Source organism: Clarias gariepinus, chromosome 4, assembly GCF_024256425.1.
Source record: "Clarias gariepinus isolate MV-2021 ecotype Netherlands chromosome 4, CGAR_prim_01v2, whole genome shotgun sequence".
Lineage (NCBI taxonomy): Eukaryota > Metazoa > Chordata > Actinopteri > Siluriformes > Clariidae > Clarias > Clarias gariepinus.
In genome coordinates, this window is record NC_071103.1 from 17,199,426 (window position 1) to 17,339,154 (window position 139,729).

The following is a 139,729-nucleotide window of genomic DNA, read 5'->3' on the forward strand; positions in this document are numbered from 1 at the left end:
AATTCATGAGATTTACAGGACTGTCCACCTCCTCAATGGTTTATTCTCCTCACCTTTTGCTTACATAGTACCGGTAAAACTTTAGAACTACTTTCACCCCTGTTAATTACACCAGCTGTCATTTGCCAGCTCCACCAGTAGCAGTTACTTAATCCTGCCAGTCGTGGAAAGATGTGTTAGCAAAGCAAAATGACTGGTTAAATAAACAAATCATAATCTGTTTTTGTGTGTGTGTGTGTGTGTGTAACTGTTGTATGAAAGCAATATCAGAATCAAGGTCGTGCTGTTGTGCTTGACATCAGCATGGCTGTGATGCCTTCAGTACTCTGCCTGCACACTCGCAATTACGACTGCATCACGGCAGTGCTGATATTCATCACAACAGCACTCTCTTTTGATATTGCTTAACTAGTGCATTTCCTTCATTTATTTAAAGACAATAATCTATTGAGGACGGCACGGTGGTGTAGTGGTTAGCACTGTCGCCTTGCACCTCCAAGGACCGGGTTCATTTCCTGGCCAAGCTCGATTCCCGTCTCTGTGTGCATGGAGTTTACAGGTTCTCCCCGTGCTTGGTGGATTTCCTCTGGATACTCCGGTTTCCTTCCACAGTCCAAAGATGTGTAGGTTAGGTTAATTGCTGTTCTCAAATTGCCCATAGTGTGTGGGTGTGTGTATGTCTGTGTGTCCTGCGATGGATTGGCATCCTGTCCTGGTACATTCAAGTCTCCTGGCCCCCTGCGACCCTGCGTACAGGATTAAGCGGTAATGACAATGACTGAGTGAATTATCTATTGAAGTAATGATATGCTAGTTCACTGAGTAGTGTTGCTTGCACAGGCCTGATCTGCATCTGGAAGAAACCTTCCTGCGTTCTTATTATACATAAATGTTCGCAACACTTGAACAAGCTTAAGCTGTTTTGGTGTCAAGTACTTTGTTTTAAGTATAAAAGGAGAAGATGAAAAGACATCAGTGTAGGTGAATACACCAAGCTGTTGAAAATATGAGCTTGAGATTGTGGTTGATTTTAACATTATTGTTACACATAAAATATAACAAATATGCCACTGGCACAGAGATACCAGAGATTTTTTCCCCCATTCTGAACAGTAATTCTGGCATTTGATCTGATTTTGTACATTGCACTTCTAATTAATATTTTCTTGAATTTTAAGGTAAATTTCATTTAGGTAGTGGTTTCCTATTATTTCAAATCTATACTAGATGACAAGGAGTGCTGAATCTCTTTCTTACAGATGCATTATTTTTTAACGCCTGATGCCAACACTGAAAAAGCAACACAAACTCAGTATTAGTGGTCAAGTATTGAAACACAATGGACCATCAAAAGTGTTGATATTGTGTTTTAATATAAATTTAAATATATATCGATTAATTTTAGTAATTGTAATTTAGTCACAGAATGTGATTTAATTGGTCATTTAGGAGAAATTTGTCTTGGTTGTTGCTGACAGAGGAAAAGCTCTAAGTTTTAATAAAAACCTATAGTTAAATGGCCTTATTTAATAAATTGTATATATTTGTAGATTACATTCTTTACTTGTATAATGTATCATTGTGAGTATTGTTTAATTGGACATAATATCCGTATTTAATGTAAAGTAATACTCCATACTTAGTTCCAAACAAATCAAGGTTACAATATGGACCTGTACAATTATTAAATCGCTAAAGACTGCAATTTATTGGGTGTAATATACACATAGTTGGGAATGTATGTAGACTTTGCCAATAATTTAAGTATTTGTTTATTTTTAAATAATTTAGAGTTCATAAATAAACATTGGCAAACAACGTGTCAAAATCATAACATTGATTTTTTTGACCAAATTGTTCCAACCTAATGGAAGCACCAGTTTAGTTAATGTGTTCAAATTTCTAAGTTGTGTTACTGTATAAACAGTACTGTTTCATAGATTTCCAAGCTTTGTGCAACTGCAGTCTGTGGGCCTCTTTCATTTCCACTCTTCACTACCAGTGACGCCCTAATTGCAAACCTTGGACACCGGATTTTTCATGTTCGCTAGCAGCTGAAAAGAAAACAGGATTTTACTATGTTAAAAAGATAAGAAATGTCTCATTCACTGCTCCACTTTGGAGCCGGCAGGTTCCATCCTCCTGTCCCCCTGCCTGGACTATTCACACAGACACAATAGAGCTAACAGTTTGTGTGAGTAGGCGTGTGTGAACTGTCAGATGTATGTGCAGTAGAGCGGTGAGCAAAGCATTTATGTATGTGTGTGTAAGTGAGCTGTAAGCAGTATTTAAGGTGGGTGTAAACTTCAATCAGGACCAGATTAAGTCCATGTGATCATCTCCATGTGAAACCAGTAAGGCTTTCTATGACTAATAGGATAAAGCTGGGCTGCCTGGCTGACTATGAGCAGTTCACAGCAGGTAGTTCAGCACTACTGCTGCCCCCACAGTTTAACCATGGAGAACCAATAGACCGCCCCATCACACAGCAAGCTGAACTCGCAACAGCCTGCCTACATCACAACAAGAAGACTGTATTCTTGACTGTTTTATAATAAAACTGTTGTATATATTTTCTATTATTTATTTTAATTCCTTTGTCATAGTTATGTGTTTTATATTTTAAATTGTCTGAAGTACAGTAATTACATTTAACATTTATCATCATATTCACTAGATAGTCAAATTAAAATTTTATTTGCCACATACAGTACACAGGCATACACAGTACGATATGCAGTGAAATGCTTATATGACTTTTCGTGACCTTAAAATCTAAATTATCAATCAAAATAGAAATAAATTAGTGAATGGAATAAAGAATAAAGAATAAAAACCTTTTTTTTGCAATATAGAAAAAAATGCAAAGAAAAAGAACAAAATATAAAAATAAAAAAAACTCAGCTGTACAAAATATACATAATACTGGCTGTACAAATATGCAAAATATGGAAAATGTGAAAAAGTGTGTAACATGAAATGGATATAAGTGTCCAGAAAGTATGCAAAATTAAATAAAGTATAAATGTCTAGAAATGTACAAATGTATAATGTCCATAAATGGACTATAATGTCGGGTGTGAGAAATGTCCATAAAGTGCAACATAAACTGTTTTTAGTCCTGTGGTGTTTTGGTTGAGAGACCTTATCACCTGCTGGAAGAAGCTCCTCCTCAGTCTCTCTGTGTTGGCCTTCAGGGAGCGGAATCGCTTTCCAGTGAGAACAGTCCATTGTTGGAGTGGCTGAGGTCCTTCACGATTTTCCTAGTCTTGGTCCAGCACCGCTTGCTGCAGATTGAGTGCAGGTCAGGGAGCTCGGTGCGGATGGTGCGCTCAGCAGATCGCACCACCCTCTGTAGAGCTTGTCTCCCCTGCATGGTGCTGTTTCCGAACCAGGTCGTGATGTTTCTCGTCAGGATGCTCTCTTAGGTGCAGGAGTAAAAGTTCCTAAGCACCCTGGAGGGCAGTCTGAAGTCTCTTAAGTGTCTAAGGTGGTAGAGACGCTGCCGGGCCTTTTTCACCATGTGACAGGACCATGATAGGTCCTGTGTGATGTAAACGCGGAGTTATCTGAAGCTGTCCACTCTCCCACTGGGCTCTGGTTGATGATGGGGGTCTGGTAGTTCCTCTCCTGCTTTGTACTAAAGTCCACTATTAACTTCTTTGTCTTGCTGACATTTAGAAGGAGATAATTCCTCTGGCACCAGTTTTCCGGATTTCCAATCTTTTTTAGGTAGGACGTCTCGTCGTTGTCAAAGATCAGGCCCACCACGACGGTGTCGTCAGCAAACTTGATGACAGCGGTGGAGTTGGTGGTGGCCCTGCAGTCGTAAGTGTACAATGAGTGTACAAACCCATCCTTACTGCCTGTGGTCTGTCAGTTAGGAAATTGGAGACCCACTGAAACAGAGAGCGGAATAGTGATAGTGGAGTAGATGACAAAGAGCATTTGAACATAATTCCCCCTTCTAGTGTCCAAGTGAGTAAGTTGTGTGTGGAGGAGATGTAAGATGGCATCCTTTGTAGAGCGGTAGTCATCTGGAATGGTTTTTTATTCACAGGTGTGCCTTGGCAAGAGTTGACTTTTTAATGTACTTCAGACAATCAACTGTCTTGTGAAGAGTAGCCTTATTAGTGCTACTACAACCACTGTACTATACAGCAGTGATGAAAATGGCTCTTAAGAGGACAGCCCAGAAAGGTAAGACCAAGAGCTTTATAAGTTTATTAGAATGACCAGCCTCGGAAACCACCAATTTATACTACCTCAGATTAGAGCCCACATAAATGCTTCTTTGAGTTCAAGAAAAAGTTCTCAAATTTGAACTCATCAGACCAAAGGACATTTTTCCACATCAATTTGTCAACAAGCTTTCATATTCCTTCATTAAAAATATTTTTGTTCCAATACTGAACCGTGCGATTGAGGATTCTATACTCTGCCCTTTACTCTCAGCCTCATAGTGATGAATCCATGTCTTGTTACCATTAATGATACACTTTAAGAAACTTTCACCTTCCCTAGAGTATTGGTCCACATTTTGTTTGCAGATATACACAAACTTTCTCCACACTGCACACAAAGTCTTGTATAATTGTACGCTGCTCTCCTTTTTTTTGTAAATCATAAGTGTTCAGCAGCCTTGAACTAAAAATGGTGATAAGACAGTGTGGCCTAAAGATGTTTTAATATAACTGGAGTAAATCAAATCAGTGATTCTTTTATTTGTTTTTAAATGTTGGTTTTCCATCTTTCACTAGAATGTTAAAAGTTGGACTGTGTGAAGACGGATGGATAAAAAATTTCGTCTGTCTTCATTTCAGACTATGGAGCAACAAAATGTGATGATTTTAAAAGGGGGTGATTCTCTTCACTATAAATACTGTACTGTTCATAAATACTGCGGGTGATGAACCACCTCTCATTTTTCCCTAATAAATTAAATACATTTCCATAGATTAAATAAAAGAAATGGTAACAAATGTTTTATAGTGACTGCAAAGTGCTTAAAGTTACAATTTTCAAATGTATTGTTTATGAAAAAAACCTAACAGCAACCTCATTTCCCCTCTCATCTGTTCCAACCACTCAGTATTCAGCATCACCAGTAGAATAATCACCGGCACGATCATCTGTCATCATCTGCACCTGTTTCTCACTGGTTAATGCCTTGAGTCAATTTTTTTTTCTATGTTTGAATGACCCATAGGTCACCGTGTGGCTAAAACAAAAAAAAAAACATTTCTCTGAAACTGGTCAGGTGCAGGGACTGGACTAAAAATGGGACATGAAAAAAAAAAATTAAGGAAGTCTGAAGAACTTTTCATAAAGACTACATTAAGAAAAAGACAGTGTGGCTCTTTGGAAAGCGAAATATAAAGATTAGGGGGATTCATGTAACATCTACTGTACATGAATGCCAGGGCCCAAGGTTTCTCAACAGAACATTGTGCAGTGCATCACAACGCTTTTGCTGGCTTGCCTTCTTCCCCGGGGAAGTGATATATGCACCTGGACATTCATATCTTGTAAAAGAAAATACTGTATGATCATCAGAGCAGATTTTTTAAATCTGAAGTTCATGTGCCAATTATAAGTGCTTTTGGTGGAGAAGAGGGCTCATCATGAGTCGTCTTAACCAGTCTGTACTACACAGACCAATATTCAAAAAGCCAATACCCATTAAAATACAATCTGTTTGTAGATGACCATATATGAATTTAGAAGCAACAGGTAGCTTTTCAGCAAGGTCTATATTTCTTATAGGGGATGTAAATATTTTACAATCAAGCCAAATTGAAAGTAAAGTATTACTAGATCGTAGTCAGATTTTCTGGCATTTCATAAATGCAACTCTCTCTGACATTGAGCTGATGATTTTACTGTAAACAGTTATCAGCGAACCAAATAAACAACCATGAGTTCACTTACTGCCCATAAAAATACATCATTCTTTTAAGAAATTGTCAAAATTTGTTTGTGTGAGGGTTGTTTATGAGTATCTTAAGAGATGAAGAGATATTCAAACCTGGAAAATTCCTCATATTTATTCATTTTTTCTTTTTTGGAGCTAGTGATTTTAGTCTGTTTACATTAAGATGTTTGGATGGAAATTTTTTACAGACTTTTTGAGTAAATTATGCTGTATTTCCTGAAGCAGCCAGACTCTTTGCGTGTTCCTATAGGCTATAGTGTATATGCTTTAGAATATGGGTTGATGTTGTTCAGACCTAACCCTAATTAGATCTCTTTTGCATGTCTTTCAGGGAGAACCAAAAAGAATACCTAATGAAAAAAAACCCACACTGCCGGCCCCTTGTTTTGCTTTAAGGGCTTTTGTATTGTGTGTGTGTATTGGACACCCAACTGCGTATGTTAATGCTTGTTAATTGGCTTTGCTGTCATGCTGCGCAGCACACAGTGCTCCAGCAACACAGGCTTTGAGGTGGTTTTCTCAGCTTACTCCTCAACCAGGAGAGCCAATTTGGCCTTTTCTAATCCAAGACCATGGTGAGTGTTATTCAGTGCATTATCTTTTTTTTTTTTAGATATTTATTTGGTGAATTAGCCCATCGATTTAAAGTTTATAATTAGTTTTGCAGTAGAGAAAGATGGGCATACTTTTATTTGAAATGTAAAGATTTTAATTTTATTTTCTTTCTGTGCATCCGTTTGTTGATTTTAGGGTATGAAGGAAAATTTAACCTGATCACAGAAAACAGGATGCTGGTTGCCTAACACAGTGCATATGGATCAGGATCTAGGTTAAGTCTTTTTATGCCTCTTCTAATATACTTTTCACTAATAAATACAATGGTCACTATAGGCCTCGATTGACCCAAGCGGGACTACAAAAGTTCCTAGGTGGATAGAGGCTTTCACAATAACCGAGACACAACCAATATACACTATAGGGACAAACGTATTTGGCCTAACCTTTTAATAATTGAATTCAGGTGTTAATCCCCAGCGAAGGACAATCTTAATGCTTTAGCATACCAAGACAAATTGGACAATGTTATGTTCCAACTGTGTGGCACCAGTTTGCAGAAGCCCCTTTACTATTCCAACATGACCGTGTCCCAGTGCACAAAGCACAGACTATAAAGACATGGTGAAAGAACCATCATGTTCTTTCACAGTGAGTTTGGTGTGAAAGAACATGATGACTGGCCCGCACAGAGCCCTAACCTCAACTTCACTGAGCACCTTTGGGATGAACTGGAACAGAGATTGTGAGCCAGGCTTTCTCATCCAGCATCCATACCTGACCTCATAAATGCTCTACAGAATGAATGGGCACGAATTCCCACAGAAACACTCCAAAATCTTGTGGACAGCCTTTCTAGATGAGTGAAAGATGTTAAAGTTGCAAAACTTGGACCAACTACTAGCCTATACCACCCACATTCTTGAGCACATACTTTATTCTCGGTATTTGTGCAGTAACAAGCGGCGGAGCTTCGCTTTTATATGGGGTGCGAGTTGTGAGCCCCGCCCCGTGCACTCTGATTGGTTGTTCCCCGTGGCTCGCGCTCCTCAGCCGCTTTCAGTTTGTCTGGCTCGGACTGAGCAGCGGCAAACAGCGCGTGAGTGCAGTGCGCCTCCATACACAGGTCGCAGCGCTCAGTCTGCACATACACACACACACACACAGACGCGCACGGCTTTGTGCACACCAACAATATATTGTAGACATGTTATGCTGACTTTTCCAGAAGAAGGATACGTTTATTTGTCGTCTTTCTCGTTTTCTTTTTAACAAAGAAACATTTTTAAAACTGAATTTCTGTGGATAAATGAAATATCTGTTTATCCTCTGGAGTGTACAATGATGCCCAGGATGGACCTCTACCAAATCATCACCATGATGGTTGTGTCGCTGCTGCTAGTGCTGGCAACATTACCAGGTAAAATGTATACATCATACTTATTTATATTGCGATGTTTGTTTTGTCTTATTTACCTTAATACATCTTTCTCTTCGCTTATCTTGTACAATATTAAATGCCTTGTCGTTTTTGCAACGTTTACTGGATACAATAAAATCAAAACAAATAGCTCTTGGATACTTTTAATGTTTCTCCTCTTTGATGTTTTTGTTTATGAGTCACGAACTTTATTAATTTATTAAACAGTGATGTAAAGGTTTACACCTGAAGTTCAAGTTCACTATAGTTGTGCAGCCCCAAAAACATGACTGGATCATTATTACTCTCTGTTCCTCAATCATTGTTTTTATCTTAAGCACCTTACTTTTGGTTTCGTATTTCTTTTCCCTTGTAAAGACATTACATTATTATTGTCAAAAATATGAGCTAAAATTATTTTAAAAGATTTTATATACACCTGAAGGATGAATTGACGATACTCTGGGTTGGGCAATATTTATCTTTTGTTTCATTAGGTAAAACAAAATAGATTTAATTTAGATTTAGATAGGTTTAGTATTTTCTGTGGCCTCCTTTTTTGCTTTATGGTGCTGGTATTTATATCATATTTAGGCCTTTATGATATATTATGTAAGCTACAGATATTTTATTGTGTATGTTTGTATATTTTTGTATTTATCATGTTTATAGCCATCCCGCACTGCACTGCATAGGTCTAGTCTTATATTGAGCTTGAGCTTTCTTTGGGCTGCCATATAAACGGACATTAAATCTTATTGAACATTATTAAACACATTACAAGCTGCTGCCAAGAGTCACCAGACTCTGTGAAATCATGATTCAATTTACTCTGAGTCCATGTAAAGCTGTGTTCATTAGATCAGGCTTTAGTAAAGTCAGCGCTCTGAGAGAGGTGATCTGTCATTATAGGTAAAAATACTAACATTTGTATTTAAAGATTCTATTGTATGTTTGTTATTGATGTGACAAATGTGTGTATTAAGTGTATAACTCAGTGGTGTACAGATTATTTGATGTATCCGATGTTAGCTGGTTAATGATAAGGATTAAACATTGCTATATATATATATAGTTTGTAATATTAAATATTCGAATTTTAAACATTTTTATTTCAAAACCCTTTATAATTCGAATCTCGTTAAGGTTCAGTCAGTTTATCTGTAATTATAAAAGTGATTATAAAAGTAGGTACTATTATTAAGTAAGATTGGGTTTAAAAGCCAAATTGTTAGATTTTTTTATTACAATTATTTGATTAATCAGTGTGTTGGGCCCAAAATTTTAGGCGGCACCTAAAACACAAGATGAGAGTTCTTTGTACTTGATAGATAGGTGTTAGGATTGAAGCTAAACTTATTCACAGCACCAGATTTGGGGATTAAAGTAGCAAGTTCATGGGCATCAGTGTGCAGCAGACAGACAGACCTGGGCCAGACAGTGGCACTGACCTTTGGCCCTGACCCCTGGCACACCCCCACACCCCTCATCTTCATAAAACTAAAATACTTAGAAAGGTTCAGGGGAGGGGGGTGGCTGCTCTGATTGAGATCTCATTAAAAGGGGCGGCAATCCCTGCAGCTGCCTGAGACACAAACACACGCGCGCACACACACACACACGCGCACACACACTCACACACATATCTCTATAGAGTCACAACCGAGCTACTTTTAATCCAACAAGGCTCCCCTCTGGTTCAGGGGGTTAATCCAAAAGATCCACACAGCATGCGGCTCAGGCTCAATCCAGCAAGGCACAGGAGGGAGGGAGGCAAAGCATCTATTCTCTCTGCCCTTGTATAGCAGAACTGCTCTTCTGCTATACACTCATGTGCGGGGTCTGTCTTATGTTTACCAATTAGAGACAAAATTAATTCAATGCTGTGGGAAATGTGCTGCTGGGAATATGCATTAGGGTTGATGCACAAATGCTGAGTTCTTTATAACATGCATGGGATAAATCTATGGGGAAAGGGATTATAAAACAAATGAGTGTGACTTGAGCAGATGGTATTAAATATAGAGGATTGCATCAGACTGAATATAGGTTATGTTGCTATATTGCAGTTAATGGAATACGTTTTGTCAGAAAATTATGGCTCAGCAGTTGAACTTTTCCCTGATGAAGAAATTTGTTTTTTTCCAGAAAAAAGCTTGCCAGAAATATTCCCGTTCTGCATGCTTTCATTTGCCGTTACTAAAGGGAGGTTATTTTCAAAAATGTAGTTAAACAATGTAAATGTTACCCTAACTGACTTTTATTTGACTACCACTTTTAAGCACTTACCCCTTTTATGTGAGAAGTGTCTCTTGTGTGTTTCAAGAGCAGCAAACATACAGAGTGAACAAAAATACAAAGATGTCAGTGTGGAATTTACATTTAAATACAATATAATGGGACACATCACCATTAAGCGGTGTTTCTTACAGACTTGCAGAGAATATGTAACTATAAAACTGTAGTTCATATCCTTACTTGATTAAGCATGGCAGAGGAAGTACATAAAACCTGGTGTGTATACTATGTGATTTTATTTATTTTTGTGGTTGACAAGATGAGTGAAAAGGAAATGCAGAGAAACCGAGCTTATAAAACAACAACGTGTCCTTGAAAGGTGATGACGGTGATACGAAGGTCTAAGGAAACATATTCCAGATCAGATGAGGTTGATCCTTTGGTAGGTCAGTGAATTAATATAAGGCTATTGATGAGTTATACTCATACCCTCTAATTGTTTGTTAATTTAATTACTCCACCCATTAAGTCCCAGGGGGTAGTGAGCAGGATGTAAGAACATGCCTCGCAGTTAATTTGACCCAAACCTCAATCGGAAATGTCTTGTGTCTTATACACACCCATTCCCCATTTGGCCTGCACACTTTAATGAGCATCCCTCTTTAAACAATAGGCAAGAGCTGTGCGTTTGTGTGCCTGCACTGGCAGCGAATGGGCACAAAGTCCGCCAGCCAGAGCGAGGAGTTAACTCCCATTAGAGACACAATAGGCCTGCCGCAGGCTCCTTCTCTCCTGCTGCGTTTGGTCTTAGAGCTCCACAGACAGAGTCCCTCTGTCCCGAACTATAGAGATCATGGCACTGTGTTTATACTTTGACCAACTACTGAGGCTATGGAAACACAGAGGCTGTGGAGGCTCTGTTACGTGTGAAAGAGGCAGCAGGGTGTTTTGCTCATTCTATGCAGTGGCCTATAAAACATTTACAACAGGGGCCATAAAAGAAGATTTAAGGATCTAGCACAATATACGGTAATTCAGACTCTTTTAAACCTGTTTAGGTTACATTCGGCCTGCCTTTTGTCCTAAAGTGAAGTTGTCTCATAATACATCAGTGACCTTTTTTAATACATAGCAACTTTTCCCCTTTTACTTTTAAGGATATTCACAGATGTTTAAAGCATAGGCAGTTTTAAGGCTATATTCAGTCTAATAATGTAGACAAAACACTAAATTATCTATGTGCTGCTAAATGTGCAGTTTATTTAGCGGTGCTTATGTGATGCATTTTATCCAAATAATAGCGCTGGGAAAAACTGCTTTATGAATTAAACTGTGACTGAAGGCTGTAAGCAGTGGCTCCCAGAGAAGAACATCTCAATTTAAGAATTTGCGACAGAATTTCATTTGTCTAGGCCTGATGTTACGGACCTTATAAAAGGACACCATCAATAAGGGGATTTAACCATGTTTGTCCTCTCTGTATCACCCAGAACCCCCAAGTCTGTTTGTGGGGGTTTCAGCATGAGGCAGGCCTGCAAAAAAAAAAAACTGTGAAGTTCACGGCCAGCTTTTAGAACAATAAACAAAAGAATAGGGTGCATTCTGGGCTTTAGCTGCCAAACACAAGCTGCTCCCTCTCCCTTGCCCTGCACCCACTCTCTCATGACCTTTAGGGCCTAGGGTCACGGTCTACCCATGGGGGAGGGGTTTGATGGGGTGTGTTGTGTCCAAGTGAATATCCAAAGTCCTCTGTTTATTAATGAGACCCAGATGGGAGGTGAATTTATCCCCAAACTTTCTCTCTCAGTCACACGCAGGGCCAGGAGGTCCCTTAGTGCTTTACGAGTGGATATGGGCTTGCTATTGTGGAAGTGTAGAATGCAGATGGCGCTGTAGGCATAACTAAGTGGCTCCAATGTAACAAAGAAGCCATTGTTACCATCATACTGCTCAACCTCCTGCAAATTGTAATCAGCAAGAGAGTGCAGAAAAAAATAATCTGATCAGATAAATGGATCCAATGTGTCACTTTAGATTCTAGTGGTCAGCCTGTGGAGATATTTTAGTCGATACAAAACCAATAGGAATAAGGTGAATTGTTCTAAGACTTTGAATTAAAACAGTGCTATGGTGACATGTGACCAATTAAAACTCTTATCTCACTTCCATTATGGCTACATCTCACATGTAATAATGCAGCTAAACAGATTTAAAGGCTTATATTAAGAGTTTTAAGTCAAGCAACTTCTGGACAATGTTTTAGTTATACTGTATCTTGCATCTTATGTAGAGTAAATTTTGACTGAGAGTTCTGTGCTCTGTAGTTCACCTGATCTGTGTGCTCTTTAGAGACTGAGAAGGTGATATTTGATAAAGAGAACATGCAGATGGGAAACAAATAGAAGGGAAACTTAGAGCCTCTAGTAGGCTGTGGAGAGCATTATGCTGGTGTGCCGTAGGTCCACTTATGCTCTTAGAGACAAGCAACACATAATCTCCCTGCTCCCCTTCATCCTCTAATGTAACATTTCTTTATTGATGGAAATGTCTTCTGACAGGATCAGTTTTTCATCCATAGGGCGCAAAATGTTACTGAATGATTTGATGTGTATTAAAGTCAATGTAAATCATACTCTTTAACACTCAGGTGTTAGCAAATCTCAACCCAACTGAACACCAGTGTAACAAACGTGTAAGAGAGCACTGGGACTTTCAATAATCCAGTTAGCGTTTTTGAGGTGTTCATGCACATCCAGAAACATGTTTAATATTTGCCATGATTCTTTGAAACTGTTCTGGTGGCTTGTATTGGTTTAAATTTCATAAATTTGTAGACATAATAATGTGTGGACGGGATAATTTGTCAGTTGAATATTTGAATGTGTTGCAGATAAAATTTCACAGTAATGATTTTTTTTGACAAATTTTGACTGACATTTTGTTTCAGATGCTTAAAGTTACACATGGCTGCTTTAAAAAGCTAGCAGGATGAATTACTGACTATATTTGAGGCAGTATCTTTTGGAAAAATGGTATTCGAATGTATGCCAACTTGCACTGAAAATCTTATACTGGATTACTAAGACATTTCATGTTGATTCTGTAAAATGTGTTAATTTGTAGCAGTTTGCAGAATAAAAAGTTAATGTAGTTTAGGTTTACTCTTTGGTAGAAAATCACTGTGTTTGGGGTTGATGGCTGAGCTATACTATATAATAATACCTTAATAACAGCATGGCATGTACCTGGCATGTACCTGATGTACCTCCTGTACTTGTAGACAATGAATAGGCTCCAGAATTTAGAGTTAGTGCCATTGATATGCTTCTGGTGCAAACTTTAGAGCTATAAAAATCCTGCTTGTGAGAACGTACATGAGTGCAAGACGGGACAGAAAGACAGATGAACTTAGCAGCTGGAGGTGAATGATTGAAGAGGGTAATGATGTCCTGAGGAGCCAGAGAATAGTGATAAGTATAGAAAGGGCCAGAAGGCTAGACAGCAGTTCATGATAATGGCTTCATGGGGTCATCATATGTGCTGAAAGGTGACAGACTCTCAATTCCACAATTGGGTACATTCAAGTTCAAGTGCGACTGGAGTGTTTTGTTGTGTATTTTTGGGGACAGCTGGGAGAGGGAGTATTTGGGTGCAGGGTATGTGAAGGGTCGGGGTCTGCATCGGTGAATCACCCAACACAGACATCCCCCCCAAAAAAGAGAGAATGAAGGGATGGGCGTGTTGGCGGCACAGGGACAGAGGCGAAATTTGAGTGATCGGGTGGCATGGGAAAGTCACCCCCAAGTTCAAGTGAAAAGGGGAAAACGTGCTGGGGGCAGGGAGAGAGGGCAGATGGTTCCACAGAGTGTGGCGGGGGACTATGTGATTTGGGGGTGGGGCAAGGGTAATTATAAAGTGGTGGGAGCGAAGATGGAGTACTATCACTGGTCTACCCCAAACCCCAAATCATGTGACCCTGCTGCCTTGTCCCTCCACCCTTATCCCCTCCACTTCTGACATTGCCTTGGCTTTGGGTGCTTGAATGGGTCTGTGGCATTTGGCAGCATTGTGTTGCTGTTTTGGGGAGATGGAGAGGGATGGGGGGTGCTAACAGAGCCATCAATCAGACCAGGGAAAGTCAAGTGCAAGTTCAGCTGAGATGAATAGCCTGGAGCAGCCCCTCTTCAGCCAGCCTACGGCCCCTCCTGCGCTGTTGTCCCCAACTTTCTCATGCAAACACCCGGTAGTGTGTAGAAGGAATGAAGATGTCATTGTGAAATTCCCAGCCTCAGACCAATTCCTCTACCTATTTCCTTCACTCTCGTAGAATAAATCAATCTCTGGCCAAACACTTTCAATCATTTAAGAAGCACTAAATGTGGTTCTCTATGATCTTAGTGACATGAACTGACACAGGATAATGCGTCCTATGCACTAAATATGCAACAATTGTTGATTAAATTGCCTAGGAAATGGTGGTATTACACTTCCAGGGCTTTAATGTTATTACATTACTCCTGATAAAATGGTGTCAGTACTGTGAAGTCAGTGCTGGTGTTAAACCATACTTTCTAATCAATTACTGTAATATGAACCATCGTTCCTCTCTCTGGCCAGCATTCTCAGCCTGACCTTTTCTGGATTTACAGCTACGTAAAGCTGGGACTGAGAGTACAATGGCCTCCGAGAGTCAAGCTTCTGAGACTGTTGTTTTTTTTTTAGGCTAAAATTATAACATGTTTATATTTTATGTGTTCTAGTTACAATACAAAATGAAATTTGTCATTTGTTTAATGATGTTATTTTTGCTTCATCAGCTCATCATCACCTTCATCATCATCTTCATCGCCAATGGCATCATCCTCATCACCATCATCACTATGAAGCAGTCTTTTCCTGCTCCTTGATTTTCATTTAATTATCAAAGCAGGATTTCAGCTACTCTATCACTTTTTTACCATTCGTAAGCACCTGCTGCACTTTTTACATCAACACACTAAAAAAAGTTGTGCTCAATTCCACCTGACTCTTTTACTCTTATTTAATTTCTCTCACAGATTTGGGCAGCACATCTGAGCTAGCCTTCATCAAAGAGCCCCATGACATTATCGCTGTAAGGGACCGCCCCTTGATGCTGAACTGTGAAGTAGAGGGAGAAGGCCCTATTACTATTACCTGGCGGAGAAATGGCGTACCTGTGCAGGTGGGCCCCAGAGTGGCCGTGTTAAGCAATGGCATGCTCCTGATCCGAAACTTCCAGAAACGGCGTGAGAGCAACGAGACAGATGCGGGAGAGTATGACTGTGCTGCACAGAACCGCTATGGCATGCTGATCAGCCGTAAGGCACGAGTCCAGTTTGCATGTGAGCGGCCCTCTATTTATGCAAATCATTTAACATTCATATATTAAATGTTCTGACTGAGTTCTGTTTGCTTAACCTAATTGGTCCTGTTCATCTGTGTTTGTGAAATGGAATGAGATTATGGTCTTCACACTTTCAATGCTGGTAGGATAACTGCACTTTGTCTTTGTAAACACATTAAACCTGCACATTTTAACTCTATTAAAAACACATAGGGATCCCTAAACTCATACTTGCATACACAGTTCTTTCATCCTCATGCCGAGACTTTCACTGGGCCAGGATCAACTAAGAGAATCTCCTACTTTTAAAACTGGCCTCCTTAATTGATCACATGCCCCTCGATGTTGGGGAGGTCACTGAATGTTTAAGACTTTGACCTACTAATCAGAAGGTTGTTCAGAGGAGAGTTCGAATCCTGGACCATAACCCCTCAACATCTCAGCTCTAGACTGACTTAGCTGAAATGCACTTTGGAAAAAGGTGACAACCAAATTAGTAAAAAGTGGGGAGTGCAGGAGGTGGGCCCTTTAACATACTGTGTATTGAATCATTTCCGCTCTGTTTTCATCTCTGCTTCCTGCCAGCTCTTCCTAAGTTTCACACCCACCCAGACTCCATGACAGTGGATGAAGGAGGGGTGGCACGCTTCCACTGCGCCATTAATGGAATCCCCGAGGCTAGCATCATGTGGGAGAGGAACAGAACCACACTCAGCACAGATGATGACAGGTTACAAACCCACACACACTGCATCCACAGTTGGGGCAGTGCTGTCAACATTCTCTGCTTTATTTCTATAGTGTGGATAAATACAGGTATATATATGCTCAGTTAAATTCCTCTCTCTCTCTCTCTCTCTCTCTCTCTCTCTCTCTCTCTGCAGGTATACTCTCCTGCCCAGTGGTATTCTGCAGGTCACCGGCGTGCGTCATGAAGACAGTGGAGTGTATCGCTGCGTAGCCAAAAACATTGCTAACACACGTTATAGTCACGAGGCCCTGCTTACTGTCACTGGTGAGAGCAGCAACAACTCTGGCTTGTCTTATGTCCAACACTTGAAGATCTATTTTTCAGTCTGTTTTTCTGTGTCTCTGCATAGTGGCAGCTCCTCGTACCTATAAGGATCCAGTGATTCTCTCAGGTCCTCAAAATCTCACCATCAACGTCCACCAGACTGCCATCTTAGAGTGCATTGCCACCGGCAACCCCCGACCAATTGTGTCCTGGAGCAGGCTAGGTAAAATTGAAACCTTCTGATACTAATGCTCATAAAATGCTAGAGTTTTACACGCTGCACCGCTATCACAGTATAATGGAGGATATTGTATTTAAAAAAGAGCTTTTATTTGCTCTCTAGCAACATACTGTATGGTGGATACATTATTATAGCATTTTGCTTGACAACAATTTTGACATTTTACTTTGTAGTGTAATGATAACGGTATGTACAGTCATATGTAATTATTTGCATCCTAGGGTAAACTTGTGTTGCTTTTAATTTACACAATTGATCTCTTCTTTATACATGTGTCTCTTGCAGATGGACGTTCTATTGGAGTGGAGGGGATCCAGGTGTTGGGGACGGGTAACCTTATGATCTCTGATGTTACCCTACAGCACTCTGGAGTATATGTGTGCTCAGCCAACAGACCTGGAAGTAGGACGAGACGTACCGCACTGGGCCGACTGGTGGTGCAAGGTAGAACAAAAAAAATCCCATGTACATATCTTATTTTTCTGGCAGTTTTGCTAGTGTACCAAGAAAAATGTTTTCTCACATACCTAAAAGTATTAGGCATTAGGCAAGTGATTTTATTTTTTTTTATCACTGAGTCCTGAGTAAACACATTACACACAACAATCTAATAATATATGAGGGCCGTTCAAGTCAATTTGGGACTTGTGATAAAATTTCTTATGATTGAAGGTGTAAACCCAACCCGCAATAAAACATTTGAATGGTGCAGTAAAGAAGGCTGTATTTCCGTTATTGATGATGGCGGACAAGGTGGCTCGGGTAACATATACTGTCAAGGTACAGAATACACACTTCTAGTCAGAAGTTTGGCCACACCTTCTAATATCATGGTCTTTCCTGATTTTTTTTCTTTTTACATTGTAAAATAATGATGAAGGCATCGAAATTATGGAATAATCTCCTTTGAACAGTTTATATTGATATGTGTCTGGTACTTATACTCTGTAAAGCCTTCATAATGGCTCTAATCTGACGTGCTGTTAATTGGTGATTTCTGAGGTTTGTAACTCTAAATGAACTCTGCAGTAGAGGTTAGTTTTGGTCTCGCCTTCCTGGGAAGGTCTTCATGAGAGCCAGTTACATCATGAAACAGCTTACCTCGGTGTCTTTACATAACAACTGTCTGTTGTTGTTGTGTTACTTAAATAGCTAAAGACATATGTGTAAGTTTTAAAAAAACACTCTAGTATTGTTCTGGAAAAAGAAAATGAATTAGTAGGTGTGTCAAACTTTTGACTGCTACTGTATGCTATTTAAATAGAATATGTCTAAGTTAGGACTGCTGTCCTTGTAACATTTGGCTAATGTCAAATATAAGAAGCAGATCATATGCATCATGCAGCTGCCCTGAAGAGGTCATGTATGAAATTAAATTAGCCAAAACTGGTTGGTTGTATGTGTACAGCCCCAAGGTAAGCCATTCAGCCATATCCTAAATCAGTCTTCACATACACACTCAACCCTACACACTCAAACATACACACACACACACACACACACACACACACACACACACACACACACACACACACACACATATATATATATACACACACACACACACACACACACATATATATATATATATATATATATATATATATATATATATATATATATATATATATACACACACACACACACACACACACACACACACACACATATATATCTATCTATATATATATATATATATATATATATATATATATATATATATATACATACATGTGTGTGTGTGTGTGTGTGTGTATATATACACACACACACACACACACATATATATGCATTTATCAGTGCATATATATATATATATATATATATATATATATATATATATATATATATGCACTGATAAATGAAACTAGGTTTGGCTAGACTAGATTAACCTGCCTCAGGCCTGACTTTGACCTCTAGGCTGAGTTGACACCCTTTTCTTTATACCCCTTGACCCTCTGGATGCACAGACCCCCACACACATATAGATACACATCCAGATCTCATAATAAATGACTGGGACTCCAGCTGGACTCTGATAATGCTATATAAGCCACTCCAGTGTGTATTACCCACCCTGCCTCCCACACTGGGGTAGAAGGGGGTTTACGTTAGTACGTATATATTTCGGTTTGCTCTTAGTACAATGGTTTTTAGTTTTTAGTTTTTAGGTTCTTAGTTTCGGTTTTTCTCTTTAGTACAATGCTGCTTAAACACATACAATAACACATCATCTAGTGCTTTATTGAAATGACCGAGACTTAAGAACTATTTATAAATGTATGTATTTTTTATTTAAAGTGAAAGCTGATGGATAAGTACAGTGGTCAATTTTATACTAAATAGTTCATTGCATTAGGTATGACTGCATGTTTATTCTGTTGACTTTACGATACAGACATGAGGTAAGCCTACCATTAAAGGTGGAATGTCTGTCATTTGTGTCAAAGGTTTTCTACTTCTCCTCATAAGCCAGTCAATCAATCAGCCTTTCCCCCTCACAGCATTCAGCAGTGACTAGATAATGCATTCATTCATTTATTGATTGTGCTGGTAGAGGAACAAAGAAAAGGAAAAACTCCTGACATTCCACCCCTCTGCTTCACCTCCCAGTATTAGTCCTCTTCTTATATTTGCTGCATTCTTGTTTTCATGTTCCAGAACCACTGATTAAAATGTCATGTTTCCCAGCGATGTTAATTCAGCACTGTTTTAACACCTTAGGTTTATCTGACTCTCTTGCATCTGTGACTCAGCATCCAGTTTCAGTATTCATTTATTTTCTACTCTATGCCCTGATGCAGGTGTTTTTATATATATATATATATATATATATATAAAACAGACTATAGACTATAGACTATTCTGTCTGGTGCTTATTCTTACTTATTCTGCTCATCACACCATCTACTTTCAGGCTCCCAGACCAGGTCTCCAGTTTTGCCCCAGGCTCTTGAACTTGAGCAGTTTTTTTTGTGTGTGACTGTCTTTGGTCATGGGAAGCTGTAGTTTGCATATAATTGAAATATGTAAATGAGAATTAGTCATGGGTTGGCCTGTCCTGACCCTGTCTGCCCTCTGTCCTCATGCTAGGCAAGACTGAACAAGTTCAGCATATGTGGCCTGATATGAGACAGACAATTAAAAGCCATCTGCAGACAGACAGGGAACAGAGAGGGAACTTTTAAATTAGTGTTCTACTTTGTTAAGGCAGTAAAATGTAGACAAGTGTTAAGTATCAGTGATGAGATTTATGCTCACTTCAACAGAAAGAAAATGTGTGGAAAGTATTATAAATAGGAATATAAAAGGACTTTACAGAGGGAGAGAATGAGAAAGAGCGGTTGAGGCCGGGTTGATGTTTAAAGACGGTGCAGGGTGAGAAAGACAATAAGAGGGTGAGAATGGAAGAATAGGAGAAGGGAGGGGGGCTAAGGAGGGGGAGCAGGGTAATGTGTCTCAGTGTAGGATCACCTCCCAACTTTGACCCCCTGACCTTATTCCAGGAGGCCTCTAGGAAATGGTGTGTGTTAAGGGTGGGGGTGGGAGGTTGCCTGGGTGTGGTTGTGGTGCATGAGAGGCTGGGGATTGGGGGGACGGTGATGCTTGCAGTCTTCGGGGACCGCGGGCGGCCTATCAGCGACATGCTGCCGACAAATTGATGGAGAGTGACTAGAGAAATGGGAGAGAGAGAATGGAGCGGGTCCATTGTGTTTGCACAACAGCGTATTCCGATGTGGTTCTGTCCACTCAACCATTTCCCATGACCATGGACTTCTTCAGCTGAACTTCTCCTGTACGCCGAGGATCCTCTCAAGTCATCCTTTCTCTTTCAGCACCAAGCTGGAACAAACTACCTCATTCAGCCTGAGAAAGAAGTGTAGTTAGTTCACAATGACGGACAGACTAGTACAGCATCTTAGTGTATGTGATAATGAAGCTTGTGCTTCATTCAGTGCGCCTCTGTTTGCAGAGCATTCAGCTCTTCGGAGTTAATGCTTTCACTCATGCTTGATGGTGAAGAGCTCTTCAAGATGCCAGGCAGGACTGATAGGCTGGATTTATTACAAGAACTCATTCCCCTCCCTCTCCCCGCAATGTACTGCCATTAAAATGAGCTCTAAGCACACACATGAGCACTGGTCTCAGTGTATGCATTACACTTCACTTGAGGTTAGCGTGTAAACATTGTTAAGTGCTCTCTATTCACAGACATAATGAGCTTTGGAGGGGGAGCAAAAAACATTTTACGCACCTTCATTCAGACACATACATGTGCACTTTTTCTACTACATTTATTACGTGTATGTTAATTTATATTATTGTTGATAATAACACTAGTCCTACCTGCCTGTCTGTCATCCTGCATACGAAAAAAGGGAATGTAAATATTTTATTTTAGTTTTAATCTTTTATTACAACTATTGTTAGAGAGATATAGTATCTCTCTACTGTTACACCAAGGTCTCTGAGAATATTCTACTGTATATACTTTTATATATGGCTACAGTTATAATTTAAACTCAAACTATATCAAATAGTTCTGGACCTGAAGGGTCTGACAGTACAGAATCAGAAACACTATGTGTGAATTAATGAATATGAAGTGATTGATGTCTTTTTTTTTTTGTCATTTTCATATCTTCTATCTTAGTCTCAGTCTCAGTCTTAGTTTAATCCTGCTTTATTCCTTCATGTTTTTTTTTTTTTTTTTGCTGGAACATGTTCTGCTTTTTATAGGAAAGATCAAGATCATTCTTGCTGTTTTTAGACAATGTGTATCCTTAGTAATTAAAACCGGTTATGCAGATTTAAAGAAAAAGAATCCCATTTAAGTTGTAATGTCATTTGGGAAAGTTCTATGCCAAATGCAGCATTTATTTTATGTGTTAAGCTGTATTAAGCTGATTGAACTGTTAAAGATACATAGTTAAAGATAAATGTAAACTCTTTCTCTCAGCTCCGCCTGAGTTCCTGCAGTGGCCGCAGTCCGTGTCTAAAGCAGTAGGGGGCAGCGCAGTGTTCACCTGCCAGGCTCAGGGCGTCCCAGAACCTCACCTCATCTGGTTAAAAAATGGCAAGATCCTCACTCCCGGGGACAACGTCAAACTTACCAACAGCAACAGGTATGATGTCCCTCCATTCAGACTTCTATTTTCCTACAGTAATAGCAAAGTTATTACATGCCATGTTATCAAATCACCAAATTCAGTTCACTTTATTTATTTATTTCACAATTTTATTTCCGATGATGTGGATGCTTGTTGCTTTGCAGCACTCTGGCTGTGACCCGGATCACTGCTGAGGATGAAGCCATCTATCAGTGTATAGCAGAGAACAGCGCCGGCACCAACCAGGCCAGTGCACGATTAGCTGTGTCCCTGTCTCCCGAGAATCCACTTCCTGAGGCTCCACAGGATCTGACGGCTACTCCACTCACACACACGTCCCTGCAGCTCAGCTGGAACCAGCCCGAAGTCCATGTGACCGACAACATCATCGGCTACGTGCTGCACATACGCATGCTTGGTGGTGAGCGAGACGGACAGGAGTTTGTGGGTTTACTGTGAGACATGGCTAAATAGCAAAGTAAACTATTGGTGGTGTAAAGATAGTAACAATCATCAGTTACATATCTTTTAAGTGAAGCTGGAATTCTGTGCAGTAAGATCATCTGACCAATAAGATTCTCATCATTTCATTTCCAGAGCCAGACAGTAAAGAGCTTCAGGAGGCTGTGAGCAAGGACACGTTCCAGCATGAGTTTAATAATCTGGAACCAGCAACCACTTATTCCATTTACCTCAAAGCTTACTCTCCTCTGGGGGCCAGCCAGAAGTCCAACACTGTGGTTGCCACAACACTAGGGGGCGGTAAGTCACCACACATCACGCTGATACCACAGAACACTGTCACATAAATATCGATTCTTGGAATTTTGATTAATGTCTATGCTTTTTCTCTCTTTCTCTCTCTTGCTCTTCATGTTTTTTATTGCTATAGTTCCCACCATGCCCAGCTTCTTCACTAAAGTTCTGAACAGCACAACAATGCAAATTTATTGGGAACTGCCCAGCAAACCAGGGAAGCTGGAGGGCTTTAAAGTGTCGCACCGTGTCGTACCTCAGGAGCAGTTTGGTCCAGAGGAGCTCTTCCCCAGCCACATCAACACACACACTATCTCACACCTTGGTTAGCTTTACACATACACACACTTCACACACTTCACACACACACACACACACACACACAGTGAGTGAGTGTTACAATTAGGACATTAGGAGGTCCTAAGAAATTTGACCAGTGCTGAGATGTAACAGAAAACTGTTTAATTACACACATAAATCTTTATTGAAATTTCCCTTCCTAGTGCACAAGTGAATTCTCAGCAGAGAACATTTAGTAGTTCATTTACTCGACCAGTTTTTTTTAATACCCTTCGATTACGGCATTTACAGATAAGTCTGGATTAGCCTTATGGATTATACAGACACATGCAGAACATATTCATGACATGACGTGATGTGATATTTTATATTAATCACTATATTGAATGGAGTGACACAGCTAAAGATCATTATCTGTGTGATTTTACAGAGCCAGGAGCTATGTATGAGATCCAGCTGGTGGCATTTAATGGGAACGGAGACAGCATGTGCAATAAGCGCCTCGTCTCCTTGGCTGAGAGTGGAACAGGGGACAAGAACAGTGCTGGTGAGTGACACTATACACACCTGGCACTCACTAACCAGTTCATTTTAGGCTTTCCTTTCATTTATAGATTTACATAAAGGCTAATGTTTATACATCATATTTGTGTAATTACATGTTATCGGCCGTAGCATCATTTCACCCAGCTCTCTGTAGTGTGCTTTCTCTACCACTAGGTGAGGACAGAAAGTTAAGAAAGGTTATCTGTAGGTGTAGTGCAATTTTACTCTATGTTGAATTCCTATTTATAGTAAGGTTAAAAGCACCTTCAGCTGTTTTATATTAAAAACACTTATACACAGCGCATTAGTAGGGATTTTCATGCCTCATTAGAAGCCCGGTTTATGGCCTGCTGGCCCTCTAGATGTTCTCAGGAGGATCACTTTAAAATATTGCTGACTAAAGCGCATTACAGAGCTTCCGTGTTAAAGGGTTTGTTAGAAGAAGACAGAGCTGTGTACGGGGAGCCATTTCCTATGAGATGTGACTTTAGGAGAGAGCGTTAAATCAAGTTGATTACCACTTTTCTCAAAAAGCAGCTCGGCTGATTGGACCTCTAGACCAGTGACAAGGCTTTACATTTTGTTTAAAATGCCTGATATAGGTTTTTTCCAGCCTGTCCTGGCTATGAAGAAAAAGTGATGATCATAATGTGAAATGTGTGTGTGTGTGTGTGTGTGTAAACAGTAGGGCAAAGCATGTGTAACTGCAGGCAAGATGGAGAGAGCTCTGTAACTGGCATCGTGGTTGGCATCCACATTGGAATGGCCTGCATTATTTTCTGCGTGCTCTTCCTTATGTTCGCATACCGCCGCAGGTGAGCTTTCCACCCCACAAATATTTGCTTTGTCAAAGAGTCATGCAGGTTTGTGTCAGTGAAGCTTTTCCTCTAGTGCTGATCTGTAACCAGCTGTTGTACATTCTGTTGCTCTGTGGTGTAGGCTGGCTGAGTCTGATAGCAGGTTTGCATCAGATTTTGCTAATACTATTTGAAGTATTATATATATATATATATATATATATATATATATATATATTATATATATATATATATTTTTTTATTATTATTTTTTCCCTAAACTATATGGTATATTTGGACCTTATCTTTATTACAAATCTCAGATCAGGACTTTTTCTTTTGAGTTAAATGATTCTTAAGTTAATTATTTTTGCTATAGACTTTAATAACACTTTATTAGATTTGATTTATCAAATTTTTGTTTTTAAATAACAAAACTAATCACGTTCACTTATGGCTTGCTTGCCTGTTTTAGTGTTCTCCTTACACTGATTTTATTCAATGAAAATAAATGGTCCTTATTTATTGAAAAGAAATTGACAGATTCAGTAATCAGAAGCAATACAGATGGACGTCATACCATTTATATGAATAAAGTCAGATGGAAACTGAGTCTGTTGAGTCTGTAAAGATGGAGAATTATCACAGACCATCTTGAATAGACTTCCAATTTTATTAAAATGTACATTTTACTTTTGTGAGATTTTTCTATTCTTATTTTAGTGACATGCAATGTTACATATAATTTCGACACTGCCCCTTTTTTTTATCAAAGTATAAGTATTCTTTTTAACCCTTGACTATATCAACCTTTACTAATACATATGATGTCCATGTTTGTTTGTTTCTGTGTACCAACGAGTAGCTCATTTTGCAGAAAGGGCACGCAGGATGAATGGAGTGTGCCACATAACGGAGCGGGACCACTAGGAGACGAGGTACCTAAAGAGGGAGCGATATGCACCAGTGAGGCTATTGAACTAATGCCACAGGTAAACACAGGCACATAAACACAAACGAATAGCCCATTTACACTACTGCTGTTCACATTGCCTCCAAGTAGCTCATTACTCTAATCATAAGCACTTTTTAAATAGCAGTAGTGCCATTAACCCATGTGTCATTTGCTCTGTGTTCACAGCTTCAGAGCAGCTCTGCAGAGAGGCAGGCTGCAGGGGCACACTGCCAGGTTCTCATTGAGCAGCAACCCAACTGCCAACAAGGCACAAGTACAAGCACAGGCACTGGTGCAGGCTGATAACCCCGTACACACATTTCTTTTTCCTCCCTTACACCTCCCCATCTCCCCAAGTGCAGTACTTGGCCACTCCATGTCACACTATTCACCAAAGCCTTATTCCAGCCCTCCTAAGCAGACAGTAACACACAGACACGAGACTACACATACATTCTGTACACACATAGTCTGGTGTATGACTGTATTAAAGTAACTGTATATTTATATACTGTATAGAAGAGGATATCTATTTAAGCTATATAAATAAGCTAGGTCATATTGCTTTCTGCTCTTAAGTTTGGTCCAACTCCAAGGCCAATTTCCATCAAAATTACATATTAGTAATAGTATAGTTTTAATGTTCGTTTAGTTTTGGTGATTGTAATTATACAGACAAGAAAGGACGGATGCTGATTATGTATAATTTATATATCATTTTTTTACATGGGAATTTCTAAAGTGGAACCAAATTAAGTGTGTTCTACTGCTGCTAAAAGAAAAAACGCCAACTTGAATATTCTGAGGCCTTAGCATGACTGAACAGATGCTGTAGATTCCCATTTTGCATGAACATAGATGTTGTTGTGAGTTAACTTTAGCTGTGAGTGAGAAGCCCCACTGTAGCCTTATTTATGTGTCACCGCGCTAGCCTGCCAGAAGAGTGAAATGGAGTGGCTAACCCTGCACCCCTTCCTCCCCAGCACCAAATTACCTCCAAAGATAGCTACCTCAGCTTGACGAGAATGTCTAAGCTATCAAGGTAAACCATCTGCCTGCATGCTGCTGGTTAAGCATACCTACCTCGACCAAAAGCCCTGTGCACATCAGAGCCCATCTTTTTTTTTTTCTAAGTTATTCAGGCACTAGTGCCAGTGTCCTGTGCCATTCAGACAACAGAGCTGGTACATCGCCTGCCACTGTGTCCTCTGCGTCTTAGACTCCACCACTGCCACACTGAAACCTTTCCACACTGCCGAAGACTTCACTCTGACACCCAAACCCAAGGATGACTCACTTTTTTTGATAGTTGTTAACAGAGATGCTGCTCCTGTGGTGCAAAAAAATGAACTGCTGAGTGCTTGCTAACGATGTATGTGACCTCTACGTAAGTGTTGTGAGACGCTCTGTGGGGAAAAGTCCAGTGCAGAGAAGCACATTCTGCTTTTGAAATACAACATACAGTTTAAAACAAGCCTATAAATAACGCTGGTGGGAAGGAATGGACTTAGAGAGCACTCTTTCATCACCCTGCTGTGGGTGACGGAGGTGTTCTAGCGCTTTCCTATCAGCACCACACATAGGAGGAAAGCGATCAGAGAACCAGTGGTCGTCCTGTGGAGTTCTGCTTATTCTAGTGCTTACTAACCATTTACTGGGTTTCTTTTATGACCTTTAATTTTTTTTTTATAAAAGTTATTTGCTGTCACAATGCTAGGCACAAAGCTAGTTTCTGTCATTTTTCTGATTTTAACTTCTCCAAATAGTCAGTGAAAACCAAGTTGAGTGATATCCAAAGATGCTTGTATTGTAACGGTTTTCATTGCTTTTCAAAAATATTTCTATACGCCTTTTCCTTCAGTGGACATTTTAGATGTCACGCTTGTTCCTGTTTTAAGGGCCGCAATGCTACTAAAAATATTAAAATGTCAGCTTCCCATTAACCAAAGCGATAAAACAACAGAAACAACAGCAACACTCTAAAACCAATTAGAATTCTTTATATTGTAGCTTAAGCCATTCTATGGTTTTCTTTAAGACATGGAATTCAATATAGAACTAGCATATATAACTTAAAAAATAATAACTAGTAAATAATGTGTATATTTTCATAAACGAATGCCTGAAAGTAATAACTGCTTTCCTCTTTTTTACTGATGAGTTGATGTTGCCAAATAACCCATTATGATTTATAGCGAAATGTGACCAAATACCTCAGATGTACTTCCTTTTGTATAAATTCTTTGATTTTCTTTGACTAAGGCACATAACATGTTCAGTGCTTTCTATTCTGATAAACAGTATACGAGTGCTTAATTGCTGACAGTTTACAACCTTGAATGAAGTCGAATTTATTCTAAAACAGAAAACAAGTTGTGTAAAGTAGATTTTAAAGCTGTATTTATTATTAAGACACAGTAAACTAGGTCTAATTACACTGCACAAGGAATAGTACCACTGTTTAAAAGGTTGTGAATGAACTGTCTGGGATTTTACAGTTGAAAGCCCTCTTTAATACACAACAAACTTGTTGCTTGTGAGAGCAACAAGTATGATGCCAAAATATAAAAATGTAAAAAAATAAATAAAAAAAAGAGGAAAAACCCAATGTCCAGGAAAAAATTACATTAAACAAAAAATAAGAATATTTTTTACCTGATCGTTTGGGAATATTTTTATTTTTCAAAAATATTTTTTGTCTTTCCTCTTATTTGCTTCATTCTGTTCTAAAGGGAAAACATTGCCAAAACTGGTTATTGTAATTATTATTATTATTATTATTATTATCAATAATAATAATAGTTATATAATTAGATTTTTTTGTCATATTCAAATTTGAATTTCGTTTATTTTCTTTCTCAGTAGAATGAAAGAAGAATGTTAGAATGCCATGTTGATGGCAAGCAGGGCATGACCATTTTTTCCCCTTTATTCTCTTTTCAGTGTAGTTATTTATGACATTTTCTATATTTTAATAAGCCATATACAAAATTTGTTTAATTTATATTTTACATTTTACCTTATTAATCTATTCCATTAATTGGTTCCGGAATTACAACATGCAGTACCTTAGATTTCCCTTCATTTTGGCCCTTTTAGTGGCATTTGCTGCTACATGTTGCATTACTACGTTATGTTCATGTGCCCTTGCCTGCCCAACATGCGTGTTATTTAGAATAAGTGGTAAAATAAGTAGAGAAGTAGTGAATTCCTGATGCTTGTACCAATGAGAAAGCAATGCTTTAATGTTTGTTTTTTCTGTTTCGTTTATACCATACTCGTGTGATTCAGAACCAAACTTGCCATAGCTTTAAATTGCTGTTCAACTGGTGCAGCTCCGTTCTGTGGAGTCATTTATTCTGAGACACATTGCAGTAATAAAACAGAAGCATTCTGCAAACCTGAGATATTTAGTCTTTCGGCTGCTCCCGTCGAGGGGTCGCCACAGCAGACCATCTCATCCGCAAATAACGTTTTACACCAGATGCGAGAAAACTACCACTGAGTCACCAATGCCCTACTGTAAACCTGACTATATTATTAAATAACACTTAGCATATTAAACCACTTTGTAAACACAGGATGACTCTGATTGCTCAATGTGTCTCAGTTTAAATAAATATGATTTTGTTTCCCTGTTTTGATACGGTTATACTGATGCCTACGTACCAAATAAAAGCCTAATAAGTAGATGTCGGTGTTCCCAGAGTAATTCAATGTGTGCAGCTGTTATATTTAATGTCTGATTCTTATGTTTCTTACTCATGTGTTATGCTCGAGTCTGCCCTGTTTTACTACATAATGAACTGCTGGGTTTAGTTTAATTTCATATATTTTTATTCATCATATAGGCCATTGTCTGAGAAGTTCAGTACATTTGTTAAAAGTCCCTATAGACAAATTATAATCTCTGGTTAACCTTATATTATTAACCCCTATACTATAACACTATTTCTGCACAGCTTTACACAATCAAAAGAACTATTTAAGTTTGTATACTGTAGGTACGAACTAAATGATCAAAAGGGTAGGGACAAGAACTATGAAAGAATGCCAAGAACCATTAAAATTATGCGTATTAACAGGGTTTACACGACAACAATACAAGCTTGCCAATTTAAATGGTGGTGCTGATTAAAAATAAAACAGGTGAAAGTGATCACTGTATATGTGGTAAGATCATGTGACCTGCAGGGGACGATGCACAGTGTAGACCTGCTCCATTTGGCACTATTATGTCATAATGATGTTTGTAGGTTGATAGATTTCTCCTATTTACAAATTCCATATTTACTCACCTCAAAGCGAAATGTTTTTTTGTAATTAAATTTTATTGCCTCTGATCTAGGTATATCAAAGTGATAGATAGCTTTACTGCAGGAGAAGAAAATCAACCATATATCAGGGTTTTTTGGGGGGTTAACATGGAACAACTCTAGATTTCTAGCATCGTTTTTTATTGAAAGTGACCGAAATGTCTTCTTTTGACCATGTTATTAATATACCAAGATTGCAGATTATGGATCATGGCTTAAATAGGGGAAGACATAAGAGATAAGATGGATCTTTATTAATCCCAAAGGAAATTTGAGTTTTGCTCGCAGCAGCATTACACATTAGACAGTAAATCTTAGACATGAATTACAATAATGACGTAAGACAGAAATAAAGACACAAGTACAAAATAGATTTCTCAAACTGTGCAAAAATATACGACACATTTACAAAATATGCAGAATTAATCGTGTGCATAATTGTGAAAGGAAACGATGCTTGTTATGGAAGAGATTTAGTGCAACACACTGTTTATAAAATTGTTAAACAATGTTAAACAATATATATAAATTATATATATAGTACCAGTTTACTGCTCATCAAAGACAAGAAGGCCGGCCTTGCAGGGACTCATTACAGAGCTCACTGGCTGCAGGTGGAAATGACCTCCCATGATTCTCCATAAAGCAGTGGACAAGCAGGTTTTTTTTCCCTTTTTTTTTATTTTTTAGAACACAATAAAATGGTAAAAACAGCCTGATAAATCAGCATGACTCATAGAGGGTGTGGGGACACAATGCAGCAGGGTCTGCAGTCTGCCACAAAAAGTAAACACCCACATTCCACAGACGCATGCCTATCTATTACTGAGTGCTACAAAAATAGAAATACTGCTGCCACAATGAACTGCAGCCAGAAAAAATCGATATGGATTTCCACACAGTGGATATTTCACTTTCTTTATCCAGGATGTCATTGGCTAGCTTACATTCCACATTCCACATGGCCAGATCAATTAGTAGTTGTACTCTTTAGAACAATAATAAGCCACAATTTTGTATAGGCCATGAAGCTGCTGCTGTTCTCTTTTTGAGGGACATAATCCCAATGTGGTGCAAAGAAACATAAGACCAGCACTGTGGGAAATTTACGATATATATATATATATCTTTGCAATATAAAGTACCAGTTAAAAAGATAAAACACCCCATATGAAAAAAAAATATGGCAATATATTGTAAAATATAATGAAATATATTAAATTACACATTTACATATATAGGAAACTAGTGCTTGTGAATATATTTTTAAATATGAATATCTTTTTTTCTGTTAATTATTAGTTAGTATCAGTTAGTGTAGCAACGAGGAATATTAACATTATAAAATATTTTCTATTTACCTTTAGATCAGAAAATTTTATATACTGGACATTTTAAACAGTTTGGACAGTATATACTGTATAGAGAAATATTTTTTTTGCATAAGTGACAAGTTTGGATTTATTTTCTACATTTTAAAAGAATACTGGAGATTTTAAAACTATGAAACTAAATATAGAATTTATAAATTAAGTTAGAACACTAACCACAATAACAGTCGGTTGTTATTTTGAGACACGAAGGTCAGCTGTTCTGGAATAGTAATACTTGCAAGAACAGTATTGTCAAATGCATTTGCAAAAGCACCAGGATGAAACTGGCTCTCATAAAGACCTTTCCAGAAAAGCAAGAGCAAAACTTGCCTCTGCTGTAGAGAAAAAGTTCATTTAACTTTAACAGCCTTAAAACTCACCAATTAACAGCACCTCGGATTAGAGCCGTTATGAAGGCTTTACAGGGCAGAAGTAGCAGATACTGTATGTTTCAATATCAACTGTTTAAATGAGATTATTGCTTATTTTGTATGCCTTTAGGATTTTAGTATAATGTTAGAAATAAATAAAATCAAGAAACACAAAGGAAGTTGAAGGTGTGTCCAAACATTTGACTGGTAGTGCATAATGTGAAATATTTACATCCACTCCATCCTCTTACATTCATGTCTGTGTTCAAAAAAGCAGCACATAAAGGACATTTTCAAAATCAATACTTCTGGATTAAAAGCTCAACTTAAAATTCATTGTGAGTAACACAGACATTTTCCAAGAGTGGTGCAAAATAAATGATTAAATAAAAGGAATCTATTTTTGTGGAACAGTATAGAAATTTCCCAATGCTGTTCTGCAAGAAGACGTCTCAGGGACAATATCATTACAATACTGTACTCAAATTTAAACGCTAGTCCTGCATCAAGCATTTCTGCCAGTACAGATGTTTTAATAATATACAAGTGAAAGTAAAAAAAAACAAAAAAAACAAGCACAAATTTAATTGAATATAAATTTTAAAATGAATTTAATATAAAAACAGAACTAATTTGTAACTATACACACTACCAGTCAAAGTCGGACACTCCTTCTAATTCCATGGTGTTTCTTTTTCCAAATGCAAAGTTATGCAATAATCTCCTTTAAAGCTGATATTTAGATGTTTCTGCTACTTATGCTCATAAAGCCTTCATAACGGCTCTAATCTGAAGTGCTATTAATCTGAGATTTTTGAGGCTGGTAACTCTAATGGATTTTTCCTCTACAGCAAAGGTAAGTTTTGGTCTTGCTTTCCTGGGATGGTCATCATGAGAGCCAGTTTCATCCTGGTGCTTAATGGGTTTTTACAAATGCATTGACAATACAGTTCCAGAACAGCTGACCGTCATGTCTTAAGTTTGTCTAAACAACTGACTGTTGTTGTTATTGTTGTTACTTATTGTAAATACCTACTGTAATTCTCTGTGTGTTATTTCATAGTTTTTAAATGTCCAGTATTGTTCAAGAACGTAGAAAATGTATCACAAAACATTGTTAGAAGGTGTATCCAAACTTCTGACTGGTACTGTATATACAGTTAAAGTTTACATACACTTATGTTGTTAAGTCATTAAAACAGATTTTTTTTTAACCACTGCACAAATTTTATGTTTTAAAAATGAGTTTTTTTTAAGATTTGCTATAGTTTTGGCAAGTCGGTTAGGACATCTACTTTATATATGACACAAGTACCGTAATTTGTCCAACAATTGTTTATGGACAGATTCTCTAACTTGTACTGTAAGTCACTATATTATAGTCGGTCAGCAGTCGGTCACACAGTCAGTTGATTGTGCTATTAAATAGCTTGGAAAATTCCAGAAAATTATGCTTTTTTCAAACATGAAGGTGTGGCTTTTGGGAGGCTAATTTACATCATTTGAGTCGACTTCAGGTGTACCCGTAGATGTGTTTTAATCCACAGGTTCTGCCAACTCAGTACCTCCAGTTTGATATCATTTGATAATCAAAACGGAATCAGCCAAGTCTATTGATGGAATTCCCAAGTCTGGTTTATACTTGGAAACAAATTCCAAATGCCTGAAGGTACCACAATCATCAGTACAAACAATACTACAGTATGCAAGTATAACCACCATGTGACCACACAGCCATTGTACAGCTCAGTAAGGAGAGGTGTATGGTGTACAGTATGTAAACTTCAGCTGTATAAAATGAAGACTCCTTGGCAATAATTCAGCTTGTCATGTTTGGAAAAATAAGGTGTGCATGTATGATGCTTAAAACAACACATACACACACACACATCACAGCATCATGATATGGGCCTTCTCACCTGCAAACAGCATTCAGGACTTACTGTACACATCATTGAAGGAAACATGAATGGAATGTGTCTTTTCTCATCAACTAAGAAAGGTGCACATTTTAGTAACACAAGGACATGCCACCGAAATAACTCAAGAAAACCTTGCATCTACTGTCTTGAATCCTACTGACGTTAATGGAGTATTTTGAAAAGCAGCTTTGCAACTAAGTACAAATTTAGTTGATTCATGGTATCTTTCTTCCCCCTATCAATTACATTTTTTTTTAAACGTGCCTTTATGCAAGCTCATAAATACATGCATGCTTTTTGCTTACTTTTATGACGTGTAAACCTGTGTGTACATACAGGTGATTTACTTTTAAAATCTAGTTATACTAAATTTCACCTTGCTTGTGATTTAGCTGTAGACGAAAGCCCGCAGGACGAGTGCTGTATGCAACCTCAGACATGCCGATCTCCATACAGGAATGTATAAGGACATGTTTCAGGTAAAATCAGATGCCCTTCTTCTTTTTCATCTTCAGCTGAGGAGCTTTCATACAGTCAAAACCTTGACCTTGTGTAATACAGTACATAACAAGAAAACAAATGTGTCGCAATACTATTTCCTTTTTTTTTTTTCTAGTTGAAATGATGAAAAGTTCACTCACTCACTCATCTTCTATACCACTTTATCCTGTATGCAGGGTCACTGGGACCTGGAGCCTATCCAAGGAGACTTAGGGCACGAGGCGGGGTACACCCTGGACAGGGTGCCAATCCATCACAGGGCACACACACACAAACACACACTCACACACTACGGAAATTTAGAAACGCCAATCATCCTAACTTACACATCTTTGGACTGTGAGAGGAAACTGGAGTACCTGGAGGAAACCCACCAAGCACAGGGAGAACTTGCACACAGAGACGGGAATCGAGTCTGGCCGGGAATCAAACCCGGACCCTGTTGGTGGTAAAACGTTATTATATATAAAGTCTGTATTTATTTACTTACAGATTTTTTAATCATTTACCATTGTTTATGTTTGATAGATTTAGGTTGTCCATTATTATTCTAATTGTATACCGTTTTATCATTTAAAATTATTTTTGAACATATTATGTATAATCATTTCCATATCCAGTGTATAAACTCATGGGTGTGCTTTTATCATGCCTTTGGCTCCTATAAGAGCTGCATGTTGGCTGATAGCCTGTGTGTGAATTTGCCTTTCTGATAGGACAGTAGTATAATCAGGATTGATGGTGCAATCTGGAGACATGAGACCTGTGGTGTCCCAGGAGACTGCAGCAAGTCTGAATATCACTGCACACTGTTTCATGCAGTGAGAGCCCTCAGAGTGGTCCAGAGAGGCACATACAGACCAATAGTTCATATTTTATAGCCTTCAAATGTAATAATTTAAAGGGGAAAATGACACTTTGAAATATTAGATATGAATAAAGCATGATTCAGGAGCTCAATTCACACAAACACACTATCCTCTGTATTCTGCACATTTTGATATTACAGACCAGACAGTGAAACCTTCGTGAAGACCTTTAACTCCTTCTTTTCTGGGAATTAAGGTACAGTGGCATAGTGGTTAGCGCTGTGGTCTCACACTTCCAGGGTTTCCTCCCACAGTCCAAAGACAGTGTAATTGACACTTCTAGATTCCCCTTTAATGTGTTGCGCTTGTGAGTGTGCGCTTGTGTGAGCTGCAATGGACTGGATAAGCGAATAAAAAGGATATACAGTGGCGCAAAAAAGTATTTAGTCAGCCAACAATTGTACAAGTTCTCCCACCTAAAAAGATAAGAGAGGCCTGTAATTTTCATCATAGGCATACCTTAAATATGAGAGACAAAATAAGACTTTCAACTCCCTCCAAAGATTTTCAATGGGGTTAAGATCTGGAGACTGGCTAGGCCACTTGAGGACCTTGAAATGCTTCTTATGGAGCCACTCCTTCGTTGTCCAGGCAGTGTGTTTGGGATCATTGTCATGCTGAAAGACCCAGCCATGTTTCATCTTTAATGCCCTTGCTGATGGAAGGAGGTTTTCACTCAAAATCACACGATACTTGGCCTATTCATACTTTCTTTACACGGATTAGTCGTCCTGGTCTCTTTGCAGAAAAACAGCCCCAAAGCATGATGTTTCCACCCCCATGCTTCACAGTAGGTATGGTGTTCTTTGGATGCAACTCGGCATTCTTTCTGCTCCAAACACGAAGTTCTATTTTGGTTTAATTTGACCATATGACATTCTCCCAATCCTCTTCTGGACATTCCAATTGCTCTCTAGCAAACTTCAGACGGACCTGGACATGTACTGGCTTAAGCAGGGGGACACGTCTGGCACTGCAGTATTTGAGTCCCTGGCAGCGCAGTGTGTTACTGATGGTAGCCTTTGTTACTTTGGTCCCAGCTCTCTGCATTCACTCGGCCCACTGTGTGGTTCTGGGATTTTTACCCACAGTTCTTGTGATCTTTTTGACCCCACGGGGTGAGATCTTGCACGGAGCCCCAGATGGAGGGAGATTATCAGTGGTCTTGTATGTCTTCTATTTTCTAATAATTGCTCCCACAGTTGATTTCTTCACACCAATGATTACACCTGATTTCTATACAATATATATGGGCCTCCAAGTGGCGCAGTGGTAAACTGCTCACCCTATCATCCAGAAATCACTGGTTTAGTTTTCGGGTGAGGCTGTAACTTCTCGCAGCCGGAGGTCTAGAGCTCCGCCGTTGCCGGATGAGAAGGATTGGGCTAGCAACCCGTTACGGAAACAGCAAAAGTCCTCTACAATAGAGAACTCTCGTTGCCCTATACACCGACCAGTGCTGGTGGCCTTAAGGATATGTATAGTTGTGGCCAAAAGTTTTAAGAATTACAATAATATTGGAAATTGGAAAAGTTGCTGCTTAAGTTTTTATAATAGCAATTTGCATATACTCCAGAATGTTATGAAGAGTGATCAGATAAATTGCATAGTCCTTCTTTGCCATGCAAATTAACTAAATCCCAAAAAACCTTTCCACTGCATTTCATTGCTGTCATTAAAGGACCTGCTGAGATCATTTTAGTAATCGTCTTGTTAACTCAGGTGAGAATGTTGACGAGCACAAGGCTGAAGATCATTATGTCAGGCTGATTGGGTTAGAATGGCAGACCTGACATGTTAAAAGAAGAGGGGTTTGCTTGAAATCATTGTTCTTCCATCGTTAACCATGGTGACCTGCAAAGAAACGCGTGCAGCCATCATTGCATTGCATAAAAATGGCTTCACAGGCAAGGATATTGTGGCTACTAAGATTGCACCTAACTCAACAATTTATAGGATCATCAAGAACTTCAAGGAAAGAGGTTCAATTCTTCAATTCAGCAAGCGCCAGGATCGTCTCCTAAAGAGGATTCAGCTGCGGGATCGGAGTGCCACCAGTGCAGAGCTTGCTCAGGAATGGCAGCTGGCAAGTGTGAGCGCATCTGCACACACAGTGAGGCGAAGACTTTTGGAAGATGGCCTGGTGTCAAGAAGGGCAGCAAAGAAGCCACTTCTCTCCAAAAAAAACATCAGGGACAGATTGATCTTCTGCAGAAAGTATGGTGAAGGGTCTGCTGAGGACTGGGGCAAAGTCATATTCTCCGATGAAGCCTCTTTCCGATTGTTTAGGGCATCTGGAAAAAAGCCTTGTCCGGAGAAGAAAAGGTGAGCGCTACCATCAGTCCTGTGTCATGCCAACAGTAAAGCATCCTGGGACCATTCATGTGTGGGGTTGCTTTTCATCCAAGGGAGTGGGCTCACTCACAATTTTGCTTAAAAACACAGCCATGAATAAAGAATGGTACCAAAACACCCTCCAACAGAAACTTCTTTCAACAATCCAACAACAGTTTGGTGAAGAACTATGCATTTCCCAGCACGATGGAGCACCGTGTCGTACGGCGAAAGTAATTACTAAGTGGCTCGGGGACCAAAACGTTGAAATTTTGGGTCCATGGCCTGGAAACTCTCCAGATTTTAATCCCATTGAGAACTTGTGGTCAATCCTCAAGAGGCGGGTGGACAAACAAAAACCCTCTAATTATGACAAACTCCAAGAAGTGATTATGAAAAAAAGGGTTGCTATCAGTCAGGATTTGGCCCATATATATAATCATTGTAATTTACATGTAACAAATAATAGATTCTTAACCTGTTAACCTTGAGACTCAGTCAAGGATAATCTCACCTTTCCTTTTTCTCTACTCTTTACTCCTCAAGAATTATTTTCTCAGGAAGGTGGAAGATATATGACATGACACCATCCACATGATCAGATGTCCTTCCTGGATGCAGCAAATGCTGTATGTCAGTAAATTTTGGATGTGGAAGATTGTCAGTGATGAATTTGTTAGGTATTTAGTCTTTTTTTACAGGTATATGGCAAGAGAGAAACCAAGGTGTGATGATGCTGTGATCTTGTGACCCAGTCCAATGACTAGATTAACTGGCAATAATGAATATGTTTAATAACAAGCATTCTGTATATTTAGTATGTTTGTTGCAGCTTTTGGAATTAGAAATATAGCATATTGAGAAATATCTGCTAATGTAGAGTTCTTGGTGTTTTTAGGTTGTTCTGTTATACGTGATCTTCAGAGAGTTAGAGAGATCTGTACAACCAATTATAGTGAGTTAGTTGAGTATTTAAAAAAAACTATAAATTGCAACAGTAAATTAAAACAGTATTTATTACTGCGCCACATGCGATAGTGATACAAAAACATAAACATTACACATGAATATAACACATATTTAAACATATTTCAGACACTCAATAAAATATAGATTTTATGAAAAGATGTTTAAAGTAAATTATTAATACTAATAATTAATATTCATGATTAAGATGCAAGATTAATAAGTAGTTATATGTAGTAATATGTTGTGCTTATATACTGTATGAACCTAGAGTTACTGGACTAAACATTGATGTATGAGCTAGTAACTCAGATAACCGCTGAGTACAATTGTGGTGTGCAGCAAAGCATTTCAGAAGGCACGATATCTCAAATCTTGAGAAAGGCTGCACTTGAGCTGCACTTCTGTCAGCCAACAACAGAAGTTTAAAGTTGGGCACAGGCTTACCAAAACTTGTCAGTTGATGTCTGGAAAAGTGTATTCATGGACCCAGGAGTCCAGGCTGGTGAAGGTACAGTAGCGTAATGGTGTGGGGAATGTTTTCTGGGCATACCAATCAGTTATCATCTGAATGCCACAGTCTATTTGAGTATGTTGCTGACCATGTGTATCCCCTCATGGACTCAATTTACCAACTATTATTAACTACTTCCAGCATAATAATGCACCATGTCACAGAAAAAAAGGCATCTCAAACTGGTTACGTGAACATGATGAGCGTGAAAGGCACGTGAAAAATCTACAGGAATTGGATGATGCAATGCAGAGCCAATGGGGACCATACCTTGTATTAATATGCATGGTTTCCTAATAAACTGCTCTGTGCTATATATATACTAGATACTGAATCGAATAGTTATACACCAAACACAGAAATCCCTTTGAGTTCTTTATTATGCCATAATGAACTACTTTTGTGGTTTACAGACCATAAAACACAATAGTGACATTTTCTAACAAAAAATACATATAAAAAAATCAGCAACATTTGGCATTTGCCATATATACACGTCTTCACTTTCTCAATTAAAAGTACAAAACTGTTACTCATAACACATCGCTGTAGGCATAACTAAGTCCTGTGTGGCCTAGGTATGCTTTAGTGTATCTCTTGTGCACTGGGAATAAAGACACTTGGCGTTTTAGTAACTATATTGTTTTACATGTTATGACATTGTGCTGAATAAAGAAAGGTCAGGAATACAGAAACAGTATGAGGGTCGTTCAAGTCAAACCGGGACCTTCAATTGTGCAAAACACAGTTATTAGAGTAAAACCTACCTTTATTTTCCTAAATAATATTCCCTGCTACACTAATGCACTTATCTCAGCATTTCATGAGTGCTTGGACAACATCATGAGATTGAGATTTTTTTTATAAAATGTCATTTAATAAAAATTAAAAAAATGTTTGCTCCATTCAAATATTTGACTGTGACTAGGAGAATCATCACCGTACTGTGATTGAAGACTTCTGTAAGCGTCAATCAGTCTTATAGCGTCATTCATGAGAAATTTAAAGTCCCGCACTGACTTGAATGCCACTTGTATTCACAGAACCAGCATCTGTGCGCAAGTCACTCTCAGCATTCTCATAGTGACTGTAATGAATTTTTTAAAGAATTAGTGTAAAATTGTCTAAAAGCCAAATATAATTAGTTCCATAAGTTGAGTAAGCTCCTAAAGTAAACCAGTATTCCTATTAGGAAACAAAATTGTAAGCATGGTCACAAAACCGTTATCAGTGTATGTGTGTGAAAGACATTGATAAGAAATTTACAAATTATGACCACGTTGCCTGCTGGAGAACTTTTACAACTGAGACCAAAGTGACCCATAAGCTTAAATTTCCGACATCAGGGGCTGTGAAAAAGCATCTACTCGATATGTTCTTGCTCATCTGCCAGCTTCAAATCAATTAATCAATCAATCAAAAGTAAACCTCCAGACAATGCCAAAAATGGTAAATGAGGGACTTAAAATACCCATTTTAAGCCAATAAAATGTTTAAATAGCCAAAAGACCCAGTGCAGCTCCTTCCAATAGCCTCTGGCTTGCCTAAGAGGGACCTGGAGGAGTGATAAAAAAAAAATCCTTCAGCACATCTCTGCTCAAGTGATTCTACTGAAAAATGCCAAAGACAGATTTTCATTAAAACTTAACGAGCAATAATTTTTAAATAAGTGTAATATGTAAAATTTTAATTAGCTATTTTTTTTTTTTTTTTTACAACAGACAGAGCCATTTGCACACACTGTGGTTTGATCCTCATCTGAGAATCCCAGTTGGTTTAGTTTTGTACGGGAAGTGAATAATTTATGATCTAGAAGCCTTCTATGTTTGGACCTTCTAGCCTCCCAAGGAACCAAACTTAGAAGCATGAGCCTTAGATCATTCACACTCTGGTCCTTATTCATCAGGTTGTGTAGAAACAAGCATGGATTCAAGCGAATGGAATGATATATGAATAAACCTGCATTTGATTCATATAACTGTCTAAATGAGCAGTGATTTTTGAAGCAGCTGTAAGCTAGTAATCTCCTCAGTCTCTTGTACTTTATAAACGTCATACCTGTGATTTCTACACAGGAATCAGAGGCAAATTTAAACTTTCAGTGTACAGCGCACCCTACACACATCGCCTACAATGCACAGCCAGTTTAAGGACTCTGCACACTCTCACTCTTCGTGAGGTACACGCTTGGTGTTGTTATCAAGCCTCTTTATTTATTGATTGTCTCTTTGTTCCTGGTTTTCTCGTCTTGCTCTTGCCTGACCTACTTCATGTTGTTTATTGATTGGGCCTTGACCTTGATCCTGATTCATGTAGCTGTCTTGTTGGTTCTATTTAACAAAGGCCTGAATACTTACACTCGTGCCTGAACCTGACTTACTGCCAAGATGAAATCCATTCTAATTTATGCAGGTGTTACGAAAGCGAGTAAATTGTTCAACAGGCTAAAAATGATTAAGTTTCATGATAAATGGAGAAATAAGAGGAAAAAACATGAGCGCTGATGTCTGGATGAAGACAAAGGCATATTGTTTCTACATACAGTATAAAGGATGGATAGGAACGTTTCTCTAAAGATCATGATTGCATATTTTGTAGAAGAAGGTAACATTTTGGGGTCTCAAGTGTCTAAATCTACGATCAGATACTAGATTATTGGAATAGAATGTTCTTCAGTCTAACCACATACTGTATGTGAGAACCTGGAGAACCAGAGCTTTTTGGCAACAAGCATTAAGGAAGTTTTTAAGGGAATGAAGGAGGGTGTTTTTTACCGAAATTAACATAATCAATACTGTTAATTATGATAAACAATCTGTAATGTGGTGGTGCTTTTTTCCCTCCAAAATCCATGTAAATCTTTTAGGAACATGAGGCATAACTGACTTTGGTTAGTAACAGGAGATTTTTAGAACCTTTTCCCCCTCAAAGGTCATTTGCAAATTCCCAACTATTTGCTAGTTCTTTTCTACCACCACTATAGTTTAACACATGCTTCATCCAAGACTGAAGTATTTCCAAGAGTTATACATTCAAAACATTAAAGGTGACATGCATTAATTGCTTTTCTATTGGCCACACCATCCAGTCATCTTCATCACGCAGCATGGACTTGAAGTGTTGCCATGGCAGCCAGCAGGACCCTGGAGACCTTTCTACAGAGGCAGACACTGTGTGTGTTCTCTGTAGGACCTGTGTGAGTGTGCTGGTAAAATGCATGAAAGAATGTGGGATACTTTCTGCTGATATCTCAATCCTAAATGATACTGATATGCTTTAGAGACTCGCTGATTTTCCTGATTTATTACATACAGGGACATTTGTTGCAAGTGAATGGAATGAATTCCCATCCGTGAAAAAAGGAAAGTCCTTCAGGACTCAAGTCTGTAAATGAATTTAATTAATTTAGATAAGCTATTCAGTTTACTCAGGATTATACAGCTTCCTGGGACATTCTCAAAATTATGAGATATTTTCTGTGTATGTACAGTATTTGTGTGCATGGATATACATTTAAATGCACGTTTTGTATTACAAAAGCAAGTCATGCCATATTATCATTACTGACTCAAGGCACAGGATTTCACCACATTCTTCTCATGTGTAATTCTTTACTGCATCAGTCTAATCTTTAATTCATTTTTTTTCCATCACTTGCTGTCTAATTTTGTGCATTAGTACCTTATATCACAATGCCTATGCAGTAATATATGTTGAAATATAACCATGACAGTTTAGACCAGGTCCATAGTATGTTAAACGCTTGCCTGTATGCCTTCATGCTGGCTAAAACAACATTTAGGAAGATGAAGCAAAAGACTGTAACAGGCACTTCATCATCACAGTACCTTCAATATGGCAAAAGCCTCTCTCTCCCTCTCTGTCCTGAATCTCAAAACGGAAAAAAAAAAAAAAAAAAAAAAATAAGCTGTGCCCTTTTATGATAAAAATGTAACACATGATAAATCACTGGATGATTAACCTGAGCTTCCTGAGACGGATGTTAGGCATGAAATCAGTGCTGATTAAAACCTGGACCTAATAATCTTCATCACGCTATTTTTTTAGTTTATATCAGTCCTCACCGTTTACTATTACTATTATTATTATTATTATTATTAATAATAACTACTAATGTAAATAAAAAAAGGAAAACCCCAGTCCAGATATCACCATGTACTCCTTAAATCTAATCTTTGATTTTGTAATACTGTATCAGGAAACACTATATCTTTCCAGTCTTCATCTCTACTTAATCTATCATAAGTCTACAGACCAATGAGATGAGGGAAAACTGTATGCATACAACTCCTCTTGCTCAGAGTGTTGTTCCGTTGTCTTTAGTGTGGCTAAAGCAGGCAGTGAGCCTCTGTAGAGCAGTGACCAGCACCTATTACAATTACCTGCATTAAAAGTAGCTCTGCTGATTAGCGCTATTGCTAATAAGACAACGATGTATTCAACACATACTGTATCGACTCCTATAAACATCTTTCTCTGTCTCATATACTGTATACACTAATCCACAAGCCAAACATACCAAACTCACAACCCACAAATATCAATGAGCGTACTGTACTTGTTGCTCTCCGAAGACCATGCAGATTATCTATGCACATAAATTTTTTTTAAAATCTCTATTTAATTCTGAGCTAAGCGAGCTTTCAACGTGGCACAATGTGAAATGAGATTCCTTTTCATTTTCAAAATGAGCTAAAGCCTGCAGTCTGCAGAGGCAGAAAGTGGTTCAGCCTTTAAACACACTTTATCCCTGTTAATCAGTCAGTGTGTAGGATTTGCAGGGTTATTAATTTTAATTATGTTTTTATGTAACTATGAAATTATGTTAAGACTTGTTTTTTAAAGAATAGCACAGAGACGCAGATTTGCAGCAGGAAATGTCACTCACTGCTGTTATAAAATGGAAGATATTGCAAAAGCCAGCCGTGCACCTGGCAGCATCACAGAAATCACAGCTCTAATGCTGATGTATCTGCTGCAATGCGTCTGCCATCAGGATTTCTGGTCTGACATTAAACATTTCTGGGCATTTTATTACATCCAATTACATTACATTTCTAAAAAAAAAAAAAAACTGCTTTTTTTGTAATCCACTTCCTTATCTTCTTTAGTGTAGACAGCTTCAGGATAGATCTCTCAGGTATAAATCTGTTTGTTTGTTCTTATTTTAGCCCTCAGCTCCTTTCACACTGGCAGGATCGGATTCCTGCTCTGCGCTGTGAGGCCCCTGTCGGGCAGAGAGACGCTCCAGAGAGCGAGGGGAGTCGCTGGTTGAACGGCATCCCCAGCATCGCGCCAGGTCAGCGCGGAAAGACGGAGTGTACAAGCCGTAGATCACTGGGTCACAGCAGGTGTTCAGGTTACCAAATACAAAGAGCAGGTGGTGGACGTACTCAGGAGTGACCTTCAACATCTCTGGTTGGAACCAGTACCAGATCCCCAACAGGTAGTATGGAGTCCAGCAGATTATGAATGACAGGACGATGATTATTGTCATCTTCAGCGTCTTCATTCTTGCTTTGGGGATCATGTCTGTTCGGCTGCGCCGGAGACACGACTCCCCCGCTGCACAGAGGAAGCAGATCCTGTCAGCTGAAATACTTTATATGGAACCTACTATAGATGCAGAATAACTTAAAATCTGCATTAAATTTTTTTATTATTATAGACGGTAAATCTTCTAGTATTAAGTTACATAATTATGCTCTTTGAGCTGGGAAAATGCACTGCACTACGCAATATTAATGTACCTACCGTACTTTATAATCTTTGATAGACCTCACTACTGTATGTAACATAAACTGCTCCTTTAGTGAGACTTGCCTTTATCTGCATCAGAGGGATTATAATTATTTCTCAAATTATGCAATTTTAAAGTGCCTGAGTATTGTAGCTGTAAACATCCTTTAGGTTTTATTCCATTTAGCATGCATTTGGCTTAACAATGTTTATGTAGAGTAGACTGGTTGGCAGAAAGCTGATAAAACTCAGTGTACTATTAATTTTAAATTAGATGCAAAACAGCAAAAAAGTTGCGCTGAGCTACACAACAACTGCATTCTCTCCTTGAAATATAGTAGCAGCATGCAGAGTTGCCAAAACATCTTTTTTTTTACCTACAAAGAGGTAACTGAACGTGCAGGACGATTAAATAAAAATTAACTGCTGCCATCATTCGAGGGAGCTCATGTTAAACTACATTGGAACCTTGGATTGTGAGTGACGTGGTCTGTGAACGTTTTTGCAAGACGAGTAAACTTTTAAAATCAATTTTACCTTGATAAATGAGCGAGGGCTTGATATATACGAGTAGTCCGCATGCGCTTTGTCACCCGAGCGTCACGTGATCCCAACTGAGCTAATGGTTCTTCTCTCATGCACGCTGCGGCATTGTGGGTAAGTCTCAGGGCGCGTGCGTCACTCGTATAGTCACCATCCATATGCGCATATACTGTTTATTATAACATTGTGACAACGTGTGTGTATGTGCCGCATAAAGCAAAAACAAGTGTCATTAAAGATCCAGTTTATAGAGTCTCAGTCTGTCAGAGAACAGTGATTCTATTAGTGTGTGTGCACACGGGAGTGTCATTGTGTTTGTGCCCGCAAACACGCGCATGTGTGTGTGAAAGTCATCCTACACAGTAGCTCTCTCCCCCTTCCTCTCCTCTCCCGTCTTACTTTAGCTTCACACACAACACATGGGTGCATGTGCTCGCACAAACACACACACACACACACTGAAACGGAAACACTTCTCTGTTGGAAATCTTTTCAAAGGTAAAGTGCAGGTTAATTTGTTTTATTTTTTTACTTTATATTTTGTATTAATTATTTAATATGAATATTTTTGGGCTGTGAAACGAATCATCGAAGTTTCCATTATTTCTTAATGGGAAATTTCATATACAAGCATGTTCCCGGAACAAATAATGCTCGCAATTCAAGATTTAACTACCGGCTTCTACAATTACCTTTGTTTTTGTGTTCCTGTCTGTTGATCTCGAAGAGGATGCGGGTGTAACAGCAGCTCATGACTAGAAGAGGTATAACATAGAGAGTGACAAAGTGGAACATGTTGTAGACTGTCTCCTGCCATCGCTCTGGAAAACTCCCATGTGTTACACATTGAGTGAAATCCACTTTTTCTGCTTTGATAGCTCTGAAGATAAACAACTGAAAAAGAGACAAATGTTTGAGTGAAATTTCTGGGGGGAAAAAAATAATCGATCCATAAACCCAACCTATACAGATGTCATAATAAACACTTCAATTAGTTTCAATTCTATTTGATACGCTCCTTCCTGTTTACATTCATTACTTGCTCCTTCCTAATTCTTTTATCTCTTGCTGCATCACCTGCTGTGTTCACATGCATCCTCCCCCAGCCCTGCTACAGTAGGTGTATATTAAATTAGGAAGAAAAAATCGGATGCGGAAGCGTTCTGCATCATCCCTTGCTGCTGACATGTGTGCATATACAATTTCCTGCAATCCTAGAGCTCCTCTGAAATACATAACCCTGATGTTATACCCTGGCATATTTTAGTCCAGACACAACATATCTTGGCACACACATTCACACACACATACACACACACTGAGACGTTGCATAGAAACCTGTGTTTGACATCATACACATCCCAAGTAACTGTGATCAATCTATTATTGGTTTAGTATTTTAATAGTGTTTATTGCAATTACCTGTACATTTAAAATGTGTAAATTTTACTGCTACCAAAATATGGGATATAGTATTGCAAAAAAAACATAGTAATGCATAAAATGGCAAAGTCAAATGCTCTGGTTTTAGGGGCTATATGGTCTGAAAAACAGTGTAGACTGGATCTCCAAAATCTGAGAATTAGAATCAAAATATTAAATAATTAAAAAAATATTGTGTTAAAGGCCATGTGTACTGTTGTATGCAATATACCACTTTTGTGCCGTCCTGCTCCACTGGTCAACACCATAAGTTCAGTATATTTCAGATCTGTTGGAAACTCTATTTTGGTATATATAATAATAAATATTAATAATAAGATTTTTTTTTGTTTTATAGAATTTGGACGACAGTAAATGTAGCCAGAAACAGATTGTTAAAAAACGTATATGATGCATTCTTTAATACACAGCAGATTGTTGGTGATTTTACTGTATAATGATGTACCCACTGAGAGGTGCTGTTATGGGACAATAAAGCATCACAGCACCTTGTTATTAATATTTTCCTATTACAACATACCGCATGTTTTGGGACAATGCTTGTGACAAATAAACCGGGCAATGTTTGTGCCATGCATCAGTAATAGGCATGCTTTGAACTATCCTCATTACTGCTGCGGTTTTCATCCGGTGACCCTCATGTGACCCTTTAGAGCCAAGTTTTGGGGCAGAACATCGAAAAGCTAAAGCAATCATGATGGTAAAAGCCTTATTCATGTCAACATCAGCTTCATTTTGTACCTGTTATATACAAATTGCACAGACTGCACACAAAAGGATCAGTGTGTGTGTGTGTGTGTGTGTGTGTCTGTTAGTCTGGAAGAAGATCTGTTAAATATGGCATAATACATTCACCAATCAACCTAATGTTGGATTTTAAAATGACCTTTCAGGTGATGGCAGGAGCTTGGCCACCACCAGAGCACATTCTTGCTGTGGAAATATCACCCATAGCAGATTCGAGCTCATTATTCAAGACAGCTTATGTAAAAATTGATGTATGCACTTATGCATGTGGGAGGATGAGCTACTTATTCAAGGCAATAGTTCAGGTCTCTAGCACATGCTGTTATAAAATAAATATGAAAGATTTCAACCGTATACAGTATTTTTTAATCTGGAAAATGACTAATCGTCTGAAGTGTATACAGAAGAAGCAGTAATGTTCACTTAAATAAGAGGACCAGATTATCCAGGATCATTTTTTTTTCACAAAAAAAAAAAAAGTGCTCCACCTCTTCCTTATTATTTCTGATGAATATATACTTTTCTCTCTATTTATTTGCTAAACAGTTTTTCTAGATAGACTGGCAATTGTCTACTCCAATTAAATTTAATTAAACTACTTAATACCCGCAGCATACTGTATTGAATGTCCCCGAGAGCTTAATGGACCATTTGAGCAGGCATTTTCGGTCACAATAGTAGTACTGTTGTGAAAAGAACCACAGAAATAATCTGAACACAGTGGATACTGGTGCATCCATAATGAAAATAGCACAACACAGTTTCCCTTTCTTTTTTTAACATATACACTGTAGGGTGTTGTAGCCCACCTGTGGGGATGCAAGGAGCAAGCTGAGGCTCCATGCCAGCACCAGCATTCTCTTGTTGCGCCGGTGTGCATTAAGGGTGTCGAGAGGGTGCAGGATGGCATGCTGTCGGTCCAGGCTGATCACCACCAGGATGAATGCAGAGGCCTGCATGGCAAACAACTTAAGGAAGCTAAGCAACTTGCAAAGACCATCACCTCCGTGCCACTGTACCGTCACATTCCACACCATGTCCAGTGGCATCACGATAAATGTCATCATCAGATCTGCTACGGCCAGACTCCTAATGAGGGGCCGCAGGTGAGAAGCCAGTCGCCGTCCCCGTCCACGGCACACGCTGATAAGGAGTGCCAGGTTACTGACTGCTGCAAACAGGAAAAGCACCAGTGTGGCGCCAACTCGGAACTGTGCCGCCCGGGTAAATGTGGGAGCCACCCAATCGGCCAGTGGCGGGGAGAGAGAGGAGTTCGAGACATCCTGCAGAGAGGTGTCTAGCTCTAAGGGGGAAAAGAGAGAGTCGTTCCTCGGCATCCAGTTACCCAGAATTCTCAAGCTCTAAACAAAAACAACAAAAAAAAAAAAACAGTACTTTATTACAAGGTTTCTTATTTTAAAAATAAAAGATAACTGGCTTGAACACAGCCAAAGCCGACATCTTAGCAAATTACAACGTGCTATCCATGTAGTCACATTTATGTAGGATTTCCATACAATGTTAATCATTATACAATAAACAAAATTTTTAATAAAAAACTATTTTTAAACATATTTACTCACTTAAAGTTTACAATTTCTTATTTTGTTGACAAATATATTGTATTAACATATAGTCAAGTCCAACATTTGATTGTGCAGAACAATAGAACACGAGATACATAAACGAGAGTTAAAATCTACCTTTATTTCGGTATATACTCCCCTGCCACACTAATGCACTTTCACTGAAATAAAGCATTTCACTTGGATACCATCAAAATAGAAAGTGTTCTCAGTACGCCATAGCCATGGTCAGACTGCGTGCTTCACAAGTGAAACACTGGCCTCCCAGGAACTCCTTTAACAGCCCAAACATGGAAATCATTTGGAGTGAGATCAGGACTGTACAGGGAAGGTGGCATTAATTCCAAGCCCAGTCTTTGTTTTGTACAAGAGGTGAAAGATGTGAGTTAGGTGAAAGTTAGTCTTCTGCAAATGGCAATCGATTTTACGGCTTCATTTAAGAGCGATTTTATTGAAATTCCCATGTAAAAATAAATACTTAACCTCATCTCATGTGTCAATAGAAAAAGAATATGCCAAGCTTAATAAAATAAAATGAAAATAATTTCAATAACCTTCAAATATTAAATTAATTTGACAGTATAAAATATACTTTTGGCTGTGAAAGCTGTACAAAGAAGACTACCTACTGTACTGCATGTCCTCAAAGTTGTCCTTCTATTGTGTGTGCATCACTGGGTTACCACCAAAGCACACCAATAGACCTCCATGACATATAGAGTTTTAAATGCCAGTCAATGACCTTGATGTTTACCACGGTTTTACCTAGTTTACTACTTAGCCAATCCAAGCTAACCTTACCTTCACATCTTTTTTAAGCACTTAAACCACCCTACAAAAATGTGCTGTGATTGTAACTGAAAACAGCATTATTTCTATTCATATTTTATTAAGCTTTGTCAAAAAAAGACACAGACAGCAATTTATTAGATAATATACCCTGCCCAGAAATGGTTTGAGGCCATTTCTTTTTTCTTCCATTGTGGCAGGCCCACTAAGGGGAGGATTAAAAAAAGGGTGTTGAAACAAGCCTCCTCTGGGACTGCTTTCAAAACATGGCAGAATGTATTTACAGCATGTCTAGAGAAACCCACTGTTGGTGTTAGAAAAATATTTGCAGCAGAAAAAGATACCTATTAATCATTACCACAAACCACATTTGCTTTCCTCAAATCAGACTGCTAATGCATTCCTTCATTAAAAAATCTTGTAAAAATCTAAGAACCCAAAGTCTCTCATTGAGCTGCTTTAATATTCCCATTACAAGCAGCACTGGAGAAAGTGCTGACATGGATCACACACGAAGTTGAGGGTAGATGTGACTCACAGCGCTAGAGAAAATGAGGAATGAACAAATCATTTGGCAACAGTATTGCTATTTTTAGATGCACCCCTAGAGGAGAGTATCAGTTGGTTAACTGTATCTTTATGGCTACAATGTGGTGGTCTTATTCAACATCATATATACAGTAGCACCCCATGTGAACGTGAATGTAGTATACTGTACCTTCAAAATGTATGCGTATACTGTATGACTTAACATTGTACTTTTCTTTTGTATTCTTCATACCTTTGCAAACTAAAATGTATCTTCGGAATATGTGTGTGCTGATGGTGTAAAAATGTGAATGTGAATTCATTGTGTTCCTCAAAAGAGCTAAGGCCAGCACTAGCTAAGCTGGAGTTGGACAGTTATAAAGAGTATTGGCTTTGCTGAATTTAGTCTTTAATATTGATATGTATTGATGTATAATGTCTGTTGCAGTGAGTGATCTCTCTCGCTTTCAGTCTAGTTTCTGCATTTACACAAAGTTTGAAAAAAAATAAAATGACTGGGTCAGTGGCCATCAAATCCACAACACTCGGACATGTAGCTAGACATGGTTCTTTTTATAAGATCTTTTTTACTTTATAGGTTTGAGATACAGCAATAGTTATTGAACAGATAATACTGATCCTTTTGGATTTTACTGCAGTCCTAGGTCTCTTAGTATGAGGGTTGTAAATTTCTCATTAATGAAGGCATAAATCCTGATAGACATTTACAGATGACTTCAAGCACAGTACGGTGATGCGACTATTAGCTGCAGTAAAATATTTGAATGGTGTAAATGAATGATGATCCTGGGCTGAGGTGGCTCAAAGCCCACTGCAGTATTTCCTGTTATCATTTAGTGAGTGGATCCGTGAAAACTGATGGATAACTTGTCACCAACTTGCGAAAGAGATGCAACTGTCTGTGGGAACTGTACACACAATCATTTACAGACACCCCTCGCACATTACATAAACTTGGCTGAGAATTATTGCCGTATCCTCCTATACAGTCCTGACCACGCTCCAAGCGATTTCCACATGTTTGGGGTATTAGGAGTTCCTGGAGAGTTTTATGTACATAAAGGAGACAGTCTGATCATGGCTCTGCAGTACTAACAAAACTTTCTGACTTGATGGTAGCATTAGGGTAGCACAGGGTTTTATTAAAATAATAATTTTCATAATTATTTTATTAACACTTTCTTTTTTTTTTGCCATGGGGCTTTAGATTGAAGTCCAGTAAATGTTGCCAATTTAAGGGTGAAAGGTCAGCTCAACTGATGCTTAACCCTTAAAGGTCAGTCAAACTGAATTACAAATTAAAATCTGAACTACATACAATTGAATGGCAGAATGCATGGCATGCACAGTTATGTATTAATTATGTATGATTGTATTTCTGCTAGCAGAAACCTCCACAGTCATCACAGTATAGATGATACAAATATAAACACATTATTATAAAGACTGTAGATTCAGTAGTAGTGCAGTTGTAGATAATGTGAATGTAGTGGAATGCAGCTCGCTGATTGTTAAATGATATTTAGAGTAATTTAATTAAGTTAAATTACCTTAAGCAATAAAAAGGTCAAATTTATTACATATTACTTGAGGGTAATGAAGTTAAGAGCTCATCCGCACAAATGAAGACAATTTAATCAGCTCCTGCAACCCAGTTTCACCTACTTGCAATTATGCAATCTTATGTCAGCTCTTAGATTGTAAGAAACCTCTCTTTAGCAGGCCTGAATAGTGTTTGACGCTTCTGAAAGTATATTGAACTATTTTCAGTGTCATGTGCAATGAACGACCACACTTTCTGTTACTGCCTCGCTTCTACCCTATAGTTTATCCCCACCTGAGGCACGATATCATTCAGGCTCAAGGACTGATAGGCGTGACACAATGACAAAGCCTGTTCTCATCTCCTTTGTGCTCGCCTACTGAAAGTCTGAACCGTCTGCTGCATTTTGGATCACATGCTCAAAGACCAGACTTGAGGGCTGTACAGTTACGAGCAGCGTCTTATCTATAGAGCCTTTACAGTCTGCCTGTTCCTTAACAGTTCAGTTATTTTTATTTAACCTTCATTTTGAAATATGAATGAATCATTTCTCAAGTCAGGATGCTAATCCGATTCATAATGACTAAATACCCACTAAGCTCAGTAAGTCCCCATGGTGACTTTCAGCAATAAGCCGGAGGAATTTAATTCAGTTGCAGCGCAAAGGTCTTTTTTTTTTAGCATGCAGTGGGATTTGAAGAGTGAAAGAACAAAAATGGTTCTGTCATATCAAATGACACGAGACACATAATCTTAATAGAATTACTTATTTCACATGTAACTAAGAAGTCATAATTATTAACACATTTTTCCTAAGTTGTAATAGAATCCAAGTAGACAAAGTTATTCTTACCTCTCTCCTGACCTATGGCAATTTAGATTCTGTCCTATAATTATTGGCACCCTTGACCATGATATATAAAAAGGTTATGGAAATCATATTTGTGGTCAATTATCTCGACATGGAAATATGAAATGAACCTTTAAGTGAAGAAAATTTGTTCTAATAAAATAAACAAATCTATTTAACATGTATTTTTATTTTTGCCCACAGTCATGGGTGGTTATAACAGTAAATAATACATACTGTAAAGGCATTATCTTCTTACATACTGGGTTTGCAGCAAGAAATAGTTTTAAAACACTGACACTGGTCTTACTTGGCTAAAGATGTGTCATGGTTAAAGGCTAACTAATGCGCATGCTCTCAGATTGGCCACATACTGTAAAAATGACCATTTGGGAAACATCTTTAATATTATTACTGAAAGAATCTAAAGATAGCAATGTCCCATGTGTTAAAAATTTTACAAAATATAAATTAAAATACATTACTTTTACATGTGAAAGGTTAATGTTCCTCCAATTGCTTATTTAAGATTCCATTTTAATGTGCACTCTTTGACCGAAGAGCAAATACAATTACTTTCTAACCAGCAGTCATAACATGAGCCATAGCAGAGCCACTGCACCAAATAACTTTTCCCTCCCACCTGCTATTTGAAATTATGTAACATTAAATTCCACCTTCAGTTTAATCTCTTTAATTAGAGCAAGAATGTTTCAGTCGTGGCTCTAAACATAATCTCAACAGGAATGAGCCTTATTTACAGTAAAACCCTCAGCTCACAGTAAGGGCTTGAACTGTCTCACCATCCTTAACTTCGGAGTAAATATGGTTATTGAAAACTGTTGACTGGTGTGGATTATAAAACCTGTGGACTACTGATCTGAGGGTCACAAGTTCAAATCCCAACACTGCCAAGCTGCTGCTGCTGGGCTCTTGAGCGAGGGCCTTAACCCTAAACTGCTCAGGTGTATAAAAAATAGACAAATCTAAGTCAGTCTGGATAGGGGCGTCTGCCAGGTGCCATAAATGTAAAAAGAACAGTATATTAGTGCAAGTGTGTCTAATTACTATTAAACAGGGACATCTGTTTTTGTTTGTTTGTTTTATCCATTAATAATTATTAACATTTATTCTTTCACACTAACTATTGAACAACTACATCTTTTCTAGCAATGTGGGGGAAAATAGCTATGAAAAGTCAGATTGTCGGAATCTAAGAAATCATAATTCTTTTATAAAACTTACAGAAGTTCTTGATAAAATATCCCCTCAATAATCCGACATTGCTTACTATGCATAGTGGAATAATACTGTATATGTACAATTTTAAATTCTGAAAAATGAAAAGATCTTACCTGCCTCATGCAATGTAATGCTCCTGTCCACCTACAGAGAATCGCATCCTCTATAACGCCAAATAAAAACCGGGTTTTCGTTAACAATACACAGTCGAATCCTAGCACTTTTTTCAATGCAAACTTCCATTTCTGATAAGAATCTGTTAAAGACGATGAGCCAGTGCGGTAAGGTGAGATGGCGAGCTGCTGTGACACTGCAGCAGGTAAGTGAGCTCGCGCCGGTATCCGGTAAAAGCAGCGCGCGACGGAGGGAACGCGTCAGCACTCAGCACTCAGCGCGCGCATCACTGCGTCATGACGCAGAACCCGAGCTCCTCAGTGGGACCTGCTAACACACCCCGACCACCTAACAAACCAATCCCTACTGCAGCTCACAGGCTAAACGGAGTTCAGAGCGATTTGTGTGCTATAAACGGAAGACATGACTGAAGATACCTGAATATCTAATAGAGTATTTGATCTCACAGAGCAGGACAAATTTCTCTAGAAGAGTGTTAGCCTGTTTGTACTTTACACTTTGTAGTTGCAGGTTTGAGAAAAAGTCCATGTCCCACAAAAGTGCCTTGGCAAGCTTTAGGTTAGACTGCATTTTAACAAAGTGTATTATTAATATTATTATTATTACTAATTCATATTTTCTCATACATTTCATACTGATTTCCATGATATTCTGTTGATTCTGTAAAGCTGCTTTGCTACATTGACCATTGTTAAAAGCGCTATACTGTACAAATAAAATTGAAGTGAATTATTATTATCATTATTACATACAATATTTTAATTATTGCACCTGTAAATACTTGCACCAAACTTGTTAATTATTGAATTCAGGTGTTTCAATCAGGCCCCTTATCCCCAGTGAAGGACAATTTTAATGCTTCAGCATATCAGGACATCTTGGAGAATGCTATGCTTGCATATTTGTGGCACCAGATAGAGAAATGCTTCTTTTTTATTCCAACATGACTGTCTCCCAGTGCACAAAGCAAGTATTATAAAAACATGGTTTGATGAGTTAGATGTGGAAGAATTTAACTGACCCAGAGACAGCCCTGACCTCAACCCCATCAAGCACCTTTGGAATGAACTGGAACTGAAAGATTGCAATACAGGCCTTCAAGTGCAACATCAGTGTCTGACCTTATAAATACTGTACAGAATGAATGGGCACAAATTCCCACAAAAACGCTCCAAAATCTTCCAAGATGAGTAGAAGCTGCAGCTGCAAAAGGAGGGGGGGGGGTGTAACTCCATATTGAAGTATATTTACTTGTATACAATGTCATTACAGGTTTGGCCAAATATTTATATAGTGTATTGCTTCTCTGAGGAACATTTGGAGTCTCCACGTAGAATACAACAGGCTTTTTGTATCAGAAAGGGTTGGAAGCAGATCCCTTTCGGGAAGATATACCAATCCCACCCTGCAAACCAGGGCACTCAAAGGATCTGCTGTGAATAGCAGGTGCCAGACAAGTGTATTATACCTAGTTCTCTGGTTTCTTTTAAATATAGCAAATATAATATTTGTTAAAATATTCAAAGTGCTAAACAAAATTAAAACCACAGCAATAAATAAATATAGTGCCTTGCATGAGTATTCACCCCATTCCTTTAAATTCTCAATATTTTAAAGTGTTACCTACATGTTGGTGCAGCAGTAGCATTGCTGCCCTGCCATTTTAGGTGCTTGGTTTGATCCAGAAGTCAGGTAACTGTGGATTGTCTATGCATATGCTACTTACATTTGTGTAGGTTTCCTTTAACCTCACACACACGCACGCACGCACACACACACAAACGAAAAAACATGCCAGTGAGTTACATGCAATGGAGTGGTATCCCATTTACTGTATGGTGTAGCCTGCCTAAAAGTTGGCCAACAAAGTCAAGTGACCAAGTAAGGATGATATTAATCAAATAACTGAACAAGATGCCAAGGGTAAATCTGAAGGAGCCGGAAAGATCCCCAGCTCAGATAAGAGAAATCACTCTGTAGCCACTAATACTCCACAAAGCTGAGCTTTATGGATGAGTGATGAGACAAATTAAATCCTATTCTGTGTCAAAAGAAATGGAGATTTAAAACATGGAAAAAAATTCTTTGGTTTGATGAAAGCAATAATAAGTTTTTGGATTTGACACAAAGCCAAAAAAAAAAAAAAACCCTAACACTGCTCCTGACTATGAGGTCACCACCCCTACACTGAAGCATGGTGCTGGTAGCTTTTCTGTTTAACCTCCTTGTTGTTAAAGAATGGTTGGACTTACTAGAGATTGTGAATCCTAAACAATTGCTTTAAACTATTCACACTGATGCAATCATGGTAAAAAAAAATGCACCAGGATCTCAAAGGCATGTTTCCAACATCTTGTGAAATCCACAACATGAAGAACAGAGGCTATTTAATAAAAAAAGGGAGGCCCTTACTAGTATTAGTATAGCATCCTTCTTTATCACACCTACTGTATATTGATAATATTAACAGTAAAATTATCTTCCCAATAGGATCTCTATGTATCTTAGTATTCCATTATACCTTTATATTGTCACAGTCCAACAGCACTGGCACAGAAACTCTCATCAGCAGACTGGAAACAAAAACAATTTTATGCAATATCAATACCAGTCTTGAAGGCAGTACTGTATTCAATAAGTCAGGGGTAGTGTTTCAAATCCTATTTAAGGCTAACTTTTCTTCTGATTTGTGGCAGATAAATAAGGGAGACAATGAATGCAGTGAGAGCAAGACAATCAGCAAATCATTTAAGGTTATCCACATTGCTTAAGGATTAGATTTTCATATGGCATCAGTAGAATTAATCAACATTTATGGGTCCCATGTCCCTTTTTTCCTCCAGGCCACCAAAAAAATAATGCAGAATAAAAAAATTAAATTGAAGCTGTTCTGATCAGATCTTTGGGAGAGGAAAGACAGATGACATGGCTGTGGTCACATGACTGTACAGAATCTTGACTTTAAGTTCCTGTGTATGGACGTGGACTCCTCACTGAGAAGATGTGTTGGCGCTAAGGCATCAGGGCTCTCTTCTAGTGGGGGCAGACTAAAAATGAACAAGTATCATTAGTCAGATTTCTCAATCAACATCTTTTTCAACTGATTTCAATAATAACTGAGCTGGAGTCTCATACCTGGTTATTTCCAGAGGGTTCTGTATGGAAGTTCCACACATGGCCTCATCTGTGGTAAGGTATATATTACTTCACACAGTGTTACCAAGGCAAATATTAGTATTAATATTATTAGTGTTATTTTTTTAATCAGTAACTCTGAATAGGTATTTATGTGTGTATAATTACCTTGCTGTAAGATGAAATGGGAGTCTGTGGGATTCTTATATTCATGACGAGGTTGCTCGTATGTATTATTCAGATTCCTGGCACGGATAAGACATTTTAAAATCAATATTATGCCTTCTTAAATCACACATTATGTAAAAACTATAGTTGGTATTCTATGCAAGAAACATAGAAGGAGACATGGACTGATTAAACTCCATGAAATATTATGCCTGTGTCAGGAAAAACACTGCATGCAGTGTGGCTTTACACCAAAGGGCAACATCTGTCCCAGTGGAAAAACTGCCCCAAAGGGAAATTTCTTTCCTGTCCCCTTTTTTTAAGTTATATTTTCAAATATGTGTCTTAAAACACAGGCTCAGTTCTAACAGATGTAGTGTGTGACAGAAAAAATAATAGCAGCTTTAATTTACGGTCTAAGTAGTGTTCATAGACATACTGGATACAAAAAGTACCCATATGTACATACTGTAAAAGTTCTCTTAAGGAACACATTTTGTTAGCACAAAGTCGACAGCCATTCATATGCTAGTAGCCCTTAGTTACAGGGGAATAATCAGAAATGAATATCGTTTGGAAATTTGTTAATAAAAGCACTATTGCACAAAAAGCTGATTAGAGCACATCATGTCTTATATTCCTTAGTTACTTCGTCCATTTAAAGCATTAATAGTCATGGTGACAGAACTTAAATAGCTGCACTACTGCACATAGTATAAAAAACTGTGCTGAAACCTCCACATCTGGCAAACAAAATAAATTTGTCATATTATTAAAGATACATAAAAAGGATCACTGACTTAAAAAACGATAAATATTGATCATGCTATAAAACATCAATGAGCTGTTTTTTAGTGCAGTTGATGGAAACAAGTCACACCTCGCTAGCCCCTTATTTACTGTACATGTCAGATTCATACAACATCTATAGCCTTATTTAGATCTAAATAAAAATAAATCACTAATATGTTCATGCACATCTGTTTGTTGGTAAGCCAATGAGAGATTCAAGGAAAATGTAATCAGAGTGTGTAAAAGTTTGTGAATGATCTTTTTTGAAATTCTAAAATGAAAAATAAAATAAAATAAAATAAAATAATTCAATTGTTTCATTGAAAGGGATGGTTTTTGAGAAGTTAGAACTGTTGCCTCACACTTCAGTGGTTGGAGGTGGAAATCTTGCTTCCAGTCTGTGTGTGTGTGTGTGTGTGTGTGTGTGTGTGTGTGAGAGTAAGTTTTTATGCTTTGCTCAGTGGGTTTGCTCCAAATACTTTGTTTCTCCACCGACCATAGACATGCAGTATAGGTTGCATGATGCTTCCAATTTTACCGTAATGCATAACTGGGGTTTTGGGTGTGTGCTTGTGCTCCTGTGTGTTTGTTTAGTTTAAAAAAGATGCATCAGTTTAACTCAAGATGCATCTCTTTAATCTGGCATACACTGAATTCATCGCATAACTTCATACTCCAGTACATCTATCCTGAATGGCAACTACACTAATTCTTTTCACGTGTTCTTTATTTTTCTACCCATCCGAGGCATCTGGAGATTGTGCTAGCTTCAGTAGACCAACCCGGCGAGGATGCTGAGGCATCCAGAGAAGGACCAGCTCCAGCTGGATTGGCTTCATGATGGTTTGGAGGTACACATCTTGCTCCTGTGCTCTCAGTGATCCAGACCACATCTGCCCTTTGCATCCCTGTGCTGAACTGGAACTCAATGTTATTTAAATAACTTCTGTTATATTGAACTTTTAGCTGCATAACACACATGATGTTATATAATTTCTATCCGTTATCACCCAAATGAGGATGGGTTCCCTGATTGAGTCTGGTTCCTCTCATGATTTCTTCCTATTGCCATCTCAGGGAGTTATTCCTTGCCACTGTCGCCTTCACCATTGGCTTGCTCATCAGGAACATTTCATTCATCATTCATTCATCTCATTATTATCTAGACACATTTTTTTCACACATACAGGTCCTTCTAAAAAAATTAGCATATTGTGATGAAGTTCATTATTTTCTGTAATGTACTGCTAAACATTAGACTTTCATATATTTTAGATTCATTACACACAACTGAAGTAGTTCAAGCCTTTTTTGTTTTAATATTGATGATTTTGGCATACAGCTTATGAAAACTCAAAATTCCTATCTCAAAAAATTAGCATATTTCATCCGACCAATAAAAGAAAAGTGTTTTTAATGCAAAAAAAAGTAAACCTTCAAATAATTATGTTCAGTTATGCACTCAATACTCGGTCGGGAATCCTTTTGCAGAAATGACTGCTTTAATGCGGCCTGTGGCACTGCTGAGGTGTTATGAAGGGCCAGGATGCTTCGATACCGGCCTTAAGCTCATCCAGAGTGTTGGGTCTTGCGTCTCTCAACTTTCTCTTCACAATTTCCCACAGAATTCCTATGGGGTTCAGGTCAGGAGAGTTGGCAGGCCAATTAAGCACAGTAATACCAGGGTCAGTAAACCATTTACCAGTGGGTTTGGCACTGTGAGCAGGTGTCAGGGTGTGCTGAAAAATGAAATCTTCATCCCCATAAAGCTTTTCAGCAGATGGAAGCATGAAGTGCTCCAAAATCTCCTGATAGCTAGCTGCATTGACCCTGCCCTTGATAAAACACAGTGGACCAACACCAGCAGCTGACATGGCACCCCAGACCATCACTGACTGTGGGTACTGGACACTGGACTTCAGGCATTTTGGCATTTCCCTCTCCCCAGTCTTCCTCCAGACTCTGGCACCTTGATTTCCGAATGACATGCAAAATTTGCTTTCATCCGAAAAAAGTACTTTGGACCACTGAGCAACAGTCCAGTGCTGCTTCTCTGTAGCTCAGGTCAGGCGCTTCTGCCGCTGTTTCTGGTTCAAAAGTGGCTTGACCTGAAAAATGCGGCACCTGTAGCCCATTTCCTGCACACGCCTGTACATGGTGGCTCTGGATGTTTCTACTCCAGACTCAGTCCACTGCTTCCGCAGGTCTCCCAAGGTCTGGAATCGGTCCTTCTCCACAATCTTCCTCAGGGTCCGGTCACCTCTTCTCGTTGTGCAGCGTTTTCTGCCACACTTTTTCCTTCCCACAGACTTTCCACTGAGGTGCCTTGATACAGCACTCTGGGAACAGCCTATTCGTTCAGAAATTTCTTTCTGTGTCTTACCCTCTTGCTTGAGGGTGTCAGTGATGGCCTTCTGGACAGCAGTCAGGTTGGCAGTCTCACCCATGATTGCGGTTTTGAGTAATAAACCAGGCTGGGAGTTTTTAAAAGCCTCAGGAATCTTTTGCAGGTGTTTAGAGTTAATTAGTTGATTCAGATGATTAGGTTAATAGCTCGTTTAGAGAACCTTTTCATGATATGCTAATTTTTTAAGATAGGAATTTTGAGTTTTCATAAGCTGTATGCCAAAATCATCAATATTAAAACAATAAAAGGCTTGAACTACTTCAGTTGTGTGTAATGAATCTAAAATATATGAAAGTCTAATGTTTATCAGTACATTACAGAAAATAATGAACTTTCAATATGCAATATACAATATGCAAATTTTTTGAGAAGGACCTGTACACACTTCCATAAATCTTCTTTTTAAATTTTCTTTTCATTTTTGTGAAGCTGCTTTAAGACAATGACCATTGTTAAAAGCGCTATGTAAATAAAATTTAATTGATCAGCATTAAATCCTGTAATTTCAAAAGATAAATGCACTTTTTTAATACAGATACAACATTATCAGACTGGGTCAAAGCCATAGCAAGCTGTGATTTGTAAACCATAGTGATCTGTAGCAAAAAATCATAAAAGTGGAAATTAGGCATAACTCATTCACAGCTAGTTGCAATTTAAAGCAGCCAAGCCTTAACAGTTTGTGAGAAAACTGAAGATAAGAGTTTAATGTGAATACTTCCTCTAAACTTTTACATTTTATTTAGTCATTTTTACAATTAACCTAAATACCATAAGTTAGCATCTTCATTGTTAGTGTTAGTGAATTGCGCCTGGATTACTAAAATATTAAATGACAGCTCTCTGCTGTCAAAACCATGACACAAGAGCAGACAATCCCAGCAGTCTAGAACATTTTATGCTAGAGCACGTATCTACCTATTGGCTTCTGGTAGGGCGTTGATGTTATCAGGACCCTCAGTTTGTGTTGCTCTTGATGATATCATATCACCATGAGGTTTTCTCTCTCCACATGTTTCTGGGGGTCTCCATTCTGTGAAACAAAACACAGCTTGACATAAAGTCTGTCCTTTTTGTAGTATTCTCTTACTAAAGATTCTTTTCCATACACGTAACACTGTTGTGTTTTTTTGTTTTGTTTTATCGTCACCTAGAACCTGCAGAATCCTTGAATCTGGTTCTACTCGAGAGATCTTGCAATAAAGACATCTACAGCTAAAGCAAGATTTCGCTATCACAACTTACCCTTATCATCCACCCTGTGAGTGTTTAGTGCTTCTTTTCCTCTGTGCACGGCCACCAGTTCCTCAGCGTTCCTCATCTGAGCAATTCTGTATGAAAATAATTACAGGGAACCATGGGGATATGGCAAAATCCTCTTCAGCTCTTTTTTTCCAGAAATCTCTTAACACATTAGAGGAATGAGTATAGCACCATAGGGTTTGGAAATACGATACACATCAGTGCAGCATGGTATTACCGGAGGTGTTGTCTGTGCATGTTTCTCTCCTTGATAGCGTGCCTTGCAGGGGGTGCTCTCTGTGTGGGGAAATGTTGCAAAACAATTAAACGTTGCATGGTAAATTTCTGCTGCATTTAGATTAGCTTGGTATATGAAAGCTAGGTAAACCGGGAGTTTACCTGCTGAACAGCTAGTTTCATCTGTAAAGCCTCACTTAGCTTATTGACAAGGCTTTCCTGCACAGAGCTAGAGACATCCTAAAAAGCAAGACAGTGATGTACAGTACATCAATTAAAATGTATTTATTAAATGATGAAATGACAAACCTATGATCATTTTTCCTTATCCCTGGCGTGATGATTTTTGCGCATTTTGCTTTGTTCTCTCTCATCTCTCAGCTAACTGTGTGTGGTTCTTTACTCTGTAACTGCTTAAGCCAGTAGTTTGTACTGCATCCTTTTTTGAACCGCTGGCATCAAAGGTCTTAGATCACAGCTCTGTGTACTTGAGTTGACTGCTAATTGTCTATCTAGCAGATGTCCATTTTGGCAAATGCGTTACTCAGATGGGAGTACTTGAGCCTAACGAACAGCTTTGCGATCAAATCTTTTACCTTGCACTTGGAGAGCAGTGCTAGAGCCTGCTTATAGTAAAGAATGGCTTTGTCAGGGTCTCTCAGTCTCATTTTAAGTTCTCCCAGACCTTCACATGCTTTCCAATGCCCTGAGGAATCATCTACAGACGGACAGACAGACAAACAGACAGACACGATTAGCACTTAGGCAGTAATTGACAAGCAGTTTGTCACTGAAGCATTACACTTTGTGTGGACACATTCAGGCATCCTGGTGCTTACCACTGTCTTTGAAAGCCTGCTGAGCGTGTAGGTAGCTCTCTCCTGCCTCCTCAAGTTCTCCCAGTTCACTGAGTGCGTAAGCCAGGTTACAAAAACAGCAGCCCTGAGCCCGACGACTGCCTAAGGACCCTACCGCGACAGCAGGAAAAATATAATGAACGAGATAAATAGTGGCGGCTTTGCTGTAACCTTCAGCAGCAACTATGAGTCATCTGACATGACATCATTACTGTGGTCTAATTAACCATTTATTAGACTTATGTAAAACCTAAACTGCAAATTGTTTCATACAGATGTGGATGTTTGCATCCCCTTTGTTTATGTATCATAAAGGAATTGGGCAGGGTAACACAGCAATGGATCTTAAAGCCATATATGCAGGGAGAGGACAGAAAGAGTGAAACACGTAAGGAGAGACAGAAAGATGCTGGTATAAGCGTTTTCCTGGCTGTCCCCTGAGACTGAGACGTGACCCACATTGATATACAATGCTGCTGACCAGCGCACTGCAATTACAGCACAGACACTTGGAAATAATGCAGGCGAAATAAATTACTAGAAGGGTATATGGAAGCTTTTTTTCTCTGTGATTTAATACTAGTATGCAATGAAACATAAACAAATCAGTTGTAACATTAAAAGCACTGACAGATGAAATAAATAACATTTATTATCTCATTACACTGGCACCTGTAATGGGGTTGAGTATAAACAGACAGCAAATAAACAGTCAGTTCTCAATATTGATGGGTTAAGAGCAATAGGCTCACTCATGTGCATAGGAAGCCAAGGCTAGGTCATACTGTATTGTCATATGGTTCTTTTACAGCATGTGAATGGCCAGGTGGGTTTTTGGTGCTTTCCTGGGGAAGAAATGCCACCAGGATGCACTATGGGATAAGAGCAAGCCAGCAGAGGCAGGAGAGATGTTGCTCAGAGAAATGTTCCGCTGAGAAACATTGGATCCTCATGTTCACATGAATGTTACTTTGTCACATAATTTGTCACTAGTTAAACAATGTTGCAGATCAAGTACACACGTTCATAGCAACAATATTGCCTAATGACGGTGCACTCTGTCACACTGCCAAAATTGTCCAGGAATGGTTAATGGATATGACAAAGAGCTCAATGGGTTTACTTGGCCTCCTAATTCCCCAGTTCATAATATGCTAAATGTGTGGGATGTGCTGGAGCAAAAAGTCTGCACCTTTTTGAGGCACCATGTCACAACCTACAAGATTGACATCAACTGCTGCTAAAGCCGTGGTGCCAGATACGACAGCATACCTTTAGAGGTCTGCACTGACAGGTCAGATCTCATTAGTGCTACAAGGGGACGTACACCATAATAGTGTAGTGTAGTTTCAACGCTAATGGCTTTGTGTGCCTTTAATTTTAAGTGTCATTTTAAGCACAGAAAATAAGTAATGACACAACACATTGTGACAAACACAAATGTGAACATGTGCCTTATGGAAATGTGAAATGTCAGCATTCTACTAATTATACATGTAATGCAATTGCACTGTTTGAACACCAGAGGTCCCAATCTGCACATCCCATAGTGCTAAACTATAACAAAACGGGTTGAATCGAATTGTGCATGCAGTATTGTGGATCAAACTAATAGAAGTGCATCATTACAGCCCTACAGGAAATCTTAATCCCCAAAACTGTCTCTAATATAAGAAGTCTTTAATATAACGTTGCTTATGTTTCTCTGGGATCCATGTTAAAACTATGAAAATGTTGAAAATTGTTACATGTAATATTACTATTCGTTTTCTCAGTCACCGTTTCAAAACAAGTAGCTCACTACACATGTTTGCCATTCTTAAAACAGGTTCAGAACTTTGAAATTCCTTAAATTATTCATATTTAGTAACTCAGGGTCAGAGTAACAGGTGATATGAGAGGGAGCAAAATCAGGCAGTCCTGTCACCTCTACACTTAAGCACTTCTCCATAAAAGTGATCATGTTCCAATAAAATACTCCAAAACAGATTCCCCGAATTTGGTCACCTGGCAATGTTTAGACACCAGTCACCCCTTTCTTATCATACGAAAGCTCTTAACCAGGTTAAGGTAAAGGTTGATACATGCTTGCTCTGGGATGCATGAAGCCAGCCACTGCAACTTCTCAATCCACAGCTTATGCTGTATCACAGGGACGTATAACACACTCTGAGCAAAAGGTAATCTGCCTTCTTTTGTACAAAAGTTGTGTAAGGTGATTGACAAGGGCAGCATCAGAACTAGAACTCAATCTCTTAAAAAATGTTTTCAGACGAGCTAAATGGGAGGCCCGGAAGGACATTTAAAAAAAAACACCTTTCCTACCATAGTCCCTACAACATGCTATCAACTGCAGAAATTGCTTCATCTAGTTGGAAATATTTCCAGACAAATTACATTTTCCCTGCTTATATTACTTTCTGACTCTACTCATTTCCACCAACCCCACTAGTAGACAGCTCTGCAAATAGGAGAGTAATGAATGTATCAGTCAACCAGTCTATGCAACATCTGACATATAGCTCTATAAAAAGTCTCATAATCTTTATATATAATGTTGTCTACTTGTTATTTGAACACATTTAAAAATGGCTGCATTATGGTAAAAGAATAAAAGGAAAGAGCAGAATGTTCATTTTAACAAGAAATGGGAGAAATGAAAGAAATTTAAAAGAAAAAATTCAAATCTTTAAAAAATATCAATTCTTTAAAAGAAATTTGTTAGGTAAATAAAAGTGGAGTACTGGACCATAAACATGTTAATGGATTTTTGCAGTCAAATTTTTAAGAAAAATTATCATTACTATAATAAATTTTTTAATGCCATATTGCAATTAAATTTTTATGAGAATTTTCTTATCCATATTATGCATTAATATTCTGCAGATCTGTATACTGCATATATTCTGTATATGTGATCTGCATATATTCTGTGATGAGGAAATGAGCAACTTGGCTTGATGGTTTGCTAACCGTGCAGTGCAGCTGCTTCCCTGTGGTAATCCAGGGCTTTCCGGTACTGTGCCAGGGAGTTGTGGACCGCGCCCAGATTCTGAATGACCACAGCTAGCCGGCGTGGGCTGGAATGGACCAGGGGCAGAGCCAGCTCATAACATTCAGCAGCCTCCGAAAAGAGCTTAAGCTGAGAAAAACTCAACCCCACTGCATTATAGAGCTTCCCTGAAAAAAAAAAAAAAAACATTATCATGGGATAAATATTTCACAAGGGGTAAGGAGTTTCCCTGCTTCTCTGCTCGATGTAGAAAAGGTCACAGTTTAAAATAACACTTGTAACACCAAGATACACTGTTGATGCATACTGTATACTTCACCTTGTGTCTCTGGGTCTGTGATTTTGGCACTCAGCTCCAAACACTCTGTAAGGACACCTATGACATCATCAGATGGGAAGCAGTCACATTTCAACATGTGGTTCCCAGCATCCTTCATAGCCACAGCAGCAGAGGCCAGCTTTCCTGCCACCTTATAGCTTTCTGCTGCACGCAGGTAATTCTCAGCTGCATCAGTCCATTCCTGAAACATAGGACAAGCAATCAAGCTAATTCACTGATAATCCCATTAACTTGACACAATAGTTCATGCATTACTGCCCTGAATCAAAATGTTTCCCAAAAAATATATATTTTTAAAATATTTTTTGCATAACACATAAAAACATAGTTTACATAGCGTTTGTCCTGGAAAGGTTTCATACTCTGTCATTTATTCTCAGGCTCGTAGTGATGAATCCACATCTCATCAGCGATAATAGTTCTCCTTAAGAAATGTTTACCTTCCTAAGAGTTTCGGTCCAAACTTTGTTTGCAGATATCCAAACACTTTTGTTTAGGCTCCCCTGTGAGTTGTTTCAGCACCAGTTACTTGTACACCCTCAGACCACATAAAACGAATCGCTGCACACTGCTCTTCTTTCGTGCAAACAAGAAGTGGAGCACCTATTTTTGCTCAAAATGCAGTTACAAATAAACTGATGTAACACGTTTACAGCTGCACAGCACTGACACCTCCACAGCAACACAGTACCCTTGAACGGAATGCGCTGATAAGACAGTGGGCCGATAGAAGTTTTAATATAACTGGATGGTGGATCATTTTTGACTCACCCTCATATATTGTTAGTCATTCCTGTTAAAGCATGGGCCTCTCCTGTAGAAACATTAGTCATCTCCCACATCTGTACTGTGTGTGTTTTTTGCCTGAGTGCTTTAAATAATGCAATTGCAACAACAAACCTCTCCTTTGCTACTGGCTGTCTGAAATTTCCTTAGGGATCAATATAATATCTATCTATCTATCTATCTATCTATCTATAAATATAAGATGATTAAATGTAATTAAAAACTACCACCCACTTTTAACACTGTACAGTGTCTTCCTTACAGAGACACTGACCTTCCTGCGCAGGTGACACTGGGCCAGTCTGATGCAGGTGTCCCCTTCACTGCTCCCGTCTCCTTGTGAGCGGTAAAGCTGTGCTGCTTGTTGGTAATGTTTGACAGCTTGCACGTGGTCATCCAGTGCCTCATGTGCAGCTGCTATATTAAACTGCAGATCTGCCATCCGCTCACCTCTCTCACTTGGCTCGGCTTGTGATAGAAAATCAAGCCCTTTCTGGGGCTTACCGGCCTCAACATATGCTGCTCCAAGGTTAAAAGCACAAGCCCGCTGTACTTTAGTCTCTTTTAGCTGAGAGGGGAGATACAGATAGATAGGTAGATTATAAACAGATATATTATAAACCATGGTGGTGGAAGTGATATAGGAAATCATGAGTTAGCAGCTACATGTATCCCTCGACACCTTCCTTACGTTCACAGCAGTTTTGAAAGCCTTTTTGAAGTATTCGAGAGCCTTTGAGCTGTCTCGTTGCTGTAGAGCGCTGTAACCACATGCTGTAAGTCTCTCCACCTGGACCGCTGTGTCCTTAACGTCTACACCCTTCCCTTTCCTGCTTGTCTTCTTTTTCTTCTCCTGAGAATCTTGGGGTGGTGAACCATCAGAGGCCATGACAGGAAACAGATTGAGGTTATCTGCTGGTGTCATGCTAAAAGAAGAAGAAAAAGAGAGAAAAAACCCCCAAAGTGGCCGAATGTGTGACTCAGAATTGTTGCTACAAAAGAACGCGCACCCTAGTGCTGTAAGGTTACAATTCTTAAGCCACTAATGATGCTAAGTCACAGATACTGTTGTTGTGAGCAGTTGCGAGGATTCACACTTCACTAATGAATGTTTTATCACCAGTCTAAAGTATCAGCACTGAACCCCATTTCCCAGGCAAACTAATCACTATTGACTATGTTTAACACTGTAGATGCACATGCACTGTATGCAATAAGCTGCATACCCTATAACACTTAACTCTACCTATAACATTAACACATTATACATGTATGGATGGATGGCTAGTTAGCTGGCACACAAGCAAGCTAGCAAGCGTATTACATTACTGTTCAACTTACTCTCTTCGGAAGTGAAGCCATGTTTAATGGAGCACCTAATGCATTCATGTAAAGTAAAGCATCCCCACAGAGATCACAGTCATTTCACGGTTACTACTCAACCTTATTTGACACCTTATTTTACGTACAGCTGTCACTGACCACGTGACCTGGTTGCCATGGTGATACAATCGTTACAACGTTTCAGCAGCGTCTGAAAATCATACAAATAAATACAAAGTGTTAGTTCGATACGGATATACTGTGATATTTGAGTCAAATTTAAAAAAGGAATTAAGGAAAGGTAGAAAGAAAGAAAAAGAACTAACCTGGAAGTGACACTCAAAGACAACAAGGACCAGCAGGCATTGCGCGCGTCAGGATTGCCAATGGGATTGCGGCGGGATATTCAAACTGAAGTGAAAACAGTCCAAGTGTGACTTTCAAACAACAGGCGTGTTAGACCGCGAATCATTAGATTCTCTTTACGATTGGTTTATTCGTTTGGGCGAATTATTGTTGATACAGCCATTTTATTTTTAACAGGATTGAAGCTGTTTTTTTAATCTATATTAATCGGATACGCTTAAACAGCCAGGAGCAGTTATTGTTGTGCGTCGGTAGGAATTTGTAACTAGGACTAGAGCGCTGCAAACTATCAGAAATAATTCAACTTGGTCTTTTAACATCCAACACCAAGACAAAATGGGAGAATCCGGTGGTCAAGTCAGATCCGGGTGTAAGTAAACTTCTATTGCTGTCACAAACAGTAAATTTAAAACAACAAACTTAAGTGATCAGATCAGATCAGCTGATTAAAACCTATACACACCTGATCGCCATTAATAGTTATATTATTATTATATTACTTGTTTTTATAACTTCTTGTAATCCACATTATTTTATCAAGATATTTAGTTTAAGTGCATACTGTTTTTTTTTTTTAAACAACTGTTACAGCATGGTCTACTGAAGCTAACTTGCTGTACTAGTTTAACCACTACTGTACTGGTTAGAAAATGCAGGATCAGCATAAAGTCCTTCTCTGATTATATGCAATCATAGAAAGAAACAAATATAACATGTCACTGTGACATGAAGAATGTGTTAATCTATAGTGTAATTTGCAACCACCCTTATCTTTGTACCTAGCATAGGTTTGGTGTAATATATGATTGAAATCAGGGGAAAGCCTGAAATCGTGCTCAGCCTGAACTCACTCTCTTACTCACTCTTTAGAATCTGGTTCAGATGTATGTTCAGGTTTAAACCTTTCTTTTTGAAACTTCTTCAAAAGATGAACGGTTGACGGCAGAAGAGATGGATGAACAACGCATCCAGAATGTGGCCTACCAGTACCTGTGCCGCTTGGAGGAGGCAAAGAGGCAAGACACCTCCACTGTAATTGCTACCGCTTCCCTTTAAGGGAAAACTCCAACCTTAAGCATTTAAATATGTTTATGCTGAAATAGGTCAGATGTGTTGATGGCATCTGGTCGGTTAGTGGGTGAAATATGTTTGCATTAGGTGCCTGATGCCACACTATTACGTTACTATGACAGTTACAGTTCTACTTCTCGGGTTGTCCTGAGTATTTCAACTGAAAATAATTGTGGGTTTTTTGTTTTTTAGGATAATTGTCCTACCAAGAAACTGGTATTTAAGAGTGGAAACCTCAATCAATGCTAGATCCCTAAAAAAATAACTTATTTTGTCTTACTTGCCATTTCCAGTGACACTGTCCGAACCAAAAAAAAAAAAGTCACACATTCTAAGATTTCATTGAGTCAATTTTAATGACCACAGTGCACAACTAGTTGGCCAATTCATGTGTGAAAATGTTTCCTCATACTTCTAGGACCACTCTTTCACCCCTCGAGTCCTGGAATATTCCTGTGTCATTAGGAAAAAAAAACCTTCACTGATATGATAACTGGGTCTTTCAGTACATTCAGGTCATTAGCGGACTTCACTTTATTTCCACTTAACGTTGCCAAGCCTAGACCTGACCTAGTGAAGAAACCCCAGATCATAACATCGCCTCAGGAGGCTTGCACTGTGGGCACTATGGATGATGGGTTGCTTCATGCACTTCCCTTCCTACTCTGAAATGCCCATTGATTTCTAACCACATTTCGTCCACAAAGTTGATGTTTCAGCACTATCCTACCAGGTAGTGATAATGTGTTGAAGGCTTTTTATCCCATTTCCAGTAATTTCACATCTCTATAGACGTTTTCTTTGCTTGATTCAGCCTAATAGTTCTTCTGAAATGGTGACCTTTTTTTGGCCCAGGCAGTGTAAGAGAAATGCAATATTGAAGTGGTGAAGACAGCGAACATTGGAAATTCCCAGACTGCAGTTCTGTTGTACAACATGGTAGTGTGGTGTTACAGGCTAGTTAGTAAACTACAAGATGACAATCATGAAAGTGTTGCTGGTAATTTTAGCATGCAAGTTGAAGTTTTGGAACATTATCAGCCAGATGTACAATTGTAAAGATTTAGTATGCAAGCCATTGAAGATAAAAAAAAAAAAATAATAAAAAAAATCTTTACGTCTTGCATAGGTTGATTTGAAAACTATCAGAATAACCTTGTTTGGAAGCTTTCATTTTTAAATAGCCTTGTGGAGGTTTTCTAGTCTCTAGTTTCTCGTTTTCTAACTCAGGTGGATGGAGGCATGTCTGAAGGAGGAGCTTCCACCACCGACTGAGTTGGAGGAGGCACTGAGGAATGGAGTTCTGTTAGCTAAGCTTGGCCACTGCTTTGCTCCAAAAATTGTTCCACTGAAAAGGATCTATGACCACAACCAGGAACGTTACAAGGTTCGGCTAGTATGGAATTAAGATTTTTTTTTGTATGCAAAATTGACAATTATTATTTTTGTATAGCCTGACACTGATGAAGCACTAGGCAATGAAAACAGATAATCTCTTTAACCCTCATTGGCCGTTTCCTTAGGTACACCTTGGGTTAGCTCCCTTTTGCCTTTAAAAATGCCTTCATTCTTTATGGCATAGATTCAACAAGGTGCTGGAAACATACATAGAGATTTAAATGTATACTGACATTATTGCATTACACAGTTGCTGTAGATTTGCCATGATATGAATGTCCTGTTCCACCACATCCCAAAGGTGCTCTATTGAACTGAACCTGAGTACAGTGAACTGATGGTGCATAATTCATGTTACTGATTGGTGCATAATTCAGTGTTCATAAAGAGTTGGAGAGCTACAATACTTGAGTACACTGTGGCATTTATACATTGCTCAATTGATATTACGGGGGCCCAAAATGTGCCAAGAAATGATCCTCCACACTATTACACCAGCCTAAATCGTTTTTTCTTCCTGTTTATGCCAAATTTGGCAATTCTCTTATGACCTCTGGCCATCACCAAGGCATTTGTACAGAAAACTGCTATTCATGGATATATTCTCTTTTTTTAGACTATTGTCTGCAATCCATAAAAATAACGCTGCATGAAAATCCCAGTAGATCAGCAGTTTCGGAAATACTCAGACCAGCCCATCTGGCACCAACAACCCCACCACATTCAAAGTCATTTAGATCACATTTCTTCCCTATGCTTTATGCTCGATTTACACTTCAGCAGATCATGTTGACTAAGTCTACATCCCCAAATCCCTTGGGTTAAAGCCATGTAAATGGCTAATTAGATATATGATTGAACAAGTTTACCTAATGAAATGACCAGGGAGTGTATAAGCTGCTCTTACAAGGTACTGTATATGTGCCTAATTAAAATAATATGCATTTAAAAAAATAAATAATAAAAAAAAAAGCAGTGCTGCATCCAGTTATTCACACTACTGTCTTGAACAAGTCTCTAAATGCATATAACCACGAAGTGCTAACGGACACATTGTTGGTGTTTTTTTTTTTTTTTTATAGGCCGTTGGTCTGCAGTTCCGGCACACCGATAACATCAACCATTGGAGGAATTCCCTAGTGGAGATTGGGCTGCCAACGGTAAATTAAACTGATACAGCATTTTCCTCTTTACGCATTCATGTTCTTTTATTTAATAATAATAATGATAATAATATTAATAACCACACACAAACAATTTTATTACATGTGTTTTTTTTTTTTTTTTTTAGATTTTCTACCCAGAGACCACAGACATCTATGATAAAAAGAATATGCCAAGAACTGTCTATTGTATCCATGCTCTCAGGTCCATACTCACTTTTCTAAAAACTGGAAGTTTGAGATATGCTGTGTATTTAGAAAACCATGTTTTTAAAAAGGAGGTTTGTGGTAGAATTCTGCATGTAATATTTCATTAATTTTGGTGTCTTCTATTTTCTTGTAGCCTTTACCTTTTTCGTCAAGGACTCGCTCCTCAAATCCATGACCTGTGTGGCAAAGTCAAGTTCACAGGTAGGAACATACTGAAATTCAGGTTCCTGAATCAGATTACTTTTGGTTGTTTGTTTCCTGGCTAATTATTCTGCACATTAATATACATTTTTCCCTTCTTGTGGTTAGACGAGGAGATCAACAACATGAAGCTGGAACTCGATAAATACGGTATCCAGATGCCTGCTTTCAGCAAGATTGGAGGAATTCTAGCTAATGAGCTGTCAGTGGATGAGGCTGCTGGTAAGAACAATCACGTCTATGTTTAGCAGTAATACAATTAAACAGCCGTGCAGGTATGTGTTTTTAGATAACTCATCCAAAGGAAACTTGATTTTACCTTCTAAGGCCTTCATGAGTCTGTTATTATTATTATTATTATTATTATTACAACATTATAGATCTAAGAACAGCACATTATTTGTAAGACATAATAGTTAATGATAGACTGTTTTATCGAGGTTGAATTAAGCACGTCTGGGACGTAAAAGTCTTTCCCTGTTCACTTGTGCAGTGCACGCAGCAGTGATTGCCATTAACGAGGCGGTGGACCGGGGCTGTGTGGAGGACACGGCACAGTCCCTGCGCAATCCCAACGCCATGCTCACTAACCTGCAGGACCAGCTCATGGCCGTCTACCAGGAGATGCTCCGCCAGGCTCGTGCTCACAAAGCGGCCAAGGCTTCTTCTAAAGTGAGCGAGATGATGTCTTCTGCTTGGTCCTATTATGTAACACCAATATAGTTTTTCTGAAACAGAATGCAAGTAAAATGAACTATTTAATGTTTTTAGACAAATGGCTCAACGGAAAAGGACATTTATGAAGAGTATTTGACGCAAAGTGAGATTCAAGACAACATCACTAAAGTTAATGGTGAGTCAGAGTTTTACAGTAGTACTACGACTATACTGTAAGACTGCTTGATTATACAGTATATCTGTAATATGATCCATTTGTGGTTTGTGTGTGTGTAGTGCGTGCAGCTGTAGAACGTGTGGATGAGGCAATAGACTGTGGCGATGCCCTGGCTCTACTCTCAGCCCTGCAGAACCCGAATCTCAGCCTCAGAGGGTTGCTTAGAGATAATTCTGACTGGTATCTGGAACAGCTCACGTCAGACCGAGAACAGAAAGCCCTGGTGAGAAGTTCCACAAGTCTTGTACAGGCTTGTGTTTAAACTTTTTTTATTTATTATTATTTTTTTTAACATGTATTCAATGCTGTACTTGGACTCACTTCTTATGTCTGATTTCTTCTAGGATTTGGGGTGTGTGGACCCTCTGGAGAGAGATGAGCTGCAGGAAGGTATCAGTGTGGCCAACGAAGAAGCTCAGCACTCACGAACAAGTCAGTTCATACCCAGCTTTATGACTCAAAAATTGAATTAAAGTGATAGTCAAGAAATGACGTGTATATTCGTGTACAGTGCTGCAGGCGATATCCAAAATCAACGAGGCGTTGCGTAGCGGTGAGTCACGTCAGACTGTGCGTGCCCTGATGAACCCTGATGCCCACCTGCCTGATGTCTACCCATTTGCTGCTGAGCTTTACCAGAGAGAACTCTCCTCTCTGCAGAAGCAGTGCCCCCAGGTGTCTAATATAGCCTTTCATTTACCACAGATTACTGATTCATACAGTTCCCCTTGCTCTAGGGTCATTAAAGCCTACTCGGATGTAGTGGTTTGATTTGTATATCACTGTCAAAATTTGTTCTCCCTACAGGAGCATTTTGCATATTAGACACTTCTGTAATCCAGTTCTCTGGCTCCCATAGGTGGGATCATAGCAATAATTAAGTTCTGCCTCAACAAATCTGCAGCTAAAGCCCAAATATCTGCAGTGAATTCATGTGCATAGTCAATCAAAACACAGTGGATTTAAAAAAAAAAAATATATATATATATATATATATATATATTGTAGATACGAAGGTCTACTTTGATTAAGATATGATGTGTGTGTGTGTGTACAGTATTGTAGCTAAAATGAAAACATTTTTACATGCTTTGTTTGTGCATGTGGTCGTGTAGGGTGGCCTGCAGCAGGAGGAGCTGTATGTAGCTGTAGAGATGCTGTCTGCAGTGGCATTGATAAACCAGGCACTGGAGGCTAAAGACATGGGAGCATTCTGCGCCAGGCTGCTCAGTCCTGCTGCTGGCCTCGCAGACATTGATGACAGCTTAATACAAAGGTCTGACATTGCTTTGCAGCACACAGGATCAGCAGTGGTCTTTTTAACTTGCTTAACTTTTCAACATTTTGTTTACATTTTAGGCATTTGACACCAGGGCGACACCACTTCATTGTAATTGTGCAAAGTACGACAACGTTATGAAAAGTACAAAAAGCAAGTTTACCGTTTAGTCTAGCTGTGAAATATATTTTAACATAAGATATTTCAGTTCAGAGGGCACAGGTGGCTCAGTAGTAGGTTTCTCGCCTGCCATGCGAAAGGCCTGGGTTTAACTCCCACCGAGCGCCCAAACCCCAGACACTTACTGTAATACAGTGCCGGTCAAAACCTGAATAAAAAATTATTGATTAGAAGTGTGATATATATAAATTTTATTCTTTTAGAATAGGTTCAGATTTTTAAAAATGAATCTTTAGATCTCTAGATCTTTAGATTTTTTTTCTTTTTATTAAATTATTTACAAATTATTATTGACGTTAAATTGTGTAAAACTGAACAAAGCCCTTAAAATTATGCCACAGCTTTTGCTGAAAATTCAAACCACATCCGTCTTCTTTACCTTTACTGAAAATATTGCTTATTCTTCTCATTCATTTCTATTTATTCATTGTATATTGGTGGTTGGTGTTTTTACACCATCTACCGGACTGAATTTTGGTGCGGAAGGTTGTCAGGGAAAACGGGACACACCAGTTAACCCAGTATTTCCCAGGTCCAGTCCTGGAGGATTGCCTGCTCTGGACATTTTAATAGTATTCTCAAACTAGCACAGATAATTTACCTAAACAGCTAATTAACAGCTTTTCCACCACACCAACACAAGTTGCAGGACATTTCGTTTATTAAATAATTTTAGTTTATTTGAATGATCTAAAATCTGTAAGAAATATAGCTATTCGAATATTAGTGCTACAGAAACAATCGCAGTGTCACAGAGGATTGATTCTATACTGAGTCTCCATATGATTCACGGCTTTAGTGAAAATGCCGTGGTGCCATGTGAAACGTTTTCTGACGCACACATTTATGCATGGCTCTGTAGACATTATATTATGTAAATCTTTGCTTAGGTATTTCGAGGAGCTTTCTGAGCTGAAGTGGAAGGCAGGGAGAGCGCTCCTGACCTGGAATGAGCTACAAAGTGGAGTAAACGGTGTCAACATGGCCGCTCAGGAGGAGCATGACCGTAAGAACATGTTTTTACCTTCCCTAATTTTTCTGCTTTATAGAAGTTTTGGCCTTTTTAATGATCTTAAATCCTTGTGTTTTAACTGCAGAGATCCTGACTATTGGGCTGATCAACCAGGCCCTCAGCCGCAGTGACCCTCAGAAAACTCTAGCCGCGTTGCTGCTGCTCTCTAGTGGCCTTGTGGATGTAGTGCCACAGAACGGCAACCGCTACCATGATGTACTGACTTGTCTCAGGAAGCACAAGGCAGAGGTGCTATACACAGCCATATGGAGAAATGATTGTAGAAACATTGACTGATCTTTAATGTTTCCTTTTCATGTTTCTGTTTGTGTCTGTGCGCATGGTGCAGATGAGTCGGGATCCTGGAGCAGAGCTTTGGTTAGCTGATATTCAGGAGGGAGTGAGCCTGGCTAACCAGGATACTCAGAAAGCTCTGAAGAGTGAGTGTATACAGTATAAACCAACATTGTGATACTTTACATTAAGGAAGTTTTAAACATGCCTAGCAGACCCAGATGAGAACCAGCCCTTGGATCATGCATTTACAGACGTGTTTTCTGGTTTTAGGCGTTATAGTTTAATAGTTGTGTGATTTATGTTGTCAGGATCTTTGGGTCTGGCTGCTGTGAATCAGGCAGTAAAGGAAGGTAAAGCCTCCCAGACACTGCGAGTGATGCGTTTGCCAGAGGTGGCTCTGAGGAGTGTGGTAGCTGAGTGTGCGGCTGCGTACCAGACTGAGCTGTCAGCCCTGCTCCGTGCCAAGCACATGGAGGGTCAGTCATATGATAAACTGGACTGCATTACAACATAAAAAAAACACACACATTGTAACAGATCACATTGTAGAACTTCTCTTATGTCTCTTGCTTTTATCAGGTGATAACAAAAGCCCATGGATAAGGACAAAGACTGTTGATGGCAGCTCTTACTACTTCCACCTGCAAAAGCTGGAGGGTACCTGGGAGAGACCTCATGGCTTTGTCCAGAATAGCATCTTCCTCAGCCATGAGGAAATCCAGGTACTCACTTGTGTTACTATGGGGAACTGTAACCATAAATAACAGACCTCCTCAAAAGTCATTATGCAGTATTCCTATTAATAGTGTCTCTTTATCTTGTTATAGTCCTTCGGGCAGTCATGATTTCTTTGTTGTTTTTGTATAAACATTAATTAAAAACCTTTGAATTTAAATGCATTGGAATATTGATGAGCCTAGTATTGTATATTTCAGATTATATAATGAATATAAGCAGCACTAAGCGATGTGTTTGTGTTTCTTAAACTACATACAGTAAAAAAAAACATGTGGCGTCTTATTTTAATAAGCAAAGAAGGATGCATGATTTTTTTCGCCCCTCCCCAAAACATTTCATTTTTACCCAAACTATATTTATGCCCTAAAGCTACCCAGAATTAATTGTTTATAAGGAGTGTCTTTTAACCTTTCCTCATGTGTGATTAATTTTTTAAGCATCCTTAACAATTGTGCCACATCCCAAATGATGTCTTAGTTGGTATACTGTATATACCTACTGCAAAGGTATAGTGTGTGTGTCATTAATTTTTTAATATTTATGTAGGTGACAAACACCCAAAGAGTTTTAAGAGTGATTTTCTTCTACATCAAGCAACCAGGATATGTAAAATATATTCACATGTTTGGTGACTATAAGCAGAATGTGTGAATTTACAAATGTATTAATATTCAAATAATTTCAATAAGTTAATTTCAATAATAAATTCAAATATTTGGAGTAGAATTCATACAGCAACTTGAATTCTAATAGCTGTTACTTACATTAACCACTCTCTTGTCTTCCCTTGCAGGCAGTGTGCAGCAGTGCAACTATGGCACACAGTCGGGAAGTGCAGTGGAAGGCCAGTGAGCTGTTGGTGGTGCAGCTGCAGGCTCGTGCACGAGGCTTCCTCCTGCGGCAGAAACTTTCTGAGCGACTGCACTTCCTCAACACCCAGCTACCTGCCATTATAACCATTCAGGTAAGGAAACATTAAAGACTACCATCAATAAACTGACTGCCGTGAGGTTATGGGTTCAAGCCCCAGCACCACCAAGTTTTCACTGTTGTGCCCTTGAGCAAGGCCCTTAAATGTACCTGCTTTAAGGGTGACCAGTAATTAAAAATAATATATAAAGGATGGGTCTAAATCTTCAGTTTTTTTATAAAGTAGACCAAGCTCTCAGTTGTTTAAGGAGTCGTCCAGAATGATGCATGCTTTATATCATTTACAATGTTTTTGTGTTGGTTTGTTAGTCTCACTGGCGGAGGTGTCTGCAGCAGAGGGCCTATAGGGAGAGACTGGAGTACCTCTATCAGAACTGGAGAGCAGTTGTCAAAGTAAAAGCTTGTTTGTTTTTGTAAAGCATATAGAAGTCCTTTCTTTGTACCGTTTCTCATCTTGCTGTGCTGTCATAGATCCAGGCTTGGGTGAAGATGTGGCTGGCTCGGAGGCGGCACCTGGCTCGTCTGCGCTACTTCAGAAGACATGCAAGTGTCTCAGTTTTGCTGCAATTTGGTGCAAGTATCAAAAGTGAAAAAAATCAAGATGTAAATGTATTTTTCTGTGTTTTAGGTTGGTGCCATCATTAGGATCCAGGCTTTCTTCCGAGCCAATAGGGCACGTGAAGAGTACAGGATGCTGGGTATGAGCTTTTTTTTCTTTTTGTTCCAAAAACTAATCATAAGTAATGGAACTTCTAAAGAGGCATTTGCTTAGATGCTGCTTGACACCAGATCTTTAAGCTTGTAGAAAAATTGTGCTAGAATCTTCCATTATGTTCTTGCATTATTTGTTTGTTTGTTTATTTATTTATTTAAATGTCTGTGCTCCCACAGTGCACTCCAGTACTCCCCCTCTGTCTGTCGTGCGCAAGTTTGCCCACCTGTTGGAATTGGGGGACAATGACATCCGCCAGGAGGGAGAGCTGTTGCGCTTGCGAGAGGAGGTGGTACGAACCATTCGCTCCAACAGACAACTGGAGTCGGACCTGGACCTTATGGACCTGAAGATCGGCTTGTTGGTCCGCAATCGTGTCACTCTCCAGGTTGGAAAAAAACACACATGAAGACACTCGTTTAGCCCTCTTAGACTGTTGGCATGCTCTTCTCTTCACATCTCATCTGACTTCAATTAGTTAATCGTTCTCAGAGAAATATCAAAGGGCAACATGCTTTAGTTGTTTATTCCGTGACGCCAGGATGTCTGTTCACCAAAACTACTCCATGTGTGATTCTGTCCTGTTTTGGTCTGGTCCTGTGGTGCAGGAGGTGGTGTCACACCATAAGAAACTCACCAAGAAGAATAAAGAGGAGCTGTCTGACATGATGGCCCTGGACAGACACAAAGGCCTCAAGTCTCTGAGCAAAGACAAACGGGAGAAGTTGGAGGCTTATCAGCACTTGTTCTACCTGTTGCAGGTACATTCATTTCCTACATGCATATGGTCCTTGATCTTGAAGGAACGTGCCAGTTTCAAACAAATATTTATACACCATCTGTAGTGTATGTATCACTGACAATACTTGACGCAAGTTGTCCTGTGCTGAATACGAAACAGAGGACTGATGACAGGACACACACTTAATTGAAATTCAAGAATATTAAACACTGTGACTGTTTAGTGCAAATTTATAACTACAGCTGTAACGGTACTGGTTTAGAATGAGACTATTGGAAATGTCTAACACTGCTGATGATTATGTAATTTGATGTAAGTGATGATCAATTCAGTTGGTCAGGTCTAGGCTCAGCGAAGTAATGTGGCACTATAATGAATAATCTAAATGTACTAAATGACCAGATTATCACATCAGTGCATTCTTCCCTGATGAAAGAAGCATAGAATTGTGAAAGAATGGTTCTGGGAGCATGAGGAATCATTTTCATACATGAGCTGGCCACCACATTGTGTGCTGTAATCAAAGCAAAAGGTGACTAATGAAATCTTTTGGTCAGGCAGTGTATAATGTTAACTAAACTGTTTTTTCATTTTCTTCTCACAATGCAGAGAAATGCTTTATTTTGAACAAATTTGGCTGTTCATTTATGCCAGTGATGCAGCAGATGGAGATTACATTAGAACGGCAGTTCTCAACCCTGGTCCTTGAGGACCCCCTGTCCTGCATATTTTATTGCTTTCTCAGCTCCCAGCATATCTGATTTTAATTAATCCGCCAATTAACAGTCTTTAATGGAAGTGCTCGTGATTTGAGCAGGAAAAACACTAAAATGTGCCGGAAAGAGGATTCCGCCAGGATCAGGGGAGAGAACCACCGCATTAGAAGATAACTAGGGTGCAATGCCGTGCTTGTCTTTACTACCTTAGGTGTTTTGGATCTGCATATAAGTACTGAAACTGTTGTACGTCTGTGATGTGTCCACAGACCCAGCCATCATACCTGGCCCAATTAATATTCCTGATGCCGCAGAATAAGAGCACACGTTTCATGGAGACTGTCATCTTCACTCTCTTTAACTACGGCTCAGACTGTAGAGAGGCGTACCTGTTGTTGCAGCTCTTTACTGCGGCCCTCCGCCACGAGATCAAGTACAGTTCCCACATCTCACTTTATTTTATTTCTTTCATTTTTTCCTCGTGTTTTTTTAAGCATAGATATGGGTAGATGGTGTACCATTTAAAATGCTACAGAAAAAACCCCACCATACAGTATAACATGTTATGTATTTGTCTGTGAGAAAGACTGAAGGTGGACCAGCCTCAGGAGGTGGTGATGGGGAATCCCACAGTCATAAAGATGCTGGTGAGTTTCTATCGTCATGCTCGTGGCCAGAATGCATTGAGGGAGATTTTGGGGCCAGTGGTGCGTGAGGTCCTGCAGGATCGCACACTCAGCATTCGGATAGATCCTGTGGAGATTTACAAGAGCTGGATCAACCAGACTGAGAGCCAGACCGGCCACAAGAGGTCAGTGTAACATCTGGTCGATGAATCCACATGCTGTATGTTGGGGAGATTATTCACTCGCATCATATTGGTTGGTTATTCGTCTTCTTGTAAAAAAAAAAAAAAAATATATATATATATATATAATATTTTCACGCTGTGGTTGTTGTTGTTTTCACAGTACGCTGCCGTATGAGGTGAGTGCAGAGCAGGCACTCTGTCACCCAGAGGTGCAGCAGCGTTTAAGCATTGCAATGACCAACCTGAAGACTCTGACTGACCGCGTGCTCCAAGCCATCACCAGCAACCTGCACAAACTGCCGTATGTTCAGTATATATACACACATGCATAGTGTTTTGTCAGGTCTTTCCAGATGATTTATCCTTGTCGAACTTCTACAGAAACCCAACTGAAAGAAAGGTCCAACATTTTATATCTACCTTCTGGGGGTCTAAGTTCTATGGTTGCTAAACAAATTTATTTGTTTATTTATTTATTTAATACATTTTGGTTATACTTCTTACACGTCTAATCATGTACTGTATCGCATCATCCAATCAATATTAGTGATTTCCAGTTCCCATCCAGTAGTTCTCCCATGTTACACAATTAAAGAACGCTAGCTATTTACTTGTACATAACCACAGACACGCATACATGGTTAGTGCGTTTTGCTTTAATCAACAGGATAGTGATGCTTGTTTTCCTTCCGTCGATCTCAAATTCAGATTTTATTTGTCACGTACACTTTCCTACACAGTACGATATGCAATGAAATAAAAAATTGTCATCATCAAGAAATAAATATGGAATTAAATAAGAAATAAAATATATTTTAAAAACTTTATCTATGGAAAAAATAGCTGTAGAGAATAAGAACAAAATATACAATTTTAAAACTTAACTACAAATATTGAATAAAAAATGTTTTGGGGAAAATGAAATCTATTAGAAAGATTAACACAAATAATTTGGATATTAGTAAATAAAGTCTTCACCTGCCATCCATCAGCAGCATCAGTGAGTATGTTGTTCTGATGCAAGCCTTATTCTCATGTGTGTCTGCGTGTTTGTGACTGTAGGTATGGGTTGCGCTACACTGCTAAAGTCCTGCGAGACTCCCTGCACGAGAAGTTTCCTCAAGCTAGTGAGGCGGAGTTGTACAAGGTTAGCAGTGTTAAAGGTTTATTTCCACAATTATGTGAAGTTCAGTCAGTAGAAGTGTGTGTATGTGTGTTTTAGATTTCTACATGTGTGTAATTCCCAGTGCTGTTAGATTGTAGGTAACCTGGTGTACTACCGCTACATGAACCCGGCTGTGGTGGCTCCTGATGGATTCGATGTGGTGGAGTTTGGGGTGGGTTCAGCTCTTCTGCCCGATCAGCGCCGAACCCTCGGCTCCATTGCCAGAATCCTGCAGCACAGCGCGGCACACAAGCCCTTCCTCGGAGACTCTGCACATCTGCGTGCCCTGAATGACTACATCACACACACGCACAGCAAGTTCAGGTGAGTTCAACAGTCATGTAGTAAACATTAGCCCCGTGTGAATAATTGGAATTTTGCGCCTGGTGACTGGAACGTTCTTTATTTGAATAACAGGAAGTTCCTGAAAATTGTGTGTGACGTTCCCGAGCCTGAGGAGCGCTTTAACATTGATGAATATTCTGAGATGGTCATCCTCAATAAACCTGTTGTCTACATCTCTATTGGCGAGCTCATCAACACGCACAGGGTATTACTGTTCATTATTATTATTTTTATTACTATTACCAACTACTTTTTACTTCTGCCGTACTTTTTATGGTAAACATTAAAAGCAATGTTATCTTACTGTCATTTCTGAATTTGTGTTCAGCTGCTGCTGGAGCATCAGGATGCACTGTGTCCTGATCAGAACGATGCTCTCTTCCTTCTGCTGAGGGACCTCGGCAAAGTGCCTTCTGTCCAAGCCCTTGTCGGTCAGTCTGCACATCTGCATGCTCTGAAAAACATCACATGTGACTCCCAACCGATCACCTTCCAAAATCTCAACCTACTTATTCTCCGAATAGATTGATGTTTCTTAACACATCTTTAAACTAACTTCTCCAGCCTTCTTGACAGCATGTTGTTATTTTGGGTGTTTTTTATTTTATTTTATTTTTAACCTAGAGAGAACTGATTTTTACTTATAAATACAGTACTGTGCACAAGCCTTAGGCACATGCAAATAACTGCTGTGGAGCAAAAAAAAAATTATACATTCAAAAAATAATACTATAAAAGGCATTAATGTGTAATTAACAAGATAAAATCAGTAATTGGTGTCATGACCCTTTGCTTAAAACGTAGGCTCGGCTACATTTTGTGCAGTTTTATAAGAAAATTTGCTGCTTAATTTGCTAAAATTTGTCCTTCTGAAGACTTTGTTGCATCTGCTTTTTTTTTCATGCATGCAAAACCCAGAAGCCTTTTTCCCACTGAAAATTGGTGTTTTACATATTATGCTGCCTTTTTTTTTCTGGCCTACAGATATTTTCTTGTAAGATGTTTTTTTTTGTTTGTTTTTTTTTTTTTTTTTTTTTTGTTAGAGCACTAAATGTTTAGAAATCAGAAATATATATATAATTTTTTTTTTTGTACTGACTTTGGAATAATTAAGTATCTAAAAAAAAAAAGGTTCAAATAAATAAATTAGCATAGCACTGTATGTACTTGTATATGTGCGTATATATATAATATATATATTCAGGGTGTTCATGCAAACTTTTAAAAACTTTTCTTATTTTTATGATCACTTGCAGGAGAGGGGGTTATTAACTCTGCAGATCCAAACCTGGAGCAGACTTTGGCTCAGTACAATAAGATGGAGGTATCCCTCACGCTCACCTCCAAGTTTGACGTCTTCAAAAGCTCTGATGAGAATCCTGATGCTCGTGGCATTCTGCTCAGGTGAGCCAGCCTCTCTTTAAATGGCACAAAGTTCGATTAAACATAATAGTTTGTATGGCCAAAAGTTGTTGACACCTCGCCTTCGCACCTATATATTGTTCTTTCTCAAACTGTTGCCACAAAGCTAGAAGTAATCAGTTGTACAGGATGTGTCTCTGTACATCTGTTTGCAAGCATGAAAGTGGCTGTGTGCACAAAGGATGTTTCATGGTTTGCTAAGGCTGATGAAGAACTCAAGTGGCGTGCTGACATCAACCCAACTGAACACCTTTTGGATAAAATGGCCTGAATTTGATAAGTAGACTGACTTATAATGCTCTTGTGGCTGACTGTCCAAGATCTAGTGGAAGTCTAACAGCAAAGGCGAGGCCAAATCTGGAATGGGATGTTGAGCAAGCACATGTGGGTGTGATGGTCAGGTGTCCGCATACTTTTGGCCATATAGTGCCTGCCCTTTTAATTTTGAGTCAGACATTGAACTAACCTGTTAAAGCAGAAACCATATTTTGGCTCAAACACGTGATCACTTTGGACTATAAAGTTGCTTCTACTTCTTCCAGTTTTGTAGTAAAGTTCATGCTCCTGTGCAAAAGCGAATTTTTCTAACGTGCATTTCTCCTATCTGCATATGAATTAGTAAGAATTTTGAGTTCCATCCCAAATCCTATTCTTAGGGGATCTTTTCTTTGCCATTGTTGCCTCTGGCTTGTTCATTAGGACTCCAAATTTGAATCCCTATCCACATTTATGTAATGCCAGTTTGTAATGATGGTCCATTCTTAAAAGCACTACATAAATAGAACTAAATAGAATTTTTTCAACAGTGGCCTCACACATTCAGGTTTAAGGGGTCGATTCCTGCCTTGGGTCTATGTACGTGGATTTTGCATGTTCTCCTTGTGCTTGTTGGGTTTCTTCTGGGTACTTCGGTTTCCTACAAGTCCAAAGACATGCAGATTGGGCTAATTGGCGTTCCCAAATTACTTGTTTGTTAGTTAGTGCGTGCACATGCGCGTTGCTACGGATTAGTACTCCCATCATCTGCCCAAAGTCTCCTGGAGTAGGCTCTAGGCCCCTCCTGACCTTATACAGGATAAGTGGTTGAATGAATGAGAAAATTTTATGCACCTAGTAATATTGCTACATCGTACTGGAGTAAAAAAGAATTATAGTTAACTGGTGATTCATACAGATCCTGCCACACAGTTTGCCACGCATGTAAATCATGGCTTAATTGTAAGTCTAATAATCATGATGCAAAATATAGTTTTACTATTGCTGTATGACATTATATTTAGGCATCAGTACTGAATGGGGGAATCCCCCCCCCCCCCACACACACACAAATTACGTTATTGCCCACTCAAAGCTGTTCAATTTGCTCTGTGCCCACAGGAGTTGCCAGATCACACTGATAAGTGCTGGAAACCTGCCTACTCCTATTTAAAAATGCACATACTTTGTTCCGCTAAAATTAACATTTTTAATAACTGCCCAAGATGGTAAAATGTGGAGACAGACGAATTTATTTTTCGTTCACTATTGTATAAGGAATGAAGGGTCAGTTTACACATCATTTGAATATTGTGACAATTAATAAATTGGAAATTATTGGATATTTTAGTTTAAGGTTTTATTTAAACATTGTCATCTTGAATGTTTATTTAAGACCATGGGATAAGGTTCTGTATTTAATTACCATAAGCAATAAATGAAAAGCAAAATTACATTTGTCTTCTTTTTTTTGCTGATTGCTTAAAAAAAAAAACAAATTCAATCTGCGACCCGAGAACCCATGATCCAATATGAACAGTGAGGTTGCACCCTTACTACTTAACATACTGTTCAGCAGCATGACTCAAAGGATATTATTTTCTGCTGTTAATATTTTCCCTTCTGGTTTATAAAATCGTGATGAAAAATGTAAAGCCTAATAGTTTTATCGATCGATAAACTCATAAGATATAAAAGTGTGTCATTGAAGTACATAGGAAGTTTGTTTAACTAGCAAGTCTTGATTGCTTTACTCTCACCCATGTTGTAACACGTCAACAGTTCAGATCGTAAAACTGTCAAAATGACCCGGAACTGTAAATGAAAAGAAGTGTTAATCAGCTTGCTCTTTCCCAATGTAGCTGCATGGAAAATGCACATGAGTTACACACCAAGAGGTGTTTTCTGACTCGCTAAAGCAGCTTAACAACTGACTATTGACTCAAATACACCAAATTGGTTGGCAGTCATTTTTGGTTTGCTCCACCAAATTCCAGAACAAATTAATACCAGTAAGGAAGACTTAAATCTTTGTTGCATGTGAATACATTATTATATATTTTTTCTCTTTAAAGATCCAATTATTATCGCCGTCTTTTATATCGCCGTCTCTAATATTAAGGGTACAAGTTTTTATTTTTTATTTTTTTTTTTATATCCCTAGAACATTGATGCTTTCTTCCTTCCAGCACAAAAAATATAATTATTCCAGCTAGTGCACATATTTGGGTTTTACCTGTGTTCCAGCACTAAGCAGCTGATTATTGATGTGATAAGAGCCCAACCTGGGGATACACTGAGCGAGGTTCTCCGATCCTCCATCTCTCGGGATCAGGTATAAGAGGCCATACATCCATCCACTGCTCTACCTTCACCACTTTCACTTTCAGTACACACAAGTCGAAACACTATACCTTGTGTGCATCCTTTTGTGTGTATGTGTGTGTGTACATGTTTAGGAGGTGCAGCATGACTGGATGATGCACCGCAGGGCGCAGCGAGACGCCCGCACCCCAGAGAAAATGAAAAGGAATAAGTCTCTGATTGCTGACAGCAACCTGACGCTGGAGGAAAAGAAGAGGAAGATCCTGCGCAGCCTGCGGAGACTCGAGGCTCTAGGAGTACTTACCCCACCAGATTCTGAGACTCAGATACTTCAACTCATTGCTAAGGTACACACACACAAACACACACACAGGTGCACACATTCATGCTGTCTTATGGAGCATATGATGTATTAATGTGTAAACTTGGTGTTTTCATTCTATTCTTAATTAAAATCTTCATCGATTGTAGTTAGAAAGCAACTTGATTTTGAACCAACTCAGTTGCAGAAATGGGATTCGGATATGCATGCATTTTTTTTTTTTTTTTTTCTATAAATGTGAACTGCTGAATGGAGCTCTAATATGTAAACTGGTGCCAAGGGACAAAGCTGTAGTGCTGCAGAAATTAACACTTGGACACGTGCATTAAATTTCTGATATCATATTTCTGCACAATGAAAGAGTTTTATAATTAAGTTTTTAAGACCGCTCAGCCAAAGTTTTTATCTTCCCGTCTTTGATTTGGACTCTAAATGGATTAATGGGTTGCACATCAAATTTAAACAATGATGTGTTTGGTACTAAATGGCTCACGGATTGCCCTTAGTTACACCATCACTATGTTTAATTTTCACAAGTATATGTGCATTTTTGGGGTAAAGCTCCATGTTATTACCTGCTATAGGATATCCGTCACCAGCGTCTACACCGACAGAGGCGGCAAGCTGAGCTGGTGAAGCTCAAACACGCACTGCACAGTCTAAACTGCAAAAGTTCCTTCCACTCGGAACAAATCGACTACTACAGCCAGTACATCTCCACCTGCTTGCACAACCTCACCACCAGGTGAAACACACACGCACACATTGGTGCATAAAGACTCAAGTATGTATAACATGGTGTGTTTATGCGGAGAGCTCTGTGTTTTTTCTCCTGGCCTCTAGTCAGACAAACGGGAAGAAGGCAGCAGACAGTAAAGGGAAGAAGAGCAAGCAGCTGACTCTGACCTATACCGCTGCCCGGCTGCATGAGAAGGGTGTCCTCCTGGAGATAGAGGACCTGCCCGTCACACAGTATGGACATATAAAAGGCCCACCACCCAGACACACTCACACACTTTTGTTTACATTCTTTTTTATAATCCTGTTTAAACTTGGATCCTGGCAATACGCACCAGGAGTTTTGCTTCTGTTAAAAGTATGTTACAGAAAATCTCTTTCTGGATAAACGGAAACAGAAGAGAAGTCTGTTTTTAGATAAGCTTCCAGAGAGCTAAAGACATTTATCAGTGTGACCCAAATCACAAATCGGAGCAATATCAGATGATGGGAGTACTGCCCTTAAGATGCATAAATATTTGCTTTGGTCCGGTTTCAAACGTGTGTGTGTGTGTGTGTGTCTGTGCGCAGGTTTAAGAATGTGATCTTTGACATCATACCCAGTGAGGAGGGAGGCACCTTCCTGGTTAAGGCTCGTTTTTTGGGAGTGGACATGGAACGATTTCCCTTGAAATATCAGGTAATTACCAAAAAATGCACAAATGCTGTTCATCTAAACACTGGTCATCTGGATTGTATTAAAAACAGACCACCGTACGATGCCATGTAAATCATTTTGTAATTAGTTGGTGGTGGTTTTCTTTGTATCAGGAAATTGCTATGTTACTTATGCAAAGTTAAACGTGTGTGTGTGTCTGTGTGTAGGACTTGCTGCAGCTCCAATATGAAGGAGTCGCTGTGATGAAGATGTTTGATAAAGCCAAAGTCAATGTCAATCTTCTCATCTTCCTTCTTAACAAGAAATTCTTCAAGAAGTGATATCTGGACCAGTGATATCTAACCCTAGGTCAGGTTCCTTGTAGTATACTGTATACACAAAACACTCCAAAAAATCAGAGCTCAGCTTTAGTTGATTAAACCCCTTGATTTAAACATGTGCACTTTATTATATATTTGAACATTAGCCAGGAAATGAATAAATGACTGGAAAGCCTAGTGAGTTTTATGTCTACATTGTATGATGACATTATTATAAGAAATGTGCCAGTTGCAGCCAGGATGCCATTATAACTTTCAGGGGTTTGGTGGGATTATATCCATATTGTAGATCCTTTTTGTTGAGCAGTATTTTGTCTCTTTACAACCATGTAGTACTTGCATATTGATATTCCATTACTTCTTGGCCATTTTATATTCCAGCGGGAAAGGTAACACTTAAAGCTTCTATGCAGTCTATTTTATAAAAACCAGCGCTGGCTTAGCTTACTTTTATATCTGGACCTTTTGTTTAACACTAAATTCACTTTGATTTGTCTTTATAACTCCAGTTAGCTGTGTTTTTTTTTTTTTTTTTTTTTTTTTGAGTATTATACTGTTTCAAAAGTGTAATCTGTTATTTGTATTTATCCCTATTCAGTTTGTCTGTTATCTGTTTATGTGCATCACCCCATTCCCTTTCTTGTGTCTGACAATTACTGCATTATTAATTGTGTGCACTTAAATAGAGCACTCCATCTCAGCATTACTCCAGTAGTATTGAGTTTTACCCACTACTTATCAAAAGCTCTACTCCAAAACCACACACACACACACACGTGCGACTGGTGTATGACTGGTCCTTCCTTGATCTGGCTCAGTCTAAAGGTGTATGCTATAATGTTTAAGCTTTAAGTAGTTTTAAGAGCCAGAAGTGTTTGATTTTATGCCTACTTTGTTTTTCATTTTATTCAACATACAGTAAAGTTGCAGGGTATTGGTGGTGTTGCTTGTTTATTCTCTGTATATATTTTCTGTCCTCTTTCTTTCCTCTAATTTTAGTTTTGCTCAGTTTGTGATCTGTCACTTTGTTAGTTTATCCTAAATGACAGGATTTTGTACTACTGTCACACTTTTTTTCCCTTTTTAATAAACTGCTATTTCTCTTATATGGGTTTGTTGCTCAATTTGTAATTTAATAATTAGATTGTGGTATAGGGTGGCAAGGTGGCTAAGTGGTTAGATAGCAGTGTCGCCTTCCAGGGGTCCGGATTCGATTCCCGCCTCAAGGTCTGTGTGCATGGAGTTTGCATGTTCTTGGTGGGTTTCCTCCGACCACTCCAGTTCCCTTCCGAAGGCATGCAGGTTAGGTTAATTGGCGTTCCCAAATGTGCCTGTAGTCTGGGTGTTTGAACGACAGTGTGCACCCTGATTGAATTGGCACCCCGTCCAGGGTGTAGCTCTAAATCTCCTGGGATAGACTCCAATATACAGGATAAAGCAGCATAGGCGATGAGAGAGGTGGTTATATAAAGATGGTGAATTTATAAAACTACACCACAGGGTTGTGGATTATGGAGGAGTACTAGGACTCCATTCACACCTGTTCACTGTGCTAAATATACACACTCTAAGCAGCTCCCTGACTCAAGCACTGTTTAAAACAGCAGTGTGTGTTTTGGATGTGTCCTCTCCCACTGTGAATAAGTACAGTACGAAGTGTAGGAACTTTCACTCGACTGCTCGACCTTTTAATCCATTCCGTCCAGCAGCCACAACAAGCCCATTCACATCTCTCCGTGACCGTCACCGTGGCCCCGCCCCCGCCAGACAACAAACCGTAGCGCGAGAGGAAAGTCATCGACACCGGCGTCGACCAATCAATGACGGCGTCTGAGCGCGGAGCGAGCGCGCGCCGGGGCCCAATCACAGGCTTTGTGTTGCTCGCCGGTGCCGGGATCAGTCGCCAGAGGTAACGGCAGCGTCTCAGCATCCCAAAAGCAGACCGGAGCGAGAGGGAACCTGCGGGGTGAAGGCGACCAAGGTGAGACCGAGGATGTAGTCGCGGCCCGCGCGCACTCAACAACTCTCCCCCCCACCACACACACACACACACACACACACATACACACACTCGCACACAAAACAATCAAAGGCACGCGCTGCCGCGTAACAAGCCATGATGATAGCGTGTATTCATACGCCAACGCTCGCGCTGCATATTCGTACAGTGTACAGTGAGATTATTGTGTATGCTAAGCTTAAAAGATCGAGGTGTTAACGATCCCGGTAAAGTAAACACACACACACATACGGTCGGTGTGTTGGAAAGAGAGACCGAGAGATGATGCATGGGGTTTGGAAAGAATTTCCTGAACGCGTTTTGGTGCTCGATGAGCTTTTATTGTTTCTTGGTGAGAGAGAGCGGAGTCTCTCGGGGTTAAAAGCCCAGATTAGGGGGGAAAAAAACCTGCTGCGCGATTACAGCAGCGAGACTGTAAACATAACATTTAATAATGAATTTCGAGTATTTTTTTAACAAGTTGATGATTTGATGTAGCTGTGAGTTGCGGATGGCTGGTGGACCTCCTGCTGTGGGATAAAAAAAAAAAAAAAATCAAGAGATCCTGCCATCAGCCATTTGCGTAAGTCGAGACGTGTTCGCCCTCAACTTGTTTCGAGAGCATGCAAATGGCTACCTTGTAATGTCCTATTTATCAGTGCGCGGCGGTGATGGTGCTGCTGCTGCTGCTGCTGAGAGTCAAGAACGCACAATGTAGTGGGAAAAGTAGCAGCCGAGCGCGAATTGTAACACATCTCCAGGGCACACGGGTCACTTTGGCACTTTAGTTCAGTTTGATTTTACTTTCTGTGTTGTTTTAAAGCGTCTAGGTGTGTGATAGTCACAGAACAAGGGGTCAGCTCAGACCCAAGCTGAATCATACTAAAGCCACAGACGCATCATCTTGCTAGATTGCTGAATAATACACACTTGCACCAAGCACCCAGTGCCCCCCCTCCCCCCTCCTCAGTTAATAGACTGAGAGTAGACTGAGGTACAGAGATGACTCTGACATTTCTCATTTGACATTTCTTCCCTGCATTTGGTTGAGGTTATCGAAATCATCCGCCCTGGGTTCTTTCCTACTTCCCAGCTTGTTTTGCGAGTTCGGTAAGAGAACCCTGGTAAAATAAATGAAAGGCTTGACAGCTGCACATGTGCAGTTACTTCAAACTATAGTTCAGTGCATCACGCCTGTTGTATCTCTTTTGATAGTTATCTTGCCTCATGTATTCCCAGAATCAACTGTACAGCTGCATGTGTGCCACACAGTACTTCAAACTGTAGGTTTGTGCATCATGCTTGCATTTCTTCTAATGATTGTTATCTTGCACCATGTACTCTCGGAAGGGACTGTACTAAACTGTATTATTCTATTTTTTTACCCTTTCTATGAGGAAGGATCTTACTGTGTGTGTGGTGAACTTTTTACAAATCTTTTAAAATAAAGCGTGGAAGTTGCTTCTTAAGGTCCAAGTATGTACTGTCAAATTGCTTTAATGTGTACAGATGTGTACACAAGATCCACCATGTCTTGTATAACATTAGTTCTAAGGAGAGGAGGAGTACAGTTTGGATGGCACTTTTATTTTTAAAAAGTGTTTATCTGGAATGGCAACGTTGCCTTGAAACACTGATATTTGCCATATGTTGGTAAGAATAATAAGTGATTCAATCTTTCCAATTGACTCTCTTTTTATGGATGCTTAAATGTCACATGGTCTATTTAACTGTGGCTTACTTGAATTTATACCAATTCTTTATTTTTTCCTCATGCAATTATTTCCCATGTGTGCTCTGTATTTGAGGATTGTGTGACTGTTCCCTGGGTACATACCTGATTTATAAAAAAAAAAAAAAAACACAAATAGACACGCACCTTTCTTTACACACCTCCAGCAATTACTGTAGTATTTAACAAACTGGTGTTTAGTGACCACACTTACTGTACATACACGTAATGTGTATTACACATGACTCAATCTAAGCAAAATAAAGCAAAAAAATCTAAGCAAAATAAAATATGTTCCTAATGTTAGAAACTTTTTTAAAACTTTGGCTCAGAAAGATTATTACTAAATCTAAAGCTTAGCGTATACCACAGTAAGACATCAGTAAGTGTGTAAGATCTGATGCCTGTTAATTTTGACTTTAACTTTTTTCCTAATCGTTAATTTTAAATGTTCATATTTTAAGTTAAACTGATATACAGTCTGCTATGCATGCATACATGAGATATGACGTTTCTAGATTTCTGCCTCATACCTCCTGAAGCTCTGGTTTAATGAGCCCTGTGTATGCATGTATGTATGGTTCTCAGACGTGTTTGTATGGAGCACTGGCCACTAATGGCTATGCTGAAGGATAATTCCCTGTTCTGAGGTTAGAAACCGGACTGAACTGGACTGCCTATATTTTGATAGTGCCTGGGGCTATCGCTACAGTCAGACTACTGAATTGTGGGTCTTGAGAAGAGAAAAAAAAATTAAAGTTACATCATAGAAGGGATCTCTCTCTCTTTCTCATATAGTCTCCCTCACTCTCTGTTTTACTTTCTTTTACTTACTGTCCTCCTGCATATTTAGTTTTTAAAGACGGTGTGTCTCATGTCATTGGAATTTGCCACATTTAATCATTACTTACACAGAACACATACCCCTGTTCCACCTCCAATGTGCGTGTGGCCAGGAACACACACACACGTACACAAAGTCTTCTTTTAGTGTAAACTTACAGATAATCATATGACTCTCCTCACTCCCGCAACCTCCACAGTTTGGGTTTTGTCCTAATCCCTCTCACTCTCTTGCACACTTAATCAAAAACAGGAGGCCAATTTTGGAGCACAGTGGCCACAACTACACCCCTGAATACCACGACTTCTCGAGGCTCTAGCATATGAACTCGCTCAGTTCCTTAAACGTGTTCATTTCTTTCTAAGAGACCTATCAAGCATTTTGGGTGACTTTGGAACCTGAGTTTGTGTTGAGTCTTGAGCTGGGATAATCATGCATGTTTGAGCACCTATACACATACGTACTGACTGATTCTGTTTTGAACATTGTGTGGGTGTGTGTGTGCGAGGGGGGTGGGGTGGGCAGAGGGCTTAGACTTCATGGCTTATGGGGCGTCTGCATTTTTTGGCATTTCCTCACTAAGCTCGGCTTCGTTTCAAGGAACTCTCTGCATTCGGCTTAACCCTGTCCTGGCGCTGACTTTGTTCATCTCTCTTTGTCTCTCTTTGTCCAAGGCCAGTCCTCTGTCCCTCTTGTTTGCCTTGGGCTACTGCAGAAATTAAATTGATTAGTGGTACTGTCTAAAAATAGATGTACTGGTTGCCATGGCAACCCCCCAGAGCCCGGAGTTGTTGCCTTGTTTGATGAAGACCTGTGCTTAAGTGTTGTAATATTGAGAGAGAGAGAGACACACACACACACACAGACACACATGCGCACACACACGAGCATCGTGACAAGCAGATCTCGCTCTTGTTATAGTCAAATGCTGTTGTCCTGATTTACATGGCTACTCTGTTTCTATAATCTGTCCCACAGGTGACTTCCTGAGTCTTTCATTCCTCTTAGAGAAGTGTATCTTGTGCTTGTGTGGAGTGTGTGTTGACCCTCCCCCCTCCCCCCTATCCAGGTAAGCTTCTCTTCAGGGAAGAAGCCTCTGCTATAGACGGCAGTGATGGAGAGAAAAGAAGCAGATCTGCTGCTCCAGCTTGTAGAAGACAGGCTTTGGAGTCTACTCTACACAAATTAGCAGCGTGCCCATTCTCTTGGCTGTCAGTATGGTGTGTGTGTGTGTGTGTGTGTGTGTGTGGGTTGCTGAATGGCGATAAGGATGAAGTGCTGTCAGTTGGAGGCTCCGGCACTCGTGCCAGATCTTCACTTCGCTTTGGTGGCTCACTGAGTGTGTTTGATGATCGCATCCAGTCCAGTTTGGTATCTGGTCTCTTTTCTGATCTCCATTCGTGCTTCTATCATGTGATTAGGTTACACATGCTCCACTGTCCTGACCTCCCCACTCTGCCATTACATCTCATGCTATTAGATTTATCTGCAGATCATTCGGATTGGATGCATCCAAAAGCGGTCAGCTGGAGCTGGAGCAGACCGAGACTTGGAATTGTAGCTATTCCTTTCTAGCAGGAAGACACTGTACTGAAATCCAATGTTCCCTTCATCATTATTAATTTTATTCATCTGCCAATATTGTGGAGTTCTTAAAAAGCAGCCATGCAGTGAATTATGGCTTCTGAGTTAAAGGTTAATGAATGTACGGAATGTTTGGAGCGCATCGGCAGGCGTCGGAGTCTTACCGTGCTTTTTGTGTGACCTAAACAAGCCGAACTGTGGGAACACTAGTGACTCCTCAGGGGTCTCTGTGGAAGTGCTTAGTGTTTAACTGTGACTCGCTGTTCCCTCCTGTACATGTGCAGTGTTTTGTCTTTCTTCAGCCATGTCATGAGATGCTGTTTTATGTAATAGCTCTGCTTAAAGTAGCACTGTGGGACTAAGCTAATCGCAGTCAGTGTGTGTGTGTGTGTGTGTGTGTAAGAGAGAAAGAGAGAGCAGTCCCCTTAAACACAATGAATGTGTCTGAATCAAGGTCATTTATTGTTTGCTGCATTTTGCTATGATTTCTGTGCTTTTTTTGTTGTTGAGTGAATAACAAAGCAAGCCTTACGGATTAATTTGCTAGTTTGTGTTTTATTTATTTTACATCTATGTACTGTGTAAATATCAAGCTCAAGGTCAGCAAGTTTAACTGACCCTAATTTTCCATATCAATCCCAGGTGTTTCGACTACTTTAAGTAAAGTTAGTTAACTTGCTTGAGTGTGCATTAAGTCAGAATCTATCCAGTCAGTTATAATGCATTTATATAGAAGTTGAGTACTGTATATACATGTCATTTATGGTGAAAAAAGCCTTAGTTATGATGATTAAATTAGTATACATTGCCTTGATCCTAGTTTTGTTATAAAGTCGTTACCTTTTGCTCTTTTTTTTTTGTGGGCCACCCAAGCCTGTGATGCACCTCAGCGATCTCTAAGGAAAATGTAAAGTGTCATTATTGTATCTTACCTATAAAAGGCAAAGACAGGAAACTGGGTGTTCCAGGGCAGGGCAGGGCGGGGCTGGGAAACAAACCTGTGTCTGAGCAGTAGGGCAAATTTGACCAGTGCAGGGAAGTGTGTCATAGTTGAGGGACCCATGTTTAGTATCGGATATAATTCACATGCAGTCGTATGTGTCATATTCCTGCTTCACTTCAAAATTTACCTACTGCCTGTGATTTCTAATTATTAATTATAAAACTCTTAATAGCACTAACACTTAAAAGGCTTATGTGAGTTGGATGTGCCCTGTCCTTTATCTACAGTAGCAGTCAGAAATCTACATACATTATATGTATATGTATTATAATGCTAATGTATATAATCAATAAATCAATTCAAGCAAAAAATTATATATAACTACATCTGGCAGAATTCTGGTTGGACATTTGAGCCCTCTTCTAGGAAGAATTGGTATTGGCACAAGTCTTACCACAGTATACAAAAGTCTGATGCTCCATAGCTCAAACCTAGTCTGTTTTATCCATTCCATAACCTGTTTTGATGCATCTGTGGGGTCATGCGTTGTTGGAACACCCAATTTTCTTCAAGATTTACTCATCTAGCTTAGTGGTTCCCAACACTGCTCTACCAAACCAAAAAGGATGGTAATTAGCCACTTGGTTAATCAGGTGTGCGGGGTGCAAAGAAAACACTGAAACGTGTAGAGCACAGGGTCTTTAAGAACCAGGGTTGGAAACCATTGATCTAGCTGTTTTGATGTTATACTAAAGAATTCTGAACATTCCAACATTTCTTCACCATTTAAAATCTACCAGTTTTATAGGCAGAAATAAAGGCATGATCCACCAGCTTGGCAGTTGATACAGTGTTCTTGGGGTAGCTCAGTGGTTAAGGCATTGGACTACGGTTCGGAAGATCCCAGGTTCAAACCCCACAACCACCAAGTTTCCACTGTTGGGCCCTTGAGCAAGGCCCTTAACCCTCAACTGCTCAGATGTATAACAAGATAATGTAAGTTGCTCTGGATTAGAGCATCTGCCAAATGCCTAAATGTAAATGCATCACCAGCAATCAACATGCATCTGGTCAAATCTTGCCTTCAGAAAGCTTTGTTTTTTTGTCATGTGACTGTAGAAAGTGACACTGGTGTTCCAGCAGCTTCCAGTTCATGACAGGCCTGTGCCTTGGTGGTTCCTGGGTTGTTCCTGACCATCTGGACCTGTTTCCTTTTAACTCAGGGTGATGGTTTGGTTTTTTCCATGGTGAAGTGGCTACACCAGCCAAGAACTGTACTGGCATACTGTTTAGCAATTAGAACTGATCTTGGAGTCTGCACTTGTTTAGAAATGGCTTTAAGGTACATACCTGTCTTGTGTAAATCTACCACCCTTTTTTCTGCAGTGAGCTCCTTGGACATTGAAGTATGAGTTGGCCAATCCAATGAGTGCTGTAAAATCCTTTATGTTGGCACAGAGAACTGTCACTAATAGGATGCTTGAGAGGCCTTGAGCTTTTGGCACCACTTGTATAATATGAATGGGTGTATGTATATTTTTGACCCCGTATGTTTGTGTAAGTTATTTCAACTAAATAAAGTTTTAAAGTTTTTTTTTAGTTTAAAAATAAAAGGTTTTCTACAAGAATTCATTGAAAGTTTAATATTGCATTTATGTTTGTAATGAGCATACAGCACCAGTCAAAAGTCTGGACACCAGTTTGGATTTACTTTCTACATTCTAGAACAATAGTGGATTTATGAAATAGCACATATGGCATTAGGTTATTAACATCATCATCAGCAGCAACAACAGTCAGTTGTTATTTTAAGACTAGTGTTGGGTACCGAAAACCGGTGCCAATACGGCATCGGTACCTATATAACCGATATGTACCGGACCGAAACCGAACGCAAATTTTGGTGCCTCATTTTGGTGCCACTTAAATGCCTGAACTGTCGATAAATGACACAGTTGTAATAAGCACCAGATTCATCAACACACATGATCGCTAGTAAAATTAAAATACTGCATTCATGGGGTGTCAGAAATGATCGGAAAAATAAATGATTTCCTTTTTAAAACCGGTACCGTTTTAAAAGTATCAATTTGGCACCAGTATCGGAAAAAACCCGAACGATACCCAACCCTATTTAAGACACAAAGGTTGTAAGACAGTATTGTCAAGTGCATTTGAAAAATCCATCAAACACTAGGGTGAAAATGTCTCTTATGCAGACCATCCCAGGAAATTTATTGCTGCGCAAACGGCCTCAGATTAGAGCTATTATGAAGGCTTTACAGAGCATCTCAATATCAACCCTTTAAACCAGAGAATTTTATTATTTTGGATGCCTTCAGCACAATGTGTAAAACCAAGTAAAGATCAGGAAAGACCATGGAATTTTAAAGGTGTGTCCCAACTTTTGACTGGTTGTGCACGTTAACTTCTGACCGCATACATGTCCGCCTTTTTCGGTCTCTAAAATCACTCCCCTGTGGGCTTTGTAGACTTTTACTACAAAGCTGAAAGCACACGTCTCTAGAACAACCATAGTACAGTAATGTCATGCCTTTGGAATGGGGTGTTCATATAGGTGTCATGGTCAGCTGCCTACAAAGTTGTTTCTGTCCGTCTAGTGCGTCCTTTCCTTCTCTCTCAGTCTTCCCTTTCTCTTATTCCTCCTTTCATTTCTTTGAATCATTCTTTCCTTTCTCACTCAAAAGTTTTGTTTGGCTTTTGGGACAGCGTGTACTCCCAGTGCATTGTGGGATCTCGGCAGATCTGTCCGCATTACAATAACACATTGTCCGGTTTACGGCCCCTGAGCACCAAGAGCCAACTCGTCCTGCCCCGAGGCAGTACACTGTCAGTTGCTGTTTGGATATCAGTAACTATGACAAGGAAGTGAATAAACTTAGTGTGTCATTGATATATTCCACATTTGCCCCTCAGTAGTTGAAACGTTCTCTTCGTTCTGTTTCCTAATCCCTTTTAAAAACCATGATTGAAATACTAAACATAAAAAAAGGCATTAGCATGCCAAATATAATAAACTTTTATCTTGCGTGATTGAGTCTTCAATATGTCTGAATCATACGCTAATATTAGATCCATATACCACATTCCTGTTGTGTCCTGCGAATAAACGAGTAGGACAGAGGCAACAACACTTTGATCAGAATGCTAACAGATTATTTGGAAACATGATTGGGGGAGGTGTGTGTGTGTGTGTGTGTATCGGTTGTGAGAGTCTCTGTAGAAAAAGAAGGATGGGGGTTGGGTTCGTTGAGCCCAAACTGCCCAGTACAGTACAGCAAGCAGATTGATTGGCAGCCAGATGCGGAGTGAGCGGAGAGGATTGTGGGATGGGGGAGGGGTGGCAAGAGGTATTGCTACACATGTGTGCCACCGACTGAGGAACAGTCACTGGATTTGTGCCACTCTGCTGGCAGCAAAAAAAAAAAAAAAAAAAAAAAGACTCTACTTGAGGGTGTTTTTTTTTTTTTTTTTTTGTATAAATGTATGTGTGTGTAGGAGTAAAAAAGTGAGTGTGTGTGTAAAAGAGTGGGAAGAGAGATGGCGTGGAAGAGCGCAAAAGTAAGCGTGTGTGCGTGTGTGTGCATGCGCGCATGCAAGGGGAGGGGGTAGGACAGGGCTAACAAAGGATCTACACACACTGGCATGACTTAGGCTTCCGTGTGGATGTTTCTTTGTGTGTGTGTCTCCAGCACTAATGTAATTCAGGCTCTCGCAGTCTGACTTTTAAAGCTTAATCAGTCTGTAGTTTTACTTCTTTCCTTTCTCCTCACCACACACACACACACACACACACACACACACACACACACACACACTACACATATTTAATTGCCTTGCCTAGCGATCGTGACTCTACTTTCCAACTCTTATTTGCTGAAGATCTGAAGAAATTCATGCATAGATAAGTGTGTGTGTGTGTGTGTAAAGGTTTGTTGGTGGTTCTGTTTGACATGCCCGCATTTTACACACATTTTACACACTGCAGATTTCAAGTGTTTATTTTTTCATCTGTAGAAGGTACATGTACTCCTCAAGGTCTGGTCTGATGAGGAGGTGGCTATACAAGTGGACGTGTATACGAGAGTGTGTATATGGAGTGTGTGTGTGTGTTTGTGTGTCTGATCTTGTCGCTTACCATACCTCCATCTTAACACCTCCGTTTTCCTGCCATGTGAGAGCTGCTGGAGGCGTACAAGGACTGTGTTGACTGGCAGAGCGCCCAGTGCTCTGTGTGTGTGTGTGTGTGTGTGTGTGTGTGTGTGTGTGTGTGTGTGTGGACACATACAGCTCTGTGTACAATTATGTTGTGTGTGTGTGCGCGTGTGTGTGTTCGGCAGGAAAGGAGGAAGCTGATTAGTTGAGGGAAGAAAAATGAAACAGACGTTGGAAAGAGACACAGTGGTTTTCTGTTTCAGAACGGGATAAAATGGACCCTCTGGGAGAAAATATCACATTTGAGGATGGTTGCATCATGCAGATCTACCAAAGGCATCTCTGAATGGTTACTTTTTTTTTCCCTGAGGCTTGTTAAGTCCCGCCCTCTTTCTGTACTGTACCTCCATATTCTTTTTTTCTTTCAGTAGTGCTTCTCTTGTTTTGCTCCTTAAATCTCCGAGCCTGTGGATCAGTGAGAAGTCACTGCCTCCGTAAGCATCTGGTTCTCGCTGCATATATAAACGTGTGAGTGGTAGAGAGAGTGAGCAGAAGGCTTTGTATATGACGTGTTAAGGAAATGTGATATTTCGCCTTTGTCTACGCTGTTCACACTGTTAAGGCACAGATTAACAGCCTCGGATGAAAAATATACTTGTGATGTTCCTTATCGTTTTAAGTTTCTTGAAGAGGAAACTTTTTTCTGTAAGGGAAACCCCCTCAGGTGGGATTCTCCATAGAACCTTTAAGGGCTTCCCTGAAAACATAAATGAAATAATCTTCGAGTTAGGGCTGGTTGGAACGGTTTGTTATTTCTAAAAGTTTCCGAGTAAGGAGGTGCTGAAATTCTGGACGAGTACTTATGTTTAAAATTATAATATTGTCGATACTGATTTTTTTTGTGTGTGTGTGTGCATTTTAAGTCAAGTCAGGTAGCCTTTAATTGTCATTTCAACCATATACAGTTCAGTACACAGTGAAACGTTCCACCGGAACCAAGGTGCTACATAAATTAACAAAACTAACTAGCTATCTAAAACATCTAATTAGCCCTCTAGCTAAAACGGAACAAATTTCTACAATAAATCATAAACTGACTGTGTAAATCACATCCAAATCGCAATTGCTTATTTGTTTATAGCCTTTTTAACACTCGGGCACTAAACATCGAAACAATACAGACAAATTAGGACAATCAAGACAGTAAAACCTCATACTTGTCTGGTTTTGCATGAAACCTAGATAAAAGATTACGTATATGAAAATGAGTACTACACATGCTGGATTGTTGATGTGCAGGTCTTGTGTGAAAAGCTGTGTTTTGCACGTGACTTTGAAAATTAAAAATGTTTCAGAAACAGCTCGATATGTTGGGGGAGTGAACGAAAATTAGTTAAAATTACACGTTATTAGTTTAAATGTTAAATTCTGACCTAGGAAAAGTGTTTCCAATTTTCTCAATTAACCTATTCCCCTTCATAACGGTTCTCCCTATATACAGTTCATGTGTCGTAGTTAGAAACACCCACTAAGCACTTTATTAAGAGCACCATACTAATACTGGGTTCCCTTACTTCTGTACTTCTGAAGCAGCTGCTGTTCTTCATGGCATGGATTCCACAAGACGTTGGCAACATCCTTTTGACATTCTGGTTCATGTTGACATTGCAGTTTGCAATCCCTGCAGATAGAGGTGCACTTTTATACTGTGAATCTCCTATTCTAAGACACAAAGATGGTCTAGTGTGTTTAGGCGTTCTAGTGCGTTTTCCAAGTCAACATTTATTAAAAATCTTTGCTCATCTTGCGGAACACTCACAAATCCGCGTTACTCGCAATCCGAGGTTCCACTGTACCATTAAATCACCTCCACCAGCCTGGACCAATTACACACAGCAGGTTGGGTCCATGGATTCATGCTGTTGGTGTCAAATTGTCCAGTTTTAGTGAGCTTGTGCCCACTGCAGCCTTAAGCTCTCTGTTCTTGGCTGACAGAAGAAGAGTCTGACGTGGTCTGCTGCTGTTGTAGCCCATCTGCCTCAAGGTCTGTTGTGTTGTGCATTCTGAGATACTTTTCTGATCACCATAACTGTACGGAACAGTTATTTGAGTTTCTGTCAACTTGAACCAATTTTCTATTCACATCTCATATCGACAGGAGAAAACTGCCATTCACTAATTTTTTTTTTTCTGTATTGCTTTAATCTGAGTAAAATCTAGTGTGTGAATCCCAGGAGAGCAGCATTCAGTTCTCAAACGTGTGTCTGGCTCCAATAATCATGCCACAGTCAAAATCACTGAGATCAACCATTCTGATGGTTGACGTGAACATTACCTGGAGCTGCTGGCCTGTGTCTGCGTGATTTTATATATTGCTCTTATATAAAATTGACTGGCTGATTCGTAATGAACATGAATGATTCCTTGTACAGATGTTTTTAATAAATTGTTGAATGAATGTCTTTTATATTTGTGGTTTATTCAATGCTAGATCTGCTTTGTAGAGTAAGAAAAGAACGAATTATACGTAAGAAAAGAACGAATTACAGACTTGTATAATGTGTTGTCGGTATTTGTTGGAGGTAATTGTAACATTATTAATTGGTTGGTTTATTGCCTGGTAAATCCAGCACTGGTTTTGATCCAGAGAGCCCTTCATTTTGGGTTTGGCCAAGAATTTTTATTTTGCTGACATCACTGACATCCAAAGGTTTATAGCTTTACAACGGCATGATCTGCCAACCAGTGAGCAGAGGTAGGTGTAAGGAACAATGAGCCGAACCTGTCCGAGGATAGGATTTGAAGGTGGGAGTCTTTGGAAGGAGAAGTTTAGGTAGGTGTATAAGTGCAGGGTTGTGTGGTACTTTCCAAGTCAAAGTTTTGTTTGTTGGTTCTGCATGCAGTGTGAGATGGTTTTCCAGTGTAGGTGGAGATCCAGAGTCATATTAGTTGAATCTTTTTTTGGAAACGGGTGAGTAATCTGGCTGTGGAGTTTTCAACGCAGACTTTTGCAAGGAAGACCATTATAATGGTGTCAGAAATGCTTTAGGTGCCACTGCATCCTCGAATGTTGCTGCTGTTTGTGGTTTGAACAGTCAAAATCGGCAAATCTACTAATCCAGACAACGGTGGGGTGCGATCAAATACCACCGCGTGTGTGTGTGTGTGTGCTCAACGACACACTCATCTCAACCCTCAGGACTTGCCTGGTTCTTCCTTATGCTCCAATTCTTCTTGGAGGTTTTTCTGCTTGTGACCTACCTTCTCCTGGATGGCTACAGGACTCACTTTTGATCCAGCTGATGATGATAATCTCACTTGTACTCGATATCTGCTGCTGTAATCGTCAAGACTCTCATGCGCAAGGTATGCTCATAACAGACATTCTTTCCACTCTTTTAGTGCTGTTTTCCTTTAGTCTTGTACACTTGTGCGGATTATAATCCCATCATGCGTTATCCCCCTGGATGGACAGTCTCCCTCACTTCTGGGATCAAAATTTCCATCTGGATTCCTCCTAAGGTGTATACAACTATACAACAAACAGTGATGCTGTACAATGTTGCAAAAGAGCAAATTAAACTTATCTTTATCTCACTTTCGAGTGATGAAGTGCTTAGATTTGAAAAGTGTCAGCTTTTCTGTTAATTGTCCCATATGTTTTAAGCGATGGTCTGACATAAGGCTGGATGATGGGGTATTGGTTTTGGACAGCAATTAGAAATGTCATGATTGGGAAGAATATACAGTACGGTTATAATATTTCCCTCATGGAGCAACTTCTCTAGATACAAAACTTTTCTCTGTTTAAGATCATTGCCTGAAGGCAGAGGGCATTAAGCATGTCTCAACACATGACCCGACGCATGACATGAACAAAAAAATATTACCAAGGTAAATATGATGAAACAACGGAGAAAATATTCAAAATAATGTTGGCTTTACCATAACTGCCTTAATAAAGTGATGAGACGGGCAGTATTCTGAATTCAGTTGTACTTTCTTTTTCCTGTGATGATTTCATTCATGACCGATGATGGTACTCTTGGCTCTGAAGGATAAATGTTCTAATGGCTGGACATGTTTTTCTGTGTGTGTGTGTGTGTGTATGCATGTTCTCCTCCAGAATGGACCGTATGAGTGAGGAGGCATTGCGGCTCAACCTGCTTAAACGAGGCCTGGAGCCAGCAGAGGAGCGTAGCCGAGCTCACGATGACGTCCTGCCAAAGCGGCTGAAAATGGAAGGTCACGAGGCCATGGAGAGACTAAAAATGCTTGCACTGCTCAAACGCAAGGACCTGAGTGGCCTGGAGAGCGGCTCTGGCACACTGGGAGATCTGCGAGCCTCCGGAGCCAGCAGCCACGCTGCGTTGCAGAGCTACACGGCTTATGAAGAGAAGATGAATGGCAGCCTGAGGACGCCAGCCGTGTCCCACTCCCTTATGGGCCGTAGCGGGAAAGAGAACATCAGTGACGAGCCGGTGGACATGAGCTCCAAGAGGAGGTGAGAGAGAGTGAGAGAGAGAGTGAGATTGGTCGGTTTGTGCTGTGTGGGGTACAGGTAATGTATAAAACTTCAGCCCAGTGTAGTCAATGTACTGGATTAATCCATCAGGATAAAATTAAGTGGTGACAAGATTGCGAGGGTATCATCCAATGCCAAGTCAGTTATTTATGCAGCTGTATAAGGCACTCCTAGTATTGACTGAAATGTTCCTCAAAATCTATTCTATTATGATGATCATCACTGTCGTCTCCTGTGGTGTATTGGAGAAAATGGGGCGATTGTGAGTTCATGGCCCAGGACTGACACAAAGCCACTGATGGGGCCCTTAGCAAACTTCTTTATCCCCTAACTGCTCAGTTTGTATCCTGCCCCAGTTGTATGCTGTCTTGACAAAAAAAAAAGTCCGCTACATGAGTTAATGTACATGGCTGAGTCAAAAATTTACCGCACTCCGGCTGTAGAGTGCATTTTAATACATTTTTATAAAATACAAATACATCATTTTTCAACATAACCTCCTCCTTGCTTTTCCATACACTTTGTCCATCTGTCCACAAGCTTTCGTATTCCTTCATCATAAAAAAATGTTTTAGAAAGCACTGCTGCCTTGACTTTATCATCAGAAGTGAACCTTTATCCTCGTAGGGCTGCTTTCAGGGTGAAAGCAAGAACAGGACTATTTGAGAGAGACACCACTAAACAAAGTTTTTGGAGAGGGTGGACAGTGTGGGCAAAAGTGTACAGGCGTAGACATGTGTCGGGATCATTTCTGAACACTTCTTCGCTACAAATCACTTTCTCCATACTGCACACAGGGTCTCAGACCACTCTCAAGTGGGGCATCCATTTTTGCTCACTCCGCAGCAACTATGATACAACTGATGTAACATGATGCCATTTAAACAGCAGTGACCGGAGGGGATAGTAGCCTTGAACGGAAAGCGCTGTTAAGCCAACAGTGTGGGAATGATTTTTGACTGACTCGTAAATGTGAAACCCAGTTTGTATCAGTTGAAATATTATTGCGCATTATTCTAACTGTTTAAACATAAAAAAAAATATTTCTCTTTGTGAATATGCCAGTTATCTTGACTTATTGATGTTCTGAATGACTTCAGTGTTGTGGATCGAGAGCGTCACACTCCCTCTCCAGATGTGATTGTCTTATCCGACAACGAGGCATCCAGCCCCAAAGGAGCAGGCAGAGAGGAGAAAGTGAAGCCTGTGAACCTGGACATGTTCAAGGTAAAGAGGAAGTGAGGAGGCAGTCTGTGCTGCGTTTTCTCATCTCTTTGTGTTTGTGCATTTGCATTATGCGTGTGTCTGCGTTGCAGGGGAAGAGTGTAGCTGAGCGGCAACGAGTGATTAAGGCTTTAAGAGAGGAGCTGAGACTTGAGGAAGCTCGTCTGGTTCTGCTAAAGAAACTCAGACAGTCTCAGCTACAGAAGGAGAACCTCGCCCACAAGGTCTCTATCTCTGCCTCTTTCTCTCTCGCTCTCTCTTTTTTTTTTTTTTTTTTTTTTTTTACAGTTCATTTAATGTTCTGCCTGTAAAGCAGCAGTGAATTAAATTCAGTTTTGCTTTATTTTTGGAAAGGCAGAGCAAAAAAAGACTGTACTGAAACAGGATATATAAACTGACTTGCCAAGAAAGGTAGCTGTTTCAGAAGGGTCAGATTATTGGCCTGCAACAAGCAAACCTTAAAATTACAAGGATTGAGTTCAAAAATTAGAAAATAATTAACGACGGTTATCAGGGATCGCTTAAACATTCTGGTTGTAAACAATCGACAGCAGAAATCCCAGCTATGTTTAATAGTGAAAGTAAGAGCATTTACACCCACTTGTGCACACGCGCACATACACACATACACGTGCACACACACAGTGTGGTAAGAACTCACAAGATTGTGACTAAAGAGAAAACTAAAAAAAGAGAAAAGTTTTCAGTTTGCTAGGGAGTATAAGGATTTGGACTTTGGAGTAATGGAAAAAGGTCACATTGTCTGACGAGTTCCGACTGAGCCTATTACAGAGCAATGTGTGCGTCAGGGTAAGAAGGGAAACATCATGCTAAGTGGCCACTGTACAAGCCTCAGGCCTCAGGCAGTGTTCTGATCTGGGGTTGCTTCATTTGGTCAGACTCAGCAACGCTAAGTGGCAATAAAATGAGGTCAGCTGATGACCTTACAAGGGTGTCAAACAAAACCTTAGTGTGCTTTTTTTGTTTTGGTTTTTGCAAGACGGTGTATGTTCATACTTGTATACATACACTAATGCTCAAAAGTTTGGGATCACTTTCTCATGACATGGTCGTTCCTGATTTGTGAAATAATGCTGAAGGCGTCCGAACTATGCAATTATCATCTTGAACAGTTGATATTGAGATGTGTTTGCTGCTCATGAATGGTTAAGCCTTCATAACGGCTCTAATCCGAGGTGATGTTAATTGGTGACTCTAAATGAACTCCTTTACTGTATCTCCTCTGCAGCAGAGGTAGGTTTTGGTCTTGCTTTCCTGGAAAGGTCTTCATGAGAGCCAGTTTCATCATGGTGCTTGATGGGTTTTGCAAATGCACTTGACAGTGCAAGAACTGTTCCAGAAAGGCTGACCTCTGTGTCTTAAAATAACTTCTGACTGTTGTTGTTGCATAATTACCTAATTCCATATGTGTTATTTCATAGTTTTGAAATCTCCAGTATTGTTGTAGAATGTAGAAAATAAATCAATAAACAAAAAACAAAGAAATTTGTAAGTGATCCTAAATTTTTGAGCGATAGTCTACATCAAATCCATAGATACATGCATATACACTTCGATACACCCACACACACACAATCCTGATTAGAAATGGTCAATGTTGTGAGGAAACATGTCTCCAGTAAGAAAAGAAGCATGAAATGGACTTGGACCAATAGACCAGCCAGTTATTTGTCATCAGCTGTTTAGGTGCAAACAGCTGTGTGCCAGATTGAACCTCTACCATAACAGTGAAAAAGAAAAACACTAAATGCAGTACACAAATGGTATTGCTTTTCATTAGTGACATGCAAAAAAGACGCCACACTCATTGTTCAGTCGCAGCTCTAAGCCATTATCAGTGACATGGTTGTGAGTCCAGCCTGACTGTATCTTGGAGCTTTAATATCCAGATGGCTTGCCATATTAAGTAATGGCCCTTATATTTTATTATTGGCTCATTGTGATACCTTCAGTCTGAATTTAATGCTGAACTCTTTATCATTGAACTTGTCAAAATTAAGTGGTGCTTATGTCAAACCAGGATTTCTGGAGCAGAATACCAGAACAGTTACAGCTGAAGTAAAAGCTACCATTATTTCTCTATATCATCTCCTGCGCCACTAATGCATTATCCCAGTGTTTCACTAGTGATTGGATACCATCAAGGTAGAAAGTTTTAAATGTCGATTGATTTTTACGCCTTCGTTCACAAGACATTTTTTCACAAGTCCCGGTTTGGCTTGAACACCCCTCATACTACTATAATTTGAAAAAAAGTGTTCCTGTGACTAGAAATTGCTCACAGCTGACCAGTCTATGCACACTCTGCCTTAGGTTCCCTATGTTATGTACAATGTCGCATATGTACTACACACTGATGGAAGTGAAATACCAATAGAGCAGACTGAAATACACTGACTCAGCATTTAAATCTAAAAAAGCATTCTCTTAATGAATCTCGGATGTGTGTTGCAAATTCAGTGTTGGCATGTCGGTAATGAAAAACAATACTGTGTTGTTTTACATGTTTTTACTGTCATGATTGCTTTTTAATCTGGCATTTGATCTTCAGTAGATTTTGCAAATTTAACTTTTATATATTAATGCGATTTGATTTTTATCTGCTGCTGACACACACCTGTTTATCTGCTCAGCTTATTTTTCTGCCCTTATTGAGAGAGGTCAGGTTTGTTAAAGGGTAGGGGGAACTTTCAACTGTGGGGTCTTGATGACTAATATTCTATTTAAAAGATTTTGTAATATGATGAATGCTTCACAATAAAATAAATAAGTGCAGCAAATGTTAAGGTAATAAGGGAACATTGTTTGTCAGTGTATGGTTATTACGCTTTGGCAACATCCCTTTTATTTGTCACATCACCTCATGATTAAATGCTCTATAAAAAAGGTTAAAACCATCTGTCTGAACTGAAAATTTAATAATTCCTGATGACTATGAAGCATGATAATAGAATCTTATGCATATAACAAAGGGGGCAGTGGTGGATCAGGTGGTTGAGACTTTGAGTTGCTGAACAGAAGGTCGCTGGTTCGAGCCCCACCATTGGTGGGTTGCCACTGTTGGGCCACTGGGAAAGTCACTTAACCCTATGGCCATAAAATTCCCAGCCACTGGAGATGCAGGGCATCCTCAGTGCCGGTCCCAGGCCTGGAGGAATTGGTGGGTCGATCCAGGAAGGGTGTTTAGCAATAAACTTGTTGATTATAATTTGCAAAATTATTTGATGTAGAAAACTCTTATGTTTTAACCAAAAATATTAAAAACGAGCAATTATAGGTATAACATTACTACATGCAGTGATCCCATATGACTATAACAATATAACAGTCAGGTGTAAAGAAAGCATGTGTACAAATGTTTTTCCTTCATCTGTCACTCAGGTATCAGTGGTGCAAAGCAGTTCCTCATCCGTTCACCCCTCAGCTCACAGCTCTCAGTCTAGCAACAAGCTGCCCGTCAGATCTGGCCACACACACCACGGTGGAGACGCCCAGAACCTCCGTGCTGCACAGGTCAGGAGAAAACATGCTACCCTCAGCGCACATAACCACATACTATGGATAAGCTCTTACTCTTACACTCAGCATGGTAACTTTAAAATATGAGCAGAAATCCGCAGCTCATGACTGCCCTCCTGTGGTGGTGAATAAACTTGCTTTCCTGACATCCATGAGTAAGAGAGCGTTTCCCTGTAGCGTTTGTGTAGTTTGTCACTGAGAGTGTGTGTTTCTCCCCAGGGCCAGAGTGTGATCCGGTCTGCAGCCAGTGCCTCCATTCCCCAGATGATGATGTCACAGCGAGTGGTTGCTCCCAGCCCGGGGCAGCTGCAGGGCCACAGAGTGTCGAGCAAACCGAGCAGCATGCGCACCTCCACAGCCAGCATCAACAGCACTGTCAACTATCAGCAGGTACTGTGCGTGTGTGTTTAAATAGGTCTATACACTACTGTATATATGGTGTATAATAGAATCTTTCCATAGACTTTCTTACCACTTATTGTATTAGTCATTAGATAGTTAGTGTATACAATATAACCACATTAACGTACATATAAGATCTGCTTAAACTGCTTAATCCGCTGCTTGGATCCTAAGCTAAATTTTGGACTGTATTACTTGTACTCTGTGCTGTGATAAAGTTTGATTATGACCAGTGTAGGTGTCAATTTAAGTAGTTTTACAGTTATAAAACAGTTGTAAAATTTGAGTTTTTGTGTTACAGGACTAGCCTAGTTTATGGTTGGTCTGTAAGGATGTTCTGGAGATTCATAAACATGTGATGGAGTTTTCATTTGGACACAATTCTAAGACTTCCCAATACATACACTATATAGACAAAAGTATTTGGCCAGGTTTCCTCCAGGTACTCCGGTTTCCTTCCACAGTCCAAAGCCATGCAGGTTAGGCTAATTGGCGTTCCCAAATTGCCCGTACTGTGTGAATAAGTGTGTGTGTGTGTGCCCTGCGATGGATTGGCACCCTGTCCATGGTGTACCACGGCCTCGTGCCCTAAGCCTCCTGGGATAGTCCATACCGCCTGAGACCCTGAATACAGGATAAAGCGGTATTGAAGATGAGTGAGTGAGTATTTGGCCTGCAATGGCATTGTATCCAAATACATACATTTCAATATGGAGTTGTTCCCACTTTTGCAGCTATAACAGCTTTCACTCTTCTTGGAAGGCTGTCCACAAGATTTTGGAGTGTTTCTGTGGGAATTCGTGCCTGTTTATTCTGTAGAGCATTTATGAGGTCAGACACTGATGTTGGACGAGAAGTTCCGTCTCACAATCTCTGTTCCAGTTCATCCCGAAGGTGCTCCTTAGGGTTAAGGTCGGGTCTCTGCGCAAGCCAGTTATCATGTTCTTCCACAACGAATTCATCAAACCATGTCTTTATAATCCTTGCTTTGTGCACTGGGACACAGTCATGCTGGGATAGAAAAAAGGACAAAGTTGTAAGCATATCATTGTCCCAGATGTCTTGGTATGCTAAAGCAATAAGATTGTCCTTCTCTGGGGATAAGGGATTGAAACACCTGAATTCAATAACTAACAGGTATATTATACTGAAAGAGGTGATGATGATGGTTATTATGATTATTATTCACAAAATCTGAAACATCCATTGTTGTTAAACACAAATTAACATTCTGTGTGTGTGTGTGTGTGTGTGTGTGTGTGTGTGTGGTGCTTGTTACAGCCCTCCAGTCAGCAGATGTCTGTCCCTCAGCGTTCCAGCTCCTCCTCCATCTACATGAACCTGGCACACATGCAGGCAGTGGGCGTGGCTGGGATGACCGGAGGAGTGGGAGTGGCTGGTGTGACAGGTGGAGTTGGAGTTTCGGGGGTAGGCTCTTCCTCATCCAGCTCTGTGCAAGACGTGGCCAGCAGCCAGGCTGCGGCCAAACTGGCTCTACGCAAACAGCTGGAGAAAACCCTGCTGGAGATCCCGCTGCCTAAACCACCTGCGCCTCTTCTCTACTTCCTGCCCTCAGCCGCTAACTCCGAGTTCATCTACCTGCTGGGACTGGAGGAGGTGGTGCAGAGCGTTCTTGACAGCCAGGGTGAGAAGGATAATAGTCCACTATTAATCATTTGTTGGCTCACAGTTTGCTCACATTTTCATTATTATTTGAATGCAAATTAAATTAAATGTCACTAAAATCGTGTGTGTGCACGCAGTTAAGCTGTGCGGAACAACTGGTCATCTGGAGCCCTTTGCTTGCGCTCAGTGTAAAACTGACTTCACCCCTCACTGGAAGCAGGAGAAGGGTGGACGCATCCTTTGCGAAACGTGCATGACGTCCAATCAGAAGAAGGCTCTGAAAGCCGAGCACACCAATAGGCTGAAGAACGCCTTTGTGAAGGCGTTGCAGCAAGAGCAGGTAAAGTCAATGTGGCCTAGGTGTACTGCCAATATCGGCTCATCTGTATGCAGAGATGCCTTGTGTATTGGGTGCTTTCTATGCTCACTGTGTGGGTGTGTATGTGTGTACGTTTTGTAGGAAATTGAACAGAGATTACAGCAACAAGCTGCCCTGTCCACCAGTTCTACAGTGTCTGCAGCTAGTGTGAGCAAAGCTGAGTCCATGATGAGGCATCACAGCATGAGACAGGTACACACACGTATTGAAAAGCGAGAATATTATGTCGAAAAATGATGTTTTTTTTTCTTTTCCAAAGTGAATTAAAATAAATTATACAGCTAGAGTGGGGATAATTTTTGATCCATCCTCTTATATGGAACACATTTAAAAATTATAATGCCAGAATAGACTTTCCATCTCACCCTTTTCTGTTACAGGTATAATTAATCACCTAAGGTCTATGGGTTTTCTAAACAGGATGTAGATGGAATGTAATATAAAAACTGCAAGCTCTGAGAACACACTCATTTCCCACTGTGTGCATGTACTGTGAACGCGTGTGCACTTGTTTTTGGTTTGCAGGCATCCTCGGCGCAAGTCGCTCAGTCCCAGGTGTCCATGCAGCGCAGCATATCGGCTGCAGGCTCTGGGTCAGCAAGAGGTGTCCTATCCAACTTTGCACAGGCATCCCAGCTTGCGCTACCTGGCGCAATAATGGGCATGACGAGCAAACACTGCTCTACATCCAGCAGCCGGTCACAGCATGACAACCGACATCAGCTGTACGGCATTCCTGGTAGGTAGCTTGTTCAAATGGCACATGGTGCCGCAGATGCTTTGTGTCTTGTAATGAGTTTATTACCCACCCTTTATACTAAAAAGTACAAAACATGGTTCTAGTTCTAGATTTTATATCATTTTGAGAGATAAATATTGTAAGCCTTTTTTCTTAGAGATATTAATCTTTCCTTTTTGTTTTTTAACTCACTTTGCAGGAGTCAACATTGCTTACCTGAGCTCTGGTAACGTTGGGGGTCATAAATCATCTAGTTTAGCAGACAGACAGCGAGAGTACCTGCTGGACATGATTCCTCCCCGGTCCATATCGCAGTCCATTACTGGACAGAAATAGGCCTTCAGTCTCACACTTAACCTCCTAACCCCAATACATGCACAAACAACCTTCTCATGACAAGCTCTCCCACATATGCTCCTTCTCTCTCTTTCTCTTTAAGATGAGCACACACACGCACTGTCTTTAACATATCCAGCCACGTCTCCCCGTCCCCTGTTGCATGCAGTGCCTGTCAGTCTGCTTACCAGCTACTCTTTCTGTGTAACACAATCAGTGACTGTATGTGGTGAACTTCACCAGTACACTGCAGTCACTCTCTGCAAGTATGCAATCCCTCCTCGACACTGCTCAACCCTTACATCTTCATCACTCAAAATGCTTGTGTGTGGACATGTTTTGTACATTAATGCACTTTCCGGTGAGAATGTGTTTTTAATTTTTGCTCTTAATATTTTGAACGTGTGCGCGGGTGTGGCAGCACCATACAGAGAGACAGAAGCTCTGAGAGAATCAAATCGAAATGGACATCTTGGGGGAGGGGAGGTTTCTCCCCCCCCCCCCCTGAAAGCAACTATCAGTGTTTTTAAGAAGATGGAATTTAAAAGGAGATGTCTTATTATATCACTACGCGGAGAACTTTGGTTTTGGCTACTTTTAGCTGACTGCAATACCGACACCCTATGACTCCGCATTTCCTAAAGACTTTTCTGTAAGTGTTTCTTGCGCAAACAGCCTGCTTTTTTTTTTTTTTTTTTTCCCTTTTTTTGCCCCCCCATCCCAGTCTGTCTTTGTCAAATTTTGTCTCAGCAAGGATAAGCCTATCAGTGAGTTACATTGTATGAAGCATTCAGTCCTGTGAGGCCACATTTACTAACTCCTTTTCCAATCACATACATGTACACGCTTTGCATTAGATCATGTGGTGGTGTATCGTTTATTTTCTGGTGCTCTTTTAAAATAAGCATTTTTTTTCTCATTAAATGGGAAATAATAAGAATGACACTTCAAGTCAGTCCATCTCTGACTTTAAACATGTAAAAAAATTAGAATGACTTATATTGCTAAGTATTGATTTTTAAAGTTGCCGTTTGTCAGATTTTCCTCTTTTCATCATGTAGTTTACTGAAGAGTGGAATTTCTTATACACTGCACCTTTAATTGGACAGTGCAATATTGGGCAATGATTTTATTTTTGAAATTCAGTGATGAAAACTAACCGTTTGTTATGGCCCTGCACCATGATGGACACTTGGACATCGCTTTCCACGTTTCTCTATTACACATATAATCTTCGTTTTATTCATCTTTTGTACAATATGTACAGTATAGTATGGTCACTTTTTTTATTTCATTATACCATGTGCCCCAGGGTACTGTTGGTGTTTAAAAAAACAAACAAAAAGTCTTCATATCTGTAAAGCTGATTTTTAAAAATATTTCTTATGAAATACCTGTAAAGATTCTTTTAGAAATGTAAGCCATTTTTTTCCCTTTTCATGCCCCCTTTATCTTACTTTACTTAAAAGCTGTTCAAGGTTTTATGAATATTAAGCTTATAACAAGTATTACAAATACTTATTTGCATGAGCAGATGTATTCTTAATAATGTATTGTAAATATGCCTTTAGCTTTTGGGGCTCAAAACATGGAACAATGCATTTGTACATTGTATAGGAAAAAAACAAAACAAAAGCCATTGATATTGTGAGTGTCATTTTGTCATGTGTTCCGTGTGTAGTGCTACACAAATTGTGTAAAAATTACAATTTTCTTTTCATTCATTCCTAAATATGTTTTTGTCCCCTCTGTATCAGTTGTGCTCTGTGCTCCATCCACCCAAGACCTTCTGTTAGAAGACTTATTTGGCCACAGTATTTCACTTAATTGTCTGTGTTAAAGTTTAAAATGAACACACAACCCTTTGTATATCTGTGTTAAATTTGGGGAAAGCTCAGACAACTTGGTGAAATGGTGTTGCCTCTGGCAATCAGAGATGTGCTCAGTTCTTCAATGATGTTCCTCTGGAAATGGCCATTTATGATCCCAGGGCTGGAAATGCTCTTGCTCTTCACTTTCTTTGCTGTTATTTGTTGTTATAAAAGCAACATGCTGTATTTGCTATGGAATGCTAAGCCGAATGTGAAAACTGAACAGAAGGAAGAAAAAAAATGTTTTCTTGCAGGCCAAATGTTGCTCCATATAATTTCAGTAAATAAGCTTACAATAAAAAAAAAATGAAGAACTTGATTAACATTGGATTATTTTTTTCACCAGTAGAAATTTTGGGCCTTTTGACTGTTTTAATGCACTGGTATTTCTGTAGGAAATCTTTTTCTCTTGGATGATTTTCTCTCCCCTGAGGCCCCCTGTCTACTCAGAAGCCCTTGTTATCATCTACACTTTCTCCATTGTTGCAGCACCTCTAATGAGCAGACGTGTTTCTTCTCTTTTTCTTTGTAGTCCACTCTATTCCGCCATTTTGTTACAGGGCTGGTAATCACAACACGTCATCACATAGATTTTTAATTAAAATGTTTTATTATGGAACTCTTTCGCTGGTTGCAGTGGTGTGAGAGCTTTACCCACCAACACAAAGTATAATACGTCTACATTTTTAAAGAATATTTTTTAAAAATAATTTTTTTCCACAAACTTGTACAGTGTATAAAATTTAATGTTTTAAAGTCTTGTTTGTTTTAATTTTAGCTTAAAGCTCATAAAAAAAAAAAATCCAGTATTTTAAAATATTAGTATAATTCCTAGGGAATGTCAAACTTCTAAAAAAAAAAAAAAAAAAAAAAAAAAAAAAGTTTATTATGCACTCACTTGGTGCATCTTCCTGAAGTTGTCTGTGCATGGTGGGTCTTGACGCACTGACTCCAACATCACTCCACTCCTCGTGAAGCAATCTCAACATCTTAAGTCAGTTTTGCTTGACATTCTTTTTAAGGCTGCGGTCATCCTTGTTGCTTGTGCACCTTTTTTTTCCACACTTTTCCCATCCAGTTAGCTTTTCATAAATATACAGCACTCTGTAAACAGCCAGCCCTTTATTCAAAGTTGAGCTTCTGTGGCTTACCCTATATGTGGATGGTGTCTATTATCTCCTTAACAACTGTTACCTCAGCAGTCTTCACCATTTTTACTCAAATAACATTCTAATGTTTTCACTTACTGGATTTAATCCGCAATCGAAATTAAAACAAAAAAGCTTGAAATATTTACAGTACTTGTACAATCTAGGATTTTTTTTTTCACTTTTCATAAGAATAGGTTTCACTTTTTGAATTAATTTACCAAAAATTTTATTTTTCCATAATAGTAAAAATTTGCACTGTATGTATTTATGAGACATCAGAAGACAAGTACCTCAGAAAACAAGGCTAACAAGGTCTAAATTCATATGGTTGACTTTTATGGCTTTTTGTGATTACAGACGCGTTGCTAATGTTAGCATGATGGGCAGTCTTGTTAAATCTTTGGGGGTTGGAAATAGTGTTATTTGCATAATGTTAAAAGAAAAAAGTTTCCCCAAAAATTGCTGTTTTAAAAAGGTTAAATTGGAAAGTTACAACCATTAACTAGCACAAGAAGCACAGCGTAAACATTTTATTAAGAGTGTACCATGTGAGTTCAGGTTCCCTCATATAATATTTACACTGGTGTAATACTTCATTAGATTTCATTTAAATTTACAATGTTACACTGCAAACAATATGCTTAAATAGATTAACTAGCTGATTAAGCTCTTTTTTCTTTCTTTTTTTTTTTCAGTATGTGTAATGCCCAGTGCATCCAGTGGAGAGTGCAAAAGAGTGCATGCACCAAGTGAATAAAAATACACCACAGGGATCTTGTATAAAGGAAACTTGTCACAACTGACCTCTAAAACCACTGAGTTTCTCATTTTTTTAAATTATGTTTTCTGCTTATGTGCTTCCCTTCCTCACTTAATGAACAAAAAGCAAAGAAATGGAAAACATGAACACAAACATTAGCAAAAGACATAACACTTTGAGGAGTGTTCACTAAATGGTGGATTGTTTTGCAATACTATTGCATGTAACACACACTAATGATAACAATGGCACAAAAAAAAGCCAAGACATGTTTAAATCACATTTTATACATGTTTTTAAGAGGTCAGCAAGGCCCAGACACTTTTTGCAGGAGTTTATTACCGTCTCCATTAGAGTATCATAAAATCATCCCAGAAACCCTTTTAACAGACACAAAATAATCTCCACAGAAATCTATGGAATAACCGTTGTTCCTATTCCCAAGCAGCGAACTTCATGAGCAAGTTGTGAAACATTATTAGTTGTAACCCTTGTGGTTGTAGCCCTGACACAAAGTGATCATGTGATGTACAGTACTATTTGATCCATCAGTATTTTTCAAATTAAAATTTTATTTGTCACATACACAGTCATACACAGTACGATATGCAGTGAAATGCTTAGACAACTGCTCGTGACCTAAAAATAAAAGACTATAAATAGGAATAGGAAATAAATATGAAAATTAAAATAAAGGGTAAATTTAACTAGGAAAGAATAAAATAAAATATAAAAATTAAAGTTTAAATAACTGTACAACAAAAATACACAATATAGAAAATATATGAAGGATATATGAAGAAATATAGAACAATAAGAGCAGCTGTACGAGTAGGTATATATTTATGTAATTTCTGTGTGGAATGGAGTTAGAATTGATGGTAATAAAAGAATGGTAATGTCCATGGTTGTGCAATACACATATTTAAAGTGTCTTATTCAGTGCAAATATGCTTAAAAGTGATTTATTTAAAGTGGCTTGTGATAGAGTGATTTGATAACAAGGAATCTGGTTTGACCATGTCAATCAAAAGGGTAATAAAAATAGATCTAACTTTGACTGAAACCCCAGATTCAACCACCACAATAATCAAGCTTATCTTGATACCAGTGCATGCAAGGTGAGCTTATACCCAATGCCATGCAAGTGTTCCATTGTTTTTAATAAAGTAATTGCTAGCAAAGAAACAGTCTTTAGAGGCCTTAGAGAAACACATTTTACTTTGATTGTCTTTGATTGATAAATTGTCTCATAAAGGGAAGATCCAATTTTTGTAGGAATTGTTGGTTGTAAGAATTTACCAGTTATCTCCCCTAGTGAGACTCCATGGCGTTGAGGTGCTCTACCCTAGCTGTCACATACTTCTTGAGTGCAGTTGCTGTAGGAAAGCTTGTAGTATAGAGTAAAGCCATGCACTTGATACAGGCAATGGGATACGCCCTATTTACTTGACCAACACATCTCAAGAACATGTTTGACACTAGAAAGAGACAGAATTGCTGTTGTTGGAAGATAAATGAGAATTTGTGTTCTTGGGTAATTGAGAGGGAGAAATATGCATTGCTTCTCTCCACGGATGTGATATACAGTTAAGCAACTTTGTTACACAGGGTTGATTTACAACCCTCCATCAGTGAAGTTGCGAACCATGCTTAGCACAATATATAAAACAGATTGGCAGAGAGCTGCCCTACATCTCTGTCACAAAGGACTTGATGAATGCAGATTGGACTGATCATTCCAGAGCAAGCTTGTACGTACGTGCCAAGATTGAAAAAAGGTAAGACGCACCAGAATGCCATCCATTTGGTGCTTAGGGAGTATTAGTCTGGACATAGTTCACTCATTCAGTGAGAAGACCAGTGACGTAATGCAAGCGTCAGCAGGACCCACGCAGCCTGAGCCAATCTGCTTGTCAAAGCATCCTTGTGCTCAAGCTAATAGCCATGAAATTCGGGAAGATGATAGGACCCTACTGCCAGCATTTAGAAACAGGGTTACAAGATGTTCATATTGCAAGTGTATCATTAGGGTAACATAACTTTTGCATGTTGATTTTAAGATTTTATATTTCCTCAAAGATTGCATGCTTTAATCTTGATGAATGTAAGATTGAAAAACTAAAAATGGATCAGAGTCATGCACTCACACTGGTCTTCCTCTAATTAGCAAGGTTAAGTACTCATTAAGACAATCAGGAATTTTTGTTTTACTTTTTTCAAGTATACCTGCAGCTATCTGAAGCTTATGTTGGATTACAGATGATAAGAAATAATGTGCAATTAATTGACCATCAGACTTGCCCTATCTCAAATGTCTTTTGAGGACGGGCTGAGTATGCCCTAAGTTCCCTGGGATAGTTTCCAAGCCACCCTGCAACCCTTCTGAGGATAAGATGTTTGAACCATGAATGAATGAATGAATGAATGAATGAAGTATCTGTATGAAAGATGTTCATGAATGTAAATTACGTGTCTACATATGTCCCCTCTAAAATTATTGAAACAGCAACGCCAATTCTTTAATAATTCTTTACCAAAATAAGGGAAAGGCAAATGTGAGAAAACGCTCATCACTTGAGTGGAGGTGGTGTCATACAGTCTTGGACTTGTATGCCTGCTTCTGGAAGGAGTTTACTAATCTTTATTATTAAATGTATCCTTATGGTTTCAGAAATCTACAGATACAGTTTATTCTGACTTCCAGTGTACAGAGAAATGCATCACATGGAATTGAGAGGAACTCCATCATGCAGGAAGACCATGAGCAAAAATGCACCAACATAACAAAGGAAATAAACAGCAAGCATATATATATATATATATATATATACGCTTAAACAGATATACAGGTGCATCTCAATAAAAAAATTATTTATTTCAGTAATTCAATTCTCATTCTCATATTCAGGTCTCAAATAAACTTATTCTTCCAGAACACTAGCAAAGGTTGACAGCCGACAAACACACTTTGTCACCCACAAAACAATGACCTAAAAAACACTAACAACATGTAGCATTACACAGTGTTTTTTTGTGTAAAACAAGGACACATCTCTGTTATAATTGCAATATATATTGTTTATATCTGCAATATATGTTAGTGGAATGAATCAGACAATATGCAGAATTCGTCAATATTTTATGTTGTTTATTTATTTATTTATTTATTTATTGCACTAAGTAATACTTGCAGATTTGGCTGCCCTCTCTGACCAGCCTCTCTCATTGAGAGACCATGATTTACTACATGATCAATTACAGTATCTCTGATCTCATCTGAGACTACAGCTCTTGATCTTCCTCTTATTCTTCTTCCACCATGCATACGTATTCCTCGCCCCCTCCTAGCCACTCTTCATTCTCTTTCAGCCACTTCTCTATTTCTGTCTGGGTCCATGTTTACATCACAATACAAACCTATTCAGCAGTTGTCTCCGTTTGTAATGAAATTGAAAGAGTAACACCTGTGTAGATGTTCATCTACAATGAGAATCAGCTGTGATTTAAATATGTTTCAATAAAATATTGCAGTTGAATTTTGCTGTCTTATTCAGTTTTGCATTATGTAATTGTTTTGAACATAAGTTTACCAGTTTTAAAAACAGTATGTTAGCACATGCAAAGTGTCCTGTACGTACAAAGATTTTTGGCAGTTGTTGTGTCTAAGTGAGAAAAGAATTCATGAAATTTGAGAAATGTAGTCATTGAATGCATTTTGTGCCAAAAACAATGATAATTGATCCTCAGTTTAGCCCACATAGACTTCTGTTGTGCTTACTGTGTGAAGAGTTTTGCAAAAGTGACCTAAGTATTGAGAAATGTGTCCTAGCGTCTGTAAAAAACTGTAAAACATTCGTATATCAAAATAAATGTAAAAGTCAGGGTAAAAGTCAGATGACTCATCCACAACCCAAAAATATTTATATAAAAATCATTTATACAAAACATAAAGTAAAAATAGAACAAATTTACCTGCACTTTACCTTTGAAAATAATCCTGGCAGTGTAGTGTTTCTGTTAGTGTGTGTGTGTGTGTGTGTGTGTGTGTGTGTGTGTGTGTGTGTGTGTGTGTGTGTGCGCGCACGCACCGCAGGTGTATGTATGTGTTTGGTTGTGCGTGTGTATGTGTGAAGCTGACACTAACGGAAACACTGCTCTGTTGGGAAACTTCTTTAACAAGGAACCTCTCTAATGACACTCACACACACACGCCCTAACGGAAACACTGCACTCTGACAGACATAGCCTCTGAAACCTGGATCAATTGTGATCACATGATGCTTGGCAGACAAAGCGCATGCATGCCACTCGTTAATCAAACCCTTGCTCATTTATTAAGTTAAAATTTATTTAAAATTTTTGCTTGCCTTGCAAAACGCTCACAGGCCAAATTACTTTTCTACGGTTCTACGGTTCCACGATACTGTATATATATATACATAATCTGTGTTTTTACGCATTAGAAGTAAGGGATACTCTAATACCAGAATGCACAAACTGAGATAAGAATTTTGAGCCCTAGGATAGTGATGGCTATCTTTACCAGTTGAGGTTTCACTTGCATTACCTTTCCTCACTGTGTTCATATTCTGTCTTTCTGCCGTTGTAACGTATTACTGTGGTGTTTCTAAGACAACATGGAGGTAAATAACTTGACCAGATGCAGATTTTTGGTTTAGTCATGCCTTTATTCAAAGCACCATAAATGTCTCACATGAATATGAGACGAATTCCCATCGTGGTGTTGTGCAGACTGTTACACGGACACTAGCCACTTCCCTAAGGCTTACTGCTAACACAAGAGTCATCTACGTTTTTTTTTTTTTAGCAAGTAATGATTCAGTTCAGTACAGTTTTATCAGTGTACCACACCAAACAAACAAAATTACAATATATATTAAATCCATTGAAGTAGATGTTGATAGTGTAACTGCTATCCTTTTGACACAATGCGAATTAAAACACTCGGATAAGCAGTTGTTATTTTCCTGTTAACCAATGAGACTTAGCAGCACGTCATGAAATGTCCTTTGTGTACACAGCCTAACACAACTGAAGACCCTTGTACTGTTTTTTTTTTTTTTTAAGGTCTGATCAGACATACCTGAGCACAATTTCAACAAGGTCACAGGGAATTTTTGTACAACAGAGAATTTTGTGAATTTTTCACAATTTTCAGAAACATATTCAGTAACAGGGAAAAAAAAACTCAGTGCAACTACTCACTGCTCTCTGGAGCATATGGAGAGATTTTGGAATGACGATGAGACACCACACAAGAGTAATAATAAGGTAGCAACTAGATCATTTGCTAATTTAAATATAAAGTGTCACCTGATATATATATATATATATATATTTTAAGAGGTGGTTTCTAATGGTTTTTCAACTTAAAAAAGGTCCATAATTAAACAATATAAACATTTATGCTAGTACTTTTTTGTTTTTATATGCCCTAAAATGTTGCCTGTGAAACAATACCACACTGAAAGTGATTTTTTCCACCCAAAGAGCTAGAGCAATAATTTTGTTTCGATTTAAAAGATGGACAATAGGTGAAAAAATGGACCATCACAGAAGTATAGAAAAATATTACTCTACTTTTTTGTTTTCATATTAAAGTACATGTAGTTGTATCCACAGAAATAAATTATTTTCTAAATGAAATGACTTAAATATAGCATCAACAAAACAAAAGCAAGACTATTAAACACTTTGTAAGCTCTGTTAAACTAACTTGTGTTTATTTCTTATATTTATATATATATATATATATATATATAGCAATATATATATATATATATATCTCCACACTGACAAACACTACACTGAAAATAATTTCATTTCAAATGTGTGTATACTCTTTTTTCGTAAGGGTTAACATAGTTTGTCGTGTCCACTAGATTTTTTTTTTCTGCAAAGTGCAAATTACTCTTCGTGCTGCAAATGTGACTGATTACCCAATGTTCACCACAATGATATGAAACCAGAGATCTTGCAGCACAAAATATTGCACACAGAAATACTTAAAATGCTAATGGTTGTTTTACTGCCTGTGAAATCTGTACAATATCTACATGTGCGCTCTGCCTCTTCTGCACACATGACACAACATCCGTTGCTATTCGTAATGAGTTTGTCTATGTCTTGCCCATTTTAGTAATGTGAGTGTGAAATGGTGTTAAACAAGTTCTTTGGGATACCTAATTGCACTTAAAAAAAACTTTAATAAGATAATGAAATCATACTTACTTACTGTCTTTTTTTTCAGCCATGAAAACTGTTTAGATTTCAATGCTACAACCAAACAACGGTGGTCAAAATCCAAACTTCTTAAAGTGATTAGCTATAACTCAAGGCATCTCCAATAATAGAGATTAGTGTGCAGTAAATGAAAGCTTTTTAGCAGTTGTTATGATTTCAGAGAGGGAAAACATAATTCTGGCATTTGGTTTGCGATCAGTAGAAACTGATCATTTTTAAATATCTCTTTGATATGCTTTTAAAAGACATTGTGTTACTTCGCCAGCAACTTTAACCTTGCTGACATTTTAACAAAATCTAATGAAACATGTTCAAGTGTAAAAATGTACATTTTAAATAACAGTAATACAATAAATCAAAAATAAACAAAATGATTAGGAACAGCTTGGCTAAATGTGCTAACATGTCCAAAAATGACGGTCAGAAAAAGCAATAAAAAGTCATTAACCATCAGCTGGCGTAACTGGTGGCTTTTCACTATCATTTCGTGTCAATAACTCTAAGAATATGGTTTATGCATTTTAGATTACGATGTGTTTCATTATCCTGTGGTGTGTGTGTGTTTGAGTGAATGAATGTGTGAGTGACTGAATAAGAGTGAGACAAAGAGAGCCATTCTCCCATAACTCTTAGTCTCCGTTGACCTCCATGACCTTCTCTGCTATTAGCTCCTGAAAGGTGGAGAGCTGCTTCATCTGTTCTGTCTGCATGGAATGCCGCCTCATCAACTTCTTCTTCATCTTGAAATCCAGAACACGCTTTGGTGATGTGGGTGCTACAGGCAGCAGGATCTTGTTTCCAGAGTGCACGGGTGAAGAGGCCTTGCCATTGGTTCGGATGTCCGGAATGGGTCGCTGGGGGTTGACATTGAGCGGGGGAAGAAATCCAGGCCGAGTGTGTGAGATGTGGTCCAGTAGAAGTGTGCCAGAGCCCCTCCGCTCCAGTAAGCCAGGTGGTCTCCTCCTCATAGTGATGGGGGACACCGAGTTTGGGATGCTTTCTAGGGACTCCCGTGAGGAACTGGCAACTAATGATAGTGGTGAGGCATTGTATTTGCGCCGTTCTACAGACACACGACCAGAATCTGGAGAACCGGGAATGGACTCAGGACACAGGTGTGTATCAGACTCATAGTGTTCCATGCGTGTAAGTTTGGGGTGAGCCAGAGCACGATTGAGACCCGCATTCTCTTGTGACTCAGGTGCTGTGTTTCTGCGGTACAGTGATTGATGCTGCTGTACCTTGTCAGCCCAAGAGGAACCACAGAGGGCTGCACAATCTTCGGAGCAGGAGCGGTCAATCAGCTTTGGTGAGCAGGGGTCATGAGTTTCAATGCTGTGTCTGCGTGAAAGCAGTGGTCTACCTGGACCAGAGATTGACATGCCATTCATCTCTGACACCACCTTGTCCTCCTCTGCTAGGCTGCCCTCCAACATCTCACCTCTCTCAGCCAGTATGCTTGGTGCGACTAGGCCCCAGGGCTCTGAATTCAGTCTTTTGAGAAGCTTACGTGGTGGTGGTCTCCTTTCACCCGGGGGCCTGTTTGAGGGCAAGGGGAGGGCGGAAGTAAGAGCAAAGCTAAAGATCCCTTCCTCCTCTTCTCCAGCAGGTGAGTTTGAGGTTCGGATCTCCACCTCTGATGGAGACATGCATGCCGGTGAGAGTTTGTCCACCACACCGGGTGAAGGTGGAGAGTTCAGGTACTGCTTGGTCTTCTTAGTACCTGATGGTGATGTATCTGTGGTTATAATGATCACCTCTTTGCCTTTGGCCTTACAGGCATCTAGAAGTATCTGCAGGGTTTCACGGTCTCCTTTGTTGATGGCATGCATTAGAGCTGAGGACCCAGAGTAGTCTTTGAGACTTGGGTCTGCGCCATTCTCCAGGAGGAGTGACACAACATCTTTACCAGCCCGCTCAGCACATGCGTGCATCAAGGCAGTCCGGCCTGATTTATCAGGGATGTTTAGGTCAGCACCTTTCTCTAAAAGGTAGCGTACCATTTTCTGCCGCGTCTGCACGTCATCATATCCTGCCATGCAGGCAGCCATGATAGGTGTCTCCCCTCGCTCATTGCCTTCATTGATGTATGCACCTCCCTCCAGTAGCAAACGGGCAAGGCGGAGCTTGCCTTGGAACACGGCCTTGAGCAGGGCATTTCCCTCTGTCCGCAGAGCTCCTCCATCACCCATAGTGCCACCCTGTCTTCCTTTCTCGTTAACAAATCCAGCACATCTTCAGTGTATTCCCGAACAACCTGTAATATAAAGAAATGCACAAGGTCTTATAAGGACAATTAAATGATTGTATTATCACATGTGCTCTCATGTGCACTCTACTCCCTAAAGTACATGGCATTACTCATGGCGTTGCATCAAATGAAAAAAAAAAAACCTCTTTTATTAAATGAAAGATTTGCACATACAGTACAGTGTGTGATAAAGCAAAGCTTAGTGTTCCATTATTGCCACTGCTCACAGTGATCCACCACAGCGAAGCTGCCGCACCATACAGTTCTCAAAATGTGAAAATACCTGAGGTAAAATCACAGACCTTATCATCTAGACATCTTTTTCCTGTACAAATGACACCCAAATAGCTTGAAATTGATGTCTTTTTTATAGAAATGAAACCTGGCCTAAATATTAACCTTGCAAAATAAAAGAGCCTCATTCCTTTCCGAGGCTTCCAACAATGTCGGTTTGCTCTAGGCTTTTCAAGAATTTTGAATTATTAAATAGCATAATACATGCCATTGGTTAAACACTGTGATACAGTCGATAAAATGAGTGATCATTTATGGTCAAGCATCCCCCTAGAAATGGCAGCCACTTGGAGCAAAGTAATTACTTGTCTATTTGTATACAGACCTTTTATTTAAGTGCATTCTTTAAAGTCTTCATACAAGATTTACAGATGCTCCCTTTTTCCCAAAAGAAATGGGTTTATACTGTATGTCGATCAAAAGCATGACATTAAATATCATCTACAGGTTTCATCATGTGCTTTGCCGTACATTGCTCTATGTCGTGGAATTGTTATAAGCTTTGCTCTATACATGCCTTGAATAGGTAATGAAAATATGTACCATTTACTCTGTATCATATGTTTTCATCCTTAATAGTTTTTCAATACCTCATTTTTTTTTTTACAGAAAATAGCTACTGTTGATGTTTTTAAATGAAAACAAATATTATAAATTGACAATTTGAAGTTTATGCAATGTATGATTTGTCGCTGCATAAATTTGACATTTAAAAGAATGAAGTGTAAAATAGGTATTTAAACAGAGAGAAGCCCAGTCATTTCCCACCTGCAGGGTCTGCTGGGCGGTAGATTTGCAACGATCGTGGTTATATACCCGGCACTCATTATCAATATCCCGGCTGCTGTGGCTACATTAATACACTGCATTAGCTGACGATGAACCAACAGCTGTCTGTGGCTGTGGGGTGAGTCAAAGCACTGATTGTGATGATCAAAGCAATAAAGGCAGCATTCACAAATTGTGCACAGCTCTGAGAGTCTCGCATCAATCTGCGTTTGCGTAACAGAAAGCAGAGAGAGATGCTCATTGCACACAGACAAGTTTGATGTGGTAATTAGGAAGGCATTACTAGAACAGCTCTGCAGGGTGAAAAGTAGGGTGGGGGGCGAGCGAGCAAGGGGGTAAACAGGGAGAGAGAGAGAGAGAGAGATACAGGGTGTTCCTGTGGCTTGAATTTATTCAGGCTGATTTAAAATTCAATGTGACCAAAGTAAGCCCCTGGTAGATTTATACAGACAACATGTGGAGAAAGTACAACCTCCTGTCACAGAGAAATCAATTAATGTGATAGTGGCTTGGTAGAGATGACAGGCATGGGAGAGAGGAAGTGGAAAATTGGTAGGTCTGTATGTCATTTCACTGTGCCTTGTCACTGTGTGCTGGTACAGATATATAGTTCTACTCCTGGCACTGGCAGAGGGAGTGGATGAAGGGATCTATTGATCTGACGCCTGTCCACTCCAGTGCTGAAAACAGACTGCATAGGGAAAGAACTTTTTTAGTTTATACTTGACGCATATTTTTACTTAATTTTTTAACAATTTTTTGGAAATTTCATCATTCTACAGTATGTTGGGTTTACTGTCAAATATATATACACATGTTTCTTGTCCAACATGATTTACCAGGATTTTTCTTTCCTCTGCAGCCTAAGCATGGTGGCCATTGTTAGGAAAATAAAAGAGGATTGAGCATTTGTGTGCCCATGTGTGCATATCGACAGCTTGTTTTCTCTCACACACATACTAATTCAGCAGATGCAGTGTAAGACCTGTGCTCCGCATCTCTGTGCTACACTTGTTGTCTATTCCTTGTTATTCCACACCAGTCTCAACCCTAGCATGCTTAATGAGCAAATGAGCACCATTTGCGCAAACTGATATGCTGCTGCGACCGAGAAGATGAGTAAGTGAGAGAGTGAGAGAGAAAAGCAAAGAGCAAGACAAATATCTGAGCATTTTAGATGCAAAAATTACACTGAAATAACAGTCCCTTCCTTCTGAGAAACTGAGAATCGAGAGTCTTTCTCTGGTTGCGACACTAGCAGGAGTCAATTCAAGAAAGAACTCAAATCAGAACTGTGAATCAAGGGCCTTTTACACTGAACAAATTCAATTTCATCTAGCAATCTCCGCTATTCTATTTATACCTGCTGTTGTCTTTTATTTACTATGGAGCTGAGTGGTCTCGGTCTCTCAACTTGTTTAAATGATGATAGAGAGGTTGCAATCAGAAAGCTATGCTCTCAGCTGCAATAACTCTGTCCAATAGACTTTCTGATCGTCCACTTTGTTAAAACTTGCACACTGTATTTGAGTTCCTAGTTTGGATTAAGGCGGAAGTATCCATCTTATTTTTTTGATGCTTGTCTGTGTGGGCTTGTTCGAACAAAATGAATCAAACTGCAGTCAGGAGACACTCTGTACTGTCATCTCACACTGTCTCCACCTCTCTCAATGTCTCACTTTCTTCCTTTTTTGTTGTTTTGCCGTCAGTTCTTCAAACTCCCTCTGTCCCTGTCTGACCTGTGTGTGTGTGTGTGTGTGTGTGTGTGTGTGTGCGTGTGTGTGTGTGTGCGTGCGCATGTGTGTGTGTGTGTGTGTGTGTGTGTGTGTGTGTGTGTGTGCACGCGGGCGCGTGTGTGTACAAATTCATTTCTGTGGGAGGCAGTGAGATGTTTGACATCAATCAGAAGCAGACTGAGCTTGTCATTTCACACCAGTATGAGTGCAGATCTCCTGCAGAGGGATTTCTTATTTTAATTGAAATCCTCAATATTGGGAGATGTAAATGACAAGCTGAACATCTTGGCAAGGCTCCAGAGTCCTCCCTAATTCTCCTGGGTCTCTGAACAACAGAAAATGGAATTGAATCTTACACCTTCACCCTCACACTTATAACACCCTATCCTCTCCGCAATGCTTTCCACTGAGCTCATGTGACTCTCAGACCAGTGACGATTCTCTTTGCTGCAGTTATGGTTGGGGGTTGGGGTGGGGATGCTGTGTTCGTGTGGGTGGATGCATTGTTAGAAATTAACAAGGAGTACAGGGGCCATCTCCTGCCCGCTATTCAGCTCATTAAATCTTGCTGCTCCATGCATATGCATCACTCTTCAAAGGCGCCATAGACTAGCCCTGAAAGCAGTGTCCATTTCTACAGCTCTTCCACGTGCTGCCATTGCCACAGCTGCTTCACCTGTTCTATTGTGCAGCAAGCCAAGGCCATGAGGGGTTAATGGGACTGGTGTAGGTGTATCCAACCTGATCTGGTGCCTTCTGGCATTCTGACCCAGTCATATCTGATGAATCCTTTCATCATTCATAGTGCTGCTTTAAGAGGGAGCACAGGTGCTGATGGTGATCGTTGTGCTAAACAGGGCCGCATTTTCATGCATTGAGGTTAAGCACGAAGAGGCTGCGGCTCTTTCTTTATGCAGTCTCCAGGGGAAAAAAAAGAGTTATATGATCATATTGAAATTAATCTTAATTACAGGCTGTGCACACCTCTTATGACATTGTTTAAAGGATGTGTTATAAAGGATTTGTTTGAATGGATGCATCCTGTTGCATTCTGAAATTTATGGAAGTGTGTACTGTAGGAAAGACTTTTAAGTCAAATATGCTTCTTTGATTTTTGTTGTTAACAAAATATGACAATATTTTGCTTGGGCATATTTGATGTTTTTTTCCCTGGATTTCCGATTTCCTTTGGAAGAATTTGAGTGAAGAACATACATCTGATCATTTAATTAAAAACATTTATAGTGAGATATATGGAAATTGGACATGATGGGGACTGTTTAAAGTTTCAGGAGTTTTAGGTAGCTTATAGTGTCATATTTATTTAGCAATAAAAATATTCACCAGTTGTTTTTGTCAGCTGATGGGGTCATTTTAAAGTTGCTGCAGTACAAATTGTTATACCAGCTAGATTGGCCACATTACTCATATACCACCCTTCACACTAACTTTAACTTAAAGAGCTTTTAAGCCTAAATATATCTTAAAACCTAAATATAAATATACCTGTGTATCTCATCAAATGGGTCACCTTGTGTATTTTAAACCACTTCAGTTAGCCACACCAGGAAACCATGCCCTAAACCACAATACTGTCTAGTACAGTATTATACTGCCTATAAATGGATTTTTTAGGTCAAACAGACCCAGTCAGCTAAAACAGCTCAGTAAATCTTTGAGGTGTGATCTCTACACCCATTGCACAGAAACAGTCTATTAGAGACAGAGCTGCTTTGAGTACAGTATATTTTTAAATTGGTCAATCTATCAACTAGTTAACCAACTAAAGAAAAAAAGGGGAATGAATGAGAAAAGGGTTTACTTATTTTAAAATGTCTTAATGTATTTTAATCTGAGAAATACAGTATATACCATCCCATAAAAATGGACATATTCTTTTATTTATACCTAAAGTAAGATATGACTAATATTTCTGTTTTCATCTCCAGATATTTAGCTTGATATGTGCTAACCAACTTAGAACATTGTACGGTTTATGAAAGAGCACTGGAACAGTATTGGATCAGAAGGTCTTGGAATAAATGACAAAAATTATTTGGTTTAGGATCCCTGGCATCAAGCAAGTGAGCCACTGAAAACTTTAAACTGATGCATTCAGCTTTTGTGGTGCTTTTTCAGTCTTGCAAATTATTTCACTTGTTGGTTGTTTTGGATTTGGGGTCTCCCTTCAATCTGCTCTTTAGGATGCTCAACAGGATCTAGTTATTGATTTGACCAGTGTAAAACCTACCACATTTTTTTTCTTGATGGTATCTTTGCTTGTGTTAACAGTTTGTTTTGGTCATTGTCTTGTTGCATGATGAAGTTTAGACTTCATACATTTCTATGTAAGCTGGAAAATAAAATATAGACTTTTGAATTTTTATTCGGATCATACCGTCATGAGTTGCATCATCAATAAAAATTAGTGAACAAGTTCCAAAAGGAGCCAGGCAAGCCAAAGCCATGACACTACCTCCACCATGCTTGAACTGAGGTATTGCATGTTTTCATTGTAAGCAGATGCCTTCTTTCTCTAAACATTGACCTTTCTATCATTTTGGTAAAGGTTAGTCTTGATTTCTGAATTAAATTCAATTCATTTAAATTTCATTTATCCAGTGTTTTTAGCAATTGCCATTGTCGCAAAGCCACTTTACAGGAATAAAAATACTGTATATAAATTAATTTTTTGACCTCTAATAAGCCAGCTGGTAGCAAGGGTGCCAAGGAAACCCTCCCAGAAACCCATCCTCATTTGGGCGATACCAATAATTAAATTTCTCTAGTTGTGTTCTAAGGTTGACAGTGCAGATGTATAACAGATGATGTATTTTAGTTTATATAAGTCCACTTTGTTGAGGTTACCAACTGTTGAGTGATTGAGACTTTGGTACAAAACTGATTGTGGCAACTTTTGTTCTTAAACTATTCAAGCAATTACAGTCATAAGCTATCAAATTACTTGTATCGATGCAATCCAACCCATTTTCATAGTTAATATAAATAAAACTATACAAAAATATCACATAAATCTAAAGGAGACCATATAGGACCATATTTCTTTGTGAATCCATCTCTGGCCTTACTACTAATTATTGGTTTGCATCTTGAAGTAGGTCCTTTATATGTCTTCTCTTGAACTCTTCTTGATGACATGATTTACATTTAGGCATTTGGCAGACGCTCTTATCCAGAGCAACTTACATTTTTATCTCATTATACACCTGAGCAGTTGAGGGTTAAGGGCCTGGCTCAAAGTCCCAACAGTGGCAACTCGGTGGTTGTGGGGTTTGAACCTGGGATCTTCCGAACCAAAGTCCAATGCCTTAACCACTCAGTTACCCCTGACATGAGGCCTTTGGGATGCATTCACCACTTCCCAGTAGAGGTTGTCGATGCTCCCCCCCCCCTTATATGTCTCTCAATATTTGTGTCCTCAATTGTTGTTGTTTTCATTGGCCAACCTGTTTGATGTACATTTGCAATGGCTCTGATTGATTTCATTCTTTTCTTAGTTTCAAAGTGGTTAAAATAGTTAAAACCTTAGACAGCTCTATGGTCTTCATGTTGGTTTATTCTTTTTAACAACAAATGCACTCTTTACAGGTCTAAACCAGAGTAGACATTTAGAGGTATTCATTGTTTAAGAAATCAATTTAACAGGGCACACCAATAAAAACACCTCTCAAACACTTGCTCCCATAATTTCGATCAGTTGAAAAATGGGTGTGTTTAAACAAAATATATTACATAATTAGTTGTTTAACACATCTGGATGTGCATATTAGGTATTGAAAACAATTAGTCTAATTGGCCTTTCTGTTCTGTTGCTTTTAGAGAAGACTGTTACTAAAAGCCTATTTAATGTCAAAGTATTCTGTACAGTAGGTTTTTACTTTCTTTTTATTAAAAAAAAAATTTATGCAAGTGCATGTTTAGGTGTAATTTGAAATGTGGAAGACATTGTGAACTTTATTATTATTATTATTATTATTATTATTATTATAATTATTATTATTATTATCATCATTAGTGTAATTATTATTGTTGTTGTTGTTGTTTGAATGCCCTTTCTTTGCCTGGACATGTGCGTCGCTGTCCACGGTCCTGAAAAACTGCTTGTGGTGCGACGCATTAAACTCAAAATATTTATAAGAACGAGAAAAATAACTAGGGCTTCGATGCTAATAATAGCCATAAACTGTCGAATCTGGTGTCGTACCAATTGCCAACGTCAGCTAGTCTCTCTGACGTCAGCTTCTTCTCTATTAACAGCCAAACAAAATGACGACAAACTCGCCTGATCGAAGCTATATTTATACAAAGCAAATAAACAACCGACTATACCAGTTAAGTATTTTTTTCCCCCCACAGTTAGGTAAAATTGTCCAATTTATAGAATGTTTATTTATTTACCCTCATGTTGTGTTTGTTTTTGTTTTGTCATTAGGCTAGATCTCTTGTCTAAACTTAGCTTCATTCCATCACTTACATTCATTATCTAAAGTGCAACAAGCCTGTTTTGTGGCTTTTAAAACCCCACTATAAGTGAATGCGCTCCTCATCCGCACTGTTTGTTCAGACACAGTGGAGACAAACTGCAATCACATGAACAGCAATAAATATGCTCTCTAAATATAGGACACCTGAAAATCAACAGTCCTGCGCTTCAGCAGAAACAGAGATAGCTCTAAAAACAGGAACAAACCTGCCTGCCTTTTCTCGAACTTCCAAAATTAGACTCTGCCTCAGCCAGCATGAGAGATAACGAGCTCATGATCTACACCTGACTCAAAGCATAAAGAATGAAGAATTTCATTATTCCCATAGGTGAAGCCCATGCTCCAGAGCATCAGCATGCTTAGAGACGTTACTCTTAAAGTGCTTTGAAGTGCTCTGGAATTAATGAACTATGATGCAAACGATAAGAAACGACACCATCATTTAATCCATAGGCGATTCTAAAGGCTAGACGCACTACAATACGGGGATGTAGAAATAAAAGTAAAGCAAGCTCAACAATTCGGTTTGCGCACTAAATGAAGCATCATGGGGTGAAACCTTGTGAAATCTGTAAGATCCGCGTCGCAGTGTGACTTTTGCCTTCCCTGCAGTCGTGCGGGCGGACGGTGTGGTTGCTTGTGCGCCTCTTACCGCGGCTGCGCTGCGCTGGCTAAACGAATTCCATCGGCGCGCCGACTTTTCCGCCTAAATCCGCTCGATGCGTGCGCCTCGACCACAAATCCTCCCGTGCCTCCGTGTGCTGGGCGTTAATTAAAAGGGTGCCCGGTTTCCCCACATTGCTCCCGCTGTCTCGGCTGTGTGTACGTGGGGCTGCGGGGGCGGCCGGTGGGCAGCGGAGCTCCGAATGATTTCCGAGCAGAACGGCGAGCAAACGCGCGCAGCCTATGCGGAGGGGGCGACACACTTCCTCAGTCTCATCATCATCATCACAGCCTATCTACTGCTGCCGCGGACTTCACACGATGGGCTTCCTCCTGTGGTGCAGATGCGCCTCTGCGCGTGCTTTTAGTTCTCAGGTCCTCCTCTATTTAATTAATTTAATTTTTTTAGATTTTAGATTTGGTTCCCGATCTGTTACTCGGGTCGCTCCTGTAAGCATCCTGCTTGATGTGGCCGCTTATTTCTCTATCTATACCACACTGGAACACTGGAGTTTGTTTTATGAACACCTTGGTCATGCAAATGCTTTAAGTACAGTATGAAGACTGTATGAAGACCTGCTGTATGCGTGTACTTGCCTTCGCATTGTGGTGCATGAATGCATAATAACATCTCCTTTAAAAAAAAAAAAAAACTTAATAACTGTCTTACTTGCCCTTTTTTTGTCTACGCGACACACACAAACATACACACACTTTTCTCTGAGCTACAAGAGTGGAGAGTCTGAAGGTGCACAGAAAATGCAGCATTTTTGCTGACATTCTGTCCCATCAGACACATCGTGTTGAAGAGTGAGGAGAGTGTTTTATGTTAAACATTTTGTTTTTATCATTTGTGGCCTAAATGCATATTGAGGTGCCCTTTACAGAAAGTAAGGGTGGGATACAATTCCCAGACTGCATAAATACTAACTCAGTGACTGTAGCTATTATAGAACACTGTTTCTATGGTAACAGATTCTGTGGATTCCGACAGAAGCGTTCCCACGGTGACATGCACATGCCGAGAAATGAACAGAGAGAGAGAGAGAAAAAAAGAGAGAGAGAGAGAGAGAGAGAGCACTGATCTCCCAGCTGAAAAAAGACGCTAAATCTGTGCTTTTTATAGCAGACCCTGGGAGCTATGTACACATACATTTATTTTTGACATATTTGTATTAAGAGGTCTTAAAATTCTAATATTACACAAAATTGACTTTTTTTTTTTTTACACATTAAACGTCAACTATCTGGGTGCAAAGGGGTGTAAACTACAATCATTCACTGTACCTGGCCACTCTTACTGTAGATGCTTTTTGCACTGACTGCATGCAGGACACCAATCCATGTAGGCCATCATTTTAACATCATTAATTATTTCAATTACTGACTTTTTAATAAGCATAAACCATAATATACAGTAATACTTAAGCAATATTACATAAGAAGTGCTGTTGTAAGGAATATTAGCACAGCTGTAATGCGGCTATAGGCATGCCAGTTAACTGAAGATCTCAGAAGTGTGCTCATACTGTATTCAACACAACCGACTGAGTGTGATATTGCTTTTATAGAAAAGTTCCACAAAGACCATTAAGATTGGTTTCTTTATTTAATAAGTTATTTTACTCTGACAACACATATCCTTCTGTGTCTGGCAGAAGTAACTAATCATGGACGCCAGAGCTGGTGACCTACAGTTACTGATCGACAGTTGATGTAATTAACAAGGTGAGGGTAGTTTGAAATTCATACCTGGTACTATGTAGGTAAAATGTGATGAGAATAAAATGTGGGGGTAGTGGACAGTCCTGTAAATCTTGCAAGTTTCTCTTTATATTTCCTTTTATTTCACTTTAGAATATCAGCTCTGTTAACCTGGATTCCGGGGATAAATTCCAAATAACATTATATGAAAAATTAATCCACTAGGGTGTACAATCACTTGTCCCACACGCCAACTAGGACTCATGATTGGGGTTGGAAAGTAATTTGGGATTTAGCCTTATGTTAACAGCTAGTTAGCTTGGTAGCTGTAAATAAAATAATACAAATGGTTTAACAGCAATTTGGAATGAGGTAAAAGCAGTTATTCATGAGACAAAGTGTTTTTTAAGATGACATAACATTATCATATATGTTTTTTTGCTGAAAGTGCTTATGTGACTGATTTTGAATGTAGGTTTGGCAGGCAGTTGGTCTCTCCTCAGTACAGACCTACTGTCACACATGCTGGTACCCGACAGTCAGTGTAATTAATGGGTATTGGAAAATCTTTGATACATTGTTTCTCATATAGTTAAACATCCCAGTGCTGTTACTTTATTATTAACACTACCGTCCCATGGGAAGGTAAGTCTCAAGTCTCTTACTGATGGGAAAAAGGTTTTTTTCTGGGATTGCAATCGACTCTATCTACAGTATAATACAATCAAACCTGACCAGTTTCTCACAACCTGCTGATGAAAAGCGTTCTCGCAACATGATACACTAGGCAATGAGCAGTGCTAGGTTTCTGGCAGGCAAAATGTCAAATTTGGTCTCATCAGGCAAGAGAAGCTGTTTCTATTTGTTTGCTGAGATTCAAAATGGGTTTTGATATAACCCTACAAAATGCTGAAGAATAACAATTATGTTTGGCAATGCATATGCATACTACTATATGCATTGCTATATGCATATGGTAATATTAATGGAAGCTCCAATCTTTTCAGCCTGAGCAATACCACTAACCTTTTTTGCACTTGTCCTTACTTAAGTGTTGACTAAAGCAGCGGTCCCTAACCAGTGAGTCACATACCAGTACCAGATTTGGTACCAGGCTGCACAGAAACATTTTAAAATAAGTTTTACATATTTGATATATATTACATTTATTAAATTTTTGATATACAGTATTTGACTATCAGAGTCTGCAAAGTGTTTTATTTTGAAAATGATCGTCTCCCATTCGCTTCCATCTGCACATCGCAGGTCTGTTTAAACGTGCCACAAAAGCAATAAAAATCCTGCTTCTATTTTCAACAACCTATCTTTGTAAGGTTGTCTGCAGTAACAGCAACGAAAATTAAATTACGGAGCAGACTGGACATGAGGAATACACTTCAGGTGTCATTGTCCCCCATCACTCCTAGATGGGAATGTTTTGTCACAGGGAAATGGTTTGTATTTAATGGGACCATCATTGGTTATCCAACAGGAAAATTACCCCAAACAAACCTGTAAGTTATGTAAGAGCTATTTGTTAAAGAAGGAGAGTGGTGGATTGCTGCATTAGATGACCTGACCCCCACAATCAAACTATCTAAATCCTAAAGAGATGAATGGTTTCTTATTAGTTGGATGAAAGAGTAAAGGAAAAACAGTCAACAAGTACACAACTATGATCAAATGTCTTTATATCTCTTGCAGAACAACCTCAATTATCTTAACCATTCCAGATTGAAGCTGCACATTCCACAGAAACCTCCCTTCTTTCTTTCACTGATATGCTCCAGGCTGCTACAGTAGGTCAGCTAATCTGTCATCTGCCCCCATCTTCCTGGACCGCTCAGCTGCATTTGACATGGTAACCCACAAGATTTTTTGTCTATCTTTACAAGCCTTGAAATCTGTGGCACGGCTTGGCAATGGTCTGCTTTCTACCTAGGAGATCTCTTGTATGAGGTGACATGGAGATGATCTACATTTGCTCCACACAGACTCTCCACTGGTGTCCCACAAGGCTTAGCATTTGATCTTCTTCGGTTCTTACTCAATACCTGATCTATTGGTAAGGTCATATCCTTGCAGAGCTTTTCATACTATTGTTATGCAGATGACACAACTCATTCTCTCCTTTCCTCCCTTAGACACTCAGGTTTCCAACCGGATGTCAGCATGTCAGGCAGACATCTCATCCCCGGATGACAGCTCATTAGTTTTTTTGAATCTCAGTAAAACCGAACTGCTGTTCATCTCACACATTGCTAACCTTACTCGCTCTTGTTGACATCTTCTTTACAACATCAGAAGAATTTGCCATTTCTCTCTACACAGGCTACTCAGGTGCACGTTCAATTCCTTGTTATCTCAAGACAGGACTACTGTAACTTGCTCCTGGCCTCTGTACAATTCATTCTTTGCAACTGATCCAGAATTGTTTTTATCCTTCCCAAGTTCTCCCACACCACCCCACTTCTCTGCTCCCTGCACTGGCTTCCTGTAGCTGCCCATATCAAATTCAAAACACTGATGCTTGCATACAAAGCTAAAAATGGCCTAGCACCCACTTACCTCTCAGCTCCAATCACGCCTCGCACAGCACCACGTTCCCTCCAATCATTCAGTACTTTTCAATTAGTCCCACCTTCTTTCCGAGATCGAGGAAGTCATGTATCGTGACTGTTTTCTGTTTAGGCACCTAGGTGGTGGTGTGTCAGAAAAGTTTCAAAATAGTCTGAAAAAGTTTCTGTCTGTATGTCAGTCTGTCGGTATGTTTGTCCAGCCGATTTTGTCACAGCATCACACAAAATTGGATGGTCAGAATTTAATAAAACTTTGCCAGTCCTTCGATATTTACCTGAAATTAAATCCGCACCATAAATAGAATCAAAACAGTGAATAAAAGGAATGTTATGAGCAGTTGGAGGAGCCTTCTACATATGTGCCAGATTATGTCACAGTATTCAGCGCTTTTCGTTGCACAAATATAGCACTTTTTTCCTTGAGGAAGTTTACTTTTATAGTTTACTATATATGTAGAGTATTCAAAAGACACAGAAACAACTTTAATGCACCTACAAAGAGCCCAAACCCTCACGAAACACAACGAATGTGCAACACACCATGGCTTACTTCAAAAAAAGCCAAGTAGACAACTGAACCTTGCACCATAAATTAAATCAAAAGGTTGAGTAGAAGAGAAATTATGAGGAGTTTTGTGTCAGATTATGAACTAGACATTTTGACAGTACTGCAAATGCATAAACTGTGGCCGCAGCTTAAATCGACCGCTGAACAGATTTCAATTTAGTTAACATTTTTTTGCAGTACTTAGATATCTGCCAGAAGTTTAACCTGCACCATAAGTGAAATGAAAATGTTCAGTAAAAGCGATGTTATGAAAAGTTATGTTGAATCTGCTTTGAAATAAGCTAGTAATAATTACTTCCTCAATGTAAACAAACATCTGCACCAACAGATATTAATTAGAAAAGCTAAATATTTATACTGAGATTACTTAATATTTTCACAGCTAAAATAATAGTGCTGAAGTGGTATTAGTGAATTTTAATGCTCTGGGGTCATTCTAAGACAAAACTTAATCTTTATCTGATCTACTTTTTTTTATTTATTACTGTGATACTAAACAGACAGTGTCTGACATTAGGGATTTGGCTGACAACAAAAGAAGTACAACTTAGCATAAATAAGGCATAAGATACTTAACCTTACAAAATTTTATTTCTTTGTATTAATAAGTTAGGCAGCGAGTTCTACCGTACACAAAGTACACACATGTACATGCGCTTCGACTCGAAATAATAATAACACTGATTACATTAAAGCTCATCAGCTTAATTTTAGCTTTAAACTTTTTACTATTTTTACAAACTCATTTTCCGTCAACAACAGGCACTATCGCTAGTTATTATTATTATTATTATTATTATTATTATAAAATAATATTCTTCTGTTATACAATGTCATGCTTCCAAGAATGATAGAAATGTCAAATAAGGAAACACTACCATTCTGTCTGTCTGGTCAGTATTTAAACACGCTCATTACAGTAACCTTTAATTTTCATTTAATATGTTTTAAGGACTGTAAATGCACTGTGCCTCTGAAGCACGCTAAATAACATTTAATCCTTTAAACTCCTATCTTATATTTTAGATAATTATCTTACTATTCTGTGGTTTTTATAAATTATTCAGTAACTGCAGTGAAACTAATAATGAGTAAGTGTGAGATGTCTGGGTGTGCCAAAAGTCCCTGAGAGTTTAAAAAGTAAAAGACCTCCTAAAAGCTTCTGCAATTATTATATTTTACTACTGTAGATGCCTAATCTGCCTGTCAGGAGGCTGATAGCTTCTTAACTTACATTTTTTATTAGCCCAACTGGTAACATCCATTCATAAAAAAAAAAAAAAAAAAGTGTGTCCCCAACATATTAATGCTCATGAATTATTAATGAGAGGGAAGTTGATAAAGCTATGGCCAGCTTTATCACCTGTTCATCTCACAAGTTTCTCTTCATTTTTTTACTTATTCTGCTTTAAAATATCATCTAACCTTCGGGGTTCCAAGGTAGTGCCCTTGTTTAAGGGATTTTGGATTAGCCTTGTGTTAGAGGCTAGTTGGCTTTATAGCTCGTGTTATCACCCAAATGAGGATGGGTTCCCTGATTGGTTCCTCTCAAGGTTTCTTCCTATTGCCATCTCAGGGAGTTTTTCCGTCACCCTTGGCTTGCTCATCAGAGACATTTCATTCATCATTTATTCATCTCATTATTACCTAGACATATTTTTCTCACACATACACACTTCCATAAATTTTCTTTTTTAAATATTACTTTCATTTTTGTGAAGCTGCTTTGAGACAATGACCATTGTTAAAAGCGTTATATAAATAAAATTGAATTGAATTGTTAGCCATGAACAAAGGTGAAGTGATTCGTGAACACTGTGTTGATGGAAGCTCTTGCTTTAGCTAGCAGAAACGAGCTACTCTTAACTAGCAGTAACCAATGGTTTAGAGGCAATTTGGGACAGCTTAGAAATAGTAAAGACAGAAGTCCTGTTTAGCATAACATCAGTAGATACATTTTCTTAAGTTAAGCCTATTTTTGTCACACATACATTGCAGCACAGTGAAATTCCTTCTTCGCATATCCCTGCCTAACTGGAGACAGAGCACAGGGTCAGCCATGATACAGCGCCCCTGGAGCAGATAGGGTTAAGGGCCTTGCTCAAGAGCCCAACAGTAGCAACCTGATGGAGCTGGGGATCAAACCACCGACCTTTCGATCAGTAACTCAGTGCCTAGGCCCTCTGAGCCACCCCTGCCCCTATTCAAACACAAACCCACATTCAAAAATCAGGTCTGGTTTTTGAGTGTGGGTTTGGGTTGGCAGCTGCTCCCTTCACTTTTTATTAATGATAAACAGAAACCTGTATAAAGCAGTAAAGACAATGAGTGAGTGGTTGAGTGTATTTCACTGGTCAAATACACTCACTCATAATTTAAAACCA

General features: G+C 39.2%; 6 protein-coding genes across 10 annotated transcripts; 3 read left to right on the top strand and 3 right to left on the bottom strand.

The window, feature by feature from the left end:
* Nucleotides 1-7,681: 7,681 nt before the first annotated feature.
* LOC128520439 (immunoglobulin superfamily DCC subclass member 3) lies at nucleotides 7,682-25,715 on the top strand. 2 transcript variants are annotated; one of them, XM_053494681.1, is made up of 15 exons: nucleotides 7,682-7,910; nucleotides 14,966-15,111; nucleotides 15,206-15,511; nucleotides 16,099-16,243; nucleotides 16,398-16,528; nucleotides 16,614-16,751; nucleotides 17,055-17,213; nucleotides 21,730-21,895; nucleotides 22,045-22,301; nucleotides 22,478-22,642; nucleotides 22,773-22,961; nucleotides 23,367-23,483; nucleotides 24,168-24,297; nucleotides 25,145-25,271; nucleotides 25,421-25,715. In XM_053494681.1, the coding sequence occupies exons 3-15, from the start codon at nucleotides 15,280-15,282 to the stop codon at nucleotides 25,535-25,537; spliced, it is 2,073 nt and encodes a 690-aa protein (XP_053350656.1). In that variant the 5' UTR covers nucleotides 7,682-7,910; nucleotides 14,966-15,111; nucleotides 15,206-15,279; the 3' UTR covers nucleotides 25,538-25,715. The 2 variants fall into 2 exon arrangements, with proteins under 2 accessions (XP_053350656.1, XP_053350657.1); XM_053494682.1 differs by lacking the exon at nucleotides 14,966-15,111.
* A 17,408-nt stretch (nucleotides 25,716-43,123) lies between these two features.
* On the bottom strand, nucleotides 43,124-53,701 carry LOC128520305 (gonadotropin-releasing hormone II receptor-like). The gene is made up of 4 exons (XM_053494492.1): nucleotides 53,566-53,701; nucleotides 47,703-48,254; nucleotides 45,396-45,597; nucleotides 43,124-43,986 (listed from the first exon to the last, which is right to left on the bottom strand). Exons 1-4 carry the CDS (start codon nucleotides 53,572-53,574, stop codon nucleotides 43,589-43,591), a joined length of 1,161 nt encoding a protein of 386 aa, XP_053350467.1. The 5' UTR covers nucleotides 53,575-53,701; the 3' UTR covers nucleotides 43,124-43,588.
* Nucleotides 53,702-55,411: 1,710 nt separating this feature from the next.
* Nucleotides 55,412-68,225, bottom strand: LOC128519930 (tetratricopeptide repeat protein 24). Of its 2 annotated transcripts, none has more exons than XM_053493900.1 (14): nucleotides 68,034-68,225; nucleotides 67,256-67,490; nucleotides 66,839-67,132; nucleotides 65,758-65,959; nucleotides 65,399-65,605; nucleotides 62,408-62,536; nucleotides 62,165-62,286; nucleotides 61,731-61,808; nucleotides 61,570-61,628; nucleotides 61,335-61,420; nucleotides 61,008-61,122; nucleotides 56,891-56,967; nucleotides 56,723-56,771; nucleotides 55,412-56,634 (listed from the first exon to the last, which is right to left on the bottom strand). In XM_053493900.1, the coding sequence occupies exons 2-14, from the start codon at nucleotides 67,487-67,489 to the stop codon at nucleotides 56,523-56,525; spliced, it is 1,764 nt and encodes a 587-aa protein (XP_053349875.1). In that variant the 5' UTR covers nucleotide 67,490; nucleotides 68,034-68,225; the 3' UTR covers nucleotides 55,412-56,522. The 2 variants fall into 2 exon arrangements, with proteins under 2 accessions (XP_053349875.1, XP_053349876.1); XM_053493901.1 differs by having other exon boundaries at nucleotides 67,906-68,038.
* Nucleotides 68,226-68,410: 185 nt separating this feature from the next.
* On the top strand, nucleotides 68,411-89,264 carry iqgap3 (IQ motif containing GTPase activating protein 3). 2 transcript variants are annotated; one of them, XM_053494591.1, is made up of 38 exons: nucleotides 68,411-68,623; nucleotides 69,182-69,269; nucleotides 70,555-70,711; nucleotides 71,805-71,882; nucleotides 72,014-72,090; nucleotides 72,229-72,296; nucleotides 72,405-72,518; nucleotides 72,790-72,968; nucleotides 73,068-73,149; nucleotides 73,251-73,414; nucleotides 73,536-73,623; nucleotides 73,703-73,866; nucleotides 74,307-74,467; nucleotides 75,541-75,656; nucleotides 75,748-75,911; nucleotides 76,012-76,102; nucleotides 76,268-76,435; nucleotides 76,539-76,681; nucleotides 77,491-77,661; nucleotides 77,937-78,020; nucleotides 78,099-78,170; nucleotides 78,256-78,325; nucleotides 78,519-78,727; nucleotides 78,948-79,100; nucleotides 80,067-80,230; nucleotides 80,384-80,608; nucleotides 80,769-80,909; nucleotides 81,671-81,755; nucleotides 81,865-82,097; nucleotides 82,191-82,323; nucleotides 82,447-82,549; nucleotides 83,375-83,522; nucleotides 86,043-86,130; nucleotides 86,255-86,467; nucleotides 87,027-87,187; nucleotides 87,286-87,414; nucleotides 87,751-87,859; nucleotides 88,045-89,264. In XM_053494591.1, exons 1-38 carry the CDS (start codon nucleotides 68,590-68,592, stop codon nucleotides 88,156-88,158), a joined length of 4,941 nt encoding a protein of 1,646 aa, XP_053350566.1. In that variant the 5' UTR covers nucleotides 68,411-68,589; the 3' UTR covers nucleotides 88,159-89,264. The 2 variants fall into 2 exon arrangements, with proteins under 2 accessions (XP_053350566.1, XP_053350567.1); XM_053494592.1 differs by lacking the exon at nucleotides 68,411-68,623 and having other exon boundaries at nucleotides 69,196-69,285.
* Nucleotides 89,265-90,039: 775 nt separating this feature from the next.
* LOC128520932 (transcriptional repressor p66-beta-like) lies at nucleotides 90,040-114,380 on the top strand. 2 transcript variants are annotated; one of them, XM_053495383.1, is made up of 11 exons: nucleotides 90,040-90,139; nucleotides 103,563-103,940; nucleotides 105,062-105,188; nucleotides 105,278-105,409; nucleotides 108,588-108,719; nucleotides 108,945-109,115; nucleotides 110,409-110,772; nucleotides 110,891-111,093; nucleotides 111,214-111,324; nucleotides 111,658-111,871; nucleotides 112,071-114,380. In XM_053495383.1, the coding sequence occupies exons 2-11, from the start codon at nucleotides 103,564-103,566 to the stop codon at nucleotides 112,205-112,207; spliced, it is 1,968 nt and encodes a 655-aa protein (XP_053351358.1). In that variant the 5' UTR covers nucleotides 90,040-90,139; nucleotide 103,563; the 3' UTR covers nucleotides 112,208-114,380. The 2 variants fall into 2 exon arrangements, with proteins under 2 accessions (XP_053351358.1, XP_053351359.1); XM_053495384.1 differs by lacking the exon at nucleotides 90,040-90,139 and adding an exon at nucleotides 102,658-102,802.
* Nucleotides 114,381-121,809: 7,429 nt separating this feature from the next.
* On the bottom strand, nucleotides 121,810-132,761 carry LOC128520602 (ankyrin repeat domain-containing protein 34A). The gene is made up of 2 exons (XM_053494912.1): nucleotides 132,484-132,761; nucleotides 121,810-124,513 (listed from the first exon to the last, which is right to left on the bottom strand). Exon 2 carries the CDS (start codon nucleotides 124,446-124,448, stop codon nucleotides 122,886-122,888), a length of 1,563 nt encoding a protein of 520 aa, XP_053350887.1. The 5' UTR covers nucleotides 124,449-124,513; nucleotides 132,484-132,761; the 3' UTR covers nucleotides 121,810-122,885.
* Between the last annotated feature and the right edge of the window lie 6,968 nt (nucleotides 132,762-139,729).

Bases quoted from the DNA above. Each gene is read 5' to 3' on its own strand.
- LOC128520439 (XM_053494682.1), top strand. From the start codon at position 7,832: ATGATGCCCAGGATGGACCTCTACCAAATCATCACCATGATGGTTGTG. The intron at 7,911-15,205 runs GTAAAATGTATA...TTTCTCTCACAG, and splicing joins AGTGCTGGCAACATTACCAG to ATTTGGGCAGCACATCTGAG. The intron at 24,298-25,144 runs GTGAGCTTTCCA...ACCAACGAGTAG, and splicing joins ATGTTCGCATACCGCCGCAG to CTCATTTTGCAGAAAGGGCA.
- LOC128520305 (XM_053494492.1), bottom strand. The intron at 45,598-47,702 runs GTGGGCTACAAC...TCTCTTTTTCAG, and splicing joins TGCTCCTTGCATCCCCACAG to TTGTTTATCTTCAGAGCTAT. The intron at 43,987-45,395 runs GTAATTGTAGAA...TCCTCTGTGCAG, and splicing joins ACAGGAACACAAAAACAAAG to CGGGGGAGTCGTGTCTCCGG.
- LOC128519930 (XM_053493900.1), bottom strand. From the start codon at position 67,489: ATGACACCAGCAGATAACCTCAATCTGTTTCCTGTCATGGCCTCTGAT. The intron at 61,629-61,730 runs GTAAACTCCCGG...TTCCCCACACAG, and splicing joins TGAAACTAGCTGTTCAGCAG to AGAGCACCCCCTGCAAGGCA. The intron at 56,772-56,890 runs GTAATTATACAC...ACCTTACCACAG, and splicing joins CCATTTCATCTTACAGCAAG to ATGAGGCCATGTGTGGAACT.
- iqgap3 (XM_053494591.1), top strand. From the start codon at position 68,590: ATGGGAGAATCCGGTGGTCAAGTCAGATCCGGGT. The intron at 82,324-82,446 runs GTATTACTGTTC...ATTTGTGTTCAG, and splicing joins AGCTCATCAACACGCACAGG to CTGCTGCTGGAGCATCAGGA. The intron at 86,468-87,026 runs GTACACACACAC...TACCTGCTATAG, and splicing joins TACTTCAACTCATTGCTAAG to GATATCCGTCACCAGCGTCT.
- LOC128520932 (XM_053495383.1), top strand. From the start codon at position 103,564: ATGGACCGTATGAGTGAGGAGGCATTGCGGCTCAACCTGCTTAAACGA. The intron at 103,941-105,061 runs GTGAGAGAGAGT...GAATGACTTCAG, and splicing joins GACATGAGCTCCAAGAGGAG to TGTTGTGGATCGAGAGCGTC. The intron at 111,094-111,213 runs GTAAAGTCAATG...TACGTTTTGTAG, and splicing joins AGGCGTTGCAGCAAGAGCAG to GAAATTGAACAGAGATTACA.
- LOC128520602 (XM_053494912.1), bottom strand. From the start codon at position 124,448: ATGGGTGATGGAGGAGCTCTGCGGACAGAGGGAAATGCCCTGCTCAAG.